Raw genomic sequence first — 106,734 nt, 5'->3', positions numbered from 1 at the left:
TTTTAAAGCCATCCAGGTTGCAGTTTTGCAACATGAGGAGGGGGCGGCAGCAAGAGGGTCCTTTGCGGCAAAGCAGAAGTCCCACTCTTTCTCCCCGGGACCCTGGGAACTGTAGTTCTGCGGGTGAAGGTTAATGGAGTTCTGGGGTTGCTCATAGAATTGTAGACTTGGAAGGGACCCCAAGGGTCAACCCCCTGCAATGCTGGAATCTTCTCGCCCAACACGGGACTCGAACCCACGACCCTGTGATTAAGAGTCTCATACTCTATCAACTGAGCTACTCATTCAGTTCAGTAAGCTTTAGTTGAACTTCCTGCATTTCAGGGGGTTGGACTAGATGACCCTCGGGGGTCTCTTCTGTTAACGGAGAAATCTGAGGGCTCCCTTTTGACAAAAAACAAGGACACCAGCCAGGAATACCAGAGCAAAACAGCAGCCAGTAGGCTTGGTCTTTATTGAAGACTGTCGTGACAGGACTCCCACCTGCCACAAGGTGGAACAAGATGGAAGCTCCGAACAAAAGAGCCCCCAAACTTTTATTAGCTGCTAATCCCCATGTTTCATCCCCCCCCAAACTACATCACCAATACATCACGGTTACATCATGAACAAAAGAGCTCCCAGACTTTTATTAGCTGCTAATCACCATGTTTCATCCCCCCCAAACTACATCACTAATACATCACGGTTACATCATGAAAGGGGAAGTCTGGTGGCAGTAATCTGAGCATCCTGGACCCTGCCCCATGGTTCTCCTTGGCCTCCAACAAACACCCATCAAGTGTAACAAAAGAGACATTTACATTTCCCTGTTTCCCAGCCAAGTTAATCACACCCTTTTGTCTTCATCTAGCTTTGTTATTTCTGGAATGGCTACCTGTCTGGCACTCAGGTATCAGGATGTCAGGGATTCTCACTCAGGCAGAGGGGCTGCTGAGTAGCTGAGCTCACATGTCTATATGAATTTCTGAAGTTTTCCCTGTGAGCCAGTACATTTATCAGTGAATTCTTATATTTGGTATTGTGCAGCAGAGGCCCTTTGAATAGATAGGAAGAAACTGTGATGAAGTGTTTTGTGGGGACAAAAAACAAGTCACAAAAGTGATTGTGCTGATTTTGGTAGTGGGCTGCATGTGCAAGATATCTGCTGGAGGGGCAAACCCCCCCCAACCTATAAATTGTTGTTTAGTCGTTTAGTTGTGTCCAACTCTTCGTGACCCCATGGACCAGAGCATGCCAGGCACCTCTGTCCTCCACTACCTCCCGCAGTTTGGTCAAACTCATGCTGGTAGCTTCGAGAACACTGTCCAACCATCTTGTCCTCTGTCGTCCCCTTCTCCTTGTGCCCTCCATCTTTCCCAGCATCAGTGTCTTCTCCAGGGAGTCTTCTCTTCTCATGAGGTGGCCAAAGTACTGGAGCCTCAGCTTCACGCTCTGTCCTTCCAATGAGCACTCAGGGCTGATTTCCTTCAGAATGGATACGTTTGATCTTCTTGCAGTCCATGGGACTCTCAAGAGTCTCCTCCAGCACCATAATTCAAAAGCATCCATTCTTCGGCGATCAGCCTTCTTTATGGTCCAGCTCTCACTTCCATACATCACTACTGGGAAAACCATGGCTTTAACTATACATAAATTCCTGCAACACTTCCAATTCATGGAATTGGAACCTGAGCAACCTTGCCGCTGTTTTAGGACTACAACTCCCGTCATCCCTCAGCACTGGCCATGGTAAGCTAGGGCTGATGGGAGTTGGAGTCCAGCAGCAAGAAAACAAAAATATATGGGGTGGGGGTGGGGGAAAGACACGCGTTTCCAATCCAAGCCTGGAATGCCAAATCCCCCTTTCCTTTCCCAGGAATATCCTCCATTTCCCCCACCCCCGCCCTGCCTCGCGGGCCTTTGTTTCTCCCAGGGTCGGGGGCGGAGATGATTCTGGGATCCACCCCAGTTTTGTGCAGGTTGCAACCTCCAAAGGGGCGACGCCGAAGGGGGTCGATCCTCAGAAAAGACTTCCTCGCAAACGGGTTGCGCCTGTGCGGAGTCACTTCCTGCTCCGCCTTCTCCCGGGGGAAGCCTGGTGGGAGAGGGGAGACCCAAAGTAGCTTTTTGATATATGCTGTATATATTGCATCTCCGGAAAGCGGGAGGATCTCCTGGGATTTGAGGGATCAGGTGAGTTAACTCGCTTGCAAGGGGCTGGGAGGTGGGGCTGCATGCACTGCAAAAGAGAGGAGGAGGGAAAGGGAAAAGAAGATGTGATTTACGAATTTCTACATCTAGATCTATATAAATAAAAAGAAGCCACAAAAGGGGGGTGGGGAGTCAAATATAAGTGTACTAGAAATGTATGGGATTTTTTTTCAAAGATACGCAGACAAACAAATTACAAAAATACATTTCTAGTACACGTATATTTGACTTCCCTCCCCCCGTTTTGTGGTCTCTTTTTAGTTTTGATTTTCAGACTGCATTTTCCACATTACTCCATCTTTAAGTTATCCTTTAGTTTCTCTGAATAATACATCTAACTCCTTGTTTTACGCTAATCCTGCTAATGAGCTTATTTGCATAAATGAGTTTTTTCAAATTCTCCCCGATTTTTAATTGTAAAAAATTATTCTCGGTTTCTCGGTGCACCCGTTAACCTTGCCATTTTGGCATAATCCGTTAATTTAATCAGCTACTTGTCTGGTACTGCAACTTTTTCCCATCTCTGGGAGGTGATTTATGAATTCCTAAACCACACTTTCCTCAAAACATTCCAAGGCGACATGCAGCATCTGGGAATCAAACCAGCAGAAAGCTTCAACTGGAAAAAATAATCAGTAAATACTGATTGATTGGCAGGGGGTTGGACTCGATGGCCCTTGTGGTCTATTCCAACTCTATGATTCTATGATTGATTGATTGATTGATGCAGGCAGGCAGGCAACTCTTGTGGTGGGCTTCAGAGCCCAAATGGTGCTACTGGGCATTTGTTTCATTTTTGTAAAAATAATAAATTTCAGGGCTGCCTTTCATTGCAAAGAAATAGCAGGTCACTTTATGGGGACGTGAAACGTAACAAAACATGCCGATTGAAGCCATATCGAGAAAGTAAAACAGTGTCAGTCCAGGGGGTGAGGAGCGGTTTGGTTTGGTTTTGAAGGGATAATACATTTATGTGTTTTTCCTTTTCCCCCAAATATATTTAATTTTTCAGATTTTGAAATTTACAGACATTTGTCAAACAACCAAAATAAAAAGAGAATTTCTTGGGTTCCCCTGGACTTCCCTCCTCCCCATTGTGGGTCCTTATGTTAACTTTTTTCATCCTGCATCTTCTCTATTAATCCAAATCTATTAAATCTCCATTACAACCATAGCTCGACATTAAACTACATGTTCCATTCCAATCCTACTAATGATTTTAATTGTTTACAATGATTTTTAAAGTAAATTATATATTTCTCCCATTCCTTATTAAAATTTTGCTCCTCCTGGTTTTTAATTCTTCCGGTCATTTTTGCCATTTCGGAATAATCCATCAGTTTAATCTGCCATTCTTCTCTGGTAGGGACTTCTTTCCACCTCTGGGCTAGTAACATACATTTATTTGTGTTTTTCAAGTCACTTGGAGACCTCCGGGCAACAAGCAAATAACAAATCTAAAGAAGAAGCAATAATCAGCATCGATTGGCAGCACTCTGATTCAGAAATGTTCTTTCTTTTTTCCTCAGGCAAAGGATCCCGACCTAGAATCCAGCTGTGAATTCTGGAGGGCCTGTTATTTCCGCACCTGATTTGGTGGGAGGCTCGTTTCACACACCCCAATTCAGGCCACCAGGAACCAAAATGGCGGCAGATTGTGGCGATGCGTCCGATTTTGGCACAGAGACTATCGGAAAATTGGGTGTGAAGACTGAGAAGCAGGACCCAGTGGATACCGAGCCAGGGAACTGCACAGGGAAAGAGCCTCGTGCCGCCCAGCCTGAGAGTGCCAAGGGATTCTGGGAAGGTGCCGCACTGGACCATGTCAAATGGGAGCCTGAGGGGGCAGCGCAAGGATGCTGGGAGACTCAGTGGCAGCGGTTTTTGAAGGCGGTACAGTCCCCGCACTTGGAACGAGGAAAGGTCCCCCAGCCGGGACCTGCACTTAGGGATATTTCTCAGGCCATTCTGCCTCCCTTTGAGGGAGCGTCAGAGAGAGGCCTGCAGCTGAGGAGGCAGGAAGGGGCTCAACTCCTGCCCATCGGTGAAGCCCATAAGAGCTCAGGGGCCGAAGGCGAGGTCCTCGTTCCTAGGAAGGTAAAGGAAGAGGACCTGGATGTGGAGAGTGTCCGCCAGCACTTCCGGCAGTTTTGCTACCAGGCGGCTGAGGGCCCCCGCGAGGTATGCAGCCGCCTCCGGGACCTTTGCCGACAGTGGCTGCAGCCGGAGAGGCACACCAAGGAGCAGATCCTGGAGCTGCTGGTGTTGGAGCAGTTTCTGACCGTCCTGCCTCCGGAAGTCCAGGCCTGGGTCAGGGAGGGGAGCCCAGAGTCCTGCGCACAAGCAGTGGCCCTAGCTGAGGACTTCCTGCTGCAGCAATCCCGAGCGGAGGTGAGATGGGAAGAGGAGGTGAGCCAGGTGGTTTCAGCCAGGTCATTTTTTGGTTAATAAAAATAAATTAGTTTATATACAGTCATAGCTTGGTTGAGTAATGCCTTGCGACTCGAACATTTTGGCTCCCGCATGCCGCAAACCCAGACGTGAGTGTTCCGGTTTGCAAACGTTCTTCGGAACCCAAATGTCCAACGCAGCTGTCAGGGTTGCTTCAAGATCCTAGCTCACAGAGGATCACGCTAGCCAACGGTCATTAAGTAAGAGTCTTTATTGAGTTACAGTTTCCATTCTCAAGCTGCTGCGTGCAACCCTACGTCTAGTAGCTAGATCGGCGAAGCTCCGTCTGAATCTCCGCCCCTCGTACACCAACTTAATATCCTAGCCCTGCTCCACCTTTTCCGCCTGACTGTTCTTCTCTGGGTCCCTCTGCCCCCCTGGGTCTCTTCCTTCCGGGATTCTTCGGACGCTGACCCCCCGGACTCTCCTGTCTCCTTGCGCCGGGCTTTAGGACCCGGCTCTCTTTCCGGGCTGCCTACTGCGCCTCCTTCCTGTGCATTTGAACTTGGCGCGCGCGCCCAACCTTCCACCTTCCGTCTAACCGTTTCTTCGCTCCCAGATGGAGGTGTGGCCACCCCTGACTCGTGCCCTCCCTCCTGCTGTGAGCTGCCAGCGCTTGCCCCCTGGCTCCTTTCCTCTTCCCTGCTCTCTGGCGGTGACGCTGGACCCGATCTCCAACTGCTCTCCTCTGATTCCCCTCTGGCTCTATCTCCCTGGGGTGCCCCCCTAAACTCCCCCCTTGCCTTGGCCACTGGTGCTCCTTTCTGTGAATCCTCCGACTCACTGGAGAGACTCGGAGATCTCGGGTCGTCGTCATCGCTCATCCTTTCTTCTGCCTCCTCCCCTTCGCTCTCTGTTTCCTCCCTTGCCCTTGCCTCTGCTCCTGAACCCCTGACATCCATCCCCCCCCGAAGCCCCCCACTCCCCCTTCCCCTCCTTCCGGTGCTGGAGCTGGGTGCTGCTGCGTCAAGGAGACGAATGTCGGGTACCGTTCGGTTCCCGTAGCGGGCCTCCCTCCGAAGTCTTCCGGTTCTTCCTCCCTTCTCTCGTCGACGACGGTCACCTCTGCTTCCATCTCTGTGCCGCCGTGCTCGAAACCTGGATCGTCCCCGAAAATGTCCATGTCCGTCTCTCCCTCGCTTCCTCCAGGCGGCGTTGCTCGGCCTGGACCTTCTTGCCACTTCCTGCGCCACTGTTCCTCTGGTTTGTCGTCCCACCAATACGAGGGTTCTGAGGCAGATCCCGAGGGCGACCCCTCCGGGGAACGGACGTCTCGTATCGGGTCCTCGTCCGAGTCGAACCCCCGGAACGTGCTGCCCGAAAGCGTGGGTGTGAAAAGCCAGTCGTCGAAAAAGTCTGCTGGCATCGGTCTATGTGGGAAGAGGGCATGAAACTCGTCTTTGAGCAGAGGTTCGTCCAAGGCGTAGTCCGGCACCCAACTGTTCGCACTGGCCGGGGTGCCCTCCCTGGCGAGAAAGTATTCTACCCCTTCTTCCCCCCATCTGGAATCCAAAATCTCTGTGACTTCGTTGATGCGCTCCTTCTGTGCCACTCCTGCGCGCCCTGTTCTGTCTCTGGCCGGACTCAGTGCCGTTCCGGGTTCCTGAAACCTGTGCGGTGCCTTGTAGGGAGTGAGCACCGATCTGTGGAATACCGGATGCATTCTGGAACCCTCCGGAAGCGCCAGCCTGAAGGCCACCGGGTTGACCTGCTCTTCGACTTGATAGGGCCCCAGTTGCTTATGCCCTAGTTTCTTCTTGGCCAACGACCTGGCCGGCACTGCGTGGGCTGCTAACCAGACCCAGTCCCCCACGTGTAGCTCTTCGCCAACCCTTCTGCGTTTGTCCGCTTGTACCTTGTATGCGTGCTTGGCCAGCTCCAGGTGGCGCCTCAGCTGATCGTGGACTTCCTGCAGTTCCGACGCGAACGCATCTGCCGTCTGCGGCTCCCCTTCCCCCCGCCTTTCCAGTCCCGGGAAGGTTCTGGGGTGCCTCCCGTTGTTGGCGAAGAACGGTGTGACCCCCGTGGACACGTGCTTCGTGTTGTTGTAAGCGAACTCGGCGAGCGGCAGGTAATCCACCCACGTCGCAGGCTGTTGATTTGCATAGCACCTCAAGTACTGCTGCATGATGGCATTGACCCGTTCTGCTTGCCCGTTGGTTTGCGGGTGTCTCGCCGACGCCAGGTTGATCTTGACGTTCAGGAAGCCCATCAGCCGCTGCCAGAAATTTGAGATGAACTGCCGCCCCCGGTCGGACAGAATAGACCGTGGCAGACCGTGAACCTTGAACACGTGGTCTATGAACAGTTTGGCGGTTTGTTCCGCCGTGGCCACCTTCGCACACGGAATGAAATGTGCCATCTTGGAGAACAAGTCCACCACCACCAGCACTGCCGTCTTGCCCCTCGAGCTGGGCAGATCCGTGACAAAGTCCAGGGCCACCCTCTCCCAAGGTTCGGCCGGAGTTTGGAGCGGTTCCAACAGTCCGGCCGGCGGTCTAAGCACTGGCTTCGCCCTCTGGCAGGTGTCACACCGCGCCACGTAGTCCGCGACCTCCCTTCTCATTCCAGGCCACCAGAAATCCCTGGCTACTAGTTCCACCGTCTTCTCCTTGCCGAAGTGCCCTGCAGTGGGCGCGTCGTGCAGCTGCTGCAGCACCGTGGCGCGAAGTTCGTCTCCCGGCACGTAGATGGCCCCTTTACGGATGAGCAATCCATCTCGTAGCTGGAAACCGTCGGCCGCTGCTTTGCCCCTGTGCACCTCTGAGATCTTTGCTTGCGCGAAGGAGTCCCCTTGCAACGCTCGTCGCACCGCCTCCAGATCCACGGTTGCCGCGGCGCACGCCCACACTGTTGGTGCGAAGATGTGCATGGCGGCCGCTGGCGTTGCTTCCTCCAGATACTGTGGCTTGCGGGAGAGAGCGTCCGCCATGATGTTGGTGTCCCCCGGGACATACTCTATTCGGAAGTCGAAGTTCGCAAAGAACTCAGCCCAACGTATCTGCCTCTGGTTCAGGAACTGTGCCGTGCGCCAGTGCTCTAGGTTCTTGTGGTCCGTGCAAACCTGCACCGTGTGCTTGGCGCCGATCAGAAAGTGCCTCCACGCCTTGAACGCTGCATGAATGGCCAGCAACTCCCTGTCCCATATGGTGTAGTTCTGCTCGGACTTGCTGAGCTTCCTGGAGTAAAACGCTCCCGGTCGCCACACCCCCTGCGGGTCTTTCTGCAGCAGGACCGCCCCCACGGCTCTGTCCGAGGCGTCAGTCTCCACCCTCATCGGCTTGCTGGGGTTGACATGAAGCAGCTGCTCTTCCGACGCGAAGAGACGCTTGAGTGCCTGAAAGGACTGTTCCGCCTGCTCTGTCCAAATGAACTTCTTTTTCTTGGAGCTAAGCGTGTCAGTGATGGCCGCCGTCTGCATAGCGAAGCCCTTGATAAACTTGCGATAGAAGTTCGCAAAGCCGACAAACCGTTGTACCTCCTTCCGGTTGCGCGGGCTCTTCCAATCCAACACCGCTCGAACCTTGGCGCTGTCCATGGCGAGCCCCTTGTCAGACAGCTTGTAGCCCAGAAAATCCACCTCCGTCACGTCAAATTGGCACTTCTCCAGCTTGGCGTAGAGCCTATGGTGCTTCAGCCTGTTCAGTACTTCCTTGACGTGTTTGTCATGCTCCTGTTGCGACTCCGAAAAGATCAGGATGTCATCTAAGAAACAGACGCACGTCTTGTAGAGAAGTCCCGCCAACACGTGATGCATGAATGCTTGAAAAACGTGGGAGCCATTTTGCAATCCAAAAGGCATAACTCTATATTCGTAGGTCCCCAGTGGCGTGAACATGGCTGTTTTCCACTCGTCTCCCTCCCGCATGCGAATGAGGTTGTACGCACCTCGCAGATCCAATTTGGTGAACACTCTGCCCTTCCGCACCTTTGCGAGGAGGTCGTCAATTCGGGGCATGGGGAAGTCCGACGGCTTAGTCACACTGTTCAAGGTCCTGTAATCCACTACGAGCCTCTTTTGGGGCGTATCCCGCTTCTTAACGAAGAACACCGGGCTGCCTCCCACCGCCTTGGACTCTCGGATGAAACCGCGCTCCAAATTATGATCTATGAACTCCTTGAGTTCTTGCAGCTCGTCCTCTGACATGGAATACAGTTTCCCCTTAGGCAGCGCCGCCCCTGGCAGCAGGTCAATCTTGCAGTCATATGGCCTGTGAGGGGGTAGCCTGTCTGCCTCCTTCTCGCAGAAAACTTCCAAAAATTCTGCGTACTTGTGGGGAATCGCTTGCAGCGTGCCTAGCAGTAGCTGTGACTCCTCTTCCTCTCCTTCCTGCCTGGGCACGATGCAGTGTTCAGCACAAAAGGAAGAGCCGAAGGTCAGCTGCCTCTGGTACCAAGCCAGCGTTGGGCTGTGTTTGTCCAGCCAACTCATGCCCAACACAATGGGCGTGTCCGACAATTGAGTGACGTTGAAGCTGATGACTTCTTGGTGATTCCCAAGTCGCATCACCATCGGTGGCGTCTGCTGCACCACTTGCCCTCCTAGCAGCTCCCTGCCATCCACCGTGACCACCTGCAGGGGCAGTGTGGCCGGCAGCAACTGTATAGCATGCTGGTTGACAAAGTCCTGCCCCATAAAGTCCGCATTGCTGCCTGAGTCAATGGTGATTGGCACGTCCATGGTGATGCCATTGGGCAGCTGGAGCGACGCGGTGAGCCTCACCACTGGTTTGGGCGGGAGGGGGTTCACGGGCTGTAAAATCTCTGGGGACTGCATCATTAATACGTCTGGCTGGGCCCCAGTGCCTCTTCCTCCAGCCAGACAGCGTCGTTTCCCTGCTGTGGTTCTCCTTGCTGCGTTGCTGCAGTCGCCATTGCTGAGGCTGCAGTGAGCTTGTGGAGCCTCTGGGGACACTCTTTCGCCATATGTCCTGGCTCCTCACAGACGTAACACTTCCTGTTCCCTCTAGGAGGCTTCGCTTTCACTGCTGCTGGTGCTAGGGCTCTGGTTGCTGACTGAGCCCTGGCACCTCCAACCTCCATCGGTTCAGCTCCTCCCCCTGGCGGAGGCGTGGATTGCGTACGTGCTGCTTCTCTGGGAAAGAAGGAGGAGCCCCTGGCTGGTTCGCGCCCTCCACGCCCTTCGTCCCTGCTCCACGGACGTCCTTCCAGCCGTACCCCCACTGCCAGCGCCCTCTGCACGACCTCCTGGGTGGTCCGGGGTCTCTCCCCCCTCGCAATCTCATCTTTTACAGAGCTGTTTAGTCCCTCCCAGAAAAGGTCTCTTACAGGGGTCGCATCTCTGTCCCATTCTAGGGCACTGGCCAAGGCGAAAAAGCGGGCATGGTACTGCCGTACGCTGGCCCTTCCTTGCTTCAGTCCATGAATCTGTTGCCGAGCAAGATCCACGTCAATGCTTGATAAAAAACACGCATCCATCGCTTTAATAAAGGCATTCGCATTTTGGAGCGCCGGATCGTTATCCCTCCATAAATTGCGCAGCCATGCTCTGGCATCCCCATGCAGATAAGACATGATGAACCCCACTTTCTCTTGCTCATCTCTAAAATCTTTACTCAGCAGTTGCAGTGCACACAGTACGTCTGCTTTAAAATTGGGATACTGTTGCAGGTTCCCATCGAAGTGAGAGACCAGACCGCCTGTGCGTCTCCCCAACCCAATCCCCTCTGGTTTGGGTGTCTGTTGCCCTTGCTTCGTAAGCACTTCCAACCTGACCTGGAGATCCCTGTAGGCGGCAGCTGCGTCCTCCTCTCTCTTCCTGGATGCGAGAGCCTCGGCATTCAGCTGTGACACTGCTTCTCTGAGTTCCGCTATCTGCTGTTCAGCCGTCATGTCGGCTGCCGTTCGTGAGCTCACTAGTAGGCACCTGCTTCTCTCCTCTCCTCGAGGCTGTAGGTGCCCACAATACAGAGACGGAGCTTACTGTCAGGGTTGCTTCAAGATCCTAGCTCACAGAGGATCACGCTAGCCAACGGTCATTAAGTAAGAGTCTTTATTGAGTTACAGTTTCCATTCTCAAGCTGCTGCGTGCAACCCTACGTCTAGTAGCTAGATCGGCGAAGCTCCGTCTGAATCTCCGCCCCTCGTACACCAACTTAATATCCTAGCCCTGCTCCACCTTTTCCGCCTGACTGTTCTTCTCTGGGTCCCTCTGCCCCCCTGGGTCTCTTCCTTCCGGGATTCTTCGGACGCTGACCCCCCGGACTCTCCTGTCTCCTTGCGCCGGGCTTTAGGACCCGGCTCTCTTTCCGGGCTGCCTACTGCGCCTCCTTCCTGTGCATTTGAACTTGGCGCGCGCGCCCAACCTTCCACCTTCCGTCTAACCGTTTCTTCGCTCCCAGATGGAGGTGTGGCCACCCCTGACTCGTGCCCTCCCTCCTGCTGTGAGCTGCCAGCGCTTGCCCCCTGGCTCCTTTCCTCTTCCCTGCTCTCTGGCGGTGACGCTGGACCCGATCTCCAACTGCTCTCCTCTGATTCCCCTCTGGCTCTATCTCCCTGGGGTGCCCCCCTAAACTCCCCCCTTGCCTTGGCCACTGGTGCTCCTTTCTGTGAATCCTCCGACTCACTGGAGAGACTCGGAGATCTCGGGTCGTCGTCATCGCTCATCCTTTCTTCTGCCTCCTCCCCTTCGCTCTCTGTTTCCTCCCTTGCCCTTGCCTCTGCTCCTGAACCCCTGACAGCAGCTTACGCAGCTTCCAATTGGCTGCAGGAGCTTTGCCTTGGTTTATGAATGTTTTGGAAGTCAAACGGACTTCCGGAACAGATTCCATTTGACTTCCAAGGTACAACTGTACAGTGGTACCTCGGGTTAAGAACTTAATTCGTTCTGGAGGTCTGTTCTTAACCTGAAACTGTTCTTAACCTGAAGCACCACTTTAGCTAATGGGGCCGCCGTGCCGCCACTGAACAATTTCAGAAGTACCGGAAAGGTTGCACTCTTTTCATATTGCGAACGGGCCTCCCGAAATGGATCCCGTTCGCAACCAGAGGTACCACTGTATAATGAAGGTGCCATGTGAACTTTCCAGGGGAGAGCATTCCAGAGATGGGGAGCCACTGCAGAGAAGGCCCCATTCTCGTGTTGTCAGCCTCTGGACTTGAAAGAAAAACCTGGTTAATACAGATTTAGAGCAGCCATGGCTTCTCCCGAAGACTCCTGGGAGCTTCAGTTTTCAGGGGCGCTGAGAGCTCTTAGGAGGCTGCCTCCCTTTTCCCCTCCCACGGCCACAATTCCCAGAGTGGTTTATTAACAATCCCTTTTCCCTGGAACTCTGGGAATTATAGCTCTGGGAGGGGAGTAGGGTGTCCCCAAGGAGCTCTCAGCAGCCTTAACAAATTAGACTTCCCAGGATTCTTTGGGGGAAGCCAAGACTGTTTAAAGTGGTATCATAGCACTTTAAATGTATGCTGTGGATGAACACTCTCTTCCAGGACAAAAACAGCAGACAGCTTCACTTTTGACTCTTAGGGACCTTTTTATGCCAACGGGCCTCAGCAGCTGCTTAATTTCTATTTCTGCTTTTATTTTTCCAGGTCCCTGGGGTGTCTAAGGAGGTAGCGGCCGAGTCTTCAGAGGCAGAGCGGGTGCCGTCAGATACCTGGAAGGTGGTGCTCAGCAGAGAGGTCAAGCAAGAGGGGGATGGAGAAACCACCTGTGCAGGTGAGGATGCTTTGCACCCGATTACCAGCTACAGTTACCCCAGGGAGGTGGTTGAGAAATGTGTCCCTCCCTCCCATAAGAACTGCATAAGTTGCCTAATGGGGCAGTAACCTCTCCCCGCACCTAGCCAAACAGAGAGTGAGCATGCTCTGTAACTCACCATAGAGTGTCTGTTAGAAAAGAAACAATGGAACACTAGGAGCAGGGCAAGTCGAAGTGGCCGGCTGGAAGAGATTTGGCTCAACAATTTTTCAGCGTGTACTAAATCTGTGTAATTTGGCGTTTTCAAGGTCTGCCTTTAAATTGCTATATTTATTTCTATTATAGATTTTGTTTTCTGATACGTCTGTTGTATTCTGTTTCGAAAACATGTTTTGGGAAGAAGTTTACTTACAATCTTATTGGAAATTTATTTACAATCTTAAATAAACACATTGTGATGTTTTGTTGTAGGTCCCATTTATTATGACTGTGGTACCTTGGTTTACAACCATAATCCGTTCCGGAGGTCCGTTTGTAAACCAAAACAGGTTGTAACCCAAGTCGTGCTTTCAACAATGGGGCCTCCAAAAATTTTTTGTTCGTAATCCAGGGAAAAAAAGGGTTGTAATCCAAAACAAGTTTGCAAACTGGGACACGCATTTCTGGGTTTGACGTTTTTGTAATCCAAAACGTATGCAAACCAGACTGTTTGCAACCAAGATACCCCTGTATTTTCATATTGATGATGGTGATGATATAAATTTTTAACTTACCTATTGCTAATAGTAGTCAGAATTCACATCAGAGTTGCATCAGAGTCAAGTTAGAATCATTGTAGTGAATTAACCTGTTAGTCATGTCCATTAAATTTGGTGGGTTAACTCTGAGTAGAGCTAGCCTTAGCTACAACCCCTTGCTAACTCGCCTTTTAGGAAACCTCCTAATTAGCATTTATCTAGAATTTTAGGGCAAAGGTTCTCAAACCATTCAGCCCCAGAACACGCTTGAGAGAGCTCGAGGCCCAGTCGCAAAGTAGCAGTTCAAGACTGAAGCCGGGAACAAAATGGAGATTGGGTCTGGCATTATCAGCTGGCAACAACAAACATTAGTTACCTAATCCCTCTTTGTCGACTGTTACTTACCGTATTTTTCGCTCTACAGGACACACTTTTTCCCCTCCAAAAATGAAGGGGAAATGTGTGTGCGTCCTGTGGAGCGAATGCAGGCTTTCGCTGAAGCCTGGAGAGTGAGAGGGGGTCGGTTCCTGCCGGGCTCCCAAGGCTTGCGGATAGCAGCAAGCTCCGGGAGCTAAGGCAGGGTTGTGCGCAACCTCGCCCCCGCTCCTGGACCCGTTCTGGGGGCTGGGGTCAGGGGAAGCTCGGGCTAGCCCTGCGGCTAAAAAGGAAGCCAAGACAGCGAGTGGGATCCATCCGCACGCAGCCTCTCCTGGCTGGAGAGGTTGTGCGTGGCTAAAGAGCAAGCCAAGACAGCCAGCGGGATGAAAAAAATTTTCTTTATTTCCCCCCCCCAAAAAAAAAACCTAGGTGCACCCTATGGTCCGGTGCGCCCTACAGAGCGAAAAATACGGTATATCACCACAAGGATTCCCACTGTGGCAGGGAGTACCATGGCTCCACTTTCCTCAGGAAGCAGCCTTATACTGAGTCAGAACATTGCTCCATCTAGCTCAGCACTGCCTGATCTGACTGACAGCAGCTCTCCAGGGTTTGGACTGGGTGTTCATCAGTATGCGGATGATACCCAGCTCTACCTCTCTTTTAAATCAGAACCAGTGAAGGCAGTGAAGGTCCTGTGTGAGTGCCTGGAGGCTGTTGGAGGATGGATGGTGGCCAACAGATTGAGGTTGAATCCTGACAAGACAGAAGTACTGTTCTTGGGGGACAGGAGGCGGGCAGGTGTGGGGGACTCCCTGGTCCTGAATGGGGTAACTGTGCCTCTGAAGGACCAGGTGCGCAGCCTGGGAGTCATTCTGGACTCACAGTTGTCCATGGTGGTGCAGGTCAATTCTGTGTCCAGGGCAGCTGTCTACCATCTCCATCTGGTACACAGGCTGAGACCCTACCTTTCCGTGGACTGTCTCACCAGAGTGGTGCCTGCTCTGGTCATCTCCCGCTTGGACTACTACAATGCGCTCTACATGGGGCTACCTTTGAAGGTGACCCGGAAACTGCAATTAATCCAGAATTAAGCAGCTAGACGGGTGACTGGGAGTGGCCGCCGGGACCACATAACACCGGTCCTGAGAGATCTGCATTGGCTCCCAGTACATTTCCGAGCACAATTCAAAGTGCTGGTGCTGACCTTTAAAGCCCTAAACGGCCTCGGTCCTGTATACCTGAAGGAGCGTCTCCACCCCGATCGTTCAGCCCGGACACTGAGATCCAGCGCCGAGAGCCTTCTGGCGGTTCCCTCATTGCGTGAAATGAGGTTACAGGGAACCAGACAGAGGGCCTTCTCGGTAGTGGCGCCCGCCCTGTGGAACGCCCTCCCTTCAGATGTGAAGGAAATAAGCAGCTATCCTGTCTTTAAAAGACATCTGAAGGCAGCCCTCTTTAGGGAAGTTTATAATATTTAATGCTGTATTGGTTTTAACACTTGATTGGGAACCGCCCAGAGTGGCTGGGGAAACTCAGCCAGATGGGCGGGGTATAAATAATAGATTATTATTATTATTATTATTCAGACAAGGAATCTTTCCCAGCCTGGGACTTTCTGCATGCAAAGCACATGGTCTGCCCCTGATCTTCCTTCCTGATGTTGAGCTTGGCCTGTTGTTCCTTCATCCCTTAGCACAGGGAGACTGACATGTGGACGCTCTGCTTCTTCCAGCAGATGATCAGAAGAGGCCATTGGTGATGGAGCAAAATTGGACAGGACGTCCCGGGGAAGATGATCCACGTGGGATGTTGGCAGAAAGGGATAAACGGAGTGTTGCCCAATGCCCGGTTTGGGGAGTAACTTCTGACATCCAAGAGGGAAAGGAAGGGGGTGCAGTCACGAATTCTTGGGGAGGTGAGAAAGGACCGGAGGGAAATGCCAAGGGGGCAACGGCCGACCTTGAATGCGGGAAAGCGCTTGGACACGATTCCGAAAATGAAACAAACCTTGGGCAAGAGAAGATGTGCAAGTGCCCAATCTGCGGGCAAAGCCTTAGCAGGAGAACCGGGCTCCTTATACACCAGAGGATCCACACAGGAGAGAAACCCTACAGCTGCTCGGACTGCAGGAAAAGCTTCCGGCACAAGTCGGTCCTTATTCGACATCAGAGAATCCACACGGGCGAGAAGCCACACAAGTGCCCCGACTGCGCCAAAAGCTTCCGGGACAGATCGGCTTTGGATGTGCACCGGAGAACCCACACGAGGGAAAAACCCTATCAGTGTTCAGACTGTGGGAAAAGCTTCAGCCACCGCTCCAACTTGATTACTCACGAGCGGATCCACACGGGAGAGAAGCCGTTCAAGTGCTTGGAGTGCGAGAAAAGCTTCAGCGACCGGTCGTCCCTGACGGCGCACAAACGGGCCCACACCGGAGAGAGGCCGTACAGGTGCGCCGAGTGCGGGAAGAGCTTCTCCCAGAGCTCCAGCCTCCTTTCGCACCAGAGAATCCACACGGGGGAGAGGCCCCACGAGTGCCCGGATTGCGTGAAGTGCTTCCGCGACAAGTCGGCTTTCTTCGTTCACCGGAGGACCCACACGAGAGAGAAGCCGTATAACTGCTCCGGCTGCGGGAAGAGCTTCAGCCATCGCTCCAACCTGAACACACACGAAAGGATACATACAGGGGAGAAACCTTACAAGTGCTTGGACTGTGGGAAAACCTTCGCCCAGAGACCAAGCCTTACTGCACATGAGAGAATCCATTCCAAAAAGACATTGCAGAGCTGCTGAAAGGTTGGGGACAAATTCCGTGTCCAGAGGAACGCGTAGCCGACATCATTAGGAGACGGCGCCTCTGTTTGTTGAGTGCCTTCTCCCGTATTGTACCTCACCTGAACTTCTAAGATCCTCCTCAGAGGCCCTGCTCAGAGATTTCCTGCCAGATGAAGGGATGAGAGTCCCCACTAGGGACAGGACCTTTTTAGAAGTGGCACCCTGGTACTTGAACAGCCTTCCCGGAGAGGTTTTATTTGCCTGGTGCTACCTATTGGGCCCTTTAAATAACTGACCTTTTATTGTCTGGGCCTCTCAGTTATAAACTGAGTTTTAATCGGTGCTTCTTAATTGTGTTTCAGCTTTTTAATTAACTAGTTAGGAGTTTTTGTTGTTTGATATTGTATTTTTAATGTGCTTTTTCTTTTTCACAACATGCCCAGGGACCTCTTGTCATGGGGTGGCTATATAAATGCAGAAATTAACAAATGGAATGGTACATGGTTTCAGGAGATCTGAGGTTCAGTCCTCATTCACCCAGGAAGCCCTTTGCATGGTGCCTGGTCTCTCTCTCTCTCTCTCTCTCTCTCTCTTTTTCTCTCTCCTACTTCACAGGGCTGTTGTGAAAATAAAATGGGGGAGGGGCCTTGCATGCTGTCTCTCAACCTCTTTGGAGGAAGAATGGGATAAAAATGTTAGAAAGTAAATAAAAATCAATTTATTTATGCAAAGGAAAATTGCTTGAGTACTAATAGTGTCTGTTTGGAAGGCAGGTATTGCCCCTGGCTGACAATGTGCTGTTGTTGTTCCAACAAAATTTCTTGCCCCAAATCCCTTTCCCAACTATGCTGCTAAGAATTATGTGTTAGCTATATACAGTCGTACCTTGGAAGTTGAACGGAATCCGTTCCGGAAGTCCATTCAACTTCCAAAACGTTCGACTTCCAAGGTGTGGCTTCCAATTGCAGGATACAGCCAATCAGAAGCCGCAGGAACCACGCCAGATGTTTGGCTTCCAAAAATCATTCAAAAACCGGAACAATCACTTCCGGTTTTCAATCATTCAGGAGCCAAAACATTTGAGTTTACAGACATTCGGCTTCCAAGGTTCCACTGTATCTAGAATATTTTCGTCTATTTTGCTTAATCCTTTTTTGGTTGTTCCCTTCATAATCAGTGAATCGTATTCTGTTGGTGCCCATAGAGGGGTCCATTCTTTGCAGTCAAAGTGAAGACTACAAGCCTAGTGTGTAAATATTGGGGAAATGAACGTCGGGTCTGTCCCATATCGTCGATAATGTCAGACTATGTCTTAATTGAATTCCCTAATTAAATTACGACACGCTACAATAATCTTATTGTCATTGTCCCATACAGAACAACAAAATTGAAAAATCTACATAAGACATTCAAAACCCAGCTATCCCAACCTGGTTAGCCCCCTAAAATACCCAATTTTTAAATACAGTATACTCCCATACAGACTCCTTACAATGTGTTTTAAAAAAACAACCCAAATTCCCCAATTCTTTGCATTTCCTTGTTGCAAAAAGCTTTTGTCAAAGGTGAAGATTTAATTTATGCTTGTATTTATTCCACACCTTAATCAATTTTTGGTACATAGATTAACTTCAGTAGTATTTTTAGCAGGTCCCGAACAATACCATAAAGCAGGGGTTGCCACCGTGATGCCCTAGACTCTGAGCTTTCATTTAATAATAATAAACCGTCTAGTTCAGTGGCACACCACCTGCTTTGTCCCAGGTTTAATCCACAGCATCTCAAGGTTGGGCTGGAAATATCCCCCAACCATAGCTGTCAACTTTTCCCTTTTCTTGCGAGGAATCCTATCCTAACACTGAGCTATTTGGACCAGTGCCCTGACTCTGTTTCTGTGCCCTGTAGCCCCCTTTTTCTCCCCTGGAGGAGGAGAGTGCTCACCTTTGGGATTTATTTTTCTCCAAGCAGGTGGCAAGAGGTGCTGGGAGGAAGAGACGGACCGTCCAGAAACGGCTGGGGATCTCCATCCATACTGGGTCCTGCCGGGGAACATTGAGCCAAACCTTTCCCAGCGTCCGGATCAGGGCGAAGCTTTGGCAGGCCGGCGAGGAGGCTCATCAAATAAGGAAAGAGAGGCAGCCTCCGTCGTTTGTTACCAGCACTTCTATGAGCCGTGCGGCGACAGACAGGTACAAGAGAGGCTCGCCAAAGGCGGGAGACAGAAGACATGCCTAGAGTGCGGGAAGGCCTTTCGGCGGAGGGCCGAATTGGTCGCCCACCAGAGGATTCACCCCGGAGGGAAGCCGTACGAGTGCCTGGACTGCGGGCGAAACTTTAGCTACAAATCCCGCCTCATCACCCACAAAACGATGCACACGGGGGAGAAGCTGTACAAGTGCCCCGACTGCGGGAAGAGCTTCAGCCGGCAGCCACACCTCACATCGCACGAGAGAGTCCACACGGGGGAGAAGCCCTACACGTGCGCCGAGTGCGGGAGGAGCTTCAGCGACAGGTCTAACCTGAACACACACAAGAGGACCCACACCGGGGAAAAGCCGTACCGGTGCTCGCACTGTGGGAAAAGCTTCAGCCAGAGCTCCACGTGCATGAAGCACGAGAGGATCCACACGGGGGAGAAGCCCTACAAGTGCGGGGAGTGCGGGAAGAGCTTCTGCCAGCGATCGCAGCTCACCAACCACGAGAGGACCCACACGGGAGAGAAGCCCTATGGATGCTCCGTCTGCGGGAGGAAGTTCAGCAGGAGGATGGTCCTTGTCACTCACCAGAGGAGGCACACGGGAGAGAGGCAGAAAACACATCGGGGCTCGCACTGCGAGAAGAGTTTTGCTCATGCTGCCGACTGTACAAGGCACGAAAGAAGCCACGGGACGCAGGGACTGCAGACCGTTGGGTTGGTCCCAGGGCTGTCGGTGGGCACTCTGTGTTTAAATAAATAAACAACACCGCTGTTTCCACCTTAAGCTGAGTTCTGCAACATGTGTTGTGAAAATTTTGCATGTCATTGCTCTTGTTTTGCATATTCCATTTTTTCCACTTAAGCACGCATAAAGGTAAAGGGACCCCTGACCATTAGGTCCAGTCGTGGCCGACTCTGGGGTTGCAGCGCTCATCTCGCTTTACTGGCTGAGGGAGCTGGCGTACAGCTTCCGGGTCATGTGGCCAGCATGACTAAGCCGCTTCTGGTGAACCAGACCAGCAGACGGAAATGCTGTTTACCTTCCCTATTTATCTACTTGCACTTTGACATGCTTTCAAACTGCTCGGTTGGCAGGAGCAGGGACTGAGCAAGGGAGGCTCACCCTGCCACGGGGATTCGAACCGCCAACCTTCTGATCGGCAAGCCCTAGGGTCTGTGGTTTAGACCACAGCGCAACCCACATCCCCTTTCCACTTAAGCACGCATAAAAAGGTAAAGGTAAAGGGACCCCTGACCATTAGGTCCAGTCGTGGCTGACTCTGGGGTTGCGACGCTCATCCCGCTTTATTGGCCGAGGGAGTTGGCGCATACACACACACAAATGTGTGCTGACCTGAAGAAATCCTGTTCAGCTTATAGAGATGGGAGACACAGAAGCATACCAACAAACGAACGTGTTTGCATTAGGAGATGTCCTGAATTAGAGGACCTTATGCATTATATCTTGCGCTGCCCCTTATATAATGAAGGAAGAGAAAGATTTTTAGCACCTATAATGACAAGGTCCCCTGGCCAGAACCCTTCTGACATGATTTTATTTCTCCTCGCAGACACAGATAAGTATGTGACCTGGCGTGTAGCACTCTTTGCAACTGTTGCTAGGAAAATTAGAGCAAATTATATAGCCAAGGTAGCCACCAGCTGTAAAGGAGATGAATTCATCTGACCCTATCTGCATCAAGCTATATTCTATCTTTATCATCAAACCCCAAATATAATTGGACACTGTATTAATTAACATTATTTTTTAATATATTAGTGGCCATGTGATAATTTTAGCTTACTTGCACCCACAAGGACCAGAAACCTGAATTATTTTTTTTTTTTTTAAGAAAGCAAGTGGAGAGTCGCAGGAAGCAGAATTCTGCAGCCAGTGCTGAATTCTATTCCTGTTCTGTGCTGTGGCAGCACTTGGCCCCGGTTGTCCCATATTACAACAACTATCCCTTCGTTTGGGATACATTTTCTGTCCATTTTAAAGAATACTTGTTTAACCCCCTTGCCCCTTATGTCAGTGAGAAATTGCAAGAGGAGGATCAAAAATCAGCCAGAAAATTCCAGAGGGCTGGAACTTTGTGGGATGTTCCTCAGAGGGCTACAGGTTCAATCCCTCCAGACATGTCCCTTGCAGATTGGGTGAGAATCATGCTGGCTTGCCTTACAGGGTTGTTGAGAAGGATTATGACTAGATGACGGGTGTAAAGCACTTTTGAGCACTTGAAAGCTCTATACCAATGTTAAGTAGTATTTATTATAAGAATGGATTGGTATTATTACAGTGATAAGCTGCTGTTCCTCTGAGGAATTTAAGGTGGCACACTGGTTCTCTCTCTTTCCCTGTTTTATCCTCAAAATAATCCTGTAAGGAAAGTTAGGCTGACTGCCCCAAGTTCACTCGCTACCTGGCTGAGTTAGGGTTTGAATGCTGCACCACACAACCTTGGACTGAATGGGCGTTTTTATAACCCAAAGAGCAGGCTGGGAGTGCCAAACAAAACAAAACAAAAAACCACTCATTTTGTTAAGGGGGACTTTCCTTCCTGTAGTAATACCTGTCTGCTTGGAAGCAAGTCTCACTCAGTTCTGTGGGGCTTACTCCCACAGGCTGCAATCCTACACTTATTTACCCGGGAGCATGCCCCACTGGTGACAGCAGTCACGAAATTAAAAGACGCCTGCTTCTTGGGAGAAAAGCAATGACAAACCTAGACAGCATCTTAAAAAGCAGAGACATCACCTTGCCAACAAAGGTCTGTATAGTGAAAGCTATGGTTTTCCCAGTAGTGGAAGTGAGAGCTGGACCATAAAGAAGGCTGATCACCGAAGAATTGATGCTTTTGAATTATGGTGCTGGATGAGACTCTTGAGAGTCCCATGGACTGCAAGAAGATCAAACGCATCCATTCTTAAGGAAATCAGACCTGAGTGCTCACTGGAAGGACAGATCGTGAAGCTGAGGCTCCAGTACTTTGGCCACCTCATGAGAAGAGAAGACTCCCTGGAGAAGACCCTGATGTTGGGAAAGAGGGAGGGCACAAGGAGAAGGGGACGACAGAGGACGAGATGGTTGGACAGTGTTCTCGAAGCTACCAGCATGAGTGACCAAACTGCGGGAGGCAGTGGAAGCCTGGCATGCTCTGGTCCATTGGGTCACGAAGAGTCGGACACAACTAAACAACAACAAGCCCCACTGAATTTAATGAACTTGCTTCCGAGTAGACAAGTATGATAGGGTTGAACTGCAATCCCCACCCCGTACGTCTACCTAGAAAGTAAGATGCATTGTAGACAGTGGGACCTACTTCCGAGTAAACTTGCACCTGAAATCATTGGAGAATGCATCAAAATAAGAGACCAGACATTAAAATGCAGGAAAAAATTGCGCACCACTCAACCAATAGCATTCAGCAAGCACTTTCTGGGGTGGGGGTGGGACGGACCATAGCTAAGGGGCAGAATATTTGTGTTGCAGATTCAATCCCTGGCCTGACAGAGATCCTCCAGTCTGAAAGCCTGGAGAGCTGCTGCAGTACCGAGCCAGTTGGACTTGTAGAAGGAAGCTTCCTATGTCCCTACATTATAATTTCTTTCAGAAGGCACTGATTCGATCACTTTCAACAGAATAAAATGAATGGAGCTCCCAAACCGGAAGCTGATGGGGGCAGTTTGTGACTCAACCCTTTTCTATCTCTATGAGCCAATAGCGGCTTTCTATGTAATGTCTGCCCATCTCTGATTTGCGGGAGAAGCTGCACCATAGAGATTTTCTTTCAAAAAGTGAAGAGTAACACGGCCTGCGTTTCTAGTTTCGAAGATGGAGGAGAAACCTATAACCTGCAACTTCCATCTTTCCTGACCATTGGCCATGCTGGGTGATGTGAGACAGGAGTCCCAACAACTTCTAGGTGGGCCACACTCTCCACACCCCCCCAAAAAACACTGCCCAACCAATATTTTATTGTAGCTGTAATTTGGTAAAGGCTAAATTTAGATTCCTAAAGACAACCCACAGCAGCATAGATGGGCCTTGTTTGCATGTAATAATAAGAGCCTTGCTGGATGAGAATAAAGGCCTCCTTAGTACCCAGTTTCCAACAGTGGTCAGCCTCTGGGAAGCTCGAAGGCAGAACCTGACCCTAGGAGTGCTCCACTTCTCCTGATCCTCAGCAGCGGGTACCATTTCTGATCCTGAAGAGGTAGCATATATAACTACTGTATCATTAACAGTGGCCGTTGAAAGCCGCCTCCTCCATCAATTGGTCTAATCCCCTTTTCAGCGCATCTAAGACAGTGGCAGTGAGTTCCACTGGTTAACCCTGTGCCGCTTAATATTCCACGCGACTTGAGTTCTTTTGGGTTTCAACGACAGTAGAGCAATTCTGCATTGAGAAGAAGCACAAAGCTTCTGTGTACAGCCAAGAGCTGGATTTGGACTGGGTAGGGGGAAGAAGAAGAAGAGTTTGGATTTTATATCTTGCTTTATCACTACTCAAAGGAGTCTCAAAGCGGCTAACATTCTCCTTTCCCTTCCTCCCTCACAACAAACACTCTGTGAGGTGAGTGGGGCTGAGAGACTTCAGAGAAGTGTGACTGGCCCAAGGTCACCCAGCAGCTGCATGTGGAGGAGCGGAGATGTGAACCCGGTTCACCTGATTACGAGTCCACCGCTCTTAACCACTACACCACACTGGAAGGAGGGAGGGCAGTTTAAGTAGCATTTAGCTGCAGCTCGAAGGGGAGAATTTTTTTTGGCTGCAGATCCAAACCAGCCCCTGCCTGAGCTCCCGACCCCAAACCAAACTACATTGCAGGGTGGTTGTGCGCGGAACTCTCGTCCACTTGTGGCTGAAATGCAGGGGTCGTTGCAGCACTGGACTCCATTGGAAGGCTTTTGTGTGGTCGCAACTCAGCTCCAGCCCCACCTTCAGCCTGGAAAAGGGATATGATAATGGTGCGTCCATATTGCAGGGTTGTTGTTGTTGCAATTAACCACCCATTGCAGGGGGTTGGACTAGATGACCGTCTGGGTCCCATCCAACTCTCCAGTTTTATAGTTCTGCGAGTCTGTCTCAGCCTGGACCCCAACCTGCAACATTAACATTGGACTACACTGCAGGTTTGCTGTAAGCTAGAGCACCCCAATCAACAACCTGTAATAGTATAATAATTATTTATTTCTTATACCCCGCCCATCTGACGGATAATAGGCTAAATATTTGCAAGGTCAGGCTTATTTTAAAACCTTTTTTTAAAAAACACCCCACAACCTTGAATTTTATGCACCAAATAAGAGTGGAATTATCGATCCTTTTTCCATTCTTACTTTTCTGTTACCTGCTGGGAAACTACGGTGAAATCCTGCACCTCTCCATAGGTAAACAGATCGTTGGCACCGATATATATATATTTAATGGTTTCTCCAACGGGAACCCGGGAATTTGCTATTCGCACCCTGAGATGTGTCGCTCTTCCCTTTTCTCTCTGCACTCTGTGGATTTTTGGCGAGGGCATCTCTGTGATCATTTCCTCCTTATTCTACTGGGGGAAACCCAAGCGGAGTTTGAATTTGCCAGGCGCGGCCAAGGCGACATCGGAGGAGGAGAAGGGGCGGAAGAAAGCCTTGCAAAAGGATCAGGTGAGAGCATGGAAGTGCACGGGAGATTCTCTTTCCGCGCCCCCAACGGAATTCCTTGAGGACTAGTGCCTTGCTCAGTGCAGCCTCCCATCTAAGCACAAGATTCCTAATCTTAGTATACCTAATAGGAAGGGATGGTTTGGTCAGTGGGCCTCGCCTTTTACGTTTTCTTCCTCCCCAGATTTTGCTGGTTCTGAATGTATTCGGGTGACCAGCTGCAAAGACTGCATTGCTTTTTGCACCTTTAATAATTGTGTGTGCAAAAGAGGGCACGTCCGCTAACACAGCATGTCCTGCCAAGCTGAAAGAACCTCATTTGCACAATTAATTAAAGGTGCAAGAGCCTGGTCCCCATTTGCAGCCAGCCCAAACCCCTCCAATGAAATATACTTAAATGTGGAACACTGTGACTTATATAGTAGACGATGGTGATAAGTGATTACAAATATTGTGCTTTGTGTTAAATTGGATTGCGTTGTTAAGTGTCTTTTGTTTGCGTATTGTTGTCAGCTAATATTAAACGAAAAGGCGAGGTCTAAGAGAGGGCAGCTGCCACCTTCGTTGCATAGCTTTCAATGCACCTCTTTTCCCCCTGCCCTTTCGCACCTGAGAGGTGTGTTTCTGGGATTCACCCTGTTCTTGTAATTGTACATTGTTTTAGCAGAAGTTTAATCCTGCGTTTTTGCTATTTTTGCAACCCACACAGGGAGCGTACCGTGAAGGACAGGTGAGAAATCCTATAAATGATTAAGATAGTTCCAGTACATCATCATCATCGTCATCATTTATTTCAATGATGATGATAATAAATTATAGCTATAATAAGCTCAAAAAATGATGAGGAAGACTTTGAAAATAAATAAAATGAGGAAGATTTTGATAATAAATAAAAAGAATAAAAGTACAAATAAATAATGGTGATAATGAATTATAACAATAATTCCAGTAGAGGATAATGAATAGCAATAATTATAGTAATAATACTACAATAAATAATGAAAACAATAAATTATAGCTATAATAAGCCCAAAAAATGATGAGGAAGATTTTGATAATAAATAAAAAGAATAAAAGTACAGATAAATAATGATGGTAATAAATTATGACAATAATTCCAGTAGAGGATAATGAATAGCAATAATAATAATACAATAAATAATTATAATAATAAATTATAGCTATAAAAAGCCCAATAAATGATGAGGATATTGATAATGAATAAAAATAAAAAGTACAAATAATTAATAATAAATTATTATCATTTTATAACAATAATAATTCCAGTAGAGGATAATGAATAGTAGTAGTAATCATCATCAACTCTGGTGATGACAGCAAGCTTGGATGGCTTTAAATGAGAATTGGACAAATTCAGGGAAGAGAAATCTATCTGTGCTACTATCCGTAAAGGCTGGAGGCAGAAATGCTTCTGAATATCGGTTGTTTTTTGTGCTCGTGTCCTGCTTGCAGGTTTCCCATTCATAGCTGTCAACTTTTCCCTTTTCTTGTGACGAATCCTATTCGGAATAAGGGAATTTCCCTTTAAAAAGGGAAACGTTGACAGCTATGTTCCCATTGGGTCCTCTGGCCAGCCACTGTGAGAGCAGGAGGCTGGACTAGATAGGCCCTTGACCTGATCTGGCAGGCAGACTCTTATTATGAGACGCTATGAAGCACAGGCAGATCTAATTTATTAGGCTTCTGATTCCACCCTCCAAATGCCTTTGTGCACAACAGGAGAAGGAACTTCGTCTCTCCAGATGTTGCTACACCACAACTCCCATCAGCCCCAGAAAACATTGGCTGGTGGTCAGTGATGAGGGGGAGTTGTAGTTCAGGAGCGTCTGGAGAACCAAAGTTCCCCCACATCTGATTCTTTGTGGCTAAGAGGACGAAAAATCTTTCTTTGGGCACCCCTTCCTTTCCTGTGAAGTGTTGTAAACAAAACATCTGCCCTTCTTCCCTTATGGGGTATCCAAGAGCCCATATAGAGTCCTTACGTGGGTTCCCTATCGGTAGGAGAAAATAACAGAGGCCAACCAGAGAAAATTGAGAAGGAAAGAAGCTAGTAAGCCTGATCTTTATTGATCTGTTGCAACAGGGTGCTCCCCACACATGCAGGAGGACGGAGGAGGACCCCGAACAAAGGTGTGCCTGCCCTTATATAGAAATTTTAAATTCCCCGCCCTGGAGCTCCAGACCACCTCTCCATACATCATACATACATCACAGAAAAGGTGGTCTGCAGCAGAAATGCGTTGTTTATCTCATCTGACAGGTTACCTGTTAATGCTCACTTGATTGGATACCCTGGGGAGCCTGGCCAGTCTTTTGTAATGATAAATACTTAGTTCCTGAGCCAAGTCACGGGCTCACCCTGTTCATACACAGACATACCCTTAAGACAGGATTTGTGAAGGACAAGACAATGGGGAGGCTTTTCCATTTTCCTTTGACCTTGCAGAGAAAACATTTGGTCAGTTTGGGAATCAAACATGGTTTCAGGTCAGTCTTCCTGTGCTGATCTATGTATGTCAGGGGTCTGCAACCTTTAAGACAAAAAGAGCCACTTGGACCCGTTTCCAAAGAAAAAAACAACTGGGAGCCGCAAAACCATTGCAACATTTAAAACAAATATATCTCCAGAGCCGCGATCTGACAGCGGGCGGGAAGGTGACGTCGGGACGGTGCGTGACTAATGCACGCACCGCCCCCATGCGACGTCACAGCCAGTACAGCGCCCGCCACAGTGGGGAGTGTCGGGGCGCACAATGCGCCTCCTCCCCTCGCTAGTATCCGCCCCGGAGCCGCGGCAATGGTGTAAAAGAGCCACATGCGGCTCCAGAGCCGCGGGTTGCAGACCCCTGATGTACGTGTTTGGTTGGTACATTTACGAACATTTATTATGTATCTAAGACTTTAAAATTCTTATCACAGAAGCACCTGGGTTCTCCCCCCCCCCCCGCCTTTTGCAGCAAAAACCTTTTTGTGGGACTGGCTAGCCGCAGCTCGAGCTTCGCCCACCATTGGCTTGAAAAAGGAAAATGGCCGCCGAGCCAGGAGATACGTTGACCTTGAGCCTACCGCCCGGTGCTGTGCTAAAGCAGAGGATGAAAGTGGAGGAGCCGGACCCAGCTGAAGTGGGGAAAGGCTCTCGTGCCATGCAGGATGGGAATATGAGGGAATTCTGGGAGAGAAACGTGTCGGGCCACGTCAGGCAGGAGCCACAGAAGCAGCCATGGGAGGCCCAGTTGCAGGAGTTCCTCAGAGCAATGGAGTCTTCCCACTCCGACGGGAGAGACCAGCACCAGAGGACATTGGCGTTGCGGGATGAGGCCCAAGCTGGCCTGTCTCCAGGTGACGCCAGGCCACGCCAGGACCCTTTTCTGCCACATCCCGGGAGAGAAGCCAACAACCTGCTGGCCAAAGAGGAAAGAGAGAGTGAGAAAGTGAAGGAAGAGGAGGTTGGTCCTGACGCACCGCGGCAACACTTCCGGCAGTTCGCCTACCAGGAGGGGCCTCGAGAGACTTGCACCCGGCTCCGGGAGCTTTGCCACCGGTGGCTGAAGCCGGAGAGGCACACCAAGGAGCAGATCCTGGAGCTGGTGATCCTGGAGCAGTTCCTGGCCGTCCTGCCCCCGGAGATGCAGAGCTGGGTCAAGGAATGTCGCCCGGAGACCTGCGCCCAAGTTGTTGCCCTGGCAGAGGAGTTCCTACTGAGGCAGCAGGAGGACGAGAGACTCGGAGGGAAGGTGAGAGGTTTTAGCGTAATAAATGGCTCATACCGAGTCAGACCCAGGTCAGTATTGTCTACACAGACTGGCAGGGGCTCTGCAGGATTTTCAGGCAGAGGACATTCCCATCTGCTGCATGTAACACAGAAGCTCTGAGCTACAGCCCTAATATGGTTCGTTCCAGTGGCTTTGTACCGAACCATCCGCTCTATGCATTTAAAGTCCTGTTGTGCCACTTGTTGTTTTTTTCGCAAAAAAAAAAATTAATTTTATAACACAAATAAAAAACACAAACAGAAAAGACAAACAATACAAACAAATTCTTGTCATATCCTTATTTTCTAGTTACAGATAGGTAGCCGTGTTGGTCTGCCATAGTCAAAACAAAAAAAATTCCTTCCAGTAGCACTTCCAGTAGCTGCTGAATTGCAACTCATTACCAAACTTAAAACCATGGAGAGACCTGGTCTGAACAAAGACATTGGATTCTTATCTCATTATACATGACAAAGCCATTTTTCACCTTCTCACCCCTTGCTTTTTCCTGTAAGACCTATTGCAGTCGTTAAGAGTCGTCAACAGGCTCATCACAGCTATCTGCCAATCACCCATTCCCACCACCCTTCAGAGTAATACCCCTCCCCACCTTCTCACTATATAGAAGGACATAGGCGCCGACTCCATGGGGCTTGAGGGGGCCCAAGCCCCCTCAAAAATTCGTTTGGGGGGGCTCCGCCCCCCCAATAATCTCCGGCGCCCCTCCAGCAGAGCGCCATCGCCGCCCCTCCCCCAGCCCAAAATGCACAGGGAGGGGCGGGCTGCATGCCTCCTGCCCTCCCTCCCGAGCAAAAGCTCCACCCAATTTCCTTTGGAGCTGATTAATAGGCGCAGCACGCTCTCCCCTATTCGCTCACGAGGAGGCGGCGCCACTTTATTTGCATATTCATGAGCTTATTTATTATTCATGAGCTTTCCCGGGCCCCCCCAATATTTTTTATAAGTCCGCGTCCCTGTAGAAGGATCTGGCAACTTCTGTTTCAGTGTATCTGAAGAAGTGTGCATGCACACGAAACCTTATTTTCTAAACATTGTTAAGTGGGCTTCCCCAAGTCCCACCTATCTGATTTTACTTCATCTTTAGCAGCTTACATATATCATAATTTCTAACCATCTTCCCCCCCCAAACTTACTTTAACCATAAAAAACTTCACATTTTATCACTTATAAAATACACTATCTTCTGCTTCTAAACCTAATGCCTATATCCACTTCCAAAGCTATTCTAAGATTTAAATATTAACATATTTTTTCAAATATTCCTTAAACTTCTTCCAATCTTCTTCCACCGTCTCTTCTCTCTGGTCTCGGAGTCTCCCGGTCAGTTCGGCAAGTTCCATCTAGTCCCTCATCTTCATCTGCCGTTCTTCGGTAAATCTTGTCTGTTGTGCCTATTTAAACAGTCATGGCTTTCCCCCCAAATTCCTGGGAACTGTAGTTTATTTAGAGTGCTGAGTGTTGTTAGGAGACTGCCTGCACAGAGCTGCAATTCCCAGAGTGGTGTAGCAGCCGGTCCCAGTGAACTCTGCATCGATTCAGAGAGTGAACTCAACTGCAGAAAGGACTACTTGTGGGCCACACTACAGTGGTGCCTCGCAAGACGAAAATAATCCGTTCCGCGATTCTCTTTGTCTAGCGGTTTTTTCGTCTTGCGAAGCAAGCCCATTAGCGGCTAAGCGGATTAGCGCTATTAGCGATTTAGCGCTATTAGCGGCTTAGCGGCTAAGCTGTTAAAAGGCTATTAACGGCTTAGCGGCTTTGAAAAAGGGGGGGGACCAAAAAAAATATGGCGAGACTCGCAAGACGTTTTCGTCTTGCGAAGCAAGCCCATAGGGAAATTCGTCTTGCGAAGCGCCTCCACAACGGAAAACCCTTTCGTCTTGCGGGTTTTTCGTCTTGCGAGGCATTCGTCTTTTGGGGCACCACTGTACTTGTGTAACTTTTAGGGGGAACTAGCCAGGATTTCATTTCATTTTCATTTTTAATTTGTATACCGCCTTTCTATATTACTATACAAAAGGCAGCTTCCAAGCTGAAGAAACAACAAAATAGACCGCAAAGAACACACACATAATAACAAGCTGATCCAACACAAAAAGTCACAGTAACTTTAAAATAAACAATTTGTATCAAATATTCAATAACTGATTAGAATATAAAAGTAAAAATAAATACCAGCAAATAATAATTAAACAGCTTACACTGTTTAGAGCAGGGATCAGCAAACTTTTTCAGCAGGGGGCCAATCCACTGTCCCTCAGACCTTGGGGGCCGGACTATATTTTGAAAAAAAAAAAGAAAAAAAAAAAGAATGAATTCCTATGCCCCACAAATAACCCAGAGATGCATTTTAAATAAAAGCACACATTCTACTCATGTAGAAACATGCTGATTCCCGGACTGTCTGCGGGCCAGATTGAGAAGGCGATTGGGCCGGATCCGGCCCCCGGGCCTTAGTTTGCCTACCCATGAATTACAGTAAAGAATTACTGTAATCAATAAAAATAACAGCAAGTCACAATGCATAAAATTTCACAAAACATACAAAACTATGTAAAAGAATCAAATTTATCGGCTACTTGATTTATCGGCTACTGTCAGGGAACTGACATCAGAACAAAATAGAGAGGCGAGGCTCTCCAATGATGCCGGAGAAGGAACCAGTACAGGAGGAGAGAGGGCTCCCGCGGGGGGGAGGAAAATCAGGTGACACCAGGAGGGAAGGAGGGTTGGAGAGCACTTCGGAGGGGAGGCTCTGAGACTCTTCTAGTGAGGTCAGTGGGGAGAGTGGAGGACCACCGATAGGCACGCCCACTCTGTGCAGAAGGCTGCCGCGCAGAGAGGCGAGAAGGAGGCTGTCCGTTAAGGAATTTTTATGTTGGAAGAAGTTTAGGAAACACCCACTGACGGATTCTGCCAGCGACTGAAGCAGTCGTGCCCAAGGGGGCTGCTCAGCCGGGGAAAACGCAACCGCCTCACGCAGTTTGGAGCAGGTGGAGGTTACACACAAGCAACCCCAATTCCCATGATAGCTACTTTTAAAATGAGGCTGCATTTTAAATTGCATTTTAACCTGTACTTTAAATTGTGTTTTTCCCCCCTCTCATGTTTTTTACTGTGATTTTATTGGTGTTAGCCGCCCTGAGCCCAGCTCTGGCTGGGGAGGGTGGGGTATAAATAAAATTTTTTATTTTTATTTTTATTATTGAAAAACAAGGATTCCCATTGGATAGAGGGCAGGGGTGGTTGTCGACAGAAACATGGCACCCACTTTTCATTTGGAGGAAAAGCGAGCTGTGGGTCGTCCAATCTGGAACGCAGATGTGATTGGAGGGCCTGCGGCCACATTTTCTCCGAAATAAAAGTAGGTCGGTTAAGCAGGCTAGTTTTCAACACAATGTGTAGCTTGGCCCTGCAATAAGAGGATGGGTGGGCATTTTTAGATCTTAACACGACATTCTGAGTGCTTTTATTTATTTATTTAAGTGAGACCCTCACTGTTTCTGTCTTATGTGCTGTTCAAGGAGGCGGTACGGGCCTTTCCTGAAGCGGAACGGGCTCCACCAGATACCTGGCCCAGGCCTCACTTCAGGGACATCAAGCAAGAGGCTGACAGAGATGCCACCTTGCTTGGTAAGGCTTTTGTTTTTATTTCATTGTCTTCTTTTTTATTTTATTTTTAATTTGGTGCTCTGAAATCACAAAAGAGAATGTTGAAGCTGCAGCGGCTTGCTGGGAGAATGGGTGGCGAACCCAGATACAGTGGTGCCTCGCAAGACGAAATTAATTCGTTCCGCAAGTCTCTTCGTCTTGCGGTTTTTTCGTCTTGCGATGCACGGTTTCCCATAGGAATGCATTGAAAATCAATTAATGCATTCCTAGGGAAACCGCCTTCAGACCAGGTCCGGGGACAGACTGTCCCCGGACCTCTTCTGAAGGCTGGGGGGGGGGGGGACAAGGGCTTTTCTTCCCACCCCCAGCATTTTAAAAAACCCTGGGACAGCGGAGGACTTCTCCGCTGTCCGGGGCGATTTAAAAGCCCCTGGGAAGGCAGGCAGGGGGGACAAAGACTTTCGCCCCCCGCCCGCCTTCAGAAGGTGTTCCCGCCCCCCCCCCCCGCCGCCCGGCTTCGCAGCAGCGCTACGAAGCCCGGCGGCTGGGGCAGGTGTTCCCGCCCCCCCCCACCCCGCTTCGGAGCAGCGTTCCGAAGCGGGGTGGCTGGGGCAGGTGTTCCCGCTCCCCGCCCGGCTTCGCAGCAGCGCTACGAAGCCCGGGGGCGGGGGCAGGTGTTCCCGCCCCCCCACCCCGCTTCGGAGCAGCGTTCCGAAGCGGGGTGGCCGGGGCAGGTGTTCCCGCCCCCCGCCCGGCTTCGCAGCAGCGCTACGAAGCCCGGCGGCTGGGGCAGGTGTTCCCACCCCCCCCACCCCGCTTCGGAGCACCGGGAGAAGCAATCTCCCCGCCGCCCCTTGCTTCAAAAGAGAAGACCCGCTGTCCCCGGGGCAAGCTTCGTTTTGCGAAGCAAGCCCATAGGGAAATTCGTCTTGCGAGGCAACTCGAAAACGAAAAAACCTTTCGTTTTGCGAGTTTTTCGTCTCGCGAGGCATTCGTCTTGCGGGGTACCACTGTACAGTCGTAACCCTGGTTCTCGAATTTAATCCATTCCGGGAGTTGGTTTGACTCCCGAAACGGTTCGAAAACCAAGGCACAGCTTCCAACTGGCTGCAGGACCTTCCTGCAACCAGCTGGAAGCTGCGGAAGCCACATCGGATGTTCAGCTTCCCAAAAACATTTGCAAACCGGAACACTCACTTCTGGGTTTGTGAACATTTGCGAGCCGATTTGTTCGACAACTAAAGCGTTCGACTACCAAGGTACCACTGTATTCTGATTAGGCCCTCTCAGAGATCCAGAGATGCCCGACCTGCTTCCAGCTTTTGAGGCCGCTAGCCATAAAAATAAAAACCGAATGTCTCATACACGTGATCCAGCACCAGCTACAAGTAGTTGTCTATATCATCAGCTAATCTGAGAGGACATGTTCATCCTGGTCTAATTTTGTGCCATCAGGGCCCATATATTTTTATTAGTATTTATGAACATTTCTAACTCCTTAAGGTAACAAAATCTGTATCAGTTAACATTTTTTTGGAAACTAAATGACATCTCTTACTTGCTTAAATGTGCAGCTCTGAGCTGAGAGTGTGTGTCAAAGGACAAGTTGCAAAACTTATTAAAGACCCCCTAATTTATGTACTGCTTTGAAATCCTGTGTCAAATACCGTTGTGTGCACTGAGCTGACGAACTTTGCCTGTGCTAGCTATGTTGTCGGTTAAGTTTCATACTTAAGTGTCGGTTAAGTTTCATCACAAGTATAAAATCTTCATTACACACAAAAAAATCCCATCTGGTGAAGGTGAATTCAGCATCTCCTCCGACATTAGTAGGATCTGCCTACGGCGTTAAGGGAAGGAGAGGAGCAACCCTGAAAAGCTGATCTACCTTCCTGTGGTTTTTAACAAATCTTTTTTCCCCCCAGCTTCTAAAAATACATAAAACGAACAAACCCCACATACCCCCAACCCTGTCAGAAACAGTTCATGCAATATAAATAATAAACATTAAGTTTGTCAATCGTTTAGAAATAATTACATCAGTCTTCTGCTCTCCATCTTAACAGATTGTCCCAAAGTGAGTCTGGCAGTGAGAAGATAACTTTGTCTTTTCCAGAATAATAATAATAATTTATTACTTATACCCTGCCCATTTGGCCGGGCCTCCCCAGCCACTCTGGGCAGCTTCCAACATAATATCAAAAACACAATAAAACATCAAACATTAAAAACCTCCCTAAACAGGGCTGCCTTCAGATGTCTTCTAAAAGCCAGATAGTTGTTTATTTCCTTGACGTCTGGTGGGAGGGTGTTCCACAGGCCGGGCTCCACTACCGCACCACTCACTTCCTTCCTGTCTTGAGCCTGATTTTCGCCCACTTTCTCTTTTAGCAGAGGATAATAACACCTGGATTATTTTCCCCACTCTAGCATGTTCTGCAGGGACACGTCGGAAGGAGAGGAATCAGCCGAGCAACCCTGAGGAACTGGAGCCATTTGTAGCATTGTCAAGGGAAGACGAGCAAAACATCGCTGGTCCGGCAGAGGACTCTGAGAGCCTGCAAGGAAACAAACCAGAAGCACAAGGCGGGAAATTCATTAATTCTCAGGGTGGGTACGAGGACCTGGACGACAGCATCGCGCCACAGCCAGCCGCCCTGAAAGGTGGGCGGGAAAACGCAGGGGTTCAGTTGGGGCAAGTTCTCAGGCTGAGGTCCGATCTCATAGTGCACGAGAGGACACTGACAGGCGAGTCCCAGTACAAATGTTCGGTTTGCTGGAAAACCTTTTGCCGCAGGAACGTCCTCATCACTCATCAGAGAATCCACACCGGGGAGAAGCCGTACAAATGCTTGGACTGCGGGAAAAGCTTCAGCCAGCGGTCGCACTTGATCTTGCACGAGAGGACTCACACCGGCGAGAAGCCCTACAAGTGCTCGGACTGTGGGAAAAGCTTCAGCCAGAGGCCCCACCTGGTCAAGCACGAGAGGATCCACACCGGCGAGAAGCCCTACAAGTGCCCCTACTGCGGGAAGAGCTTCAGCGACCGCTCCACCCTGACGACCCACAAGAGGACCCACACGGGGGAGAAGCCATACTCGTGCGCCGACTGCGGGAAGAGCTTCAGCGACCGGTCGTCCCTCATCGCGCACAACCGGACTCACACGGGCGAAAAGCCCTACAAATGCTCCGAGTGCGGGAAGAGCTTCAGTCACCAGTCAACCCTCATTCGACACGAGAGGATCCATAACGGGGACAAGACTCTGAAGTGTTTGGAAGCCGGGAAAAACGCCGTCTCCATCTTGGGGGCAGATAAGAGACCCCGCTTGGGGGACAAGCCCCCAGTGCCGTGGACCAATTCTGTGAGTTGGGGGGAGCCTCTGTCTCTGAGCCTCAGCAATGCCCCTTCTGAAAAATGAAAATAAAATCATAATCTGCATCAGAGGATTGTTTGGAATAAAATGAAATAAAATTAAAATTAAAAAAGGTAAATAAAATAAAGATGATGAAGCATTTTGGAAAACGAAAAGGGTGCTTGTAGTCTTTTTTTGCAGATTTCACCCTACTAGTTTTGCTAGCAGTTATTTGGACACTTAATGGTAAAAGGTACCCCAACCATTAGGTCCAGTCGTGGCCGACTCTGGGGTTGCGGCGCTCATCTTGCTTTATTGGCCGAGGGAGCCGGCGTACACCTTCCAGGTCATGTGGCCAGCATGACTAAGCCGCTTCTGGCAAACCAGAGCAGTGCACGGAAACGCTGTTTACTTTCCCACCGGAGCAGTACCTATTTATCTACTTGCACTTTGACGTGCTTTCAAACGGCTAGGTTGGCAGGAGCAGGGACCAAGCAACGGGAGCTCACCCCCATCGCGGGGATTCGAACCACTGACCTTCTGATCGGCAAGTCCTAGGCTCTGTGGTTTAACCCACAGCACCACCCGCATCCCATTTGGACACTTACTTTATGGTAAACTTTATGGTGACTGTAGTTTTTCAAATAGATTGTAAAACAATGACGGTCTTCCTCAGGACTTTTGCAGTTGCCTTGTAATTTTATAGCAGAGATGGGAAACTTGCTGTGGCCCTGCAAATGTTTGGGCAGATTTGCACCAAATGCACATGATTTGCTGCAAAGAATCCTGGTTACTGCCTTTTTTAAGGGGGCTGGGAATTGTAGCTCTGTGAGGTGGAAACTACAGTCCCCAGAATTATTTGGGACTGGTGCTCGTTGGGACTGGTAGGGCTGATGGCAGGGAGACCAACAGTAGGTGGTGCCAGAGAGCCAGTGACAGGCAGAGCCAACTACAGTTTTAGTTGTCACAGAATCATAGAGTTGGAATGTGGGAAAATGATTGCTTGTACATAAGAGCATGAGCAAAGTTCTTATTATTGCAGGGTGATTTCATAGCTAAAAGCATCCTTGGAGCATGAACAGCGTGTGAATAGCTCGTGCTGTCCCAAATGATTGGTCAACGCAACATAGCCTGATCGTTTGCGTGGTCTAGTGCGATGGCCCTTATCTGCTGGCTGAGAACAAGTTGCTTTTGCTTGTATTTTGGTATCTTTCTGACTTCACACAATAAAGGCTGTGCTGCAGCAGCTCTAAAGCAGCCAGATTTCTTCAACCTATCTTGGTGTGAGACTGATTTCTTCGGATGTCGAGCAGGCCCTCGACATTGGAAGTGACCCCAAGGGTCAACTAAATAGAGATTTTGTCCCAATCCTCTTCCCTGCAGATCTGCATACTGATGGCTTGTCTAGTCTAGCATCCTTTGGACAACCAGAAGCCTCAATGGGAAGCCCCCGCCCCGCCCCCACCAGCAGGTCCTTGTATTCAAAGGCATATACAACCCCTGACAACGGAAGAAGAACCTAGCTGTCAGGTGTCTTATCCGTTGATAGCCTTACCCTCCATGAATTTGTCTAACTTCCTTTCAAGAGGGCCTTCTCGGTAGTGGCTCCCGCCCTGTGGAACGCCCTCCCATCAGATGTCAAGGAAATAAACAACTCTCTGACTTTTAGATGACATCTGAAGGCAGCCATGTTTAGGGAAGTTTTTAATGTTTGATTGTGCTTTTAATAGTCTGTTGGGAGCTGCCCAAAGTGGCTGGGGAAACCCAGTCAGATGGGAGGGGTATAATAAATGATGATGATGATTATGTTGTTGTTGGCCATCACCACCTCTTGTGGCGGTGAGTTCCACAGTTTATGCCCTGCGTGAAGAAGTCCCTCCTTTTGTTAGTGGATCCATGCTGTACTGTTAAAGCACACCCAATGCACCTTTAAAAAAACACAACTCCTGCCCCCCCAACAATCCTGGGAACTGTAGCTTCACCCTGGCAGAGCCCCAAATTAAATTAAATTAAATTAAATTAAATTAAATTAAATTAAATTAAATTAAATTAAATTAAATTAAATTAAAAATTAATTTAAATTTAAGAAATAAATTAAAAAGCCTCTAATTAAAAAGCACTTTTCTCCATAGGGGAGCTAGATATAATTCTATAAAGCAAGGATTTCCCAGACTGGTCCTTGGAGGTTTACGCCCTCATATTGAAGCTAAGATGATCAGATGCACGAAGGAGTTAAAGCTAACGAGTCGATGCCCAGAGGGGCTAGATTTTTTTAGGCGAGATGGGGAGGCTGGCTGTGAGCAACCCGTGAGGTCATTTCCTGTTCCGCCCACCGTGGGAAAGTAGCGTTTGAATTTCCCACGCGGGGCAGGCGCAGCTGGCTTGTGGTTTCCCTCCTTCTTGGAGCTCCGGTGAGTCGAGGCGGAGGGCGGGGAAGGCGAGGGGGGGGGGGGAGACGAGCCCAGAGGAAACTCCATGGGATGAGGGCAGGAGGAGGCAAGTCAGATGGGAGGACAAGACGCTGGTCTGCATCATGGCGTTGTAGAGGTGGAAGGGACACCGAGGGTCATCTAGTCCAACCCCCTTGAAATGCAGGAATCCAGGACAGGTGGCCTGCCAACCTCCGCTTGAAAGGTTGCTGGCAAGGAGAGAAGAGTTCAGACTCTGCTCCCTTCTCTCCCTCAGCCTGTGTTGTTTGCATTTGCTCAGTACTACGTGCCATTGGTCCACCCTTAGGGAAGTTTATCCCTTGAGAGTCTGGGCTCTGATGTTGACTATGTTCCCCTAGATGCTCAAATAGGAAAGGGGGTTAAGAAGCCCAGGGGCTACTTGATGTGGTCTACACTGATGGACAGTGGCTCTCTGGGGTTTCCTATTGACAAAAGGAAGGACTTTTTCACACAATGCATGCATGCATGCATGCATAAATATTTATACATACTCTGCCTGTCAGGTGATGGTGTGGTTGCTCGAGAGCAAACAGGCAAGACTCCAACCTGTCTTTTCCAGGCTTTATTATCTGTACAACCTATCTTACAGTGCAGAGCATCACAAGTCCATGTCTGCTCAGTCGCTAGCAGAATCTGGGAGTGGGCAGTCCTTATACCTTCCCCACCATAACAGTCGTGTGACCCCTAAATGCCCATTCAGCCATGAAGCCTACTGGGTGACCTACCTCACAGGGTTGCTGCGGTGATGAAATAGGGGCAGAATCAAAGATTTGAGACATGCTGGCCTTAAATATTGCCAACTGACTCTTTCTCTTTCCGCAGGGAGGGAAGAAAACCTTGTTAGTCAGGGAGGTTGAATTTCACTCCTTAGAAACACACACACGTTGTTGCTACGCAGTTAAGCAGCAGTGCTGTTTTTCAGGTACCGTATTTTTCGCTCTATAACACGCACCTGACCATAACACGCACATCGTTTTTAGAGGAGGAAAACAAGGGGAAAAACATTCTGAATGAAACAGTGGATGTATCATTTTTGTGCTTCATGCTGTGGCCACAGACATGTGATCTGATGGTGAATTTGGGGTGACCCAATGCAAAGATCCTGAGGATCCATGTGGATCCATGCTTTTTAACCACGTTTTTGCACCATTGCAGCCCCAGGCAACAGTGGGTGCGTGATTTTTTTGGTGCAGGCTGTAGCCATGGACATGCTATGTGATCTGATGGTGAATTTGGGGTGACCCAATGTAAAGATCCTGAGGATCCATGTTGATCTATGCTTTGTAACCACATTTTAAGTGGGGAGCGAAGGAAAAACAAAGAAGGGACATGAGAGGGGTGTGCAGAGAAGCAGCTGGCTAAGAATGCTGGAGAGGGATTTAACGGGTGGGAGGCAAAAGTTCCCCCCCAAGCCAGCCATCTCTCTCTCTCTCTCTCTCTCTCTCTCTCTCTCTCTCCCTCCCCCCCTCTCCCTCTCCCTCCCCCACTCTCTCTCCCTCTCCCCCAGCAGTACCGGAGCACAGAGACGACACTTTCCCCTCTGCTTGCCTGGAGGGGAGGGGCTTTCCCTGCTCTTTGTTCCGTTTCAGCAATCACAGCAAGGAAACAGAGGAGGGTGGGCAGTAAGACCCTGAGGCAGAATGCAGGAAAGCTGCCACTTCCTCTTTTCAGGTTTCCCTTCTCCGTGACTCGCGATTTGACTTTTGCTTGATTTTTTGGCTGCAGGGACCACACATTCGCTCCATAACACGCACAGACATTTCCCCTTCCTTTTTAGGAGAAAAAATCTGCGTGTTATAGAGGGAAAAATACGGTATATTTTGTCTGGGAGAAGGAGAGAGAAAATGGCGAATGAAGGAGGGGGTTCAGCTAGCGGCATCCGGGTTCAAACTGTGGTGAAGAAGCGGGTGAAAAGAGAGGAGGAGGGCGGAGGAGAAGAATCGCGGCTTGACTTGAGAGAAGACCCACTTGCTATCTGGAGCGAGCACACGAAACCATTCTGGGTGAGAGCCAGACTGCATGACATCAAAAAGGAAAACTGTAAGGGACCACAGCCACACAGGGAGGCCCAACTGCAGGAGTTCCTGGGGAAAGTAGTAGAGTCTCCCCACTCGAGAGAGGACAACCCCCAGCCATTGGTGCTGCAGCTCCCCATTTCAAGGGATGGTTCTCTGTCCTCTTCTGGCAATGCAGCTGATATTGGTGGGCAGGAAATAGGAGAGAAGATGGTGAGCCGAATGATGCCAGGCTTCTGCAGGGGAGGTCAATGGACTGAGAGCGGCTTCTTGGGCGAAGGCAAGGCCAGCCACAGGGAAGTGAAGGAAGAAATTCTGGATGAGTTGGCTGACCAGGCCACTGCGTAGCAGATCTTCCGGCAATTCCCCTATCTGGAAGGTGACGACCCCCGCGAGGTTTGCCAAAGGCTCCGAGAACTTTGCCACCAGTGGCTGAAGCCCGAGAGAAGCAGCAAGGAGCAGATCCTGGATCTGGTGATCCTGGAGCAGTTCCTGGCTGTTTTGCCCTTGGAGACGCAGGGCTGGGTCAAGGAACGGGACCCAGAGACTTGTGCCCAGGCTGTGTTGCTGGTGGAAAACGCCTTGCTGATGCAGCAAGAAGGCAAGAGACAGGAAGCTCAGGTGAGAGATTGGAAGTTGCTCATTTCTGCAAAAGGAACCCGAAGCCTCCAGAGCCCAGCGGGAACTCTTGCCGCGCTCCTGGGGCTTCAGGTTGCCTTCACTGAAGCCTGGAGAGCGAGAGGGGTCAGTGTGCAGCGACCACTCTCACTTTCCAGGCTTCCAAGGTAGCTGCCTGAAGTCTCCAGAGCGCAGCAGGAACTTGCGCTCCGGAGGCTTCAGGTGAACGCACAGAACGCACCTTGTTTTAGAGGGGGAAAACAAGGGGGGGAAAATTCTCCCCCTGTCTGCGCAGCGCCCCTTCAGCGAAGCGGCAGGAGAAATGGAAGGGGCTCCGTTTCTCCTGCCGCTTTGCTGAAGGGGCGCTGAGCAGAGAGGGGGAGAATTTTTTTTCTTGTTCTCCCCCTCTAAAACAAGGTGCGTCTTATGGTCGGGTGCGTCCTATAGAGCGAAAAATACGGTAAGCAAATCGTCAAATGGCACCTTAAACCTAGGTTGCAGTCACCACAATGGAAAGTCTAGGCGCCATTTCCCCCTCAATGGGATTTGCTATTATTATTTATTCATTTAATTTCTATACCACTTTATATTTTAAAGAAAAAAAATCTCAAAGCAGTTCACGGCGCAAATAAAACAACCCTGAAGAAAATAAATTCAAGCTTCAGTGAAAGTATTTCAGATCCTACTGGAAGTGACATTTTGCTTTCCCCATATTTATGGACCGACTGAATTTATAGAGATGCCCCATAGCAGAAGAACTTTAGGAAGCCAGTGTGGTGTAGTAGTTAGAATGTCGGACTAGGAGCTGAGAGATCAGGGTTCAAAACCCCACTCAGTCATGAAGCTTGATGGGTGACCTTGGGCCAGTCACAGCCCCTTAGCCTACCTTACAGGGACGTTGTAGGGATTCACTGAGCGGGGGGGGGGGTGAACCATAGACTCCTTGGAGAAAAAGATGGGAGACAAATGCAATAAATGAGCTCTTCTGCTTAGCTGCTTAAGAAAGCTGGAAGGGGCCCGTCAGGTGGAGATGTTCAGTTTCTGTTAATTGATTCTCATGGGAAACTTGCAGATTCTGGCTTCACACAATTAACTCAAGGCAGTGTCAATTTACTCTTGGCAGAAAGCCCAGGTCTGCTTGACCTAGAAACTACTTACTCTGATTGGTTAACGACCAGCACTCAACTCTGTTATCTAGGGATTGCTAGCACAGTTTGATGTGAGGTGTGTTAGGAGTTGGAGTAGAAGTGCTGTGTATGGTTTTGAGAGAGAGAGAGAGAGAGAGAGAGAAAGAAAGGATTTATTTTGCTTTTATTTGTATGCAGAAACTCTGCTGGTTTTATTTTTTCCTTTTTTAATAAATCCTGTAAATAGTTATTCTGAGTCTAGCTGACTAGTCATTACCGCTGCAACTAGCTTCTTCGCTGTGCAGGAAAACTCTGCTACGTTTGGGCTAAAGCCAATAGGGCTATGCCTCACACTTCAAAGTTCCATGAGATGTCACTAGCCAACCTGGCATACAGAAATCTCACAATTGGACCCGTGCCAGTTGTAAAATGTGCCTGGTGAATTTCAAATACAGTCGTACCTTGGAAGTCGAACGAAATCCATTCCATAACTCCGTTTGACTTCCAAAACCAAAGTGCAGCTTCTGATTGGCTGCCGGAAGCTCCTGCGGCCAATCAGAAGCCACAGAAGCCCCAACAGACATCGGCTTCCAAAAATCATTTGAAAACCGGAACACTCACTTCCAGGTTTTGATCATTTGGGAGCCGATTTGTTCAGGAGCCAAGGCGTTTGAGATCCAAGGTATGACTGTACTGCAGAGGAGGAGTACTGTAGAGGAGTACAACCTGCAACAGCAGCTATTGTGATTAGTAGTCACTAGTAGCTTATGCTACCTGAATTTAAGAACCTGCAGAAGGCCTTGCACCTGAATCAGGCCAAAGCCTACCTAGTCCAGCATCCTCTTCCTACAGCAGCCAACCAGATGCCCAAGAGGAGCCGAACCAGAGCACAATACAGCTACTCTTCAAAACCTGCAGTTTGGAGCAACTGGTATTCGGTGGCATCGCTCCTTCCGCCATTGTGACCAGCAGCCATCGATAGTCGTCTCTTCCATGCATTTGTCTGGTCCTCTTTTAAAGCCACCCAATTTGGTGGCCGTCCCTGACTCTTGTGGCAGGGAGTTCTGTAGTTCAGCCTTGTGCTAAAGAAGTCCTTCCTTTTGCCTGCCCTGGATCTCCAAACTTTCTGCCTCATTGTGGTTCCCGCCCCCTGGGGTTCTGGCCTTACGAGAGAGGGAGGGGAACCCTGTCTTCTGGGATTGCCCTCTCCAAGCCTTGGGCTTGTTCCCTGAATGGGATCCTCACTTGTTCTTTTTTTAAAAAAATTATTGGAAATTTTATTTACAGCATAACATAAACCCCCCACTCCCTAGTACAGAAATACAATAAGCATAACATAAGGTAAAGGTAAAGGTACCCCTGCCCGTACGGGCCAGTCTTGCCAGACTCTAGGGTTGTGCGCTCATCTCACTCTATAGGCCGGGGGGCCAGCGCTGTCCGCAGACACTTCTGGGTCACGTGGCCAGCGTGACAAGCAGCATCTGGCGAGCCAGAGCCGCACACGGAAACGCCGTTTACCTTCCCGCTAGTAAGCGGTCCCTATTTATCTACTTGCACCCGGGGGTGGTTTCGAACTGCTAGGTTGGCAGGCACTGGGACCGAGCGATGGGAGCGCACCCTGCTGTGGGGATTCGAACCGCCGACCTTTCGATCGGCAAGCCCTAGGCCCTGAGGCTTTTACCCACAGTGCCACCCGCATCCCTAAGCATAACATACAACCATACAAACAACCAAATAAAAGACTTCCTTTATCCTGTATCTGGCCTCCTTATTTACTTGTTATAAGCTGTTTCCTTTATGAATAATTGTTAAGATTTTTCTAATTATAACTTAAATATCTACAAAGTCTCCTGCAGACATTAATCGAAACAAGTCCAGGTATGTATTTAGGGCACTGTTTTCTGAAGTATTCTCTGCATTTCCCCCATGCTTTTTGAAACTCTTGCCTCACTTGTTCTTCCAGGTTCCGGAGCTTTGCAAAGCAGAGAAGGCGCTTCTATCTGAAGCCAAGGAGGATCAGGCGGACACCTGGCAGGGGTCGGTTTGCATCAAGGAGGAGGACGAGAGTGCGAGTGCCATTTCCTTGGGTAAGAATTTGCTGTGGCTGGGATGATTGCTCTGTTGCCTTAGAATGTGTTCCCCCTCTTTTCCCCTTTCTCCGGTCAAAATGAGGAAGAACATCCAATTGACTCTGGTGAATTTTCCTAACTCTCAGAAAAGAACTTACATTATTTGGGCGCTCTTTTGCACGTATTGCCTAAACACCATTTTCTAAGGCAGCCCTGTTTAGGGAAGTTTTTAATGTTTGATGTTTTATTGCATTTTTAATATTTTTTTAGAAACCACCCAGAGTGGCTGGGGAGCCCCGGCCAGATGGATGGGGTATAAGTAATAAATTATTATTATTATTATTATTATTATTATTATTATTATTATTATTATTATTGTCTCTCCTCTTGTTTAGTTTAGTCCGCTTCTTGATATTCTTTCTCCCCTTGATACATGGAATGACTCATGTTGGGAATCTCTCTTTATGCCCCTAGGCGATGAGAGGACATGGGAGATGGAGCAACATCGGCCAGAACATCGTGGGGTGGTGGAATTGCTGGGAAGTACCAAACAGAACATTCCTCACTGTCCTGTTTGGGGGGAAAGCTCTGGAAGCCCACAGCAGAATCCCCTAGTGAGGAAAGAGGACGAAGTTGCTCAATGTGGGCCTGTCTTTAGACAGAAGCCTCACCTGACTTTGCATCAAAGCCCCCATTCAGGAGAGAAGCCAATCAGCTGTTCAGCTTGTGGGAAGAGTTTCAGTCACCGCTCCAACCTTGTCATACATCAGAGAATGCACACAGGGGAAAGGCCGCACAAGTGTCCGAACTGTGAGAAGAGCTTCAGCCATCGCTCCAACCTCAGCGCCCACGAGACCGTCCACACCGGAGAGAAGCCCTATAAGTGCGCCGACTGTGCGAAGAGCTTCAGCCACCAGTTGCACCTCATCGCTCATCGGAGAATCCACACGGGAGAGAAGCCTCATAAGTGCTCTGACTGTGGGAAAAGCTTCAGTAATCCGTTGCATCTCAAAGCCCACCAGAGGATCCATACAGGAGAGAGACCCTACATGTGCTCGGAGTGTGGGAAGAGCTTCAATCAGAGATCCATCCTTATTGTCCATGCAAGGACCCACACGGGAGTGAAGCCGTACACGTGCGCCACTTGTGGGAAAAGCTTCAGCCAGAGTGCAAACCTTACAGCTCACGAGAGAATCCATACCACACAGACCTTCCATTATGCAACAGAGCTCTCTGAGGAAAGGAACTGTCTCAGTACCACAAACAGGGCAACAACCTCAGTTGTAGCGACCACATAGAAGAGCTTCAGTACCCATTTGACGCTTCTTCTTTTTCAACCTAGCAGATTGTTAAGTGGAAAGGAAATGTTTAAAGTTGATAATAAAACTGTAAGCCAGTTTTAATAGAGGAGGGCAACCAAAATGGTCAAAGGCCTGGAAATGATGCCTTATGAGGAACGGCTAAGGGAGCTGGGCATGTTTAGCCTGGAGAAGAGGAGGTTAAGGGGTGATATGATAGCCATGTTCAAATATATAAAAGGATGTCATATAGAGGAGGGAGAAAGGTTGTTTTCTGCTGCTCCAGAGAAGCGGACACGGAGCAATGGATCCAAACTACAAGAAAGAAGATTCCACCTAAACATTAGGAAGAACTTCCTGACAGTAAGAGCTGTTCGACAGTGGAATTTGCTGCCAAGGAGTGTGGTGGAGTCTCCTTCTTTGGAGGTCTTTAAGCAGAGGCTTGACAACCATATGTCAGGAGTGCTCTGATGGTGTTTCCTACTTGGCAGGGGGTTGGACTCGATGGCCCTTGTGGTCTATTCCAATTCTATGATTCTAAGCCCTGAAAAGCAGGGGGGATGTGTGGACTCTGGCCTGTGGTTCTGTGAATTCTGTAGCAAGAAAACATGAAGTGTTTGGGAGGGATGTCAATTGTTTTTATTTATTTCATGAAATCCATACACCACAAATTACGGATTCAAAAATATTTCAAACCGTCAAACTTACTCGTTTTAAATATCTGCGTCAATCAGAAGTGATACCCGTGGATGGGGAAAAAACAGTGGTTAAAAATACAGTGGTACCTCAGGTTAAATACCTAATTCATTCCGGAGGTCTGTTCTTACCCTGAAACTGTTCTTAACCTGAAGCACCACTTTAGCTAATGGGGCCTCCTGCTGCCGCCGCGCCGCCAGAGCACGATTTCTGTTCTCATTCTGAAGCCAGAAAGCCCTCGGAGCTGGACCTCAGATCTAGGCTGAACAATGGGGGGTGGTAATAACAATAACTATTGTTGTTGTTGTTGTTGTTGTTGTTGTTGTTGTTGTTGTTGTTGTTATTCCAAGCTCAGACTGCATGGCTCTAAGAAGCCATTCGTGAGTTCCTATACCCATAATTTAGGAACTTTGTAACTCCCTGGGCAATCTATTCTGAAGCACATTCAGAGCGGTTGTAAATAAACCATTAACTTACCAAATGTGTCATCTTTTTCTATGTTGGGGGAAGAGGGAAACTTTGGAGGGAACACACAAGGAAATTTTTTTTGGTTACTCTACAGGAGGTATGGAGAACCTTAGGCCCTTCAAATGTCACCAGTAAGCATGGTAGGATTTGCAGTTTAGCAACATCTGGAAGGTTGAAGGCTCCTCCATGTATGCCGCAGGGGGTAGGATCCAAACCAATGGGTTCAAATACCAACAAAAAGAGAAATTTTGACTTAACGTTTGGAAGCACTGAAATGTTAAGTGCTACTTTTGACAGTGGAAAATACCATCTTGGCAGGTGCCGGGCTCTCCTCTGTTAGAGGCCAGATGCCAACTTAGCCAGGATCATAGCTGTCAAAGTTTCCCTTTTTAAAAGGGAAATTCCCTTATTCTGAATAGGATTCCTCGTAAGAAAAGGGAAATTTGACAGCTACGGCCAGGATGCTGTAGCTGTGCCTTGCCCCTGCCTTGCCAGCAGGATGGACTAAACAGCCTTTGAGGATCTTTCCCCAAGTCTATGATCCCAGGACTTTCAAGGGTTTGATACCTAAATTTAAAAATGTACTGCCACTGAGACTCCAGAGGGGATGCAGTTAAGCCAGGGATGGGGAACCTATGACCCTCCAGACGTTGGGGGACTCCCGTAGGCCAAAACCAGTATGGCCAATGAACAGGGATGATGGGAACGGGGAGTCCAATAATATCTTGAGCACCACAGGTCCTTCGCCCTTTATATAAATGACAGTGATCGCAGCCAACAGGGGACAGATGAATGGGAAGGTGATTGCTACGCCAGAGACCTCCAGCTTTTTCGGACTCACAGTGCAATTGTTTAAGAAAGGCATCATTTTTTATATTTTTGTGCTGTGAACTGCCCTGAGATCTTCGGATGAAGGGCGGTGTATGAATTAAATCAGTCTATCAAATTGAAATATCAGAAGGGGGAGCGTGGAAAAGGCGTACAAAGAGCCCCCTGGATCAGGCCAAAGGCAGTCAGCATCTGGTTCTCACAGGGACCGACCAGATGCCCGGGGGGAGCCCCAGAAAGAAGGCTTTTCTCCCGCCTTACGGCCCCCAGCCCTTCCCTCCTCCGCCTGACACCCTGCAGCGCTGCTGCCAGCCAGAGCAGGCAACACTGGGTCAGGCGGACAAGGATTCTGACCGGCACAAGCAGGCTTCCTATACACCCCAAAAAGAGGCCCTGCGTGGTTCTCTCTCGCAGCTCATAATTCCAAGAATGTATTTCAGGCATCAGTAGCGAACCCCGCTTTATATTTCATTTAATTGAATTATTCGCTTTCTAAGGGGTTAAAACGAACAAGAGGCGCGGTTGGGTTTCCTAGAGCGGACCGGATGTTGTGGCCGGAGGGCGGGATGTAAACAGTGGCGGTCACTTCCTGCCCCGCCCACCGTGGCTAAGTGGCCTTTGAATTTCCCAGATCCTTCCGTGCTTGTTCCTGGGGAGGGGGAGATCAGGTGAGTTGGGGTGGGGTGGAGCGGGAAAGTGATCCTCTTGGGGGGCAGTTGTGGGGGGAGGGATCCAGGGTGGGAGGTGGGACATGGGCAGGAAGCCCAAGGGAGCGGGGGGGGGCTACTTTGCAAGCTCAGAGGGTTGCCAACTTCTCCCTTTAACTCCTGCTCCTCTGCCTTTGAACAACTGCTTGATTTGCAGAAGGCGGTGCACTTTTCTCCCTCTGTGCTGTTTGATCAAGGCAATATGCAAATTAATTAACATAAAAGCCCTCAAACTTCAAATGCTGCTGGTAAGTTCTGGGCGCTGCTCTTAAAGGAGGATGTGGCCACTTTTGCAGTGGGGTTGCAGGAGGTCTTGGATGGACCCTGGCCAGGGGGTATGAGTTGTGGACGCCGGCAGGTTCAGGGCATAGCTGTCAACTTACAGATTTGAAAATAAGGGACCAGCAGCCTTGAAAATAAGGGTTCAGCAGCCAAAATAAGGGATTTTAGTCAACCTGCTGAAATACGAAGTTAAAAGGGACCAGGTAATTTGGGAGAGCAGCATCGCTTTTTAGCCTTTCGTTTCCAGAGGTCCTGTCCTGTGCTCACAGGGGCTAACCAGAATCCTCATAGAGAAGCCCAGAAGCAGGACTCGACTGCGACAGCACTGATCTCCTCAACTTGTGATTCCCAACAACTGACATTCAGAGGCACAAACTACCTCCGAACATAAGAGGAGCTTGGCAGTGGGGCAGATTTCCTGGTTTGAAAATGGAACCAGTTACAGCAGGGAAGGGCATCTGCTTTGCATGGAGAAGTTCCCAGCATCGAAATCTGATTATCTTTGGGTAGGGACGCTGGTGGCGCTGTGGGTTAAACCACTGATCCTAGGACTTGCCGATCAGAAGGTCGGCGGTTCGAATCCCCCGACAGGGTGAGCTCCCGTTGCTCGGTCCCTGCTCCTGCCAACCTAGCAGTTCGAAAGCACGTCAAAGTGCAAGTAGATAAACAGGTACCACTCCTGCGGGAAGGTAAACGGGGTTTCCGTGCACTGCTCTGGTTCACCAGAAGCGTCTACGTCATGCTGGCCACATGACCCGGAAGCTGTACGCCGGCTCCCTTGGCAAATAAAGCGAGATGAGCGCCGCAACTCCAGAGTCGGCCATGACTGGACCTAATGGTCAGGGGTCCCTTTACCTTTACCTAGGACTGGGAATAGCATAGAGAGCTGCTGCTGGCAAGTTTTGACAACACTGAACTAGATGGACCAACGGTCTGACTCGAGATAAAGCAGGTTTGTACAGGGTGAGTCTTTTAAAAAGAGGCCTCGTGGAACATGTGTACTCCGTATCCACAGGGCCTCTTTTAAAGGACTCACCCTAGAATCATAGAATCATAGAGTTGGAAGAGACCACAAGGGCTATCGAGTCCAACCCCCTGCCAAGCAGGAAACACCATCAGAGCACTCCTGACATATGGTTGTCAAGCCTCTGCTTAAAGACCTCCAAGGACGGAGACTCCACCACACTCCTTGGCAGCAAATTCCACTGTCGAACAGCTCTTACTGTCAGGAAGTTCTTCCTAATGTTTAGGTGGAATCTTCTTTCTTGTAGTTTGGATCCATTGCTCCGTGTCCGCTTCTCTGGAGCAGCAGAAAACAACCCTTCTCCCTCCTCTATATGACATCCTTTTATATATTTGAACATGGCTATCATATCACCCCTTAACCTCCTCTTCTCCAGGCTAAACATGCCCAGCTCCCTTAGCCGTTCCTCATAAGGCATCGTTTCCAGGCCTTTGACCATTTTGGTTGCCCTCTTCTGGACACGTTCCAGTTTGTCAGTGTCCTTCTTGAACTGTGGTGCCCAGAACTGGACACAGTACTCCAGGTGAGGTCTGACCAGAGCAGAATACAGTGGCACTATTACTTCCCTTATACAGTGGCACTATTACTTCACTTAAATATATACTGTATATACCCTGTATATACCTAGAGCAGTGGTGGAGTCTCCGTTACTAGAAGTCTTCAACCAGAGACTGGGCAGCCATATTTTGGGGAAAAGTTCTAGTTCTGGATTTCTGGCACCTAGCAGGGGGTTGGACTAGATGACCCACAGGTCTCTTTTCACTTCCATGATGTGGATATGGAGCCTGTGCTTCTCTAAATATTGCCGGACCACAACTCTCATCACCTCAGATCATTGGCCAGGCTGCTGAGGCAGATGAACGTTGCAGTCCAAAAAAACCAGCTGGAGTCACAGGTTTTCTGAGCCCTGCATTATCTCGGTAGAAATTAGTTGTGTAGCAAAGCCAGTCCTGTAATTGACAGCTGTCCTTGGAAGAACTAGTGGAGATGAACATGACTCCCAGATAAACATAGAAATCCAAGGGTTGTGGGTAGTGCAAGTTGGATCTACATAGATACTTAGGTTCTGAACTGACTCTTGAGTAACTGGGAAAGAGATCTGGGAGATCTGTTTCTTGTATGCATTTGTTTGCTAAATAGGTTAAAATGATGGTTTGCTGTATTTGTATTGGGTTGACCTGTGGGTAAACAAGAGTTTTATTCATTCAAAATTCGGTAGTAAATAAAAATAAGGAGTGACGTTCATAAAATTCTGCATAGTGTAGCAATTGGATAGCTATCTCTCCGCTCCTATTATTAGAAGGTAAGGTTATTTATATGAGTCAAGAATCAAAAGGGTTGAGAGGAGCTTTGTATGCCATCTAGTTCAATTCCCTTGCTCGAAGCAGGAAACCCAGAACTACAGTGGTGCCCTGCAAGACGAATGCCTCGCAAGACGGAAAACCCGCTAGACAAAAGGGTTTTCCGTCGCGGAGGCGCTTCGCAAGACGAAGTTCCCTATGGGCTTGCTTTTTCCCCCCTATGGTCTCGCCATTTTTTTTTCGCTCCCCCCCCCCCCCCGTTTTTCAAAGCGGCTAAGCTGTTAATAGCCTTTTAACAGCTTAGCCGCTAAGCCCGCTAAGCCGCTAATAGCGCTAAATCACTAATAGCGCTAATCCGCTTAGCCGCCAATGGGGTTGCTTCGCAAGACGAAAAAACCGCTAGAAGAAAAGAATCGCGGAACAGATTCTTTTCGTCTTGCGAGGCACCACTGTAGATTATTCCCAACCAGAAACCTCTCCTTGAAAACCTCCAGCCGGAGGGAGCGCACCAGCCTCTCTAGGAATTGGTCCCATTGTGCAACTGCTCTTACCATCAAGAAGTTCTTCCTGTCCTTCAGCTGCAATCAGCCCTCCTATAACCTGATCCCATTAGATCTAGTCCTCCCCTTTTCTATGTGACAGCTTCTCAGGTGTTTGAAGAGGGTGTCTTGTTTTCTCTCTCTCTCTTTTTTTTTATTTAAATAAATTTTTATTGGTTTTCCAAACACAAAATAAAAACAAACAATACACAATACACAGACATACAAACATATAAACATGTATAACTTCATAATCTTATTTTCATACACCTTACTTCCCGGACTTCCCCATACCTCCCCTTTTCTGCATCCTTGTTTTACATTTCTTCAGCAACTCCTCCAATTAACTAATTATTCAATTCAATTTCTTTTGAGTTCTTCTTTAACTTATTGATTACAGCTGCAATTCTCTATTTCCCAATTCCTTGACATCTTAACACTCCTTAATTTTACAACAATTTTAAAGATATATTTTGAATTTCTTCCAGTCTTCTTCCACTGTCTCTTTCCCCTGGTCACGGATTCTGCCAGTCATCTCCGCCAGTCCCATGTAGTCAATCACCTTCGTCTGCCATTCTTCCAGCATGGGTAGTTCTTGTGTCTTCCAATACTTTGCTAAAAGAATCCTTGCTGCTGTAGTGGCATACATAAAAAACGTCCTATCCTTCTTTAACACCAATTGGCCTACCATGCCCAAGAGAAAAGCCTCAGGTTTCTTAGGAAAGGTCCTTTTAAGGACTTTCTTAATTTCATTGTAGATCATTTCCCAAAAGGCTTTAATCTTCGGGCAGGTCCACCAGAGGTGGTAAAAGGTACCTTCAGCCTCATTACATTTCCAACATTTGTTATTGGGCAAATGATAGATTTTTGCAAGCTTGACTGGGGTCATGTACCACCTGTAAATCATTTTCATAATATTTTCTCTTAAGGCATTGCATGCCGTGAACTTAACACCGGTGGTCCATAACTGTTCCCAGTCAGCAAACATAATGTCATGACCGGTGTCTTGTGCCCATTTGATCATGGCTGATTTCACCGTTTCATCCTGTGTATTCCATTTCAACAGCAAATTATACATTCTTGACAAATTCTTAGTATTGGGTTCTAACAGTTCTGTTTCTAGTTTTGACCTCTCCGTCTGGAAGCCTATTTCCCTGTCCTGTTTAAATACCTCATTTATCTGAAGGTAATGAAGCCAATCTCGTAGTTTAGACTTTAGTTTCTCATAGCTCTGTAGTTTAACTTTTTCACCATCTTGCTCTAAAATTTCCCAATATTTTGGCCATTTAGACCCCATATTGAGTTTTTTCACTTCCCTGGCTTCCATTGGTGATAACCACCTGGGAGTTTTACTTTCCAATAAGTCTTTATACCGTATCCAGACGTTATATAATGCTTTCCTAACAATATGGTTTTTAAAGCCTTTATGCATTTTTACCTTGTCATACCATATATATGCATGCCAACCAAATCTATTGTCAAACCCTTCCAAATCCAAAATATCCGTGTTCTCAAGAAGTAGCCAGTCTTTCAACCAGCAGAAAGCTGCCGATTCATAGTACAATCTTAAGTCCGGCAGGGCAAACCCCCCTCTATCTTTTGCATCAGTTAGTATCTTAAATTTTATTCTGGGCTTTTTGCCCTGCCAGACAAATTTAGATATGTCTTTCTGCCACTTCTTGAAACAGTCCATCTTGTCCACAATCTGCAGTGTCTGGAATAAAAGCAACATTCTAGGCAATACATTCATCTTGATGACAGCAATTCGGCCTAACAAGGAAAGTCTCAACCTTGACCATATTTCTAAATCTTTCTTTACTTCTGTCCAGCATTTGTCATAATTGTCTTTAAATAAGTTCACATTCTTGGATGTCAAATTTACCCCCAGGTACTTCACTTTTTTTGCTATCACTAAACCTGTTTCACTCTGAAACCTCTCTTTTTCAACATTTGTTAGATTTTTCTCCAAAACTTTAGTTTTCTGCTTATTCAGTTGAAATCCTGCTACCTGACCAAATATTTCAATTAATTCTAGAACTCTTTTAGTACTAGTGTCTGGCTGTTGCAAAGTCAATACTAAATCATCTGCGAATGCCCTCAATTTGTAATGTTTAGCTCCGACCTGAACTCCTTTAACCAGCTGGTCCCCTCTGATCATATTTAACAAAACCTCCAAGACCGAAATAAAAAGTAGAGGGGATATTGGGCATCCCTGTCATGTTCCTTTTTCTATAGGTATTTCTTCCGTAACCACATTGTTTACAATTAACTTTGCTTTTTGTTCAGAATATATTGCACCTATACCGTTTTCAAAACCTTGGCCTACCCCCATCCCTTGGAGATTCTTCTTCATAAAACTCCAGCAAATATTATCAAAGGCTTTCTCCGCGTCCACAAAGATTAAAACAGCCTTCGTATTGATGTTCACTTCTAACAATTCCAAAATGTCTATTATATTTCTCACATTGTCGGACATATGTCTCCCTGGAAGAAAGCCAGCCTGGTCCTTATGAATCTCTCCTACCAACACTCTCTTCAGTCTTTTTGCCAAAATGTCTGCAAAAATTTTGTAATCCACATTAAGTAATGATATAGGGCGGTAGTTTTTAACCTGGTTCTTTTCAGTCTCAGTTTTCGGTATAAGTGAAATAAAAGCTTCTTTCCACGATTCAGGTGCCTTTTTCCCCTCCAAAATTTCATTGCAAACCTCCTTCAATGGTTGTACCAGCCATTCCTTCAACGCTTTATAATATCTAGCAGTCAAACCATCTGGTCCTGGAGATTTTCCCAATTGCATATTCTGAATGGCCCCCTCTATTTCTTGTTCTGTTATTTTCTCATTCAAAATCATTTTGCTTTGCTCTGATATTTTTTGTAATCCATATTTCTTGAGGAATTTTTCTATTTCTTCTTCATTAACTGGCCTTTGTGCATATAATTTTCTGAAATAACTTTGAAAACAGTTACTTATCTCATTTGGTTTATAAATGTTCTTTCCATCCATCTCTAAGCTTGTAACTGTATTCAGTTTTTGCCTCTTTTTCAATTGCCATGATAGAAATTTCCCACATTTGTCTGCTGATTCAAATGTCCTTTGTCTCATTTGCTTAATTTTCCATTCTATCTCTTGATTCATCAGTTCCATATACTGCATCTGATAATACTTAATTTGTCTCAAAATCTCATGAGACTTTGGTTTAGACCTCAATTTCTTTTCTCCTTCTTTCATTTTCCCCCAAAATTTTTCTTTCTTCTCATTTTGTTTTTTCCTCTTTATAGAGTTCTGTTGTATTAGGAAACCTCGCATCACGGCTTTGCTTGCGTCCCAAATTGTTCTTTTCTCCACCTCTGTTCTCAAATTTATCTCAAAATAGTCTTTCAATGTTTTTTGGGCCTTTTTGTAAATCTCTTCATCTCTAAAGAGGGTGTCATTCATTCTCCATCTGAAGGATCCAGCTGTTGTTAATTTCATCTCCATCTTTACAGCGTTATGGTCGGAGCAAGTCTTTGGGCAGATTTCTACTTTTTTTATCTTTGGCGCCATACCACTAGTTACCCAAATTTGGTCAATCCTTGTCCATGTCATTTTTGCTTCAGAGAAAAAAGTTCCCTCTCTCTCAAGAGGGTTTCTTGTTCTCCAGATGTCAATCAAGTCCATATTTTCAGTCATTTCAAAGAAAGTCTTTGGTAATCTCCCTTCCTTGGAAATTACCTGTCTTTGTGCCTTGTCCATATTTGTGGAGACCACACCATTCATGTCTCCCATCATTACTACATTATAGTCAAGATAGTCCGTTAAAGTCTCGTGCAGCTTCTTAAAAAATTCCGCCTTCCCTTCATTTGGTGCATAAACTCCAACTATCAAAAGTTTTTCTCCTTGAACTTGTATTTCAATTGCCAAATATCTTCCTTGTTCGTCTGTAAATATCATCTTTGGGGCCAACTTTTCTTTTGCATAAATCACCACTCCTCTTTTCTTAACTTTGTCTGATGAAATAAATTCCTGTCCTAATCTTTTATTTACAAGTAATTTTCTATGTATCCTAGTCACATGGGTTTCTTGTAAGCAAATCAAGTCCAATTGTTCTCTTTTCAAAATATGAAAAACCTGGCGTCTTTTCCTGGGAAGGTTCAAACCGTTACAATTCCAGCTAAAGAATTGCAGAGACATTTTGTTGTTAGGTATCTGTTCCTCCAACTGCTCCAAGCTGTTGTTCCTCTTCAGTCGGTGGTTTAAGTCCAAATGTTAGGTTTAAGATGTCTGTCGATCCTTTTTCTTCTGAGGTTGGATCTATCGTTCCTTTCTGCAGATCCTCCTGATTTCTCTCCAGAAACTGCTCTTTGTCTTGAATTGTTCTTATTTTGACCTTCTTTCCTTTATAATTAAAGGACAATCCTTGTGGAAACTCCCACCTGAAAGGTATAATGTTTTTCTTCAGCAGGTAGACCAAATCTTTATAGAAGGCTCTCACCTCCAAGATGTATTTAGGGATGTCTTTAAAAATTTGTATTTGAGAATTTTCTATCTCCAAAGCTTTTTGATAATGTAAGTTTAATATTTTGTCTCTTTCTTCTTTGGATCTTAGAGTAATCAGGCAATCCCTTGGACTCTTTCTATTTTGTCTCCTGCCCAGTCGGAAAGCTGTTGTTATCTTAAATTCTTCTTCCTCCAAATTTTCTTGCCAAAATTCCGAAAACTCCTGTGTGAGAAAGTCCACAAGGTTGTCCCCTTCACTCTCAGGGACTAATCTCAGTTTCAGATTTCTCTCCTTCCTCTGTAGTTCCAACAAGGATAAGGCCGCATCATGTTCATTCACTTTTTTGGAGATCGGTGCAAGTTTTTCCTGTGTCTCTTCCGCAATATTTCTGGCATCTTCCGCAATCTTTCGAGTTGCAGAACTCTCCTCAATCAATTTATTTATAGATTCCGTATTAGATGTTACACTTTTAGTATTCAAGTCCAGCCTTGATGTCAGATCTGTCAATTTTTTAGAGTTTTCTGTACTCTGCTTTGTCAAGGCTTCTAGGGATTCATTTATTTTAAATAGTGCCTGTGTCATTGATTCCATAGATGCAGTTGGCACTTTTTCCTGTGCAGCTGCTCCTGCTGGTGTTGGACTTGATATTGAGCCCCTTTTCCTTTGTGCTAATTTTGCTTTGGCTCTAGTTGTTATCTCATCTGCTGGGCCACTCATATCCCAAGGACGTTCCCACAGGAGCAGTTTACTAATGGAAAATCCCACTGTCTTCTTCTTTTAATCTGCAACTGTTACCCTTCAACCCTCTAGAGGGAGCAGTCCAAAGTATCCAGGTGAAAGAAACAAAGAACAAAGAAGCCAAAAGTCCTCAATAAGAATTGCTGCAACACTTTTTCAATATGATTCCACTGCCAGAACTTCAGATAAATAGTTTCAGTAAAGTTCCAAAACTTTGTATCAAATAAAGTTCCAACTTTCTATCCAGTTTCAAATGACAGTTCACTTTCCTAGTGCCTTATTCTGACAGTCCGTCCCAGGAGATTGAGGCAGCGGAAAACTTTTTCCCTCACTGTTTTCAAGCAGGTTAAAAAGGTCCACTTTTCTTCCCCCCCTGCTCCTGCCTACTGGGGGGAAATTCAAGTCAAATGTCAGGCTTAGACAGTTTTAAAATTATTTTTCCTTCAAATGCAGCTTTGCACTTTCGTTGCTTTAGAGATCATGCAGTCCGGGGAGGCAGACTTCCTTATTTTATGCCTTTCCCGTTTCCGGCCGAATTTCGAATTTAAAATTTAAAAGTCCCATTCAATCTTTCAATCCTACTCACGGGTGTTACGGTCCAATTCAGTTTTCAGGAAGGAATCGGCGCTCTCCGTTCATGGCGATGCGGCTTCACTCCACGGGCTGGGTAGCGACTCTCAGCACCGCGCTCACTCCCGATGCCGCTCCGGAGCCTTTAAAAAGGCTCTTTTGCGGTAACGGGGGGCGCAAAGGTGCCCACCGAGTCTCCTTGCTCACAGGCTTCCGCGCCTGTGATTTTTGAGGGTCCCCCGCTCGCCGTAGCGGTCAGACCCGAACTCGTGGAGCAGTCCTCCTCCGGAGCTCGAAGAGAGGACCGCCATTAAACGCTGGCGCGACCGGAAGTCCAGGTGTCTTGTTTTCTCAAGGCTAACTGATGCACACCACACTATTTAAAGCTCCTGGCTCCCCCTGCGGAAGAATTCTGGGAACTGTAGTTCATTTAGGGTGCTGGGGATTGCAGTGCTGTGAGGGGAGAATTACAGGTCCCAGGATCCTTTGGGGGAAGCCCTGTGCTTTAAATGGATGGTGTGGCTCTGACATCAGCTCTTTCGAGGGTTCTCCCTAGGACTTATTTTCCAAACCCTTGGCCACACTGATTGCCTCTAAACATGGAGGAGAAGGCTACTGGCCATGATGGCTATTGTCTGCCTCCACGGTCAGTTGCTTGAAACTACTAGTGGGTCGTGTTTGCTTGCAGGTTTCAAACAGGTATCTGGTTGTCCACTGTGGGAACAGGATGCTGGACTGCAGGTGAAACTTGAAAAATTAGCACATCGTGGAAAAGTTCCTTTATTTCAGTAATTCAACTTGAAAGGTGAAACTAATATATGAGATAGACTCGTGACATGCAAAGCGAGATATGTCAAGCCTTGATTTGTTATCATTGTGATGATCATGGCGTACAGCTGATGAAAACCCCAAATTGACCATGTCAGAAAATTAGAATATTCAATGAAATCAGCAAAACAAGGATTGCAAACAGAGCAATATTGGACCTCTGAGAAGTGGACGCATACCTCGCTTTGCATGTCATGAGTCTATCTCATACGTTAGTTTCACCTTTTAAGTTGAATTACTGAAATAAATGAACTTTTCCACGATGTTCTAATTTTTCGAGTTTTACCTGTAGATGGGCCATCAGCCTGATCCGGACTCTTCTTATGCTCTTAAATTCTCCAGAACAGTAGCTTTTTTCTGTTGAACTTAAAAAAAAAGGCATCGATATGCTTTTCTGAGAATCCCAGCACACCCAGTGGAGCTTACTCCTGTGTAGCTTTATGAACTCTAATCTGAGCTGGCCATGGGAAGAATTGGAAGCTGGGCAGTTTTTATTTCAAATTAAATGATCTATAACATTATTTGCCTCTGGCTGTGCCCATCATCAGTCCTGGCTCTGACCACTGACTACCTGCAAACCACAAAGGATGACCTCTGAGGGAACCTGGCTTTTGGATAGAAAAGGCTGCCCGCCCTTGACTAAGCTTTCTCTGATTCTGGCCTCTGGTTTTTCTCTGTTTCAGGGTCCAGGCCTGTTCGGCATTTGCTTCCCCCTGCACACAACCTCCTTGCGTTGAGGGTTCAGGACTTGGTGGCGCTGCCAGGGCTGACCGACAGAATCGACCGAGGGTGGGGTGGGGGTGGAAATGGCTGCGGAGTCCAGAGATACGTCGGCGCCAGGTCTTCAGCAGGCCGAGCGAGAGAAGAGGGTGGGAGAGCAGAGCCCCGCGGGGCCCGAGGCGGGGAAAGACGGAGGGAGGGGCCCTTGTGTCATCCGTGCGGAGAGCATCCGGGATTTCTGGGAAAGGACTGTCCCCGAGGAAGCGATCCGGGAGCCCCGCAAAGGCCTGCAGCAGCGGTGGGAATCTCAGCTGCAGGAGTTCCTGAAGGCCTTGGAGTCCCCCCATGCGGTGGGGGGCAGCCCGCAGCTCCCGAGAAACAGTGCGCAGACTTCCCTGACCCCTTTTGACAGGATGGCTGACACCAGCCGGCGGCCTAGGTGGGAGCCAGACTCCCAAACCCTGCCTGGTCTGAGCGGAGGAGCCTCCCAGGCCGAGAGGGGCCTCCTGGCCAAAGACAAGTCGGACTGCAGGAAGGCCCAGGAGGCTGCCAGCTCACGTGAAGAGTGCCGCCTCTTCCGGCGGTTTGGCTACCAGGAAGCGGAAGGGCCCCGCGAAGCTTGCCGGCACCTCCGGAGGCTTTGCCACCAGTGGCTGAAGCCGGAGAGGCACACCAAGGAGCAGATCCTGGAGCTGGTCATCCTGGAGCAGTTCCTGGCCATCCTGCCCACGAAGATGCAGAGCTGGGTCCGGGATTGCAGCCCCCAGACCTGCACCCAGGCGGTGATCCTGGCGGAAGATTTCCTGCTGAGGCAGCGGGAGGACGAGGGGCGGGTGGGAGAGCAGCAGGTGAGTGTGGCTGGCCCTGGAGGTGGGGAGGGCACTGGGGACCGGAGGTTTCTTGGGAAGAGGGGAGGGGCAAGCTTTGGGTTTAAAGGGGGATGGGGAGCGAAGAAGACTCAAGAGGAAAACGAAGGCAAGAGGAGGAGGAAGACTTGCGATTCTGGATATTATAAAGTGCTGATTTAGACTCAAATGAAATATGCCTTGCGTCAAGTCAGGCGTTAGTTTTTCTAGCTACGCATTGTCCACGCTGACAGCAGAGCCTCTCCAGGGTTTCAGGCAGGGGTCTCTGCCAGCCCTCCTTCGATTCTAGGGCTTAAAACTGGGGCTGTCTGCACAGAGAGCAAATGTTCTACCCTTTGAGCTGTAACCTCTTTCCTTCGGTTTCCCCTCCCTTAGCAATGCACTTGAATTATTGAGGGCTGCCCAGAATAGCAGGCTAGATGCTGCTGATTTTGGCTGCTAGTTTTGCCATTACTCCATCTAGGCATCTAGTGGGTTGCCGGCCTGACCTTTTGCTTGAAAGCACTCCTTAGCTACACTGATCTGGAAAATGCTGCTGCTATTATTATTATTATTATTATTATTATTATTATTATTATTATTAAAAACTCCACTCGCTCTCTCTATCCCAATGCAATTTCCCATTGGTGACAGATCACTGCTCTGGTGTCACATTTTTATAACACTCGTTTAACGTTATAACTCACCAGTTGCCAAGTACGGGAGTTCCCTTCTCCCTTCTTGGTAACTCACCGATAAGAATTAATGAGCATTTGGTAGATTGATAGTCTTTTTATTGAAGTATCATGTTGCAAGCACAGAGTGGCAACTCTCTGCAAGGATAGCAGTTGCCTACTCTGACTCCTCCCCACTTCCGCAGCAAGAAGGGCACAAACGGGATGTCCCTCCTTTGTTCTCTGACTCGCTCAGGCTTCTGAGTTCGGGGGGAGGGAGGGAGCTCCCCCCACTCTCAATTGATGTATCGCCCAGCTGCTCCCTCCCTTCTGGTTGCTTAGCTACTATCTCAAAGCTGGGTAGCTCCTCCCTCAACTCCACAGCTTCTGTCTCTGCCTGTTTCTCTGCTTCTGGAAACGCTGGGAATGGGGGGCAGGGATATTCCCCTTCCTTTTTTGTTAGGAGTTGCTCTCCCTGCGATTGCATTCCCCAATCTTCCCATCCAGATCTACCCCTGGCACCAATGTAGATTAGTTCCTTGTTTGGATAAGCATTTGCTCCAACACTAGGGCAGCCCCATGGGGAATGTGCTGCAGTAATCCAGCTTGAGAGTTCAGTAGCACCTGAACCCCTGCAACCATGATTCCTCCTTTGCGGATGCGCTGCTGGCAAGGTAGTCGGCGGGGGGGGGGGGGAGAATCCATCCACTGTTCCTGCCCCCTTGAACGAGATCCTCTTCCCTGTTTTCAGGCAATCCGCCTGTTTGCGGAGGAAGACTCTGCGGAGAAGGCTCCTCTGAACACCTGGCAGAGGCCGCTGCTTGGAGGGATGAAGGAGGAAAGCGAAGGAGACGCCCCCTTGCTACGTAAGGATCTCTGAGGGGTCGTGGTTGCTCGGTGGCCAGCTGAGCATCGTCACGGCCTCCTTTGCACCCCAGTGACTGGGGACATGGGAGGCAGGAGGCTCCATCGGTCTTCCTGGCTCAGAATTGTCGACATTGATGGCCAGTGGCTCGGTGGGCAGGGAAAACTCTTCCAGCCCTACCTGGAAATGCTGGGGATTGAATTTGGGACCTTTGGCTCTTATTTGGGTACTATGGTGCCCTGTGCGAGGCCAAAAGCTGGGAAAGCACTAACTGGGCTTTGGAAAGGAGGCAGGAAGACCCTAGCGCCCTGTCAGAGCCCTCACGCCTCCTTCTGAAACCCCCCTTGTGCCCAGTATGTGCTCCTGCTCTGATTCTTCCCCCTTGTGGCCTTTGGGAGACGTCCTGCCAAGCCTGATAGCTCAATGCTGTCCTTGTTTTTTCGTGAGTAGGGAAGAAGGGCAGTCTGATGCTGGCATGTGCCACTTCTGACTGTGCTTATATGTTTGTTTGTGTGTGTATGGAATGCGGCAGAGGGAAGCTTGGAATCATAAAGTTTTAGGCTTGGAAAGGGCCGCCAAGGGTCATCCAGCCCAACCTTGGATTGCAGGAATCACAGCTGAAGAATCCTCGAACAGAGGACCAGCCAACCTCTGTTTAAAAACCTCCAGTGGTGGAGGTTCCATCGTCCCCCAAGGGAGCCCATTCCACGGTCAAACATTCTTCCTTGCAAAATTGAAAGCTCCTTGATACAACTCCCCACCCCAAATCTTAGTACTCAGAACAGCAGCATGGCAGGGAGAAATCTAGGCTATTGAGCCCATATCCCTGTGTGCTACTCTTCTATGTGTGGGGATTTATTATTACAGTGGTACCTCTGGATGCAAACGGGATCCGTTCTGGAGCCCCATTCACAACCTGAAGCAAATGCAACCCACGTCCGCAGGTCGCAATTTGCCGCTTCCGCGCATGCACGTGACGTCATTTTGAGCGTCTGCGCATGCGCGAGTGGCGAAAGCCGGACGTAACGCGCTCCGTTACTTCCGGGTCACTGCGGAGCAGAACCCGAAAATGCGTAACCCAAAGCTACTTCAACCCGAGGTATGACATTATTATTTTCATATGAAAAGGACTTCATCCTAGAGCCACTGCCCACACTGGGGCTGATGGGAGTTGGTGTTTGACAGACTCTTTATCTCACGGTCATGGGTTCAAGCCCCACATTGGGCAAATGATTATTGCATTGCAGGGGGTTGGACTAGATGCCCCACGTGGTCCCTTCCAGCTCCTACGATTCTTTGTCTCTATGACCATTTGTAGGGCTACAGGCAGTTCCTCACCCCTGTCCTTAATGAACGCCATTCCTTTGCCCTTTCTAGCAGGCGACGAGAAGTTGTGCAGCCCGGAGAACAATGACCCGGAAGCTTCCGGAGAGCTGGAGCCACGTTGGATGTTGTCTGGAAGGGTCGAACAGACCGTTCCCCACTGCCCCGGTCCAGGGGAAGCTTCCGAGATGCTGTACGGCGGGAACTGCCTGGAGCGGGAAGCAGGGAAGTTCATCAACTCCCAGGGGACGTACGAGGACTTGGACGAGAGCGCCATGCAGCCGGGGACCCTCCTCTTCCCCGGCGAGAGGGACAACGCCTGCCATGTGTGCGGGAAGGTCTTCCGGCGGCGCTCCAACTTGATCGCGCACGAGAGGATCCACTCGGGGGAGAGGTGGTACAACTGCTCCGAGTGTGGGAAGAGCTTCGTCAGCCGGGCCGCCTTCCTCATCCACCAGCGGGTGCACACCGGGGAGAAGCCCTACAAGTGCTCCTACTGTGGGAAGGGCTTCAACACGGGCTCCAGCCTCATCCGCCACAAGAGGATCCACACGGGCGAGAAGCCCTACAAGTGCCCCGATTGCGGGAAGCGCTTCAACGACTACTCCAACTTCATCGTCCACAAGAGGATCCACACGGGAGAGAAGCCCTACGAGTGCTCTATCTGCGGCAAGCGCTTCAGCGACAACTCCAACTTCATCAAGCACCACCACTGAGAGGTCGGCGGGCTGTGGGTGGGGTGGGTTTTTTTGGGGGGGGGGACTGGGGGGTTGTTTTGTTTGTACTAAACAAAAACTGGTTACAGACTGTATAGCAAGACTACAAAGGAGCATCTCTGTGAGGGCCGTGGCAAAAAAGAGGTGCCCCAAAGCCTCTGTTGCCTTCGAAAGCAATCGATCGGATAGAGAGGGGATGTCTGGGAGCCGACAAGGAGAGCAGGTCGTTTGCAGATCAGAGAAAAAGGAAAGCAAAACAAAGAATACACGGAGTCTTCTAAAGGTTGCTCCTGTCTTGATGAAGCAGTTGTCCGGACTGGCCTGTAGCTCCCCCTTCACTCCTTGGGCCTCTGTGTCAGGCCCCTCCTTCTGCCTACGGTGAGCTCCAAGGGACCCTCTCTGTGTCTGCCTGGCTCTCTGCTCGGCAACATGCAATAAATGCCTTGTTCTGGGGCGGGAGGGACCTGCAAGCTGTCAGCAGAGAAGCTGTAAAGAGTGGCTCTGTGGGAGAACTGCCAAGTCTAACGTCTGATTCAGGTAGGTAGCCGTGTTGGTTTGATGCAGTCAAAATAAAAATAAACAAAGAATTGTCCAGTAGCACCTTATAGACCAACTAAGTTTGTTCTGGTATAAGCTTTCGTGTGCATGCACACTTCTGAGAAATACCCCACCCCACCCTCCCTCTATATATAAGGGTCTGGTGACTTCTTTTTCAGTGTACAGTCATACCTCTTGTTACGTTTGCTTCAGGTTACACAATTTCAGGTTGTGTCCCGTGGTGACCCGGAAGTACCGGAAAAGGTTACTTCCGGGTTTCGCTGCTCACTCATGCGCAGAAGCACAAAATGACATCACGCACATGCACAGAAGCGGCAAATGGTGACCTGCGCATGCGCAGGTTGCGTTCTTCTCATCTTGCAAGCGGGGCTCCGGAATGGATCCCGTTTGCAACCAGAGGTACCACTGTATCTGAAGAAGTGTGCATGCACATGAAAGCTTATGAGAGCCAGTGTGGTGTAGTGTTTAAGAGCGGTAGTCTCGTAATCTGGTGAACCGGGTTCGCTTCCCCGCTCCTCCACATGCAGCTGCTAGGTGACGTTGGGCCAGTCACACTTCTTTGAAGTCTCTCAGCCCCACTCACCTCACAGAGTGTTTGTTGTGGGGAAGGAAGGGAAAGGAGAATGTTGGCCGCTTTGAGACTCCTTCGGGTAGTGATAAAGCGGGATATCAAATCCAAACTCCTTTTCTTCTTCTTCTTACATCAGAGCAAACTTGGTTTGTCTATAAGGTGCTACTGGACAATTCTTTATTTTGTTTATTTTTAAGTCTAGCTCCTGTCCCTGCCCTGTGCTGCAGCACCTGTCTGATTTGCCTCTTCACTATCCCTTGAGCTCCTTGCCTCTGGTATTTCCCATCTCGTCCCCTTCTCTGGGATGGTGGCCAGTTTCCCATCACCAGAAGCCAAATCCCCTCCCTCTGCACTTTCCATGGAGGGGGGGGGACTCTTGGTCAGGGGGCTTCCTCCACTGCTCTTCATCCATCCAGTCCCTGACAGGGGAGCTGGTCCAAAACAGGCTGTGGGAGGTGGCAGGCCAGACTCCTTCCCCACTTCTGTCACCTTCCTTGTGCTAGTTTCCTACCTCCCCTCCCCCGTGTTCCCTTCCATCTAGGGCTGGCCCAAGACATGTTGCCACCTGAAGCAAAACAGAAAATGGCGCTCTGCTGCCACCTGAGGCGACTGGGGGGCAGACCACGGAAACCCCTGTGTGCTGAAAGGGGAGAGAATACGATGCTGGAGAGGATGTGGCCCCGCTCTTCCCAGGTCACACAACAGGAAGCAGCAAGTGGCGCACTTCTGGGGGAGGGGGCAGATCTGCCACCTCTCTCAGCCTATCTCCGGCCTGCCGCTTGAGGCGACTGCCTCACCAAGCCCAATGGGTGAGCCGGCCCTGCTTCCGTCATGCTTTCTGTTCCTTTTTTCCACTGTCTGCTAATCCAGCCGCTTGCTCTAGCCAAGAGCAGCATTTCTCAATGGTTTGAAGGAGGAGGGAGGGACTTCTGTGCTTCCTTTGTGGTGTAGTGGTTAAGAGCGGTAGACTCGTAATCTGGTGAACCGGGTTCGTGTCTCTGCTCCTCCACATGCAGCTGCTGGGTGACCTTGGGCCAGTCACACTTCTCTGAAGTCTCTCAGCCTCACTCACCTCACAGAGTGTTTGTTGTGGGGGAGGAAGGGAAAGGAGATTGTTAGCTGCTTTGAGACTCCTTTGGGTAGGGATAAAGCGGGATATCAAAGCCAAACTCTTCTTCTCCTCTTCTTCCTCTCCTTTCTGAGCCCCTTAACGGCCAGCAGCCATCTCTCTCCAGCAGGTGAGCAAGCCGAATCTCCCCTTGCCCACCTGCCATGAATATCTGTAGGCTGGGATCACAAATGCCTGCCAAATGCAGCTCAAATGCCTGCCAAAAATACAACCAGCCAGGCAGAAAACGGAGGCTGGAGGGGCCAGAACCTTCCTACCTCCATTCTGCCCCTCCTGGTTCCTGCCTCCTCAGTGGTGCACCTAGGCTGTTTAGGTTGTGGACAATGTTCACGCTGCAGAAGGGTGGTCCAGGGAACATCCATTTTGGAGGGAATGTGTATTTCTTTCATAAGTGGCAAGCTGGCCACTGCTGTGTTTGGATATCCCTCCTGCTCATTCTGCTATGTGAGGCTCCAGACTGCAGGGCCCAACTGCCAGCCCTGATGGTGCCACAGTTCTGAGTCTCCCCATAGCGATTTCAGCACCTGTGGCGGCTGCAGAGAAGCTTGCAACTGGCTCTGTGCTTGCTGCAGGCTCTTCCTCGGCCTCTGCTGCCCATACAAGGGTCTCACGGCCCATCGCGTTCTTCAAGAAAGAGGAAGGGCTGTAGGACCAGCGGTTAGAGTACGTGCTTTGCATGCAGAAGCTCCCAGCTAAAACCCTTAGCACCTCCACCTGTGTGGTAAGGTAAAAATTTGCTTCCACACCGCTCTGTTCATGACGCAGGTGAGGGACCACCTTTTAAATAAAAAATGGGACCCAGGAAATTAATTCCAAGTCCAGCATCCAGGAGGGGCCCGGCGTTTATTATTATAGATACAGCGGTACCTCGGGTTACAGACCCTTCAGGTTACATACGCTTCAGGTTACAGACTCTGCTAACCCAGAAATGTCACCTCGGGTTAAGAAATTTGCTTCAGGATGAGAACAGAAATTGTGCTCCGGCGGCATGGCGGCAGCAGGAGGCCCCATTAGCTAAAGTGGTGCTTCAGGTTAAGAACAGTTTCAGGTTAAGAACGGACCTGTGGAACGAATTAAGTATATAACCAGAGGTACCACTGTATTGCCATAGGGCAGAGCTCAACTTAACGTGGTTGTTCTAGCCGAACTGCCACCTAAGAAGAAGTTTGGCGCAAGGAGCATCAGAACAAGGGTTTCATAGGCGGCACACGAAAAGCCACAAAACATCTAAAAATTCTTGAAACAAAAACATCCTTCTACATACATCAGGAAAGGTTACAGGACATCAGAACTAAAACACACATGGCTCCATATCGGTATCTTCACCCCTGCAGTCACCTTGGAGTGACCCAAATGTGCCCAGGCCATGGGTCTCAAATGTCCTCCTATCACAGTTTCTCTAGCAACCAGGCCTTCCTTGGGCTGTTGACATTCTTTCCCTTATCTCACTTCCCTTCCTTCTCCTTTCTCCTAGGAAGTTTTAATGAGAAGTTTGGATTTTCACTCTGGTGCTAACTAGAACACCCTTAATGACCATTTGTAACACTTTCAGGGTTAGATAGAGGTGGAATGCAGAATAAAAAGAAGGCTTGCGAGTCTCAAAATACACATAGGAATCATTTGTGGAAAGGTTAAATGCAATTAATACTGAAATATTATTAAAGTAAACAAAACACTACACTCTGGGTCTCTTATTCTTACATACATCATTGGGAAGGACCTCCCCCTGCCAGAGACCCTTTAGAAGTACAGCCATTTATTTTTATTTATTTATACAGAGCCTGCTCTTCATCCAAAAAGGCTCCTGGAGTGGCTTTACACACAAAGAGAAAGTCAATCCTGACCCGGCAGGCTTACAATCTTAAAAAAAAGCACGACGCACGAGGAAAGGGTGACAGGGAAGGAAGAGGAAAATCAAAGCTCAGGCTTTGATTTCTAAACAGTTGTTCCCACCATGACCAGCTGGCATGGTACAGGAGAACCGACCTTTCCACAGCCCAAAGAGCTACGTTTCAGGACGTTCTTCCAAATGTTTTGCCGAAATCTCTCTTTGTTCTTATTTGAAGCTGTTGGTTTGGGTGCTATCCCCTAGAGCAGAAATGGAGGAGCCTTTGCCCCTCCCTATGTTGCTGGACTACAGATCCCATCGTTCCTGGCCATGCTTCCATGCAACATCTGGAGGGCCAAAGGTTCTCCATACCTGCTGTAGAGCAACAGAAAATAAATTGGCTCCATCGTCAACCTGACAGCACTTAAGACTTGCAGGTTTGTCTCCTTTTAATCACTTCATTGTTACTGGGAAAATGCCCCACAGGAACAAGGAAGTGGTTAACTGGGAACTGGGATCCAGTGCAGAACTGCAGGAGGCAGTGGAAGACCGGAGTGCCTGGCGCGCTCTGGTCCATGGGGTCATGAAGAGTCGGACACAACTAAACGACTAAACAACCTCTCTGCCATTGATCTCACTGGCCATGTTCAACGCTGACACAATCACATTGGCTCTTCTTGACTCTCGGCAGCAGAGCGTGGACAGTTTTGCTTGTGGATTAGCAATAAATTGACTTTTTAAAAACAGTCAAAAGGGTTCTACATAGAATAAATCCCTTCTAGGCCTTTGGAAAAACCAAAGACATAAAAAAAAAATCACAGATTAAGTACATATTGGGTGGTGCAGTGGTGCTTAAAAAAATAATAAACCCAGTAGCCAATAGAATATAATTAGGTTGTTTTGTTTTGTTTTGTTTTAAGTCTACTCACTTGGAATTACATCACAAGCCAGTGTGGTGTAGTGGTTAAGAGCGGTAGTCTCGTAATCTGGGGAAGCGGGTTCGCGTCTCCGCTCCTCCACATGCAGCTGCTGGGTGACCTTGGGCCAGTCACATTTCTCTGAAGTCTCTCAGCCCCACTCACCTCACAGAGTGTTTGTTGTGGGGGAGGAAGGGAAAGAATGGATAGTGATATAGCGGGATATCAAATCCAAACTCCTCTTCTTCTTAGCCCAGAAGACCTCCCTAAAAGCCACTGATGGAAAGCCCTTCAAGGGCTTTTGTGGTCTCTGACATCGTTCTTCTGGCCTTATTGGTGTAGACAAAATATTTTAGTTGGCTTACCAAGATTGTTTATTCTCAAGCAATATTTAATACCTCTGCTCAGTGGTCCAGAGGATAAACAATTGTTGGCATAGCTGCGATAGCATCGCCCTTGATGCCTGGCTTAAGATTGACCTTGTGGACAAATCTGATGCATCTGATGGACAGGATTAAGGAAGGAAGTGGGGGGGGGGGAGAGAGAGAGATCTACATGCCTTTTGGGAGCATGCTAATCACAAGACACCTCCAGACCAGTGGGTTTTTTTGTGGGTATAGTTTGCAGCATGACATTGATGCAATAATAGAGCATGCAATGGAAAAATTATACTGGACCTTCCACACATCGTTCTATGTTATCAATTGTTCTGCAATGCTTCCCGATGTTATGGCACAATTGCCGTCTGGAGGGGCATTCTTATGCTGTGGTGGAACCAAAACAAGTTGCAGGATTTCAGCAGAGAGTTACAGGATATAGGATCCTATAACTGTAGCGTTGGAAGGGACCTCGGGGACCATCTAGTCCAACCCCTTGCAGCTGCCCCGTACGGGGATTGAACCTGCAACCTTGGCATTATAAACAAAACACTCTATATCCACCCCCAAAAAAGCCTTTTCCAGGTGCAAAGTGCAATCATGTATATTGTTGTTGTTTAGTCGTTTAGTCGTGTCCGACTCTTCGTGACCCCATGGACCAGAGCACGCCAGGCCCTCCTGTCTTCCACTGCCTCCCGCAGTTTGGTCAAACTCATGCTGGTAGCTTCGAGAACACCATCCAACCATCTCGTCGTCCCCTTCTCCTTGTGCCCTCCATCTTTCCCAGCATCAGGGTCTTTTCCAGGGAGTCTTTTCTTCTCATGAGGTGGCCAAAGTAGTGGAGCCTCAGCTTCACGATCTGTCCTTCCAGTGAGCACTCAGGGCTGATTTCCTTAAGAATGGATGCGTTTGATCTTCTTGCAGTCCATGGGACTCTCTAGAGTCTCCTCCAGCACCATAATTCAAAAGCATCAATTCTTCGGCGATCAGCCTTCTTTATGGTCCAGCTCTCACTCATGTATATGCAATCATGTATAACAAGCACAAATCATTGTAAGGGCACAATATATAAGAGGTCTTCCGGGCCCAACATAGTAGATCTGTTGAAAGCAATGGACTTAAAAAATAATTAAGTGGGTTTACTCAGAGTAGGACCCAGTATACCTTGAAGTGGGTCTGGTAGCTCACTGGCAGGACTGGTGGCCTAAAATCAAAGCGCCTTCTCTGTCACCACAGACAAGAGCTCTGGGTTCAAATCTGCAGGTTTATGCAGCGAGCTTAACCGTCCTCATAGGGTTGTGAGGCTGAAAGGCAAGGCTGGTGAATTGGGTCTGTTGCTTTCTTGGAGGAAGGGTGGTTATTAAATGTTTTTAAACGATTGACGTGAGATGTATAAGCCTGTAGAAAGAGTAAATAAGGTTCCCCCCCCCCTTTGCCGTGAAAAGCTGGACTCAGCCCAGTGAAATTGGCAGGGGATGTGGCTTCAGGGCACAAAAAAAGGAGCCCTTCTTCACACAACACTAAACTTCCCTGGAATTGAATTCTGTAAGGTGCTATGAGGGCTGCTGCTTAGATGCCTTTGAACAGTTCCTGTTGGCTGGGGCTGAGGGGAGAAGTCGCCAAAATTATATGGAGGGCACCCTGTTGGGGAAGGCTGGTAGACAACATGGAAGAGAGCTCTCTTGAAAGGCTATTGTCTGGCGACACCTAAGAGTGGAGCCTCCTTTCCCAGAGGCTTCTGCATCCTAAAAGGTTGGGGGTCCACCAAGTCCCCAGTGGGGAGCGGCCATCTTTTCTCCCCATACCTTTCCTTACACCTTTCCTTACACCGTTTGAGTGTTTATAAAGAAATAAAAATGTTTTCCTCAAGATGGTGTGCTTCATCTTTTCCTTTTGTAATGGTTTGTTTTGTGTTTCCGCCGTTATTTCAGCTTCATGGTCCACCTGAGACCCTTTGGGGGGCGGTGAGCTTTTCCCCGTCCACCAAGACTTTCCCCCAAATGGTCTAGGAACGTCATGGCCCTCCCAAAGGGGCAGGAAACATCATGGCCCTCCAGATTTCATTAGGCCCCCAACTCCCCTCAGCTCCAGCTATTGTGGCCGAAGGGCGGCCATGATTGTGGTTGCAGTTCAGCAAGCTCTGAAGGACGCTTGTCAACTGAGAATGGGAGTATATATACATACAGTCATACCTTGGGCTGCGAACGCTGCGGGTTGCGTGTTTTTGGGTTGCGGACCGCGCTGAACCCGGAAGTATCAGAATGCGTTACTTCCAGGTTTCGGCGCTCACACATGCACAGAAATGCCGAATCACGTCACACGCATGCGCAGATGTGGCACTGCGGGTTGCGAACGCTGCAGGTTGCAAACGTGCCTCCCACACGGATCCTGTTCGCAACCTGAGGTATGACTGTATATAGAAGGCATCGAAAAAGAGGAAGAAACAGACAGCATTTGATTTTAAAAATTTATTTTCACAAGCACTTTTCTAGCTTCCCACCCCCTGTGCAAACATTAATAGTTGAGTAAAATCTCCCTTTTCTGCAATGCGACAGCTGTATGGGGTGGTGGTGGGGAAAGTAAATCTTTTACCAAAGTGCATCTGTTGGGAGCCAGCCGGCACCAAGTCACACAGGGTAAGCCAAAACTTTATTAGGATTAACAAGGTCTGCTCAGGAGTGCCCGGCCCAATGAGCACAACAACTCTTCTCAGTGGGTCTTGCCCCTATGAGGCAGTCGAGCTGGTGCAAAACTCTGTTGACTAGCCATAGACTGCAGGTGAGGACACACTTCTGCCAGCATGTAACTACGGCTCTCAAAAGCTTAGGCTGGCTGCTTGGATGCTACTGGGCTCAGTTCAAGATCCACATAATAATTTAAAAGGCCCTTAGCAGCTTGGGGCCAAGATAACTCAAAAGACTGCCTAATCCTTGATATTCCTGCCTGGTCTCCAAGATCTGTAGGGGAGTCTCCCTTAGTGGTTCTTCCCTGCCCAGATGTACAGCTCACATCCCCTAGATTTGTGGGTCCAATTCTGTGGCACACCCTCCCAGCTGAGTTTAGGAAGACCCCTCTCTCCCTGTTGAAATTTCAGGTGTTTTTGACGAAGGCCTTTCTGTTTGAGCAGGAATGTTAAGTTTCCTCCCATGATTTTCTGATTTATTGTAATTGGTGCTGTCCATTGTCTGCTTTGGAATGTGAAATTTGGGGCTTCCCTCGGGCTTGATCCAGTAGTTGCAGTTGGTGCCGGATGCTGCAGCACGATTGCTGACAGGGCGGAGGCATTGTCAGCATATACTCGGAGATCTATGCTTGTTGCTGATTTGCTACTGGGCCAAGTTCAAAGTGCTACTATTAGTATACAGTACAAATAAATCCCTTTTAGAAACCCTATCCAGATTCGTAGAACAAGGATGTGTATTTTAACTTGCTTTTTAGTTTCTCACTGATTCTTTTTTTTTAAATGTAATGTTTTAAATAGTTGTGTTTAACTTTATTCTTTTCATAAACCTCTTTAAGGTTTTTTTTTGCAATCAACGGTGTATAAATTTATGAAATGAATAAATAAAATTAATTTGGATGTATACCACTTAGAAACTTTGGCAATTAAGCAATATATAAACCCAGTCAGATGGGCGGCATATAAATAATAAAAAGTTTTATTATTATTGTTATTGTTTCCCTTTCATTGCTTGTCCAATTATAACCAGTAATGGCTGATTGCCTTAAGTAAAGTAGCCTGCTTAAATCTTACAGTGGCAACAGAAACAAGCAGGAAAAGGCAGGCAGGAGGACGACATTTGATGAGTGTGTCAGGAAGATGCTCCATGAAAGGGGAGGTGTTGGACCATGCTGAGGAGGGCTGCAATGAGTAGGAATGGTGAGAGCCTCCCCCTGCTCCTGATCAGGATCCTGACTCTTCCCAGGAGCAGGAGGACAGTATAGATTTGGAGTGGTGGTTCACAGAGGGACTCAGTTTAGAAGGCAGAAGCTGGGACATACTGGATGGGGAACAGCTAGGAGGAGAAGCACTGGAAGAGAGAGGGTTAACAGACTCACAGTCTCTGGACATCCTTCACCCTCCTTCTCCAAAGTCATGGAGAGCTCAGAAGGTGGCAGCACAGAAAGCACAGTGGTTGTGAGATCAGGTTACAAGACATGGTAGTGACGTGGGTGACCAGGGAGGAAGTGTGTGGAATCCTTAATTGGGAGCACCGTCGTTCCTAGGAAATGGATTCTTTGTTCTCTCGCTGTGATAATTAAAGTTTCTCACTGGTGAGAAGACTCCTTTTCCTTTGTTCTGCTTATCTACTGCCAAAGGTGAAGCAGTTCCTGTGCAAGTGCTGCAGATTTGGCACATTACTCTAATCCAGCAGTTCTCAACCTGTGGGTCCCCAGATGTTGTTGGACTACAACTCCCATCATCCCTGAGCTCTGGCCTTGCTAGCTAGGGGTGATGGGAGTTGTAGTTCAACAACATCTGGAGACCTACAGGTTGAGAAAGGCTGTTCTGAACCCATATGGAAAAGAAACCAGCTTACTGCTGCCCAACAGCCCGACCACTAAAGAGGCCCCCCTCCTGAATGAGTCCTCTCGTGGATAACCAGGTGCAGTCGCTGGCTGAAGCTTTTCCCACAGTTTGTGCACGCGTATGGCTTCTCTCCCATGTGGGTCCTCTTGTGCGTAATGAGGAACGAGCTGCGGGTGAAGCTTTTCCCGCACTCAGGGCATTTGTAGGGCCTCTCCCCTGTGTGGGTCCTTTCGTGCGCGGTGAGAGCCGAGAGCTGCTTGTAGCTTTTCTCGCAGTCCACACATTTGTAGGGCCTCTCGCCTGTGTGGGTCCTCTTGTGCTTGACAAGGACGGACCTCTCGTTGAAGCTCTTCCCGCAGTCTGAGCATCTGTAGGGCCTTTCCCCCGTGTGGGTCCTCTCGTGGACAATGAGGATGGATCGCTGAATGAAGCTCTTCTCGCAATGGGAGCATCGGTAGGGCCTCTCTCCCGTATGCGTCCTCTTGTGCACTGTCAGCGTCGACTTGTGTTTAAAGTTTTTCTCGCAGATGGGGCATTTATACTGCTGCTCTCCTGGACAAGTGTTCTCATGTGCCGGAAGGCTGGGCTGAAATAATTTGTCCCCTCCTGGACAACTCCTCTGTTGGCTCTCAGGGGCTGTCCTGTGCTGATCCAGACAGCGCAAAATGTGTTGTTTGCCCCAAACGCCACACAATTCCACTTCCCCATAATTCTCTGGCCGACTCGTCTGCCGCTCCTCCGGCTTCTCATCACCTCCTTGGAGCAAGAAAAGCATCTTAACATGAGTTTGGCTCATCCCCCAGGAAGAATAAATAAGAAAATCTCAAAAAGGGAGAAGCTACAGTAAAGGGCAACCCAAATGATGAGCAGGCTCATGAAACTCTTCTAAGAGGAAATGTTAAAAAGTTGGTGGCCTTATAGTTGTGAAGTTCTCCCTATTGGCAGTCACACAAACTGCAGCATGATGATAGCCTTACCTTTTTATGTACCGTATTTTTTGCCCTATAGGACGCACTTTTTCCCCTCCAAAAATGAAGGGGAAATGTATGTGCGTCCTATGGGGCGAATGCAGGCTTTCGCTGAAGCCTGGAGAGCGAGAGGCGTCGGTGCACACCAACCCCTCTCACTCTCCAGGCTTCAGGAAGCTATCCGCAAGCCTTGCGAGCCCAGTGGGAGTTATGTGTGGTTATTTCCTCTGAATGCTGAGGATAGAGTTTCCGCTTGTTATAGGAATTCTAAGGTCTCAAATGTAGAATAAATATCCATAAATGCATATCTAAATATATACATATATAAATAAATATATAAACCATGTGTCTTACATAGCACAGAAGAGCAATCCTGAAGCCATTGTGACTCTCCCAATGACCTCAAATACTGGCAGTAAGGGAGGCAAATGGGGAAAGCCATCCCATTGTCTTTTTGCTTGCAAATCTACGGCAAAGCTCTTGGGGTCCGCTGGCTTCTTCCCACAACCCCCTATAGTGATTGTCTGGAAGTTGCTGCACCCCTTCCTCCGGCCCCATCAAACCCATTAGCGGGTTGTTCTTTCCCAGAATCCTTTGGTACTCCCAGCCAAGAAGGCACAAAGCCTCCTCATCCATCATATCATGGATGAGGGTGATTTTATTCTGAGCCACCTGGCATTCAACAGCAGAGGTCGCAGCCCTGAGGGCTGGCTGATATGACAACCACAATTCCCCACGTTGGAGGACCATATCTTTCCCTACCCAGAGCCACTGTAACTGGACCTCCTCCTCCTCTCCCAACTTTAGAGTTGGAAGGGACCCCAAGGATCATCGAGTCCAACCCCCTGCAATGCAGGGATATGCAGCTGCCCCATGCAGGGATCGAACCTGCAGCCTTGGTGTTAACACCACCACGCTCTAACCAGCTGAGCTATCCAGTCTCGCTTTGCAGGGAGTTGGACTAGATGACCCTCGGGATCCCTTCCAACTGTACAATTCCTTGATTCTATGATTCTAGGTCCAACCTGCAGGCTTGCCATTGGGCAGCTGTTTGGCCCCTGGGAAGACAGGATGTTGGACAATGACCCAGGAAGCTCTTCTCATGTTCTTTGTACAGCACCTATTTTGCAGACCAGCGAGTGCTGTGTTTCATTCCTGTGTCTCTCCAGGAACTGGGTATGTTAGCCTGGAGAAGGCTGTGGGGGAACGTGAAAGCTCTCTTCAGAGACCCAGGGAGCTTTTCCCAGAGAAGTGGGGTGGGGGGGTGGGAGCAAAGCTTGAATTCTGCTGCTGCCCCAGAATGCAACACCAGATCTGATGGACTTCAAGTTACAGGAGGGGAAATTTCGCTCAAATATTAAGCAGGGGTGGTCAGCAGTACTGCTTAGCTAGAGGCTTCAGGCCAGACACCGACCGCTAAGGAATGCCCTCACTCTGGAGGGGAATTAAGCTCAGGTTCACTCAAAAAGTAGACCCACTGAAATTAATTAACACAGCTAAGTTAGGTCCGTTAATTTCATTGAGTCTGCCCTGAGCAAAACCTATTTGATGATCACCCTGAATTTCTGCATCAATCGGGGGGTGTTGCTGTAATAAAACTTAACACAACGTAATATTGCTGTTATACAATAATAAAGGTAAAGGGGCCCCTGACCATTAGGTCCAGTCGTGGCCGACTCTGGGGTTGCGGCGCTCATCTCGCTTTATTGGCCGAGGGAGCCGGCGTACAGCTTCCGGGTCATGTGGCCAGCATGACTAAGCCGCTTCTGGCGAACCAGAGCAGCGCACGGAAAAGCCATTTACCTTCCTGCCGGAGTGGTACCTATTTATCTACTTGCACTTTGACATGCTTTCGAACTGCTAGGTTGGCAGGAGCAGGGACCGAGCAACGGGAACTCACTCCATCGTGGGGATTCGAACCGCCGACCTTCTGATCAGCAAGTCCTAGGCTCTGTGGTTTAACCCACAGCGCCACCCACATCCCTAATATTGCTGTTATACAACAACAACAACAACAACAACATATTAACCACCCTTCGCCAGCAAGTACCAAGGCAGGTTGTGACAATTTAATACGGAGAACAGTGACAAGAACTGTGCAAGCTCAGAAACACACATTTCAGGTATCAAAAGCCAGGATAAAGAATGCCGCAGAGTGAAGAAGCCACGAATCACCTCTGTGGGGAGGCAAGACTAGATGGCTGGTTTACAAGACTGCCCCTCCAATTCGATCATTTTGCTTTTTAAAGGAACTCACAACAGGAACAGCCTCTGCTTCAGCTTCCACCAGCTGCAACAGGCAACACTCAGGCCTGAGCAGTCCGGCCCTGGGGCCCTCCAAATGTGTTGGGACTACAAATCCCATGAGCCCCTTCCAGCACGGCCAAGTTGGCAAGGGCAGTGGTAGACATTAGCTTCCTATTTCATAGAATCACAGAATTCCAGAGTTGGGAGGGACCTGAGGGTCATCTAGTCCAACCCCCTGCAATGCAGGAATCCTTGCCCACAAATATCCTTGGTGGGCTTAAACCACTAACCTTCTGCCAGTGGCAGAGCTTCATGCTCCAGCACTGGGGGGCGGAGAGCAGGCAGGGGCAGGGCTGGCTCGGATCCCGGGGGCGTGGTGCGCGTCCTGGGGGCATGGCGCCCAGTATGGGCAGGGGGGCAGCCACCATGGCACCCCACTGGGATCGCGCTGCTGGGGACAATGCGCTCCCTCCGCACTCCTCTTCCAGTGTGGTGTAGTGGTTAAGAGCGGTGGACTCGTAATCTGGTGAACCGGGTTCACTTCCCCGCTCCTCCACATGCAGCTGCTGGGTGACCTTGGGTTAGTCACACTTCTCTGAAGTCTCTCAGCCCCACTCACCTCACAGAGTGTTTGTTGTGGGGGAGGAAGAGAAAGGAGAATGTTAGCCGCTTTGAGACTCCTTCGGGTAGTGATAAAGCGGGATATCAAATCCAAACTCTTCTTCCTCCACCAGTGCCTTCTGCTTAACAACCAGATAGATTGACATGTCTGAGCTCTTCGTTCCCTCCTCCCTCGGGGGCCGAGGAAATGCACACATCAAACCTATCTACTTCTTTATTTCACTGAGAACCTAAAAAGCAACATTAGATGTTGTGCTATATCGAGATTAAAAGGGGAGTGGGTTGCCTGCCTCTCAGGCTCACAATCTAAAAACAGGTCACATTTTTAAGATGGCATTTTGGAAAGCTTCTCAGCGGTCAGCCTCATATTCATCAGGCATTCTGATGTTATCGTGTTTGTTTTGCTGCGTTAAGTCTTTTTTGGGGGTGGGAATAGATGAGAAATGCAAGAATTTGGAAGAAACCTATTAAAAAGGCTTATAAAACCTGCTCCTCAAAACCACTTACTTGCCAAGAGGCTAGTCAGCTTGTGTTTTCATGTTGGCTGAATAAAAGAGGGGTGAAGGATTGTAGCCTGTTAGCTGGCAAGTAATCCAGTGGTACCTCGGGTTACAGACGCTTCAGGTTACATATGCTTCAGGTTACAGACTCCGCTAACCCAGAAATAGTACCTCGAGTTAAGAACTTTGCTTCAGGATGAGAACAGAAATCGTGCTCCGGCGGCACAGCAGCAGCAGGAGGTCCCATTAGCTAAAGTGGTGCTTCAGGTTAAGAACAGTTTCAGGTTAAGAACGGACCTCTGGAACAAATTAAGTATTGTATTTTTCACTCTATAGGGCGGACCGGACCATAGGGCACACCTAGATTTTTTTGGGGGGGGGGGTAAAGAATTTTTTATTTATTCCCCCCCCCAGCCCCAAAGAGCAAAGAAGCCAAGACAGCGAGCGGGATCCTTGGCTTCGTTTTTAGTCGCAGGGCTGGGGCGGGGGAAGCCTGAGCTTCCCCCAGCCCCCAGAACGGGTCCGGGAGCAGCGGCGAGGTTGCGCGCTCCGAAGGCTTGCGGATAGCTTCCTGAATCCTGGAGAGCGAGAGGGGTCGGTGTGCACCGACCCCTCTCACTCTCCAGGCTTCAGCGAAAGCCTGCATTCGCTCCATGTCCTGTAGAGCGAAAAATACGGTACTTAACCCGAGGTACCACTGTAAAAGACAAAGAGCCTTTTACAAAACAGACTGGCATCTAAGCAGCCCACACATGGAATTCCTGGCTACCAAGGCCCACCAGGAAAGTGGTCAAAGTACAAGGCTGAGCTATGTTAGGCACACCTCACTGCTTATTCATACAGGGCCTCAAATACAGAGGCCACCCAAAAACATGGTAGTGGAAGGTTAACTAAGGTTTGGTTTAGTGTTATGAATCAAACAAACCATGGTTACAGTCAGCTTACAAATCAAGATCAGAAACCGTGGCTTGAAACGGATTTGTAAACCATGGTTTGTGCTACGACCCCCAACAGGGAGAGTTTCAGCAAGCTGAAAATGGCAGCAAACAAACAATTCTGAAGGATGGTTTGGATTGTAAACCGTGGTTTGGCACAAACGTCTCAGCTAAGGGATAGAGAAAGGGATTCAGCTGACAAGGGCACCCAAACAGAAGCTTGTGTAAAGACTTCCAATAGCACAACGGGGCTCCCCCTTCTCTGCGTGTGTCCCTCGGAAACTGGTTTGGGGGACAAAATGGAAGGATCATTCAGTCTGCCAAGCTGAAATGCTTGCGCTGATGGAACAGTAAGACCTAAATTCCTTTCCTGAAGCTTCTGTTTATTTTCTGCAAGGAAATCCTTGCACACCGTACTTTTTTAAAATACCATACAGCTTTTTTGCTTTTTTAAAAGACACCTTTTGGTTTCAAACCCAGCACTGATGTAACAGTGAGGTAGAATTGCCATCCAAGTGCAAAGCACTCTTAGGCACACACAACATCCCAAAAGGAGGTTTTTCAGATCCTCCTGGCCAAAGGTTGCTTGCTAGAGTGAATATTGCCACGAGCTGATTTCTCTTAGGGCCGTTCAACACAACGGTTCCGGCATTATATATATATATAAAAACATGTCCTTGGGTCAGTAGCTCAGGCTGACTTATCTCCAATTCCCTTCCTGACTTCCCGATTCAGGAAAACCAGAGTTTATTACACACTAACCACCAAACTGTGGTTAGCAGGAAACAGGAAACCTGCTTAAACGGTAGTTTGTCCACAGCAGGAAGTGAGAAAGCAGGAATCTACCAGCCATGACGGCTATGTTGTACATCCACAGCCGGGGGCAGTATATTCTTCTGAACACCAGTTGCTCTGAATCGCGGAGGCTAGTGGTGTTGCGCTTGCAGGCTTCCCATTGGCGGACCTTGTTGGCCACTGTGAGAACAGAATGCCGGACTAGATGGGCCCCATCTAGCAGGACTGTTCTGGATCCAAGCACGCAAGGTGGCAGCGTTCAGCACCAAAGATGGCTGAGTCAAGGGTTGTATCCAAGGCTGGTCCCACTGACAGTAGACCTACTGAACTAATGGACACAGCTAATGATCTAGGTTCATTAGTGAAGTTTTAAATGTCTGATGCTGTATTGTTTTTAATATTCAGTTGGAAGCCACCCAGAGTGGCTGGGGAAACCCAGCCAGATGGGCGGGGTATAAATAACAAACTATTATTATTATCATTCGTTTCTCTACACAGAACTCCATAGGCTACACCAGTGTTTCCTAAAGTGGTCTATACCACCCCCTGGGGTTTGCTGGAATGATGCAGAGGTGCAATTTGGAGACCTTGAATAAAAACAGAGGGGCTGTGGAAGCATAAGGAAAGAAGAAAATTTTGAAAAACTGTTCATACACATTTCATCTGTTGTGTAATGATGCTTACCGCCAGGACGGTGACAACCCCTCCCCTGGATCCGGTGGTCATGAGGGGCTTTTCCAGGTTTCAGTGACCCTTTATTGGCTTCACCCAGGCCCAAGAAATGGATCACAGCTTGCCTGCCTATTTGGCCAATGGCAAATGAGCTACGGTGTCAGCCTGGCTCCTGGGGTAGATTGGAATGAGCCCGCAAGCTTCACTCTGGTCCACCCCCAAGAGTTTTTAATCCCGGGGCCTAGTCCATCTCTTTGTCCAGTTTTCACTGCATCTTTCTGTTCTTTGTTTAAATAAGGTAGATTTCCGGGGGGGGGGGGGCGGGCGGGGAGCGCTGAGTATTTTCCCCCCCCCTGAAAAGGGGGAGGTAGCATAGCTGTCAACTTACAGATTTGAAAATAAGGGACCAGCAGCCTTGAAAATAAGGGACCAGCAGCCAAAATAAGGGACCTGCTGCCTCACCTGTTCCAGGCACTCCAGTCTTCCTGTATTCCTGCAGTCTGGTCAAACTCATGCTGGTAGCTTCGAGAACACTGTCCAACCAACTTTGTAACCAGAGGTTCAACTGAATAGAATCTGAATCACATGCACCACAAGGCCTATGCAGCCTCAGCTTAAGATGGCTCCCCGGCCTGGCTTTGCGCTGCAAAGTTTGCAGCAGCACGTGCAACAAAATGGTGTCCAGCATTCAAAAAACCCCTCAGCTTGCATTAACTAGCCACACACAAGGCATGCAAGCTCCACCCCCCCAGTTGTTCTTAGACTTCTTATTGGGGTGAGCAACACAGCCAAGCAACACAGTTGGAGCCTCCCTCCTCCCTGGCCGGCAGGGAGGGAGGGAGAGGAGTTGCTTCCTTTGAAATTTAAGGGACATCATTTAAGGGACATTTATCAATAAGGGACAGCAGCGGGACATGGCGCTGGAATAAGGGACTGTCCCTTCAAATAATGGACAATTGACAGCTATGGGAGGTAGGCCAAATAAATTTGGGAACCTCTGGGATACGTCCAACAGATTTGGGGGGAGGAAACCCAGTGGCTCAGCACTAAATGTGCATTTAACCGAGACCCATAACCAATCTTAGGTCTCTCTGGTAGGTCTTACTTTCCAGATTACCTGTAGAACACACTAGTTTACTTAATTCACACATTACATTTTCCCGATGTACAAAAGAAGCCATCAAATACTTGAAAAGGTGTGTGGGGGAAGCATATTAAGCAGCCTTCCGTAAGGCTTCTTCTATGCAAAACCTTCATTTAAAAAAACAACAACACCCTATTCCAGAATATATACAGTCATACCTCGGGTTAAATATGCTTCAGGTTGAGCGTTTTCAGTTTACGCTCTGCGGCGACCCAGAAGTAACGGAGTGCGTTACTTCCGGGTTTTGCCACTCGCGCATGCGCAGTCGCTCAAAACAATGTTGCACGCATGCGTGGAAGCGACGAAACATGACCTGTGCACACGCAGATGCATGTTACGTTCTACTCAGGATGCCAATGGGGCTCCGGAATGGATCCCGTTCGCAACCAGAGGTACCACCGTACAGTTATGAACTCCGAAGAGAAGACGGAATAGAGGAAAAGGGTGGCTTCACAACCAGTCAGCGCACTGGAAGGCCTTCTCACGGGTGTGCAGTTTCTGGTGGGTCATGAGGATGTCCCTGCGGCCAAAGCTCTTCCCGCACACCAGACACTTGAAGGGCTTCTCCCCAGTGTGGGCCCTCTCGTGGATGACCAGGCAAGTCCTCTGGCTGAAGCTCTTCCCGCACTCGGAGCACTTGTAGGGCTTCTCGCCCGTGTGGGTCCTGCGGTGGGTGACAAGGAACTGCTTCCTGCTGAAGCTCCTGCCGCAGTCGGGGCAGATGTAGGGCTTCTCTCCCGTGTGGGTCCTCTCGTGCTTGATCAGGTCTGACTTGGAGATGAAGCCCTTGCCGCAGTGCGAGCAGATGTAGGGTTTCTCGCCCGTGTGGATCCTCTCGTGCTTGATGATGTACGACTTGCGGCTGAAGCTCTTCCCGCAGTACGAGCAGGAGTAGGGCCTCTCCCCGGTGTGCGAGCGCTGGTGCTCTATCAGCTCCGACCGCCACACAAAGCCCTTCCCGCATTCCGGGCACTTCTTCAGGCGCTCGTCCTGGATCCGCGGCTGCACAGCCACTCCTCCCTTGGCCGGCTGGTAGCCCTGCGGCCCGCAAACCAGTTTGTCCCTCCCGTTCTCCGGGCAGCTTTCTGGCAGGCTCTCAGAGGCTTCCCCTGGATCGGGACTGTTCCACTCGGCAATCCCCAAAAGCATCTCGTGTGGCCTTGGATCTGCGGAACGGTCCGGGTCGTCCTCCCTGCATGCTCTCTCGGAAGCTGCCGGAAAGGAGGAAATCAAAATGCAAGTCATTCTGCCAATGAATTACAGCGGTACCTCTGAAGTAAACGTAAGACGCGACTGCGTGTCTGCGTATGCGCAGGTCGCGTTTCGCCGCTTCCACGCGTGACGTCATTTTGAGCATCTGCGCATGCGTGAGTGGTGAAACCCAGAAGTAACGCACTCCGTTACTTCTGGGTTGCTGCGGAGCACAACCCGAAAATATTCATCCCAAAGCTACTTCAACCCGAGGTATGACTGTATTAGACTATGTGGAAATGACTCAACTAACAAATAGGTTAAGAGGTAACACCAAACAATTGTTACTCAAAAATGGGAAACGTTTAAGAGACACTTACAAAAAAGTAACAGCGACATATTATCTATGGTAGTGTTTGAATGACCCTTGTGTACATAAAATATTAAGAAATAAAGGAAAATTGGTACGCTAGGTTGTAAGAAAGTATTAGAAAGTATACTAAATATTCTAAGTTAAACTAATTTAAGAATATAGATAGATAGATAGTATGTGTACGTGTGAAGTTAAATCTGTACTGACATTAATGAATTTCAGTAAAGAATTTTTTCATCCCAAAAATCAAAACAAAAAACAATGCAAGTCATTCCCTGAAATGGGGGGGGGGGGATCTCAAGAAAGCTTACACACTGCCTGTTGAGGCATCTGACTGGCTACTGTGAGGTAAAAAGTAAAGGTAAAGGACCCCTGGACAGTTAAAAGTCCAGTCAAAGGTGACCATGAGGTACAATGCTCATCTCTCTTTCAGGCCGAGGGAGCAGGCGTTTGTCCACAAACAGCTTTCCGGGTCATGTGGCCAGCAGGACTAAACTGCTTCTGGTGCAATGGGACACCGTGACAGAAACCAGCGTGCACGGAAACGCCGTTTACCTTCCCAATGTAGTGGTACCTATTTATCTACAGTGGTGCCTCGCAAGACAAAATTAATCCGTTCCGCGAGTCTCTTCGTCTTGCGGTTTTTTTGTCTTGCGAAGCACGGCTATTAGCGGCTTAGCGGCTATTAACGGCTTAGCGGCTTTAAGAAAAAGGAAACAAACTCGCAAGAACTCGCAAGACGTTTTGTCTTGCGAAGCAAGCCCATAGGGAAATTCGTCTTGCGGAATGACTCAAAAAACAGAAAACCCTTTCGTCTAGCGAGTTTTTCGTCTTGCGAGGCATTCGTCTTGCGGGGCACCACTGTACTTGCACTGGTGTGCTTTTGAACTGCTAGGTTGGCAGGAGCTGGGACAGAGCAACGGGAGCTCACCCCATCGCGGGGATTCGAACCGGAGTATTTTTGAGTTATTGTTTCTGTTTTGATTTGATTTGATACTGTGATCTGCTTATGTGAACCACCCTGAGACCTCCGGGTATAGGGCAGTATATAAATTCTAAAATAATAATAATAATAATAATAATAATAATAATAATAATAATAATAATAATAATAAACAAACCACACCACATACAGATAAATAAAATGAGAGAGCACTGCAAGGCTGTATAATTTAGAATTGCTCAAGCAAGGCAACCTCTCACTCATACCACCACTGTCTGACCTCACACCTCTTTAAACCACCAATACATGAGTCACTCATACTCAAAACAGCATAGAAAGAGGAGTCCTCACCCAACAAGGCTGTGTCTCTGTCTTCGTCGTCCTCCTCTTCTTGCTTCATCTCCCCTAAGACGACCCTCTGCCAGGTGTCTGAGGAAGCGTCTTCAGCGGTGGGGAAATGAGCAGCCTCCTCTTTGAATGAGCCCAACATCTGAAACAAGAGCACAGGACATTGAAAGGAGGCGAGGCAAGGATGAGGCTGGTTGCTGGCGAGTTCAAGGGGCTGGTTTGAGTGAGCCTTAGAAAGTTTGGGACCTGGATACCTGAAAAATCACCTCTCCCTTTAGAGACCCAACCAGTCACTGCACCACCTGCAGATACAAACTTATTTTATTTATTTGTTGCATTTTAATCCCACCTGTTTTCCTCAGACTGATAGAATCTGGCTTCGTCATGGTGTTCCGTTGCACCAGAAACGACCAACGCCGCCTGCCTCGGCCTGAAGTGAGATGAGCGCCACAACCCCACAGTCATCTTTGACTGGACTTAACTGTCCAGGGGTCCTTTACCTTTTAGCTTAGAATTGGAAGGGACCCAAAGGTTCATCTAGCCCAACCCCCTGCAATGCAGGAATTTGTGCCCTGGGTGGGCACGAACCACCAACCTTCTGGTTAACAGTCAGACGCATTGACCCACTGTGCTAGAGGAAGAGGATGCCTGTGGAATACCCACAAGCAGGACCCAAGAACAGGAGCCTTCTCCCCTGCTGCAGACTCTAGCAAACTGGTATTGAAGGTGACCCAGAAACTACAATTAATCCAGAATGCAGCAGCTAGACTGGGGACTGGGAATGACCATCGAGATCATATAACACCGGTCCTGAAAGACCTACATTGGCTCCCAGTACGTTTCCGAGCACAATTCAAAGTGTTGGTGCTGACCTTTAAAGCCCTAAATGGCCTCAGCCCAGTAGACCTGAAGGAGCGTCTCCACCCCCATCGTCCAGCCCAGACACTGAGGTCCAGCGCCGAGGGCCTTCTGGCGGTTCCCTCGCTGCGAGAAGCCACGTTACAGGGAACCAGGCAGAGGGCCTTCTTGGTAGTGGCACCTGCCCTGTGGAATGCCATTCCATTAGAATGAAGGAAGGAAACAACTATCTGACTTTTAGGAGTCATCTTAGGGCAGCCCTGTTTAGGGAAGTTTTTAATGTTTGATGTTTTATCGTGTTTTTAATATTCTGTTGGAAGCCGCCCAGAGTGGCTGGGTGTAAATTATATATAATAATAACAACAGCAGCAACAACAACAACAATAATAATAATTTCCAACAAAATATTAAAATATAGTAATGCATCAAACATTAAAAGCTTCCCTGAACAGGGCTGCCTTCAGATGTCTTTTAAAAGTCTGGTAGTTGTTGTTCTCATTGACATCTGGTGGGAGGGCGTTCCACAGGGTGGGCACCACTACCGAGAAGGCCCTCTGTCTGGTTCCCTGTAACTTGGCTTCTCACAGGGAGGGAACTGCCAGAAGGCCCTCGGAGCTGGACCTCAGTGTCCGGGCAGAATGATGTGGGTGGAGACGCTCCTTCAGACATACTGGACCGAGGCCGTTGTTGTTGTTTTTTATTTATTATTATTATTATTATTATTATTATTATTATTATTATTCAGAAGTGTTACCACTTCCAACTGTGGAGACAGAGCAGGACCACTATGCTAGTAGCCATCGATGGTCCACTTCATGCATCAGTGCAAGACAGTGTGCTTCTGAGTATCACTTGTTGGAGGCTTCAGGAGGGGAGAGATGCTGTCGCGAGCAGGTCTTGCCTCAGGGGCTTCCCATCAGAGCATCTGTTTGGCCACTGTGGGAAACAAGATGCTGGGCTAGACGGAGCCCCTTTGACCTGACCTCTTCCTGGGTCCTTCCTAACATCCTCACCAGCTCTTCCTGCCTCTCGTCCTCTTGCTGCCGCAGCAGGAAGTCCTCCACCAGGGCCACCGCCTGGGAACAGTTCTCCGGCTCCACGTCCCTGACCCAGTTCTGCACCTCCGCTGGCAGGACAGCCAGGAACTGCTCCAGCACCACCAGCTCCAGAATCTGCTCCTTGGTGTGCCTCTCCGGCTTCAGCCACAAGTTGCACAGCTCCCAGAGCTGGTTGCACACCTCCCTCGGCCCCTCGTTCTCCTGGTAGCCGAACTGCCGGAAGTGCTGTCGCTGCGCCTCTGAGCTGGCTGGCTCTTCCTCCAGGACCTCCTCCTTCACCTTCAAGCAGCGGACTTTGTCGCTGCCCCACAAGCCGCTCTCTGTCAGCTGGGTTTCTTTACAGAGGTCCGGCAGGAGGCGGGCCATCCTCTCGCTCCCTCCGAGATGCTGACCGGGGCGACGGCTGTGCTGTTGAAGGGAGAAAAGAAAAATTGGAGCTGGAAATATTCCTTGGCCGAAGGCTACCTGCCAGAGTAGGGGGAGCCTTGCATTAAGGCACCAGCCTGGTAGCCATAGAATCATGGAATTGTAATGTCGAAAGGGACCCAGAGGGTCATCCAGTCCAACCCGCTGCTATGCAGGGATATTTTTCTTGAACCCACGACCTTGAGATCAAGAGTCTCATGCTCTGTTGACTGAGCTATCTATCGGGCAGTGTGGAGGAGTTGTGGAAGTTTCTGCCTGAACTCTAAGGAACGCAAATTGGAGTAGGATCAAGTGCAGCGTAAGAAGAAGAAGAAGAAGAGTTTGGATTTGATATCCCGCCTTTCACTCCCTTTAAGGAGTCTCAAAGCGGCTCACATTCTCCTTATCCTTCCTCCCCCACAACAAACACTCTGTGAGGTGAGTGGGGCTGAGAGACTTCAAAGAAGTGTGACTGGCCCAAGGTCACCCAGCAGCTGCATGTGGAGGAGCGGAGACGCGAACCCGGATCCCCAGATTACGAGACTACCGCTCTTAACCACTACACCACACTGGCTCGTAAAAGAAGCAATAAAAATATAACTAAAAATTGTTGGGACGTCTAGCACAGGGCATTACATTTGCTACAAAAGGCAGAAAAATAATTGAGGTGGTCCTCTATCAGCAATATTCAAGTGGTCCGTTGGGCGGAAGCGGGGTGGGAAATATGGAAACCACTGGTGTAATAAACAGACTATACCTATGTCTACAGGAAAGATGCTCTTTATTTTAAAGAACGTGGGGTGGCATTCAAAGGCATGACACCCTGAGAGAGGATCCAGATTGCCACCCCCTCATTCTGCACAAAGACTCGCTCTCTGCTCCACTTGAAATGTGCATCATCCCCCCAAAAAATCAAAAAATCAAAGGGGCTCCTCATTTTTCTGCCGCTCTCCCCTACCTGGCAGGCAGAAATCCAACCAAGGATGTTTTCCCAGCCTTCCCTCTCTTGCCCCACGGCAGGGAAAAGCTTCCCCAGTTGCACTTCTGCCTGCCATGGAGCCCATTCGAGGCCCAGTACACCCTCCCTTCCCCTCCGCCCTCCCCACTTGCCTGGTTCTTTCGCAGCCACCGGAAAAGTCCTTCCGAGCCCTGATTCTCTGCGCGTGGGAAAATTCAAAGGCCACTTTCCCATGGGAAGCGGAACAGGAAGTGGCATTTGATTGTTTTTGTTCCCCCCTTTCCTGCCGCAGAGGAGCTTCCGGTCTCTCTAGGAGGCGGTATTCCCTCACCTTAACCCTTTGCTGAGCAAAAGAGTCTTAGTGCAGATTTGTGACAAAGCTCGCTGACATGGGGGCCCTTCAGATATTGCTGAACTACAACTCCCATCGCCCCTGGCTGGGGATGGCGGAACCTGCACTCTGTTAATGTCTGGAGGACATGACATTTGAGACTTACCCTGGGTTGGGAAACCTGTGGACATTGCTGTACTCAAGATTGTGTACATATCATACATTTTGAGTACATCTTCCTCCCCACCAAAGGGTGGCTGGTGAAACCCAGCCAGATGGGCGAGATATAAATAAAATTATGATGATGGTGGTGAATTATAGGAGCTGTAATTTTCTATGGGTGCTGGGAACTGTAGCTATTTGTGGGGTAAACTGCAGTTCCCAGGATTGGGGCATATGTGTGCTTTAAATATACGGTTGATTCCCATCAACCCTAGCTAGGTTGACTAACAGATGGCATAAAAGGGGCATAGCTGTCAATGTTTCCCTTTTTTTAAGGGAAATTCCCTTATTCCAAATAGGATTTCTCACAAGAAAAGGGAAAAGTTGACAGCTATGAAAAGGGGGGGAGGAGAAGTTAGCTTTGCACAGGCACAGTCTCCAATTGCTTGGGAAAAAACCCTGGAGAGGAGGGGACTTTCAGTCTTAGCAAGGGGGACAGACCTGCCGGAGATCAGTTGCTGTGCTTATTAGGCCTGACACTCCCGTGTCGATTGTGTTTTTGCTAATAAAGAGTCAACTCCAACTTGCTGAGTGTGTGTACATAGCACCTCCCAGGGCCTAGCTGCACTCCCAAGGAGGCTAGCGCATGGTGTTTGAAAAACAACAACCAGTAAACAAATTTCAGTACAAAACCATCGTGTATTTAATGCAAAAGTTCAGAAACCCCATGAAACCACCCAGTCAAACCTTCATAATGAAACCAGATTCCTGCCCCAGGAAGGGCTTGCTTTCAGCACCCAGGCAAGCCCTGCTTTTGGCAGGGATCAATGCTGCTCTGGAACTTCAGAGAAGAACCAAGCACAGTGGGGCACGGCCAATAGTCAAGGGTCCGGGGAGCTGGAATCCAATAACACATTGAGGGCCACAGCTTCCCCTTTCCCCTGTAAAACAGGAATGTCCTAAGTTCATGGCAGAGGTGGCCAGCCCATCTCTCTCAGGTGGATTCTCTAATGTCCTGTAAGGTTCCACCGGTCCCTGAAATTTTCGCTGCTATCGGAGGAGGCCCTGCCTTCTCTGCCAAGTGGGTCATCTGATGCTTGGAGAAACTCGACCTGTTGCTGAAGCTGCTCCGGCACTCCAGGCAAGAATAGGACTTGTTGCCCGTGTGGATCTTCTCGTGGGCCGTCAAGCTGGAGTGGTGCTTGAAGCTCTTCCCGCACTCCGAGCACGTGTACGGCTTCTCGCCCGTGTGGATCCTCTGGTGGTTCTTCAGGTCGACGCGTTGGCCGAAGCTCCTCCCGCACTCGGAGCACTGGTACGGCCTCTCGCCTGTGTGGATCCTCTGGTGCCGTGCCAGGATGGGCCCCGTGCTGTAACACTTCCAGCAAACCGGGCACCTGTGGAGCTTCTCCCTTGGAGGTTTTGTTTCCCGTGGGACGAGGAACGACTTCCACCGGTAAGTCCTCCCAGAATTGGTCCACACCTCTTCTCTTTCATCTATGAGGAGGCCTCCAGAGGCCTCACCTTTCTGCTGTAGTCTTCCCAAAGATTCATCTCGTGTTCCCGGGTGCTCAGAACGGAGGAGTGGATCTTCAGCCTCGCCAAACATTCTTTTACCGCACAAAGAGGATGGGGAGAGACAATCCCAGCTCCAAGACTCCTCTGCAGAAGGGAGAAGAGCAGATTGCACCTTACTTGTCTCGAGGAAAAGTTTGAAAGGGAAGCTATCTCTGCCTCAGAAGCATTCCCCACCCCCCAAAAAAGTATCCTGCTCCCTTAAATAGCTCTTCTTCAAAAAGCTCTTGGTAAGGATGACCAAAGGGACGCAGGTGGCGCTGTGGGTTAAACCACAGAGCCTAGGCCTTGCCGATCAGAAGGTTGGCGGTTCGAATCCTGGCAACGGAGTGAGCTACCGCTGCTCAGTCCCTGCTCCTGCCAGCCTAGCAGTTCGAAAGTATGTCAAAGTGCAAGTAGATAAATAGGTACCGCTCCGGCAGGAAGGTAAACGGCGTTTCCGTGCGCTGCTCTGGTTTGCCAGAAGCGGCTTAGTCATGCTGGCCACATGACCCGGAAGCTGTATGCCGGCTCCCTTGGTCAATAAAGCGAGATGAGCGCCGCAACCCTAGAGTCGGTCACGACTGTACCTAATGGTCAGGGGTCCCTTTACCTTTACTTTAAGGATGACCAAATGATCATCAAGGGAATGGATCAGCTCCCCTATGAGGAAAAAGTTTGGGGCTACATATGGACTTATCCCTGCTTGTTTCCCCCCAAATGTTTTTAATGGGCACTCACTTGAAAAATAAACATTATTCTGGGATCTTCTCATTAAAGTCTTGCTGGCTTCGAAGGAATAATCTTCCGGCTGAAGAGGCTTCTGCTTGGTCTCACTCGCCATGCCACCACCTTTTGGAAGAGAAGAACAAATATATTTACAAATGACAATTTAAAAACTTGTGGGACCACACACATGCAGCACAACCATAGCTACTGGCTTCCAAAGCAGGTGGCCGGTGGTGGGAATGGTTAGACCAATTTGTGGAAGCAGATAGGTTTATAAGCCATGGCAGCTAAATGGAGCTTCTCTGTTCAAATGTAGGTTATCTCCAAATGCCGTAAGAACGCCAACAATATGGCCAGGGCTGTGGGCCAAGATGGCTCTCTACTCCTTTCTTTCCTTATATTCCAGCACCAAATGAACTGCATTAACACCTTTCCACTCACAACGGCACTGAGAATAAAGGTTTGCGGCTTCTGATACAACTCGGAAGTCTCAGTGATCTAAAGAAAATGATTTGTGCTCTAATTTTGAATCCTGAGACTCACTTCTGTCAGCGGAGGGGGAGACCAACCAGGTGACTGTCAATACAGCTCCAAAGAACAGAATAGGCAGGAAACTCAGTTTAGCTGTGATGCCTGCTCTTAGAGTTAAACTCTAGCTCAGATACACAAGAATACTGCTCTCTCTACGGAACAGAAATAAAAAATATTTCAAGACAGGTAGCTGATTTTAAAAAACTATTAATTGAGCATAAGATCAGAGCATAAAGAATAAAAACCACTGTCCCCAGACCAGCAATAAACTATATGGCTGAGGCTGATGGGAGCTGTACTCCAAAACATTTAGACAGCACCAGGTTGGAAAGGCTGATATAGATATACATATTTTTAAAAACCAACCAACCAACCCTGACATACATGTTTTCTGGCTTTACAGCTATCTTGTCAGGAAAAGTGTTCAGGAGATATGATGTTCTGACTGAACTAGGAAGATTCAAGCCTGCTGGCCACGTTCTTTGAACGGCATTACCTGAAATTTTTTCTATTTCCTTGGAGTCCTGTACACAGAGATTGTTGGTGCCTTTAGGCCCAGAAATGAGCTTGGGAAAGAAACATCCTCCTTCAGAAGGGAAGACAAAAATACAAGTGGAATTAGGAAAAATTTGCTCCTTCTGACACACTTCTCCATACCAACCTAGGTCCTAACCAGACCCTGAGATCATCTTTTGGGGCCCTTCTTCGTGTGCCTCCTCCACGAGAAATCCAGAGGGTGGCAGAACGAGAACAGGGCCTTTTCTGCAGTGGCTCCCTGTTTGTGAAAAGCTCTCCCCGGGGACATTTGCCTGGCGCCTTCATTATACACCTTTCGGCGCCAGGCAAAAACGTTCCTCTTCAAACGTTCCTCTGTGGCTGATGAACATTCTGTGTCCTTTTAAATGTGTTTTGTGGGAAGGAGGGATATTGGTTTATTTCAGTTTTTGTTCTTGTGTTTATTATCCATTTCGTGTTTTTATTTTGTATTTTTATGCTGTGAACTTCCCCGAGACCTGTCGGAATCTCCACTCGGCCAAGCTGATAAAGCTCATTTTCCAGCCGAGCCTTCGGAATCGCCTCCCAACGAATAATTAACGACCTGAGCCTTTGATGAGGCTCTAAGGCACGTTGCCGCATTCTGCAGAGTTTCCAGCACAGGAAAGAGACGAGAGGTTTATGGCTATATCGCTATGCTTTATTTCTAAGCTACGCAGACAGAAAAGACATCCTCTCTCTATGAAAGCAGAGAGCAACCAAACAAAGGAGCAAAGGAACAGGAAACCACTAACGTCACATCCCGTCTCCTTTCCCGTGAGACTTCCAACAGCCTGGAAGGTCTCTGGAATGTAAACAGAGTCCTGTGACTCCAGGCAGCTGCTCAGTGGCAAACATAAACTAACAAGACCTTCGTATGAAAGGTGGTATACAAAATGAAGAATTCTTTGGGGAAAGCCATGCCTGCTAAAGGGGCATAAAAATGCTTTAAATGTATGGTGAGGATATGAACTTTTCACAGGGAGCCTTTCCAAACCCTAAATGGGGATTGATCCTGGGACCTTCAGTATGCATGCATGAATCGATTTATTTTGGTCACTGACCAGAGTACAACATATACAGTCAAACCTTGGATCCTGAACGCCTTGGTACTCGGACGTTTTGGCTCCCGAACACCGCAAACCCAGAAGTGAGTGTTCTGGTTTGCGAATGTTCTTTGGAACCCGTACGTCCGATGGGGCTTCCGTGGCTTCCGATTGGCTGCAGGAGCTTCCTACAGCCAATCAGAAGCTGCGCTTTGGTTTCCGAACGTTTTGGAAGTCAAACAGACTTCCGGAATGGATTCTGTTCGACTTCCAAGGTTTGACTGAGAACATACAAACAACTGAGAACATACAAACATAGATTAAAATTAAGCTATATAATACACGATAAATAATTCAAACTGCTAAAATATATAAGTTAAAGCCTTAATTGCTAATTTAAAACATATGAAGACATTGGCAGTTAGATTCATTCAACACTTGCCTCTTTAATTTTATAGCAGCAGCACAAAATTTAGCCACTTTTAAGATAATCTCTAGTTCCCTGTCCTCTATTATTTCAAGTAATAATCATCAGTTCTGCTTTGGGGTTTGCTTCATGATTTGAGCAATAAATACAGTGGTACCTCGGGTTAAGTACTTAATTCATTCCGGAGGTCTGTTCTTAACCTGAAACTGTTCTTAACCTGAAGCACCACTTTAGCTAATGGGGCCTCCTGCTGCTGCCGCACTGCCGGAGCACGATTTCTGTTCTTATCCTCAAGCAAAGTTCTTAACCTGAGGTTACTATTTCTGGGTTAGCGGAGTCTGTAACCTGAAGCGTCTGTAACCTGAAGGGTATGTAACCCGAGGTACCACTCTATAGAGCGTATAACCTTGTAATAGTGACAATGTATGCAAAGCAATACATAGTGTTTTCGAGGTTACCAGCATAAGTTTGACCAAACTGCGGGAGGTAGTGGAGGACAGAGGTGCCTGGCGTGCTCTGGTCCATGGGGTCACGAAGAGTCGGACACGACTAAACGACTAAACAACAACAACAAGAGCCTTCCCAAGCCCTCTCAACACCATTTATTGAGCAGCAAAGAAGGGATGCCTACCCAGAGAGGCCCAGTTGAAGTTGTTCTCTACCATGACATCTATATAGAGAGCTCTTTGGTCTGGATCCAAAAGGGCCCATTCTTCCTCACTGAAGTGGATCGCTACGTCCTGAAAGGTCACCAAAACCTGGAAAGAAGACACAAGAACTTTGGAAGGGGCTTCATCCCAAGTCAGATTGTTGATCCACCTAGTTCAGCAGTTTATAAACTGACCAGCCAGAGGATCTCCAGGGTCCCAGGCAAGGAAATTGAATAGTACAGAGTCAGACCATCGGACCATCTATTATCTGTGCCAGGGGTAGTCAACAAGGTGCCCAGTTGACATTTTGCTGCACTACAAATCCCATCATCCCTGTCCGTTGGCAATGCTGGCTGGGGCTGATGGGAATTGGAGTCCAAAAACAAATCCAGAGGCCACCACAATAGCTACCCTTGATCAATGCTAACTGGGTTTCAAGACAGGGCTTTTCCTGGGACGTTCTACATGCATAAGAGGTGCTCTACAATTGACCTATATCCCTTCCCCAAAGGACTTGACGCCTTCACACAAGCCACACAGTCGATCCATCTAATTAATTTCATTTATTGAATTTACAGTCGCATCTCGGAAGTCGAACGCCTTGCGAGTTGAATGTTTTGGCTCCCAAACGCCGCAAACCCGGAAGTGAGCATTCCGGTTTGCGAACGTTCTTTGGAACCCGAATGTCCAATGCAGCTTATGCGGCTTCCAATTGGCTGCAAGAGAGCTTCCTGCAGCCAATCGGAAGCCGCGCCTTGGTTTCTGAACGTTTTGGAAGTCAAACAGACTTCCGGAACGGGTTCCGTTTGACTTCCGAGGTACCACTGTAAATACCACCCTATACCCGGAGGTCTCAGTGCAGTTCACAGAACAAAATCAAAATCTAAAACCACAAAACATATAATCAACAACAGCCCAATAACTCCCTCCCCCCAAAAAACCACATTTTCAAAGGGCATATGATGTCTAATTAAGTATTTTCTACACTGATTGGCAGAGAATCTCCAGGTTTTTGGGTAGGGTACTTACCAGCTCTATCTGAAGATAGCAGTGATTGTTTATGGGAGACTCTCAAACAAAGTACTTGTATTATAAAATCCAACACATTCCCACTGCTCCTCTAACTGTTGCACCTCACTGTCTCTCCATAGAGCTTCTCAGGAGCAGCAGGTGGGGCTAAGGCCACCTTTCATACTGAAGCGAAGGGAAATTGGTAGGTTGTCACCCCAGAGCCAGTTGTCCCCTTGCCCACCTGAGCTGGAACCAGAGCAACTGTTGCCACACCAGCAGGAAGAGGGGCTGGCTCAGAAAGCGTCAGGGATGCCATCCTTCTGAATGCAGTGGTGAAAATGGGTTCGTTCCAGTGGTTGAGCGCTGCTGAAAGAAACAGAAGGGAGACAGCGGGAGAAGTAAGCCTCGAGCATTGCTACAAAAGGGAATGAGGAAGGTGGAAGAGGCAAGCCTAAAATATTGTCATAAAAGGGATTGGGGACAGCAGAAGAGGCAAGCTGCAGAGGTGAACCATGATGGTTGAAGACATGTCACATGCGGCAGTGAAAATGGGCTCATCCCTGTGGTTGAGCCCTGCTGAAAAAAACGTAAGCTGCAAGTATGGCTACAAAAGGCAACGAGGAAGGTGGAAGAGGCAAGCCATAAAGGAGAATGGGAACAACAGAAGAGCAAGCAAGCGAGTGAACCAGGGTGGTGGAAGAGGCAAGCCTGAAATATTGACATAAAACAGAATGGGGACAACAGAAGAGGCAAGTTGCAGAGGTGAACCAGGATGGTGGAAGAGGGAAGCCTGAAATATTGCCATAAAATAGGAATGGGGACAACAGAAGAGACAAGCTGCAGAAGTGAACCAGGATGGTGGAAGAGGCAAGCCTCTGTTTTTCTGGCTCACACAGGTATCTTAGGAACCCATGACCTTGTTACTTTCTCCAAACATCCCCTGAGCCACACTTGGGTCACATGCCCACAATTTATTCAACTCTTGACACAAACAGTAAGGTGTCATCCAGAATGGCGATTTACAGTATTTGCGCCATGTCATTTTAATATTTCAAATGCCCCTACAGATTCTTGGCTCTCCTCTTGCATTTGCAAATCCTCTAAGTAACCCTCGAGAACCCCCCATTTCTTTTCATCAGAGCTATTAAGCATGTTTTAACAAAATGCCTTAGACTCAGAAATATAGCATTACAAGGGATCCAAAGGGTTATTTAGCCCAACCCCCTGAAATGTCATGAATGTCCGTCTGCTCATTCCCCAATCCTGTGAACCTACAATAAGCCTGCCATTCTCTCAGAGGCTGCCTCCTCGCAGTGCTCCTGTGCTTTTGACAGCTTCATAACAGGCAGAAATGCTTCAGGTGAAGCTTTCCCCAAACATATAGAAACACTGAGCAGTTTCTGTTTTTAAAAAAATTTAGAGCTGCAAACTCTACCTTCCCCAACCTCTGGAAGTTTTGCCGTAGAGGTCCCATCAGCCCTGGTTGGCGTGGAGGTTGATGGGAGTTGTAGCGCCATCTGGGACTGATGGGAGTTGTAGTCCAAAACATTTAGAGTGTATCAGGTTGGGGGAGCCTTCTCTAAATCCATTTCTTTGCAAAGTGAATCATGGTTGCCACATTTGTTCTGGCATGGCAAAGTCACTCTGTGTTGGTTTGTTTAGCAATTCAGTTTAAGATTACAGTGGAACCGCGGGTTAAGTACTTAATTCATTCCGAAGGTCTGTTCTTAACCTGAAACTGTTCTTAACCTGAAGCACCACTTTAGCTAATGGGGCCTCCCACTGCTGCCGCCTTGCGATTTCTGTTCTCATCCTGAAGCAAAGTTCTTAACCCGAGGTACTATTTCTGGTGCTGGAGGAGACTCTTGAGAGTCCCATGGACTACAAGAAGATCAAACTTATCCATTCTGAAGGAAATCAGCCCTGAGTGCTCACTGGAAGGACAGATCCTGAAGCTGAGGCTCCAAGACTTTGGCCACCTCATGAGAAGAGAAGACTCCCTGGAAAAGACCCTGATGTTGGGAAAGATGGAGGGCACAAGGAGAAGGGGACGACAGAGGACGAGATGGTTGGACAGTGTTCTCGAAGCTACCAGCATGAGTTTGACCAAACTGCGGGAGGCAGTGGAAGACAGGAGGGCCTGGCGTGCTCTGGTCCAGGGGGTCACGAAGAGTCGGACACGACTAAACAACAACTATTTCTGGGTTAGCAGAGTCTGTAACCTGAAGCGTATGTAACCTGAAGCGTATGTAACCCGATGTACCACTGTAAAAGGAAAACTCCCCTGCCTAGATCCAGGTTTGCGGCACCAACTGCAGCTTCCTGAAAGGCATGCGGGATTAGAAAACTGAGAGTAGAACAACGCCTGCCACCTGGGCTCACCAAAACATCAAATAAATCCAGCTAGGTGTGCTCCACTTTCGCTTGCCTCGCTCTTATTTCATAGAATGACAGAATCATAGAGTTAGAAGGGGTCTCAGGGATTATCCAAACCAACGCCCTGCAGTCCAGGAATCTCAGAACGCCGCCTCCCTCCCAATTTGAAACCATACAAGAGACCCTGCTTAGCTTTGCAAATGTGCCAGCAGCCAATTGTTTAGTCCCAGGCTAGAACCTGCGGGCTTCAGCATCGCCCAGCCCTGCAAACTGCCAGGCGATAAAGGAGAGCTGTTCCCGGCTCATGTGCAGAGCGCTGTTCGATTCCCACCCACGTCTCGCTCGTGAGTGAGCCTTGCATGGGGCGGACACTTTCGGGGATGATCGGGGTTACAGAAAAGGGATCTCCCGCTTCCTTAAAAACAACCCTCCGCCCTGCGATCTACCCCGCCTGCCCGGTGCCCGATCCCTTTCTCTCCCCAGGATCTACCTCCGCTTCCTTCCTCGCCCCTCCTGGCGCAGGGCAGCGGGCGTCTTGCTCCACGCAGTGTCTCCCCGGGGTTGGCCTCCGCCTGCCCCCCGGCTACCCTCGGGGAAATCGAGACCACAAAGGAGCTGGAGGAGGAAGAGGAGAAGAAGCCACCGAAGCCCCGAGCCGCTCTGTTATGGATGAGATTCCTGCATTGCGAGGGGTTGAGCTAGATGACCACCAGGGACCCCCTCCCAAGTTCTGTGCCTCGCTTAAAACAGCTGCTTCAGGCTTCCGGTTCCCAGCTTCCGCCTCATCTTTGACCATCCTGCTTCCGGAGAGGGGAGTTGGCTGGAGGAGGAGGAGGAGCGCAGGAGCTGCCTTGCCACCGACCTCTGAACGCTTTCCGAGCCGCAGCTCAGAGCAGCGCCGCCTATCTCCTGCGCATAAGCGTGAAACTCTGGAAGGGACCCCTGGGCATCATCCAGTCCAACCCCTGCGATGCGGGAATATGCAGCTGTCCTCTTGCAGCCTTGGCATGATCAGCACCATGCTTTAAGCGGCTGAGCTATCCTCTACCTCGCCGGCTGTTTTCTGGCTGGTTCCTGGGAGGGGATTTGGTGAGTCCAGAGGCAGGGAGTCCCAAAGTGTGGGTGCCGCCACACTAAAAGATCAATTTCCTTAATCCAGTTCACCGATCATTTATTAGGGACTCTCCATCACTAGCTGCAAACTGGTTGCTGGTGAAAAATATAAGATCTCCTTCACCAGGCCCAGCCGATGGCCTTCTGGTGGTTCCCTCATTGCAAGAAGTGAGGTTACAGGGAACCAGACAGAGGGCCTTCTGAAGACATCTGAAGGCAGCCCTGTTTAGGGAAGTTTTTAATATTTAGTGCTGTACTGTTTTTAACATTTGATTGGGAGCCGCCCAGAGTGGCTGGGGAAACTCAGCCAGATGGGCAGGGTATAAATAATAAATTACAGTGGTGCCTCGCAAGACGAAATTAATTCGTTCCGCGAGTTTTGTCGTCTTGCGATTTTTTTCGTCTTGCGAAGCACGGTGTCGGGAAAGTTTTGGAAAAGCTTCAAAAATCACCAAAGTCTTTAAAAACCTCAAAAAAGGCTACCACACCTCGTTCTATGAGTTGCTCCTCGAAGTCAAGTCGCAACTGTATTAACGGTGTTAAGAAAAAGGAAACAAACTTGCAAGACGTTTCCGTCTTGCGAAGCAAGCCCATAGGGAAAACCGTCTTGCGAAGCAGCTCAAAAAACAAAAAACCCTTTCGTCTAGTGAGTTTTTTGTCTTGCGAGGCATTTGTCTTGCGAGGTACCACTGTATTATTATTATTCTCTCGACTTCAGTCTGGCTCCAACCGGAAACCTGCACCCAAGATAACAGATCCTGCAGCTGCTCATCACAGTACAGTCCCTTGACTGTCTTGCCTCTGGGAATCCAGAGCTGAGTTGGGGAATTTATTGCATGGGAAGTGGGCAGAGCTGCACCTTTTGGTTGTCTGCCTGCCACGCACCTGTCAGAAGCACAGAACCAAGAAAACAGCAAGTCCTCATGACAGCAAAAGGCCTTATATTATTGAAGGCAGGCAAAAAGCAGTCTTATTGTTGTTGATTCCTGCATCACAGGGGTTGGACTAGATGCCCCTTAGGATTCCGTCCAACTCTACATTTCTATTATTCGTTAATTCATCACCTTCCATGCAGACTCCCTTGAAATGTGTTGGAACCTCCTTCATTGGAGGTTTTTAAACAGAGGCTGGGTGGCAATCTGTCAGGGATTCCTCAGCTGAGATACCTGTGTGACAGGGGGTTGGACTAGAGGACCTTCGGAGAGTCCCATTCAAAACACTACTATGATTCTATACAATCATCTCAGCTGTACTCTTCCATTTGTATAGAAGGGAACTAATTATGGCAGCATATTGGAGATGTAATAAGGATAATGCTTCTTCGATACATATGTTTATGTAACATCCTATGCTTATGAAGTTTTGGGAGAAAGTACCAGATTGTATAAATATTATAATTATTATTTTTGGGCGGGGGCGGGGCAAAGCTAGTACTGTCAGAGGATAACATTATTTTAAATTACGTTGGATTTGACAACCTGTCAACGTAAATGGTTTTGCTGCGCCCTCGCTATGGCTAAAAGACTGAGTTAGTGGAATGGTAAATCTATAGCCCCCTTTATTCTGACAACTCTTGCAACATACAGACAGATAGCTTACAGACACAGATTGTGCCTGGACAAATAGAATGACATTTGGAATACATTTATAAAAAAATACAGTGCGTTATAAATAAATGTATATGTATTAGAATAATAATTTCATTCATATACCTTTGTATTATGGAATTATAGTGGGGTTTTTAAAATATTTTTTAATGCGCCTTTTTCCTTTTTTCGCGTTATTTTGTTCAGTCGAAATATTTTCAATAAAATAGAATTGAAATCATAGCTGTCAACTTTTCCCTTTTCTTGCGAGGAATCCTATTCGGAATAAGGGAATTTCCCTTAAAAAAAGGGAAACGTTGCCAGCTATGATTAAAATAAATAAATCAGCAGCAACATCATACTAAACGAACACTCAAGGCAAAGCCCCACGGTGCTGGTGGGAGGGCACCAGCTTGGGGAAGGCTGCATCGTGGCATCTTACGTTGGCAGCCTTTCAGCTGTCACAAGACTCTGAAATGCTTCTCCCACCCCACCGCCTTCTCCGCCTCCCGTTAAAAGGGTTAAGGAGAGCGAGCCTTCGTTCCTAGAGAGGCCGCGAGAGCCTCTTCCGGCTTCGCTCAACCTTGGCTGGAGGACCCGAGAGAGAGCAGGGCAGCTGGTGGGCGGTGATGTCGGTGAGTGTGAAAAGCGCCCGCTTTCGGGTTCAGCAGAGCCCTTCGTCAGGCTGGAGGCTAAGCAGAGCAAGGGGCAGAGGAGAGAGGGGTGGGGGAAAGGCCCTGGCGACGTTGCGGCCACAAAGCCCGCATTTAATGCATTTAATCCCCGTCTTCTATGGGGAGGAGACTGCAAGCTCAGTTGGGTAAGGGCGTAGTACTAGTTTGCTCTGCAAGTTTCAGGTTACACCGAGGGCTGCTGGGAGAAAAGAGCACACAATGGCTGACCCCTCGTTTGTTTTAATATATATATATATATAATAGATAAATAAAATTGACTTGTCTCCACAGCCCCAGATGGGAATCTGCAATCTCCTCCAGCACTCCCTCTTAAAGCTGTTACTATATACTATATTTAATAACGCACACCTTCTTGTTTGCTTAGCAGCCAGTCTCTTGACAGCAGGAAGCGGAAAAGTTGGCCTCCGTTTTCCAATATTTTGGTTGTTGTGTCCAAATCGATGCCTTGCTATGAGGATCGTTTGAGAGGTTTTGGGATCGCTTCCAGACTGTCGCTATTTTTGAGTGTTTGGGGGATTCAGTCACATTGATACAGCCAATAGAGGTTTCCCAACTGATGTTACTGGCTCAAATCACAGCAAAATCTTTACAGTGCAGGGAGGAAGCAGCAAAGTCATCAATTTTCTCAACTGAAATTTTAGTTTTTTTGTGGGGGCGGGGCAGGAATGCAGATGAAAACACAGATATTCATAATTCAACAACAACAACAATCTCTTCTTTCCAAAAAAGATTTGGAAACATGCATTGTCTCTGAATATTGACAATATTCTTTGTTTCCATTTGGCAGAGGCATTCCCCATGAAGAATATTGATTTATGATTATACCCTGCAGAGAGAGGGTAATATTTTCAGGCAATGCATTGATTTTTGGAGGGAACGAGTACTTGGAGTGCTTCTGGCTCAGCTCCGTTTTTTACTTCAGTGTCTGCTGAGCTGAGAAATGTGTCCACCTGGGTCTCCAGCTGCATTAGCAGGACTGAAGCAGAAGGGGATTCAGTGCGCTTTGAATCAGAGAAAGGAAGAGAAAATGGCCTTTCTGTTGACGTGGTCAAGATTACTAGGAAATTCTATCAAAGACGGAGTGGTCCAGGCCTATTATGAAAAAGATCTTAAAATAGATGATGAGAGGATTATAATTTTAAAAGAGGTCTTGAAGAGGAGAGAGGATTACAGTGGTACCTCGGGTTACATACGCTTCAGGTTACAGACTCCGCTAACCCAGAAATAGTACCTCGGGTTAAGAACTTTGCTTCAGGATGAGAACAGAAATCGTGTGGCGGCGGCAGCGGGAGGCCCCATTAGCTAAAGTGGTGCTTCAGGTTAAGAACAGTTTCAGGTTAAGAACGGACCTCTGGAACAAATTAAGTACTTAACCCGAGGTACCACTGTATAAATTTTTGACGGAGGCCCTTTAAAAGAAAAATATCTGCTTCAGCTGGGAATTCCCTGAAGGGATTTCCTTTACTTATAAAGGCAAAAAACAGAGGTGTGTAGACAGAACTATACGGGAAACAGATTCAAAATAAGGGAAATTATTGTTTTTTAAAAAATATGGTGTCCAACTTCCCCTCCCATCAGGGCAATAGGATCTTTCAACAGTCAAAGCTTTCCCCAAAGGATCCTGGGAACTGTAGTTTGTTAAGCATCCTCAGAGTTCGCAGGAGTCCCCTCCCCATATTTTCCTCACAGAGCTATAATTCTCAGAGCGGTCCTCTTTCCTTTTCTGCACCTCTTTACTGAACAAGATCTCTGCTGCTCTGTTGCTAGGTTCTGAGTCCGCAGAAGCAAGAAAAAATGAATCTCCCCGAGACAGAGGACGCTCTTCAAGACACTTGGCAGGGCTTGCTCTTCCAGGATATCAAGCAAGAGGCTGATGATGGAGTTGCCACCTTCTCAGGCAAGGGTCCTCTTTGCTTGATTTGCCCTCTCATCCTATCCTGGGACTCCCGCCCCCTCCAATTTGACCCCAAAGGATCCATATTGACCACTTTGGGAAACTGTGCTCTAGAGATGGGGAACGATAGACATTCTGCTGTTAATCACCATAATTACTGGTCATTTACAGATCTAATCGCCATGAAACACATACCCTGGTTTGTTTGTTTTTAAAGGCGGAGATTATTTAATTATTTGATGTATTTATTATCCCACCTTTCTACCACCGCAGCTTACAGGTCAGTACAGTCAAACCTTGGTTCCTGAACAGCTCTGTTTTCAAACGTTTTGGCTCCCGAATGCTGAAAACCTGGGAGTGAATACTCCGGTTTTCTAATGTTTTTCAGAAGCCAATCATTCAACGCGGCTTCCGCTTGAGTGCAGGAAGCTCTTGCAACCAATCGGAAGCCGTGCCTCGATTGTCGGACTTTTCGGAAGCCAAACGGGCTTCCAGAATGGATTATGTTCAACAACCTGAGGTTTGACTGTATCAAATACAAAGGAGTAAAACTATCCTGACAGGAAACAATAGTTAAAAGTACATTGAAACACATTTTAAACCAGCTTTAAGATGCAGTTTGCCCCGACAGCGGCCTAGTGATCTGCATCGACTGCACCTTAGTTTTCAAAAGCCTGGATTAATAGGAAGGCCTTAGGGTAACAAAAAGGAAGGCAGTTTAACATCCTGAGAGGGGATTCCACAATATGGAGGCTGCCACATAAAAGGCTCTGTGCTTCTGACAGAGAGAATGGCCTCACCTGAGGATCTCAGCACCCAGGCAAGTTCATATAGGGAGATATGATGTTTCAGGTGGGGCTTCCAACCACATTTCAAAGGCAGTCCCACATAGAGCAGGTTACAGTAGTCTAACTGGGATGTAATTCAGGCATGTGGCACCGTGGCTGTTTCCATGCAGCTGCTCCTAGTGTGTAGCCAGAGCTTGCTTGCTTCCTTTCTCTGCCCCTCCACCTCTCTCCAAAAAAAAGACGCACATTGCAATTCTGTTTTTATTCCGGCAGGTGATGAGTGGGTGTGTGGGAATGAGCCAAATCAGGCTGGAAATCCTGCGGAAATGGAACCACATGCGATGCTACTGAGAGGAGCGGAACAGAATTTATCTTGGAGCCCCAATCTGGGAGATGAAGCCTCTGAGAGCCAGCAGGGAAACTGCCTAGCAGAAGAGGAGGACAACTTGATTGATCACCAGGGCAGGTACGAGGAACTGGAGGACAGAATATTCCAGCAGGGTCTCCCCGAGGATCAGCACGGAAAAGGACCCCTTGGGTGTGTAAAAGTCTTGCGGGAGACGTCTGATCTTCTGGCACATGGAATAATCCAAGCCAACAGGGCTCTGTTCAAATGCCCAGATTGTGGCCAAAACTTTAACAATAAATCGGTCCTCATTAAACATCAGAGGATCCACACGGGAGAGAAGCCTTTCACATGCTCCGTTTGTGGGAAGGGCTTCCGCCAACACTCTCACCTTGTTAACCACGAGAGAATCCACACCGGAGAGAAACCGTACGGCTGCCCCAGCTGCGGGAAAAGCTTTGGTGACCCCTCGCACCTCATCAGGCACAAGAGGACCCACATGAGAGAGAGGCCGTACAAGTGCTTGGTGTGTGGGAAGAGTTTCTGCACAGGCAACGAGCTTCTCATGCATGAGAGAATCCACACGAGCGAGAAACCGTGCCAGTGCGCCGCCTGTGGGCAAAGCTTCGCCAGGATGTCGGTCCTCATTAGCCACCAGAGGATGCATACAGGGGAGAAGCCGCACAAATGCTCTGAGTGCGAGAAGTGCTTCCAATACAATTCGCAGCTCGCAAAACATCAGAGAATCCACACAGGAGAGAAGCCCTACGAATGCTCCGAGTGCGGGAAGTGCTTCCGGCAGCATTCCCAGCTCGTGAACCACCAGGGCATCCACACGGGCGAGAAACCTTACAAATGCCCCGAGTGCGGGAAGTGCTTCCGGCAGCAGTCGCAACTTGTGAAACACCAGAGAATCCACACGGGAGAGAAGCCCTACAAGTGCGCGGAGTGCGGAAAATGCTTCCGGCAGCACTCTCAGCTCGGGAGCCACCAGAGAATCCACACAGGGGAGAGGCCATATGCGTGTTCGGATTGTGGGAGGGCCTTCAGCGACCCGTCTCACCTCAACAGACACAAAAGAACCCATACTGGAGAGAAACCTTGTGAGTGCTCTGTTTGCGGGAAGAACTTTAGCACCAGTGCCTATCTTACGACTCACATGAGAATCCACACAGGAGAGAAACCGTATCAGTGCTCAGAGTGTGGGAAAAGCTTCAACCACAATTCAGGTCTCCTTGCCCATGAAAGAATCCACAGGGGAGAGAAGCCATATAAGTGCCCGGAATGTGGCCAAAGCTTTAGCAGCAGATCAGTCCTCATTAAACATCAGAGAATCCACACGGGAGAGAAACCTTTCAAATGCTCCATTTGCGGGAAGGACTTCCGCCAGCACTCGCAGCTCATGAACCATGAGAGAACCCACACGGGGGAGAAACCCTTTAGCTGCCCCGACTGCGGGAAAAGCTTCGGAGACCCCTCGCACCTGATCAGGCACAAGAGGACCCACACACGAGACAGGCCGTACAAATGCCTGGCCTGTGGGAAGAGCTTCTGCACAGGGAATGAGCTACTCGTGCACGAAAGGACCCACACGAGCGACAGGCCGTGTCGGTGCTCGGAATGCGGGAAGTGCTTCCGAAGGAGGTCAGCCCTTATCAGTCACCAGAGAATCCACACAGGAGAGAAGCCGTACAAATGCTCCGAGTGCGGGAAGTGCTTCCGAGAGCGCTCCCCGCTTGTGAAACACCAGAGAATCCACACAGGGGAGAAACCGTACACGTGTTTGGAGTGTGGGAAGTGCTTCCGTCAGCTCTCGCAGCTTGTGAACCACCGGAGAATCCACACGGGGGAGAGGCCGTTCGTGTGTCCCGAATGTGGCCGGAACTTCAGCGACCCCTCGCACCTCTTCAGGCACAAGAAAATCCACCTAGCACGAGAAACCTTGTAAAGGTTTGCATCGTCTGCCTTCTTCCTCATCCGAGAATCCAAATCATTGAGTTAGGAGAGAAACCGTATCAGCAATTGAGAGTGCAGGGTGAAAGCTTCAACCACGCTTATGGCTCCGCAGCAGAGAGAAACTGTACAAAGGCACAGATTGCAGGAAAAGCTTCCATGGTGGCTGACGGATCATTGCACACAGGAAAGCAAAAACGGTGCAGAAACAAGATTGTGGGGGCAGATTTTTTTAGCCAGGCTGAGCTAGTTTCTCACCAGAGCAGGGCTGGTCTCGGAACTGTCCACCTCCAGCAAACTCTTAAAAGGGCTGAAACGTACTTAGACCCACCAGCAACAAACGTGAGGCCCACCAGTCACAAGGTGCGAGGGCAGAGCCAGTCGCAAAATGGTGGCAGATCTGAGATGAAGTTCAGCACAAACAGCTGAAAATCACTGCTCCCTGATCTCTCTGTTTCTAAATTCTTTGCCTTAGCAATTTCCTCGTAACACAGAGTTCCAAAGTTCGGCTTTCCTCAAGCTGTGAGCAGTCTCATGGAAGTATCATGATAGCTTTGTTTTAGGCAGAGTTTTGCTCTAAGTGGAGAAGTCAAATTATTTTATGTTTCCTTTCTCTCCATGCACCTCTCACAAGTACTTGCTAATTCTTCTCCTTTCCTCCCTTCACCGTTCTCTATGCCCACCCCAAGCTGCCGATTTCTTTCATTCCTCCTGTAACAGCTTTCTTCCTTTTTCCCTTTCATTGCTATTCTCAGGTGTGTGGGGATTTCTTACGGGAAGGGCGAAATATTATTATTGTTATTTGAAATATTAACCTTTGAATATGTGATTTCCCTCAATATTTCCTCTGGCTGTTTCCCTCCAGTGGAAGAAGATCTTCATTTCTTCCTGCTCCTCTAAATTTCTGTCTCCCAGGAAACTTGACCCGGTGTGCAATAAAATTATGGTGCTGATTATGGTGCTGACATTGGTCCAACAGTTTGGGAACCAGGCAGGCGAGTGAGGAGAAAGCACTGGGCAGGTGATGGCACTGAACTCCACCTGAGAGTGGATTGAGATTCCTGACCCGCTGCTTTAAGAAATACGGTTTGCCCATGGGCAAAAGAAGCCTGATGGACTATTCCAAGTTTAGTGAACACCTGTTTACACACAGAAAATAGGAATAGCCTGCTGGATCAAGCCAGGGGCCCATCTAGTCCAGCATTCTGTTCTCACAGTGGCCAACCAGATGCCTCAATGGGAAGCTGGCTAGCAGGACTGATAAAACTGTCCCTAAATCAGTCGGTGGCACTGTGGTCTAAACCACTGAGCCTCTTGAACTTGCCAATCCTAAGGTTGGTAGTTTGAATCCCCGTGACAGGGTGAGCTCCCACTACTCTGCCCCAGCTCCTGCCAACCTAGCAGTTTGAAAGCACACCAGCGCGAGTAGATAAATAGGTACCACTATGGCGGGAAGGTAAATGGTGTTTCCGTGCACTCGTCACAGTGTCCTGTTGCGCCAGAAGCTGTTTAGTCATGCTGGCCATATGACCCGGAAAGCAGTCTGCGGACAAGCGCCGGCTCTCTTGGCCTGAAATCAGAAATGAGTGCTGAACCCCAAGTCGAATTCGACTGGACATAACCAGACTGGACTTACCTTTACCCCAAATCGGCCATAAATATATAAGCTATAAAGGTGTGGGTTTTGGACTATTGCAGAATGGTAGGGTGTGTGAAAGTAAGATGCTGAGACTGTTGTGGGTCAAAATTTTCATACCTTGGGGTTGGAAATATATTAAACTTTTGATCCACAACAGTCTCAGTATTGACTTACTGGTGCTGATACGTTTGTTAAGGGCGGTCACACAGTATGAATACAGCAGCCACACAATCCCTGCTGGGTTGTAGAGCTCTTCCTCCAATAAGGATGATCCTGACAGGCTGGATTGGACAGGAGGCCCAGCCAGCATCCTGCTTTCCCAGTGGCCAAACAGATGCCCAATGGAACTCCAAAAGCAGGACCTGCGTGCAGTAGCACTTTGCCCACTTGCGATTCCCAGCACCAGTTATCCAGAAGTAAACTACCTCTGACAGTGGAGGTAGAACTTAGCTAGTTTTATGCCCCATGAATTTGATTTAAAGCCATTGCATCCTGCAGCAGCGAGTTCCAGAGTTAAACACTCTGCTTGCCCTGAATCTTCCAACTTCCTGCTTTGTTGGATGTCCCCGAGTTATTAAAATGTGTTCTGAGAATGTAAGAATAGCTGGATCAAGCCAAGGAGCCAATCTGGTCCAGCTTCCTTAATTCCTCCAAACATCCAGCCAGAGTCCTCTGGGTGGGCCGTAGCAGAGCATAAAGGACACAGCCCTCCTATGCAACTGATACCCAGAGGTAGACTGGCCCTAGAGATGGAGTCTCCATTTGGCTGCCATGGCTGATAGCCTTTGCTTAGGGTTGTTGAGCTTTTTTTAGAAAACCCTCAGATTCAGGACAAAGCGCAAGCTTTCAGAAATTCACCCCGGACATCAAATCTACCTTTGAAATGTGAAATCCCAGTAATATATGGTAAATTATGGGGAGAAGGGAGGAGTTATGCCGGACCCTGCAGCTAGCTTCCAGCCCTAGGATCTCTGATGGACCCTTGCTGGGTTCTGTGATTTCAGCAAGCATCACCCACATTGTCTTTCAAGCACTGAATCCACAAGGACTAGAAATTTGCATTTTTAAAAACAGAGTTCCTTAGGAGACTTGAGTTGTGTCTTTCCTTGTATTCACAGCCTGTGTAGAACTGTAATTATGGTTTAACACACCATCCACAAATTAAAAAAAATATTTTGGAAAGAGCAGCAGATTTGTGTGTGTGTTTTCTTACTGCCAGTTTCGTAAGCTTTATTCCAGCCTTCCAGCTCCCACCCAATTATATAGCTCTTGATTTGTTTTCCTGCATTTTCTGTCTTGTCACTGAAGCTGCAGGCAGTGACAAACTACCCAGACCTGGTTCCAGCCTCCATTTCCCCCAATATTTTATTACATTTTAAAATCCTGAATTGGGAGTTCTCCACACTGCAACATTTTATTGCAGAGCCCATTTGCCCCCCTCCCCCTTAACCAGA

The 106,734-nt window shown here is 48.6% G+C and overlaps 5 protein-coding genes across 12 annotated transcripts; 3 read left to right on the top strand and 2 right to left on the bottom strand.

Annotated features, from left to right (window-relative positions):
* The first annotated feature begins 1,771 nt into the window (after window positions 1-1,771).
* On the top strand, window positions 1,772-45,685 carry LOC114592204 (uncharacterized). Its single transcript, XM_077923573.1, has 13 exons — window positions 1,772-2,175; window positions 3,723-4,602; window positions 12,199-12,325; window positions 15,158-16,216; window positions 18,106-18,774; window positions 22,788-22,855; window positions 23,925-24,053; window positions 27,089-27,805; window positions 31,369-31,477; window positions 33,887-34,863; window positions 39,626-39,895; window positions 42,983-43,106; window positions 43,563-45,685. The coding sequence occupies exons 2-13, from the start codon at window positions 3,838-3,840 to the stop codon at window positions 44,384-44,386; spliced, it is 5,838 nt and encodes a 1,945-aa protein (XP_077779699.1). The 5' UTR covers window positions 1,772-2,175; window positions 3,723-3,837; the 3' UTR covers window positions 44,387-45,685.
* An 11,733-nt stretch (window positions 45,686-57,418) lies between these two features.
* Window positions 57,419-62,002, top strand: LOC114592263 (uncharacterized). 2 transcript variants are annotated; one of them, XM_028720314.2, is made up of 3 exons: window positions 57,419-58,413; window positions 59,836-59,950; window positions 61,330-62,002. In XM_028720314.2, exons 1-3 carry the CDS (start codon window positions 57,652-57,654, stop codon window positions 61,986-61,988), a joined length of 1,536 nt encoding a protein of 511 aa, XP_028576147.2. In that variant the 5' UTR covers window positions 57,419-57,651; the 3' UTR covers window positions 61,989-62,002. The 2 variants fall into 2 exon arrangements, with proteins under 2 accessions (XP_028576147.2, XP_028576146.2); XM_028720313.2 differs by having other exon boundaries at window positions 57,427-58,413; window positions 61,327-62,002.
* Window positions 62,003-71,011: 9,009 nt separating this feature from the next.
* LOC114591036 (zinc finger and SCAN domain-containing protein 16-like) lies at window positions 71,012-86,227 on the bottom strand. 2 transcript variants are annotated; one of them, XM_077922434.1, is made up of 5 exons: window positions 86,068-86,227; window positions 84,508-84,960; window positions 82,640-82,778; window positions 80,267-80,992; window positions 71,012-72,451 (listed from the first exon to the last, which is right to left on the bottom strand). In XM_077922434.1, the coding sequence occupies exons 2-5, from the start codon at window positions 84,916-84,918 to the stop codon at window positions 71,931-71,933; spliced, it is 1,797 nt and encodes a 598-aa protein (XP_077778560.1). In that variant the 5' UTR covers window positions 84,919-84,960; window positions 86,068-86,227; the 3' UTR covers window positions 71,012-71,930. The 2 variants fall into 2 exon arrangements, with proteins under 2 accessions (XP_077778560.1, XP_077778557.1); XM_077922431.1 differs by lacking the exons at window positions 71,012-72,451; window positions 86,068-86,227 and adding an exon at window positions 85,715-85,979 and having other exon boundaries at window positions 79,751-80,992.
* Window positions 86,228-87,087: 860 nt separating this feature from the next.
* LOC114592339 (zinc finger protein 34-like) lies at window positions 87,088-96,036 on the bottom strand. 4 transcript variants are annotated; one of them, XM_028720448.2, is made up of 6 exons: window positions 95,757-96,036; window positions 93,132-93,253; window positions 91,861-91,987; window positions 89,719-89,808; window positions 88,704-88,814; window positions 87,088-88,070 (listed from the first exon to the last, which is right to left on the bottom strand). In XM_028720448.2, exons 2-6 carry the CDS (start codon window positions 93,204-93,206, stop codon window positions 87,403-87,405), a joined length of 1,071 nt encoding a protein of 356 aa, XP_028576281.2. In that variant the 5' UTR covers window positions 93,207-93,253; window positions 95,757-96,036; the 3' UTR covers window positions 87,088-87,402. The 4 variants fall into 4 exon arrangements, with proteins under 4 accessions (XP_028576281.2, XP_028576280.2, XP_077778707.1 ...); XM_028720447.2 differs by having other exon boundaries at window positions 93,132-93,256; window positions 95,757-96,035; XM_077922581.1 differs by lacking the exon at window positions 95,757-96,036 and adding an exon at window positions 95,273-95,710 and having other exon boundaries at window positions 93,132-93,256.
* Window positions 96,037-96,085: 49 nt separating this feature from the next.
* On the top strand, window positions 96,086-104,606 carry LOC114592176 (uncharacterized). Of its 3 annotated transcripts, none has more exons than XR_013391195.1 (2): window positions 96,086-96,355; window positions 100,428-101,598. XR_013391195.1 is itself a non-coding variant. In XM_028720135.2 (2 exons), exon 2 carries the CDS (start codon window positions 101,669-101,671, stop codon window positions 103,634-103,636), a length of 1,968 nt encoding a protein of 655 aa, XP_028575968.2. In that variant the 5' UTR covers window positions 98,561-98,600; window positions 101,616-101,668; the 3' UTR covers window positions 103,637-104,606. The 3 variants fall into 3 exon arrangements, 1 of the variants encoding a protein (XP_028575968.2); XR_013391194.1 differs by lacking the exon at window positions 96,086-96,355 and adding an exon at window positions 98,203-98,600; XM_028720135.2 differs by lacking the exons at window positions 96,086-96,355; window positions 100,428-101,598 and adding exons at window positions 98,561-98,600; window positions 101,616-104,606.
* The last annotated feature ends 2,128 nt before the right edge of the window (window positions 104,607-106,734 follow it).

The sequence above is a fragment of the Podarcis muralis genome, chromosome 2, assembly GCF_964188315.1.
Source record: "Podarcis muralis chromosome 2, rPodMur119.hap1.1, whole genome shotgun sequence".
NCBI classification, from domain to species: Eukaryota; Metazoa; Chordata; class Lepidosauria; order Squamata; family Lacertidae; genus Podarcis; species Podarcis muralis.
Note: the sequence above shows the minus strand (reverse complement) of the source record. Positions and strands in the feature narration are given on the sequence as shown.

Excerpts from the sequence above, each read along its gene's own strand:
- LOC114592204 (XM_077923573.1), top strand. The coding sequence starts at position 3,838 with ATGGCGGCAGATTGTGGCGATGCGTCCGATTTTGGCACAGAGACTATC. Across the intron at positions 18,775-22,787 it reads GCCGTACCGGTGCTCGCACT|TAGAGCAATTCTGCATTGAG; the intron begins GTGGGAAAAGCT and ends TTTCAACGACAG. Across the intron at positions 27,806-31,368 it reads ACGAGAGACTCGGAGGGAAG|GAGGCGGTACGGGCCTTTCC; the intron begins GTGAGAGGTTTT and ends GTGCTGTTCAAG.
- LOC114592263 (XM_028720313.2), top strand. The coding sequence starts at position 57,652 with ATGGCTGCGGAGTCCAGAGATACGTCGGCGCCAGGTCTTCAGCAGGCC. Across the intron at positions 58,414-59,835 it reads GGCGGGTGGGAGAGCAGCAG|GCAATCCGCCTGTTTGCGGA; the intron begins GTGAGTGTGGCT and ends CCCTGTTTTCAG. Across the intron at positions 59,951-61,326 it reads AGGAGACGCCCCCTTGCTAC|CAGGCGACGAGAAGTTGTGC; the intron begins GTAAGGATCTCT and ends TGCCCTTTCTAG.
- LOC114592176 (XM_028720135.2), top strand. The coding sequence starts at position 101,669 with ATGGAACCACATGCGATGCTACTGAGAGGAGCGGAACAGAATTTATCT.
- LOC114592339 (XM_028720448.2), bottom strand. The coding sequence starts at position 93,206 with ATGGCATCCCTGACGCTTTCTGAGCCAGCCCCTCTTCCTGCTGGTGTG. Across the intron at positions 91,988-93,131 it reads TTGCTCTGGTTCCAGCTCAG|GTTTTGGTGACCTTTCAGGA; the intron begins GTGGGCAAGGGG and ends TCTTCTTTCCAG. Across the intron at positions 88,815-89,718 it reads GGAAATAGAAAAAATTTCAG|GTGGTGGCATGGCGAGTGAG; the intron begins GTAATGCCGTTC and ends CTCTTCCAAAAG.
- LOC114591036 (XM_077922434.1), bottom strand. The coding sequence starts at position 84,918 with ATGGCCCGCCTCCTGCCGGACCTCTGTAAAGAAACCCAGCTGACAGAG. Across the intron at positions 82,779-84,507 it reads ACGAGAGGCAGGAAGAGCTG|ATGTTGGGCTCATTCAAAGA; the intron begins GTGAGGATGTTA and ends CTCTTGTTTCAG. Across the intron at positions 72,452-80,266 it reads CCACCAGAAACTGCACACCC|GAGAGCAGCAGTATAAATGC; the intron begins GTGAGAAGGCCT and ends ACACTTGTCCAG.